Source organism: Argentina anserina, chromosome 6 (assembly GCF_933775445.1).
Source record: "Argentina anserina chromosome 6, drPotAnse1.1, whole genome shotgun sequence".
Taxonomy (NCBI): Eukaryota; Viridiplantae; Streptophyta; class Magnoliopsida; order Rosales; family Rosaceae; genus Argentina; species Argentina anserina.
In genome coordinates, this window is record NC_065877.1 from 13891785 (window position 1) to 14035963 (window position 144179).

Consider the following 144179-nt stretch of genomic DNA (forward strand, 5'->3'; position numbering starts at 1 on the left):
CTGTGTTGTTTCCATGAAATGTTCATTCACTTTCTGATCGAGTCTTAATCGTTGCTACAAAACAGAGCACAGGCATGTTGGATCAACAAATTTCAATTTACTCAGTAGCAGGAGCCATACTATATTTACGCTGGTAATTTCTCTATCCTCATACATCATGTTTTTCTTTTTTTACCGCTTTAATTTCTAATTTTGATGGCCTTTCTTATGCTTGTATGGGCATGAAATCAGACAATCGAGAGTAGCCCGTGTGGGGAAAATAGTGAAGGTGAAGCTGTAAATCTATCACAGTTGGTAAGTATTCAAAACTGAGGACTCATACTTGTATCATTCACTTTCAGTTCAACTTGCAAACTATCTTTCTGTTATATGTGCAGAACCTCATTGATCTCGCTGGTTCGGAGAGCTCGAAAGCAGAAACCACTGGTGTCAGACGAAAAGAAGGATCCTACATTAATAAGAGTCTGCTAACTCTAGGAACTGTGAGGCACCGAGTGTTGTTTTGAGTCAATAAGTTCAAAACTGTGTTAGACTGTCCTTGTGCAAGATGTACTAACTCTGGAACATTAATTTCTGTCATGCAGGTTATATCAAAGTTGACGGATGGGAGGGCTGCTCATATACCATACAGGGATTCTAAACTGACGCGACTTCTTCAGTCTTCGTTAAGTGGTCATGGGCGTGTCTCTGTATGGTTCTTCCTATCTATATAGAATCTCCATGTCATTTATTATTATCTCAAGTTTTATATAAGTTGCAAAGAACCCTCATGTTACTTGCAAAGAAAGTTTTGTATTAGTTGATTAATTTATATTTATTGTCCTCAATTACAGCTCATCTGCACTGTTACTCCTTCATCAAGCAGTTCAGAAGAGACACATAATACATTGAAGTTTGCGCACCGGGCTAAGCATATTGAAATTCAAGCAGCACAAAATAAGGTATGTTGAACTGGTGATTAATATTTTTGCCGTTGTCAGAAGTTTCTTATCTGACATAATATTATTGAACCTGCAGATTATTGATGAGAAGTCACTTATCAAGAAATATCAAAATGAGATTCGTAATCTAAAGGAAGAGTTAGAACAGTTGAAGAAGGGTATTGTTACAGTTCCTCAACTAAAAGATGCTAGCGAAAATGATATTCTGCTATTAAAACAAAAGGTGCATTTCAATTCCTCTACTGGGTTGATTTCGGGTTATTGACTGCCACAATTCTGATGTTCTGCTCCTACAGCTCAAAATGCTAAATCATCAGTACACATCAAAATGGTTTTGAGTTTACTTAATTTCCATGTTGGGTCCATTGTAGATGAATTTTAAGCTAGAATGAAACATCTGTAGATATCAAAACTCCCAAGTTTCCGCGCAATTGATGCTGAATTCGGTTTAGTAAAAGCTATTGTATTCACCAACCGTGTTGGAAAGGTTTGTAATCCACACAGAAAACTAGAGTAATGCTACTCTTATCAATAAAAGTTCTTCTACGCCAAGAGTTTTGATACTTGGCCATGTTGACATCCATTTCAACTGTTAGATTTTAACTTTTAATGACAACAAACGGTCATTATATTACCAACACATCAGAGTACTGATATTTGAGCATGTAAGAAGATCAACCCTATCTATCAAATGTGGTTAGACTCTTTTGAAGTTCACCCAATTAATGTTGTTAGTTTCCCACATTGTTGAGTCTATTGTAAATGTCTCTTGAAGCCTACCTTTATGAAGGGAGTGATTCTTCCGGCATATTTCTAAAATGCAACTGTATCTGCATCATATCTATGCAGAATTATTTCTAGTTAAGCTGTTTAATTCATGCATGGTATATTTCTAAAATGTCAATGTTGTGTGACATGAACCATATTTTGCTGTGATGTAATGTGTAAAGTTAGAAGATGGCAAATCCAAATTGCAATCAAGATTGGAACAAGAGGAAGAAGCGAAAGCTGCTTTGTTAGGAAGAATTCAAAGGTTGACAAAGTTGATTTTGGTCTCTACAAAAGCGACACAGCCATCAAGGTTTCCTCAGCGATCTAGTCTTAGAAGAAGACATTCCTTTGGGGAAGAAGAGGTTGGACTGTATTCCGTCAAGACTTCTGTCTGCTGATGACTACATAGTTGCTTTCATTTTTTCCTTTTCTGTTGTCTTTTTAGGACTTTAAATTATTCCCTCTGCTTGTTTATATTATTATTCTAATTGTGTCAGCTTGCATATCTACCATACAAAAGGCGGGACTTGATTTTAGAGGATGAAAACATTGACTTGTTTGTTCGTCCTCTTGTGGGGAATACTGAAATTACTGATGATACGCTGAAGGACGAGAAGAAAACTCGGAAGCATGGACTGTTAAACTGGTTAAAGCTACGGGTATGTCACATATGGTTGCAAGAAGTTTGTGTTCCTATCTTGAGGTTGATTATTAGAACAACAAACATGGAATTCTTGTGTCAACAATTATATTCAGTGTGACGTGAATCTTGTCTAATCTGCATTCTTTGTCCACATGAGAATATATGGTAACTGAGGAAGCATAAAGTTGTAGTACTGTGAATTATGAAATTATTGTATAACAAGGAATTTGGTATCTGGGTTTCCAGTACTTTCTTAACCTTCTGCCTGATGCATGAAGTAGTTTCTGTAGAGATTATACTAAGGCCATGTTGAGGTCGACAGCCATAGATAATCACTGCATCAGACTTTTCATTTTTATATTCTCTATACACTTATATTGTGTTTTTCATTTTCCGATCAGAAACGTGATAGTGGTGGTGGGACATTGACAAGCACTAGTGATAAATCCAGTGGAATGAAATCTACTAGTACACCATCAACACCTCAGGCAGAAAACAGTAATTTTCATGCAGAATCGAGACTTTCCCATTCTCTACTTACTGACAGCTCTCCGTCTGCTGATCTTTTGACTGATGCTATTGACAATAGAGAGGTACTTCAGGAGAAATTTCAGGGACAAGAGACACCTACGGTATGTCATTCCTTTTCCTGAAGTGATACTGTAATATAAAATTTATATTTTGTTTGACAAAATTATATTTTGTTTGACAAAATTATATTTTGTTATGCCTGATCATTCATATGGAATGTGCATAAGAGGAATATTTGATACTGGAGTTGCCCCATATGTTTGGTAGGGTGGATGCTTCTGCCAAACTGGTAGTATACTTCCTGCTTTAGAATAAAATTTAGGAACTCTTGGCAGTCAACTAACTCTCTCCTTGACATTCTCATTCCATGGGCAGGTGAAAGAGGACAATAATCTTGATATAGTTAGAGTTCAGGAGAGTGAAAATTAAAGCCACATGGAAACTAGAGATGTTAGTTGATTGGCAAATAATGAAGGCAAAATTGCCAAAATACCCTAAACTTAGCTGAAATTGTAAATTTACACACTATACTTGCAATTGTGTCAATATACCTCCTAAACTTGGTAAAAAATTAAAAATTGCCGATTTGCATCCCCTCATGTTTCCATCCAATTTTGCAACACATGCCATGCCCATGAGGGATAATGCTATCATTTTATGTTTTAAAAAAAATTCTTTAAAAGGAGGATTATTTTTTTAATCATATTCTATTTACATCTTTTTTTTTATATTCAACCATACTTTGAATTATATATTCTACATAACCACCCATTTCAAATATCGTGTGTTGTGTATATAATTATATATGTACACATTTATTTTTAATTTTTATGTTATTATATCTTTATCTATATTTTTCTAATATCTTGTAACATGTCATGTCACGTAAATTAATAAATATATAAATTAATAACATGTTTCGAAAAATAAAAACCTAGTCTTCCTCTTAAGTAATTTTATTAATTTATTTCATTATTAAAAATGAATAAATATATAATGACAAGACTACCCCTCACATTGCATGGCATGTGACTTAAATTGGATGGAAAACATTAAATTTAACAGAGGGAGTGCAAATCGGCAATTTTAACCAAGTTAACGACTCAATTGCAAGTTTGGGGTGCAAATTGATATTTTTGCCAATAATGAAAAAGAGTTTTGTAATGTAGAGTGTGTGTGTTCTCAAGTTGTGTTGCCATGTAAAATTGCTAGGACTGTAGAACATAAATAAATATTGAGAATACGAGGTGATTTCTCAGCATAATGTGCTTGGCAATTCATAGTATTACATCCCAAAGGATTTCGTTTTCTGCAAGTATCAAATTTCCTTCCAGTAAAATTTGATGTTCAAAGTACACATAGATATCTTATGTAAAGTCCCAATTAAATATCGATATTTCAAGTATGTTTATTTTCTGTTTCTTAATTATATCAGCAGACAAGCATAAAATCAATTGATCAGATTGATCTATTAAGAGAGCAGCAAAAAGTCTTGTCTGGAGAGGTAGCACTGCATTCAAGAGCACTGAAGCGTTTGTCTGAGGAGGCATTAAGAAACCCACAGGACACATTGAATGTAATTGTCTTACTTCCTTACGATCTGGCTCTGTAAATATTTGTTAATATTCATTTGATCCCCGAAAAATGTTGCTGATTTCATGGTTCTGTAATAAAGATGGAGATGCAAAACTTAAAAGATGAAATCAAGGCGAAAAATGAACAAATAGCTCTGCTGGAAAAGAAAATGGCCGATTTGTTGATTGTTTCACCCACCAAATTGGATCAAATGGAAATATCCCAAGTAAGTGTTGATTTCCTTATCATGCATTTTATACTGCTATTCCAAGAAATAAACTTCGGTGTTGGAGTACAACCAAACTTTTTGTGGTTCACAGTCCTGCTCTTACTGAGGAGTGTTCTGTTTTCATTTAATTCAACTTAATGTGTGGTTTATATCTGCAGTCTATTGCTGAAGTGGTAGCGCAATTGAATGAGAAGTCATTCGAGCTTGAGGTGATAAATACTTACATTTTGGTCTAAATGAACTAAAATAAATTGCATAATTGTAGTTTCTTAGATCATAGGCTAAGTAGAAAATCACTTTCGTATTTTGGTAGGATAACAAACCATGTTCAAAATTTGGTTTTTATTGAAATAATGATGGACCGAATGGATATAAATAGTCAATGATCGTCCGACCTATGTTGATTTTGATTGTATGAAGTATGATTATTATTGTTGTTACATTTTTTTTTCCTTTTTCTAAAATTTATCCAATTGCCCTGAGGAATCGTGTCATTTGATCCTATGCTTTTTCTAAAATTTATCCAATTGCCCTGAGGAATCGTGTCATTTGATCCTATGGCACATCTGGAGGATCCATTGATAACTGGTCTTTGGCTCACTTTCAATATCTCTGGTTGTGTTACTTTCAGTTTCCAATTTACATGGTTTTGGAATATCATTAATTGCAATTAAAAAAAATTCAAAGAAATGCAAAAGTTAAAGGAAGTCTTGTTTACTCCTATAGTTTCAATGTTGAATGTTGTATCATTATTTTCATTCCAGGTTAAAGCTGCTGATAATCGTATTATTCAAGAGCAGCTAGAACAAAAGGTACATGAACTAAAGTTTTTCTTATAATTTCATATTGAAAGGAGACTTCACAGTTTAGGGCGACATATGACTTTATGTTCGAAATCAGATCCAGGAATGCAAAGAATTGCAGGAAGCAGTTGCCTCCATGAAGCAGCATCTCTCTGAGGCAATGGAATTTAGAAATTCGGGTCCGATAATTGGTTCACAATCTGACTCAAGAAGCTTGCATGAGGAAGAGAATGGAGTGTTGAATCACACAAATGAAGTTTTCCTTACAGATAAACAGGTTTTTCTCCTCTTGTGGTGTCTGACTGAACAAACGTTTCCCAACATAATGTGTGTGTGCGTGTGTTGATACATGCACAATCTACTTTCAAATATGTCAAGTCTTAATTACATACTGACCTATTCTTTCCCTTTAAATAGGCGTTTGAGATTGAAGAATTGAAGCATAAGGTGGCCGAAATGACGGAGTCAAAAGAACAGCTAGAACTTCGGAACCAGAAACTGGTGGAGGAAAGTTCATATGCCAAAGGTTTAGCCTCAGCTGCTGCTGTTGAGCTCAAGGCATTATCTGAGGAAGTAGCCAAACTTATGAACCATAACGAGAGACTAGCTGCTGAGCTGGCGGCATCTAAGAATTCACCCACCCAGCGTCGAAGTGGTAGCACACTTCGGAATGGTCGTAGAGAGAGTCACATCAAGCAGAATGACCACAGTGGGGCTATCTCAGACATGAAGAGAGAACTAGCCATAAGTAAGGAAAGAGAGCTTTCCTATGAGGCTGCTCTTACGGAGAAGGATAGAGCAGAGGCTGAGCTTCAAACAAGGGTTGAGGAATCCAAGCAAAGAGAAACATACTTGGAAAACGAACTAGCTAACATGTGGGTTCTTGTGGCAAAATTGAAAAAATCTCATGGAGCTGAAACTGATTCTTCTGATTCAACAAGAGAGACTAGACTAACTGATGGCTTGGGGGGATGGTAGTAGGGGTTCAACAAGAATAAACCTTGAAGATTGGTTTGTGAGAGAGGTGTAAAGATGTGTGTTGTCTTGCGAGGGTTCTGTGTATAATACAAAATTAGGCTCTTCTCCTTTCGTTCTCTGGAACGGTTTTCTTGTTTGTTTATAATCAAGTAGGATTTTTTTTTCTTTCTCAGTGCTGATTCAAATGTGTTGTCCTAATCTGGTTTCCAGGTTTAGTTTCGCATGTGTTGCCATTTACAATGCAGCCTAGGGAGGACTCAGAGTTATCAGACCTAAATTGTAATCTGGCCCCAAGCATTGTTACACTAGATTTGATGCAAATTGAAGGCCTAAGGTCATCGTGGTAGTCTAGTCTAAAGCATTGTGCTACACCAGATTGACCAGAATATAAGACAATTGAAGGTTTGAAGCTATATATCATTGATAGAGAATTAGAGATGGGATATAAAACCAAAATTATAAAATTTTAGAAACCTGAATTGGTAATGAAGAATTTCCAGTGCCGGGATCCAAACCTAAATAGTAATGAAGATTTTGAAAGCATTCTGCTGCGTACCGACAATTAGACATTGTAATGACTAACGAGGGTGAGGTTATTTCCTGCTTTTATATAACGGATCATTGTAATGAGGGTACTACCCTAGCTGGGCCTATTTATGATGTCTGGCTAGGAAATTAACAGGCAGGTGTGTCACGGCATCCGGTGGAGAGCGTAAGTTGTATTTATACGATCAGGTTCAGTTTCTCATAGTAAATGTGTTTCAGGGTGTAACCTTGAAAACAAAATTGTACAGGCTAGTGGGCGGGCTCAAAGTGGACAATATCCTCAGCTATGTGGATTGTTAAGTTACACTATCACTTGTTCTCATTTGTCCTTTCTGATTGAAACATCAACATGATCTGATTTATAACTTTTCAGTTAGACTGAGTGAATATTGAACATAGTCATTTTGATTTGAATCCAAGAAAAAGAAAGAAAGAAAAAATCATAAATATCATGCTCGAATTAGAACCTAGATTGTTATCTTATCAAAAACAATGTGCCACAACAAATCAGGAATTGAAGGTCTATCTTAGAATGTTATATATAAGGACAACAAACTAGAAAATTAAGGGAAGGACAAAAAATCATATGTCCTTATTTCCCTATCCCCTTATTAAAATTCGACAAGTGGCAGCCTACTCAGCTTAACAGTCTCTACCCATAGAATTTAACTATACTTAACCATAAAGTATATTCGGTGCACAACGTACATCTTCACATGAACTAATTTAGAGAATCATATACATGCATAACCCGATGGGCCATGGATATAAATTATTCTGGATAACTAAAGTTGCTTCAAGTATCTTACACGCTAGGACCGGTCTTGAAACTTAAGAGGCTTGAGGCGAGAATTTAAAATTGTGGCCTAATATGAAAAGACAACTATTGATAGTACTGAGCTTAAATTCTTAATTTTTTTTTACATTTTTACTGTCTGCTTAAATTGATTAAGGGATCAAAATCAAACGAATCTCATATAATAATAAAAGGAATAAAACATGTGTTTAATGCAAAGAAGAAAAAAAACAAGTAAAAGAAAACCACAATAAAACACACTGGGTCTCGATCCAAGGGAGATACTATATGCTCAATCTAATTGGAAAAATTATTCATAAAGTATTATATTATTATTTTTTCTGATGCTATGAGTATGACCCGCTTGTTGTCTTGTGTCCCTCGGAGGTGGTTTCGGTCTAGTCCCTTATTCCTTGCGTACGGTTTCATTTTTATCAATGAATGAATTTTTCGCTAAGGGTAATGAGTCAGTCTTTTCGTCACTTACCTAAAAAAAAGTACAACTAGGGACAATAACGCAAAAATTTAAATGTTGTTATAGGAGAATCATCTCATATACATACTTGGTGTATCTTGTCCTAATTAGTATAGTCTACCTAGTTAAGGAATGTTATCTTATCCCTGATTCATCATGATCTTTGATGTAATGCCTATATATAAAGCTCTATCTCTATCAATAAAATTACAGTTATTCTCTCGAATTCATTCTACTGTTTCACAATTTGTGCCTTACAAATCTTATATGACTTGTCTCATTGGGATTGATCAATTGATCCAAGGGCGTGGTATAGTGCAATTTTTGCTCCTTAATGGTACTCCCATAACAATCAAAGATGCACTTTATGCACCAGAGGGGAACCAAACCTTGCTAAGTTTTAAGGATATTCGTGCCAACGATTATCACATGAACACCAAAGTTGTTAATGGAAAAGAGTATCTCTGTGTTACTTCTTGTTATGGACGTCATCGTCATACCCGAGAGATGTTTGAGCGTGTTAGTAGTGGGTTGTACTTTACCACACTACATCCAATTGAATCCAATGCAGTTAGCAAGTCTTTATGTGATTCTGACACTTAGAAGCTATGACATAATCGTCTAGATCATCTTGAACGTGATATGATGATTCGTATATTAAAAACTCAACACGGTCATCCATATTTCAAAACCAACAAGCATGTGGGAACCCCACACGCTGTGAATGATGCTAGTATGACAGTGGTACCTATGTCCGGCCATGGCTCGGCCTCTTGGCCTGCCAAGGCTTTCCCACGGTCCTCTAAGGCTGTGATGGAGCCCAAGGAGTTATGCGATGCCTTTTCTGCGATCTCTAATGCCCATAAATCATTTTGTAAAGCTTGTGCATTTGCAAAGATGCAGGCAAAACTTTCCTTTACAGTTGATAATACACAGAACATTCTATTCTTATAAAGGATCTAAAGTAATATATGTGGACCAATACATCCAGAAGGTGGACCATTTAGATACTTTATGGTTATGGTAGATGCATCGACATGCTGGTAACATGTCGATCTATTGTCCACACGCAATGCTACATTTCCGAAGCTTCTTGCTCAAGTAACTAAACTCAGGGCTCACCACCCTGACCATCCGATTAAGTCTATTAGACTGGATAATGCAGGAGAATTCACTTCGAAGACATTTGATGATTATTGCATGTTAATCGGGATTGATGTTGAACATCATGTACCTCACGTTCATTTTTAGAATGGATTGGCAGAAGCAACAATTAAGCGGTTAAATCTTATAGCTCGGGCTTTAGTTATGCATTGTAACTTGTCCAAAACTGCTTGGGGATATGCAATCTTGCATGCAGTTGTATTTATTCATTTCAGACCCACCGCCAAACAACTTGTTAGTGCGTACTAGTTGGTAACTGGATATGAGCATGACATTTCATATTTATGCACGTTTGTTTGCGCGGTTTATGTGCATATTACAAAAGTGACGAGATCGAGTATACCTGCCGCAAACTGTCTTGCGAGGTTAGAAGTCCCGAACTTCGGGCAAGATGCCGCCATACCAGGGCAAGGCTTGGCCGAGCCTACCCTAGGTGGAGGCACAACGACGGTCTCGGCTCCTCCCAATAAGAGGGGGAGGCCGAAAGGTTCTACTGACTTACAGCCAAGAAAAAGAGCTAAAGTCAAGGCAGAAACGGATCCACTCATCATAGACTCAGACAACCCGAGCTTCGAGATTATCTGATTATAACTATGTCCATGAATCAATATTAGACTCATTGTTGATATCAGAGAACAAAAGAAATCTCATTGAGCGAGTTAAATGCTCTAGAAGTCATGTATAAGAATTCCATGTGGATAGATGATGTGTTTACTTATTTTTTCGCTCGGGAAATCATCGACGACGACGACATGAAACCGCACTCGGTTGAAAAATGTCAACGAAGAGCAGATTGATCGAAATGGAAGGAATCAATCCAGACGGAACTAGACTCTCTGAATAAAAGGCAAGCTTTCGGTCCGGTCGTTGAAGTACCGTCGAATGTTAAGCTTGTTGGACATAAATGGGTCTTTGTTCGCAAGCTGAATGAGAAAGGCAAAGTCCTTTGGTATAAAGTGTGACTTGTTGCTCAAGGATTCTCTCAGCATCCTGGTGTTAACTATGAGGAGATGTATTCTCCGGTTATGGATATCATTATCTTTCGATATCTGATAAGTCTAGTGGTATCTGAAAAACTAGACATGCAGTTGTTAGATGTGGTGACCGTGCATATTTATGGGGATCTAGATACAGAAATATACATGAAGGTTCTTGATGGACTTCATGTACCCAAGTCAAGTAAGCCACGCAATGCCTATGCCATTAGGTTACAATGCTTACTTTATGGACTTAAAAAATCCGGTAGAATGTGGTATACACGTTTGAGCGAATACTTGATTGGGAAGGGATACAAGAACGATGAATTGTTCCCTTGCGTGTTTATCAAACACAATAGTTCTGGTTTTGCTATAGTAGTTGTCTATGTTGATGATATGAACATAATTTGATCTCTTAATAAGATTGGTGAGACGATAAGCTACTTGAAAGCAGAATTTGAGATGAAAGACATGAGAAAGACTCGGTTTTACTTAGGTTTGGAAATTGAGCATAGAGTTGGTGAAATCCTTGTACACCAGTCTGCATACGTCCAAAAGATACTCAGGCGATTCTGTATGGTCAAAGTTATGCACCCTTCCAGAACTCCCATGGTTGTAAGAAGTCTGAATACCAAGAAAGATCCATTCCGTCCGAAAGATGACGATGAAGAGATACTTGGTCATGAATATCCATATTTGAATGCTATAGGAGCTTTGCTTTATCTAGCTCAATGTACTTGTCCAGACATTGCATTCTCAGTGAACTTGTTGGCAAGGTTTAGTTATGCACCAACTATGCGGCATTGGACCGGTATCAAGAACATCTTTAGGTACTTTAAAGGTTCCATTTATATGAGGTTGTATTATAAGTATTCCGACAAGAAAGTGCTATTTCAGAAAGTATTGATGGTGAAGATCGACACAACATCGCCGCCATGCTCTCTCGGAAAGATGGACACTGCCTTGCCGCCGCCGCCGTAGCAGCTGTCGGTGCTGGTCTCAGGATTTGAATGGCAATTCCTCCTTTCCTACAACGTCTAGTGATGAGTTGGTAGGATTCGCTAATGCTGGATACATTTCGGATCCACACAAAGAACGTTCCCAAACTGGTTATGTTTTTGCCATGGGAAAAACAGCGATTTCTTGGAGATCAACCAAGCAAACCCTTGTTGCTACTTCCTCGAATCATTCTGAGATTATAGCATTGCAAGAAGCAGTTAAAGAGTGTATTTGGCTTCGAGCAATCATTACTCATATTTGAGAGGCTAGTGGATTAAGTTCTACTATAGTTGAACCTACATGTCCTTACAAAGATAATGCTACTTGCATTGAGCAGATGAAGTTAGGTTATATTAAGGGTGATAACACAAAGCATATTTCGCCAAAGTTCTTTTATAATCAGCAACAACAAGAGATGTTGAATATCCAAGTTAATCAGATTCGTTCTGAGGATAATATGGCAGAATTGTTCACTAAGTCTCTTCCAAAATCAACATTTGTGAAGCATGTGAGACGCATTGGCTTGCATCGTCTATCAGAGCTCCAAAGATTGAGTTAAAGATCAGAGAGAGTGGTTTTGTAGACATCAGGGGGAGTCTACATCACATGCATTGTTCATTTGTAGTTAGTGCGTTGTGCTCTTTTTCTCCTTCGACCAAAGCTTTTAATTTTACCTAAGAGGTTTTTGTTTTACTTGGTAAGGTTTTTACTGAGGCAACAATATTGCACTATGTCACATTAAGATCGTGATACAAGGGGGAGTGTTATAGGAGAATCATATCATATACATACTTGGTGTATCTTGTCCTAAACTCCTAATTAGTATAGCCTAGCTAGTTAAGGAATGTTATCTTATTCCTGATTCATCTGAATCTTTATGTAATACATATATATAAGGCTCAATGTCTATCAATAAAAGTACAGTTAATTTCTCCAATTCATTCTACTGATTCAAATTTCTTTTAATAAGATGACATATTAGCTATTTTAAAGATATGTATATCCGTAAATTAGAAACCCATTAGTGTATTTATGTGATTTTTTTAAGCAAAGTGATCAGAAACTCATTTTAACTATTTTTTATGCAATTTGATATCGATTACAAAGTTAATTGAGACAAGATAAATGAGGTACTTGTTGGTCGTTTATATAGCAATTAGAAGATAGCTAAATACAATAAATTAAACTCTGTAAGTGTACACATCCAAACATAATATAGCGAATAAGCAGGGGTTGAATCCACAGAGACTTTGTATCAATTTTGTATTACCCCTCGTTTAATAGACACATTAGGATTAACTACTCGACATTTGTCGAATAACGTAGTTTAATACGTTAATATTAAACTGCACGTCGTCATGAGCATTTCCGAAGTTTTATTTTGTTTTTCTGACTTTTACAAATTATTTCTTGTGTTTTAAAATGCTTTTACTAAAGTTTTTTTATGCGACTTAACTTCGGTCATCAAATTAACATTGTCGAAGATTTACCATTGGATTAATTTCCTTCCCCTATTTTGGGCTAATTGTTCTAGACTTTAGAAACCTTTTTCCTTTCTTTTTTTTCAGCTCAAGACCTGAGCCCAAATCCTTGGCCCAATTCATTTTCATTTTAATTATGCCAACTCCTCTCTCTCCCTCATTAGCTCGGCAACACATCATAGCTTTCTCCCTCTCTCTGCGTCTCCCACTGAAACCGACACCAACCACTTCTTCTTCTACAAAACGCCACCGTCTGGGAAGAAATCCCACATGCATCACCACCATTAAACTCACCTATTTCTTCTCTATAAAACCATATCAACAAAACATAAGCTTGTTCTCGATTTCTCCAAATCGGAGAAGGAAACAAACCACCAATATCCATTGATTCAGGCGATTCCTTCAACTCCGGTGAATTCCTAATTCTTATATGGATAACTCCAGTTCCATATCTTAATACCCAGTTCAATTATTTGTTCAATTTCTTAAATTGAAGCCTAAATCTCCTTCTCTCTCTTTTATGATCCTCATCATCACCAACACTGTCGTCCCCCTCCTTGTCATCAACGACGTTGTCGGACCTCCGACGAGTCTCTTCAGACTTCATGTGGTAAGCCCAGTTCTCTTCTTTCAATTTTAATTTGATTCTCTTTCCAATTCCATTGAATTAAGCTCGAGTCCAACTCTCTTCTTTTGTTGCATTTGTCGAGTCCTGCCATAATTTTCACCTTTCCGGTGATTTCCTCTACTTCCAGACGACAAGAATGACTCTTTATGTGAGTTGTGGAAAATTAGGGCAGCAGTAGCAACTTGGAATTGGAGCTGAGAAAAGAAGTTTCTTCTTTTCTGCGTTTTGGAAACACAGACGTAGAAATTGATCTTTTCCTCTATGTTTGTTTTTCAATACATTTTGAGTTGTTGGTGATACAGTATTGGATATGACTTCGGATCCGCGGAGGCCCGCAAGTCCGATGGGCTTTTATCCGGTCCAGTCTGCGAGAAAACTCGCTTCTGTGGGTAGAGAGCCAAGCTTAGTTTAGAGGTGTGAAATCCGACCCGGCTCGCCAAAAGCCCGCAAGGCCTGGCCCGTACAAGACTGTCAAAATGCCTATTTTTTTTGTTGACCGTAGGTAAGGACGGTCAAACTATGTCTGAAACGGACGAAATTTTTATGGAATCCCTAAATATATATACCGATCACATCTGCTGGTGTCAATTGACCGTATTTAGAACCGGATTTGTCGATCGCCGAAGTGTCCACTAATGTATCATAACCTTTATACTAAGTTTAAAATAAAACTATCGCATTATGGAGTGACTATATGAAGAAAACTTCTTGGGATTAATCGACACAAGCTGATGTGATCGATACTCATATTATGACCCTATAAAAATTTCATCCAATTCGAACCTCATTTAATCGTCAGAATTTCCGGTAAATCGAAAACACCACTAATATATCTTAAGGGAGGACCTATTACAAAAATGCGAACGCCGAAAGCCATTTGAATATATGAAATCACATAATTTTTATTATATATTGTGCGCGGTCGCACTGAGGAAACCCATTTGGCAAACGTCCGATCAATGGGGTTTCAATATGTCAAAACACATCTTTTTTAGTTGACCGTATGTACGAACGGTCAAACCAAGTCTAAAAAAGACAAAATTGTTATGGGGTCTCTAAATATATATATCGATTACATCTGCTGGTGTCGATCGATCATATTTCGAACTGGAGTTGTTGATTACATAAGTGTCCACTAATATATCATAACCTTTATATTAGGTTTAGAATAAAACTATCGCATTATGAAGCGACTATATGAAGAAAAGTTCTCGAGATCAATCGACACTAGCCGATGTGATCGGTATATATATTTAGTAACCATTTTAAAATTTCATCCAATTCGGACCTCGTTTGACAGTCAGAATTTCTATTAACCAAAAACATCATTAATATGTCATAAGGGAAGACCTATTACCGAGATGCGAACACCGAAAGCCGTTTGCATATCTAAAATCACCTAATTTTTGTCACCAATCGTGCGCAGTCGCACCGAAGAAAGTCATTTGGAAAGTCCCGGTCAATGGGGATTTTAATATGTTAAAATGCTTTTTTTTTAAACCGTAGGTAAGGATGGTCCAACCATGTCTAAAACGGATGAAATTTTTACAAGTCCCTAAATATATATACCGATCACATCTGTTAGTGTCGATCGAGCATATTTTGAATTGGAGTTGTCGATTGCCGAAGTGTCCACTAATGTATCATAACCATTATATTAGGTTTATAATAAAACCATCGCATTATGAAGAGACTATATGAATGAAACTTCTCGGAATCGATCTACATCATCCGATGTGATCAGTATAAATATTTAGTGACCATTTTAAAATTTCATCTAATTCGGACCTCGTTTGACTGTCGGAATTTTCCGGTAAACCAAAAACACCACTAATATGCCATAAGGGAGGACCCATTACCAAGATGCGACTGTCGAAAGATGTTTGCATATTTGAGATCACCTAATTTTTGTTACCAATCATCCTTGGTCGCAACGAGGAAGCTCATTTGGCAAATCCTCGGTCAATGATGTTTTATTATGTCAAAACGTCTCTTTTTTTGTTTACCGTAGGTACGGACGGTCAAACCATGTTAAAAACGGACGAAATTTTTACAGGATCCCTAAATATATATATCAATCACATCTATCGGTGTCGATTGACAATATTTCAAAACTAAAATTTATTTGTGACTTTTTTTTTAGAATGTTTTCTAATAATTATTTTATTGTTCCAAACCCTTCAATAAAAGTATTATGTTTTTTTATCTGATACAAGCCCGCAAGGCCCGGCGCGGTCCGTTTTAGGTGGGCGGACTTGGATCTTCATATTTGTGAAAAAATACCTGGCCCGTTACTTATATTTAAATGTACTAAGGCCCGGACTCGACCCGTTGACGAGCCCTAGTATTGGATTTGTTTGTCGATTTGGAGTTAATCGGAGATGATTTTGCTACCGAAATTGTGGTCGGAGTGATAAGGTGAAAAATTGAGTTTTTACTATTTTTAAGTTATCTTTTTACCATTTTACTATTATGTGAAATAACATTTATGCCTCTGGCAGAAATGTTATTGTTTCACTGTTAATGTTTAATGTTTTACTAAATGGCTTTTATGATTTTATATTTTAACTAAAGGTAACTTAGTGAAAATGATTTTAATGGTTTTACTTTTACCTTAGGGTACTTTAGTAAAACATAAATTTAATTTGGCGATGTATACTAATTGATAGTTTCGATTTCCGAATCGGTCCGAAAGTGAGAACTTTTTTAACTTAGAAATGTGTCGGTAATTAAATTGATCGTTGATTTGGTCATAAGTATCTTTATCAACCTTAAGGGACGCTTAGTATCATTCGACGACTAAAGTTAGACCGTTTTCGGGTTATCCGAGAGTTAATCGATAAAAGGTCAAATAAGGTCAATACAGTCAACTCCTGGTCAAACTAGGAAAGACTTTCCTGCTCAAACTAGAAAAGGTGATTGAGTCAACTATTTATGACATTTGGACTTCAAATTAACTCTTCTGAATTGCATGGATTCAGAAAAGAAGCTACAAGAGTTGTTTGATACTTGAGCAGTAACAAGATTGGAGTGGGATCATATGTTATGGACTTGGGTATTTATGCACGTCATTTCAGGTAGGGGAGCTAACTCTCTTATGTGTATTTGGCCAATTATAATTTCATAGTCTAGTTCTCAGTTGAATGATTTATGATGCATTAAATGTTATGAAAACTCGAGACTAGGCACGCTTTCGAGATATGGTAAGTAGTGAATCCTCGCGTGTGTTGACTTAAGAGTGACGAGACCCTAGTATTCTAGGTAATCCTACGGTGTCGATGATCGTGAACCTCTGGAGGGGTAATGTTCTATTTATTTTGGATCCATTCTTTTCTATACTATTGAGGGCATTCCATTTAAATGGACATGCTCGCTACTCTGTTATTATAACATACGTGTAGTTGGCCTCGACTATTTAGTCGTTAGAATCGGTTGAGCATTGCTTGTAGTTGAATTTGCCGTACTCTACCTTTGGTGCGCTGAAAATGTTTTAGCATGATGTGTTTATTAAATCTGCATTGTTTTAGAAAATATTTTAACGGCCAAATAACTTACCCTCAACGTTTTCTAGAACTTAATTTCTATCCTTACCTGTTTTGATTTTTCAAACTCATGGGTGGGCTGGCCCTTACTGGGCAAGCGAGGACGACGCTCACCCCTATTATAATGTCTTTGTAGGTCGTTCTGTTATTCGGAGCTAGGAGTCTTCCCTTAGAGAACCATCATATTTATTTATGCCTTTAGTTGTTTTTCTTTAATAGGTATCATTATTTGAAGTTCCGAGGTTGTTTGTAAATCATTTGTCACCATTTGTTTCATTTCTATTTGGGTTGTTGTATTTGTTTAAATATGGGCCGGTGATGTCTTCTCCATCCTTCCGCCTCTTTATTTGTAACATTTGTAACTTTTTTCTATTCGAGGAAATATTTTAAGTTATTGTTTCATTTGTAGAAGCTATAGACTTTTCAACAAAATTTGTTCAAGTTTCCTTGTTATTAGTGAGTGTACAAAACGAACTTTCTTCGTTTTATTTCGCTTGTTACTCTCTTTTAACTCAAAAATATTGCTTGCATTCCTTTATGGGATTTGACAAATTTTGTGCTAATCAATTTTAATAACCAACCATCTGACTAACTTGACGCACTCACACACACAATATGGAGGTTTTGGTTTGACTTCTTTCAAATTAAAAACAGAAAAAGAAATTAAAGCAAACAGAAGCAATAGATAAACAAATTCAATTGTGAGTTAACTAGCTAGGACTTTTCTCCACCACTAAACTTGCCCTCACTCACAATAAGAATGAAAATTAGAATATATATCTTTGTAATGAAAACATTCACAACCAAGTCATGGCATCTAATTATAGTTGTTTTATTCTCTTACTTCATACATTCTATGTGTGGCATCTACAACAAAATTTATATCTTCAAATGTAACTTATTATGGCATCTACTAAAGCTAGCAAATGAAAACTCATTAAGTCTAAAAGAATCTAAATGTCACAAGAACTCCAATACATGGTATCTATAATTACAATTCAAGAATTGATTTTCCAATAAATTCTACAAACAATCCAAATGCTGCGAATAGAGCAAATAACATGGATACTTAGTTATATTTTCAGCATATTAATCTAATTTAAGCTTCTAAGATGCGTCCATACTTAGAAACATAAAGGAGATTACAATTTAATCCAGATAAATCAAATCACCAATCATATATAAAATTGAAATTCATCTCAATTATGAATTGAAAACATATCTGAGGCTTCAAATAAAGCCCTAACTATAAAAGAGTTTAGTTACCCATGACTAAAGAGAATTCAGATTCATGAATCAAAAGTGAAGAAATTGAAAGATGAACAGAACATTAGAACCCTGAATCCTTGAAGTCTTCCTTTTTCTACCTGTCGATTTTTCCATTCATTCCCTTCTTGCCTCCAAAGATCTAATTTTATAGGAGAAGTGATGAACACATAAAGTAAAGAAATGAAGTAATTGCAATTGAACTTCTACCCATTCATTCACCATGGAAGCTTTAGTTTTCCTCTTCGATTCCGTCGGTTTCAGTTTCTTGTAACTCTTGTTTTCAACTCTTCATCAATTGCTGAGTTGGAAACCCACCCAATTGCCCCACTCTCTATAACTGATCAAAACTTTAAGTGAAATATTGATTATTGTGACTGTTTTTGAGAAGAGAATAAAGAAAGCCAATGATGTGGTTCATGGTGTATAGTTTCAGAGGAGCTGAGGAGCCAACGAAACAAAACTTTTTATTTTCTCTCTTTTTTTCTACAGAATAATTACTAATGAGTTGGATGCACCACTTGGACCTTAAAGTCAAAATTAATAACCCAACTCCAACTTCAATCAGCCTATTATATTATTCAATTTTGTAATTCTTCTGGCAGCTAACCTCCCAGTGATTAAAATCCTATAGCTTCTTCTACGAAACTGCAAATTGCGAACTGTAAAATGCTCCAGAAAACTATCATCCGTATCTTTCAAATGATATAAAGCTCATTTTCTGATTCCATCTTGAATGCTCCCAGTAATTCGGCAAAGTTGACTGTTTAGAATGGGCAAATTCTCAAAATGCTTTATTTTTGCTCAATTTCACTTTATGACTACATAAACACTAAATACCATAAAAAACACAATAAAAGGCTTAAGAACATGCACAAGTCTAAGAATTAGAGTATTTTAATGTGTCAAATAATGAACACATCAGTACTCCTTCTATTGCATGTCTAATTAATTTTGATTTCCATACACAATATAATTTTAACAATTTCAACTGCTGCACTCATTCTAAACTACTTTAACTTTAAACTAACCTTTTACCCCATGCATTAGCACGGCTAATCTTTCCACTCCTCATTAATATTGGGATGAAAACTGATTATCATCATGTTCCTTATTTTTCTCAACTACAATCCCATATATTTCTCTTTTTATTTTAATTTTGTGTTTTTTTTACCATAGTACCCTTCCAACATATTTGTTTATGGACTTATTTATTTATAGCAAATAAGTTTTGGAATTTTGAAAGATTAGTGAAGCTGTTAACACCAAATGAGGGCCTTCAGTTATTAACTTTAAATATACTAAGAATGTCATGACAAACCCTAAGGAGTTCCAACATCATTTAACTCAAGTTATCCTTTGTGGTTTCATCCTTTATGTAAATTGGCTTACTAACCATTAAATTTCTACCAAACTTGTAGTATTATTGTTGTTTGACAACTATGTAGCCTATTTTATGAGAGATTTGTGAAAAACATGTTGAGAAAGATAAGTCGTTATGATTCATTGAACCCACTTGGAGGAGTTATTAGATGTGCATATAACACGATTAACCATGTATGAAATTCATCTATTACCAAGGTAAACATATGATAACTATTTACCCTTAAATCCTCCATTTTACACCACTACGATTTTCGATACTTTGACTTATGTATAACATTCATAGGATCTAGATGATTTGCAATATATTATGCATTAATGAATTTTCACACCTCATATATTGTGGATATGTTTAATAATAGAAAATGGTCAAACTATTAAGCAATGTCCCTACTACTTTCAATGCAATCTAACTGGGATTGAAATTGATGAATGTCAAATTGAACATGTGTGCTAGTATAGGCAAGTCCTAACTTCACCAATAAACAAAATCTTCTCAACTGTTGTATGTTAAAGTGAAAAATAAAGATTAGACTAGACGATTAAACTTATATAGTCAGGTCCTAACTTCAACAAGATTAGTTATTGTGTGTTGGATTAAATCACCTCATATATTCAACAACTCAATTCGACTATATACAATTATTTACATAGAAATCAGAAGAACATGAAGCTAATTGAACGTGGACTGTGATTTGAGACCAATTCTTAATTGACTTAAGTAATATATAATTCTAAGAAAATCTTATAAAAAGCATAAGTTTAAAGATTATGAACTTCTATATCATTTTGCTACTAAATTATTCTTGAACTTTATATAACATTTCATTTTGATTTTACTATGTTGTATCATATTCGATTCTTATACAATTACGATTGTTATTGATATTGCACTATCATGATTTTTTTAGCCTCATTCATTTATATTATTATCATTAAGAAATATTGTACAACTGAGGGACCTGAACCTGGCTTAGGACTATAATTACACATATTTTCAAAGAGAACATTATGAATAAATACAGGAGTCCCCCTAGACTGAGACCTATATCATAATCTCTACTAACAAAATGAACTAAATTATCAGAAACACTATCATGGTTTTTATTGTGAATTATAAATTTGTGGTTAAAATAAGTAAAAGATATGCTACAACCTCGAAAATCTCAGGATAGGTCTTGATAAAATTCGTAACTAAGAGTTTATTTCGGTGGATAAAACAAACATCATCTAGAGCTACAATATAGCACGTTGAATATGTGTCTCCAAATAGGTAAAACCAGTTCAAGCGATTGAGAATGTTGCTTTCTTGGTTAAGTTTCATCAATATAGCCAAAATTTTGACACCCTTGGCATGCTAACAATATGTTCTTCAAAATTACCACAAATAGTGGCATAACCCAGCTCTGAAAGTGTGATATAATGAAGTATAATGCAAATTACTGTTGCAGGTAGGCCATTGGATTGGAGATTGGAGGGTCGGTGGGGTGGGGTGTGGGTCTTCTCACTTCTCAGTTGTAGTTTGTCACTGATGAAAATGTGAATCCTAGTGAATCTAAGCAAGAATTTATTTTATATACTCATTTTAGCTAACATGTTGATAATATTAAATTTAGAATGTCTAATAGAGTTCAGTAGAATTAGAAACTATATTATGTTTTTTACAAACCATGTGGATTATAAAAGCCTCGTATAGTATTTGCAATTTCTCTTCTTATTTATTTTGGCACCGGACGTTATCAAATTGGGTACTATCAGGTTGGATCAATTCAACAATTAAATAGTTGGTGTTCTCCTTTCAAAGCCTACCTCGAATAAAATAATTGAATTTGTCGGTCAACTGAAATGCGTATTATCCATATAAGGGGTGTTTCAATTGAGAGGTTCAGTTGACCTTCTATTTATTTATATTAGTTAATTAGCCAAACCAAGTCATTATTGTAGCATAAAAACCTAGAAAATGTTCTCTCTGCTCCCTGAGAGAAAAACCCTAAGGCTGCCTTCGTCCTTCCATGACGGTCGCAAATCTGCAAATCTTCTGGCTTCTAGCACAGAAAATGTCCAATGATGCATAGTCTCTTTCTTTTCTGGTGTATGGCTTCATATGGATCCATCTACAGGGAGAATGGGTCGGGTTGATCATGGAGAACCACCTCTATTCTACTTGGCTTCCATCTGGAATAGAAGAGATCTTTTGACAATTGTCGAAGGGACTGAGATTGATGGTTGGAGCGTCGATGGCTTTAGAGTCGGTGATCTCGATGGAATCTGGGGTATATGAATCCGATTTAGGTCGGGTTCTTAGATCTAAGATGATGTTGTGGTCGAGGGCTGGATTGACAGTGGTGAGGAAGGTGGTTCAACTTGGTGAAGTTGGTGCTCGTCCCATGGCGCGATGCATCAAGATCTTATCGTCGGAGCAAATAGCTTTATCAGGGGTTCTAACTCGGATATGGCTCCGATTATGGAGTTTGGTGTGGGTTTGGGACCTGGGCGGATTTTGGGTTTGGGTCTAGGATCCGGGTGGCTTTTGGGCTTAGGACCAAAAATAATTCTTTTGCTTGAACTTAGGCCAAATGTGGTGGTTCTGGCCACTATTTTGGTTGGGTTATTAGTTGACGGACCCATAGCTATGGTATATGCTCGAAAAGGATCATATGTCAATATGGCCATGTTTTGCATCACCCTTGGTCGACTTCGATTATATAGGTGGAATAGTGCTCTCAATTCTATGTTCAACTGACTTGTGTTTGTTTGTGCGTAGGATCCACATGAGTAGTCATACCACCAAGTCACTGACTACTCATTTCACTATTCGGTTGCAATCCGTAGTGTACACCCAGGTCGACGCTTGGGTGTAACAACAATTGCAAAATTTATTTTTCTTTGCCTAGCAAATGTAGTTTTTATATTTTCATTTTTATGTTTACTTTTTTGTTGATGCATTTTTGCATCGTTTATATGTAATTTTATTTTTAATAAATTATTGTCGTTTCTATTAAAAAAAGTTGTTATTGTAGCATACCTCAAACACAAGTATTATTGATTTTCCAATGGATTTACATCTTTCAATAATGAAATTATTTTATCAAACACGAGGTTCGGGAACGATTCCTAGGTTGCTTCGTCGGTGGCAGAACTTTCAATTCCAATTGGCACTCAAGGGTGGGCCTGCGTTGGTGGGGGCTCAATTGGGGTTTGGGCTTCGCACTTAAGGCCCAACCACTTTTGGGCTTGAGTTGGGTTCTCGTTCAATTGTGCATTAGATGCCCAGGTTCTTGGTTCTTGTTCTGGTCAGGACGATTGCTAATGTCCCAAAGGAATTTCAACACCCTTGGTCACTCTCATTTCTCTCGGGTTGCATCTCGTTATCCTTTCACATCTTATAGAGCATACACTGGTTATGGTTACAGTTACGGTTCTGGTTAGGTTTCTTTTCACAAAACTTATATTTCTTTGACTTATGCAGTATAGAGATGTCGTGCAACATCAAGTCCTCTGGTTGCTATCAATTTCAGACATTCATGTATGTCGTGTTATTATTTATTGTTTTTACAAATGCACTTGCGCATTTTGTTATACTTTAGTTTCTTTCAATTCGATGTTGCTGCATCGCTTCATGTATTTTATATTTTAGTTTAATATATTTATCGTCCTTCTTTGGAAAAAATAATGCAATTTTGTTTTGATGTGGTTTGTACAATTGTTAATCCATTTCTTTTTCTTTCTTCTTCTCCTTCATCTCTCTTTCTATATCAGATCCTTTTGTGCGCTTGTTGTCCTGGTATCGAATAGTAAATCTTTCGCGCATGTAAGCATACTCACAGAGTTATCATGATCTTTTAACACACCTCCTCAATCTCTGTGTGGGATAAAACAATGAGATTGAAACAATGTTGCTTAAACAAAGGACTATGCAGACCCTTAGTAAAAGTATTAGTTGTCTAACTCTCAGTGCATGTGAGCTTACTGCGATAGCTAGTCTTGTTTCTAAACTCTTTCACGCACAAAATAAAAGTCATTATCCAAGTGTTTAATTCTATAGTGAAAACTGGATTAGAACAAAGAGTTAGAGAAGAGTGATTATCACACTTGAGTAATGGGTGGAGTAGGAATCTCTTCAAATCGATAACACAATATATATCTCATCCATAAACAGTAGATGAGCTACTACTTCCTATCATGTTTCCTTTCATGATTCTCATTGACAATTTGGTAGAATTGTGGATACTTATAATAGATAGTAAAATATCACACTATTAAAAATATTAAAATAAAAGATGGTATAGACGGGTGTGTCCATACGGATATGGTAACAAAGTATTTTCCATTGATTAACAAAATTTTTTAAATGCACATGTCATACCAGTATGAATATAAGTATTTTTTCTTACTATTATATCTTTCTCTTTGATCTCGTAATTTTAGTTGAATTATTTGCGCTGTATTAATTTACTAATTTTATTTCTGCACAGAAGACTGCCTAACTATTGATTAACGGGGACGATACAATAGTAGCAGTATCACATTTTTTTAACTCAAACTTGATCGATACTTCTAACCCAAGAAGAGATTGTAATAAGTAAAAAGGAAAAAGCAAGTGACAACTGGCAAGTCTTATTTATCGACAAATGATGCAGATCCCAAATCAGCTTGGGACTTGTCACAACCCTAGTTTGAGCTCCAGATCTACATTCTGGGGAGCACTCATCACATCCTCTCCTTTTCTCTTATAACAAGGTCTCTTGGGAACAATCGACTCGGACACTGTTCTTTCTGAATCCAAGTTTGCAGCTTTATTTCCTTCTATTTGGTTTGCCCTCCATTCTTCATAAAATACTCTTGGTTTACCCTCTTCTGGCTTCTCTCGCTCTGTCGTCCTTCTAAGGCGGACTACCTGATTAACCTCATCAGATTCAACCAATGAGGGATCAGCAACCAACTGTTGCGGGCTCCTAAGGGAGCCCATCGCTTCAGCTATTCTTCTCATGACCCCTCTATGAACACCGCGATGGGCATTCTGGTGTCCTCCAAGAGCCTGACCGTTGCGGAACGTTTTCTCGCAATGGCGGCACTTGTACACCTCTCCAGGGCTTGAGGTCGCCATGCTGTTGTTTGAATTCGCTTTGGTGCTTGTTGCCATGGTAACTATGATTCCATAATTTCGATGGAAACAAGGGAAATGATTTCAGAAAAAGAGAGAAAATGAGCTTGCTAGGGTTTGATGAAAACAAGGGCAAGCAGCTGCAATCAATGGAGAAGACAGAAAATGATGAACAACAGACAGAATTTAGATTTGGGTTCTGAGCGCGCACACTTAAAAGAAGACGAGTTGTTTCATTTCGTAACTTTGCATTCAATTGATGAAACATTAATGTGAGCAGATTCTCTAAGCGAAAGAGGACAGATATTCTCAGCTCACTTCTCACCAACTTTTTCTTTCTTCAAAAAGGGCCATGCATGCCAGTAAGAAGACGGACTTGCAATTGATTCTCGATCGGCCAAAGCAATTTGAAAGAAACTGAGGTTGAGAAAAGCAACGAAGCAAGCTACGTAGGAACGAACAAATAATGAAGCACTCTAAAGAACGTTGAAGACGGCCATTAGGTTGCCATAGAGTTCCCAAGTGGTTTTGCATGCAAATGACACTTTCGCTGCATGCACGAGTAATTTGCTGCTTGAATAACTCAGCTACCCATGGTTAATTTTGTAACTGAGTCTGGTTTTGGTATCATGGAATTGGTTTGAGCTGGATATATGGGAGCTACCTTCTATGTGTCAACTTGGCTTGGTAAAGCTAGCTAATTGTGCTTTTTCTACTGTAAACTAAATGTGAATAAGCAGTAGAAAATTAAGAGTTAGCTAGTTACTTGCGAAGTACACATGAATACATATGATCTTCCAATAAATTATATTAACACATAAGATCTGTTGCACCCTTCTAGCTTTGTTAAAAGTGGCACCTTTTTTGCTTCTAATTAAAAAAATGCCAAACATCAAGGAAAAGATGAAACCTAGCAAAGTTCTGCTAGGGTTAGGGGGTGGCGGCCAATGGTGGCCTAACCACTTTGGTAAATTCTCTTGCTCTTATCAGGGAAATCAGAGGATCCCTCTCAGTGGATCAGCATCGATATTTGCTGGTGGTATCAGCGATGGGTTGGGGAAACTTCTTTCTCGATTCTGCTGAGGACAAGACTGGTTGTTGGGAAGCCAACGGAGCAGGACGTGGCAGCGATGCTCTGGGCGGTGGAGGTGTTGAAGACCTGGACCATTATGGGTCGATAGTGGTCTGTTGTAGGGTGGTAGGAGGAGTCCCTGATGAAAGTGAAGGCTCAAGTCGGGTGTCGTCTGGCTTGGAGAACCTGGATCCAGGTCGGCATCGAACTTGCACTGTTAGAGGAGATCGGTAGTTAGCTTGGCCTCTAGTTAGACGGTGGATTCCTGATTTCAAGATCTTAGCTGCTACTTCGACGCTGTCCGGTTGGCACTCAAAAGTGGGCCTATGTTGGTGGGGGCTCAGTTGGGATTTGAGCTTTGCTCTTAAGGCCCAACCACTGTTGGGCTCGAATTCGGGACCCGGGAGGGTGGTCAACACTGAGTTGGGTTCTTGTTCAATTGTGGATTAGAGGACCAAGTTATTGGTTCTTGGTTCTTGTTCTTGAGAGGACGATTGCTAACGTCGTGAGGGGATTTCAACACCCCTTGGTCGCCTTCGTTTTCTCTGGTCACATCTCGTTATCCTTTCACATCTATAGAGTATCCTAGTTACGGTTACGAATCTGGTTACGGTTTTATTTTTCCAAAATTTACATTGCTTTGACTTATTGTAGTGATGCCGTGCGACATCAAGTCCTCTGGTTACTGTCAATTTTCAGACATTTATCAACGTCTTGTTATCATTTATTGTTTTTGTAAATGCAGTTGCGCATTTTGTTATAATGTTGCTCTATCGCTCCATGTACTGTCAATTTTAGTTTAATATATTTTATCGTCATTTCAAAAAAAAAATTTAAAACTTATTTTAATTGAAAATGAGATAAGAAGGTCAAAAGGAGGAAGTAAACAAAAGAGTTAATAGTGGTTACAACTTACAAGTATGTTACTTGTTAATATCTACTTTTCTTGTAGTTGGGAATCCCAAATTATGAAGGATAGATAGAGCAATATAATGCAAAATCAAAGAATTTGGGGTTTTGTATACGAAATTAAACTAAATAACAGAAAACCCCATCATCCTCAGTTCCTCACGCATGTAACTGCACTACGTATACTGTAGTATTGTTCCTAGCTTGAGTGATTGATTCATAGTACGGGATGTAAACGGTTCTAAAACTGGAAAAAACATCTGGAACCGTAAACCGAACCGGATTATTTAAACGGTTCGGTTCTTATGTTTTTCAGAGGAGAATCGTTAGGAACCGAACTAAATGGTCCGTAACGGTTCTAGTTTTAAAACGGTTCCGGTTCCAAAACAGTTCATTTGGTTGCAAACGGTTCCTGCAAAACATGTAGCTGAAACTCTGTATAAACAATTAAACATCAATACTTCTTGATGATATTGGCAATATGCAATTGTGGAAGACCTGTAACAAAGTAAATAAACTAATAGTGCTATTGTCTATAGTAATATGCTTGATGATTACTATAGAACGAGAATCTGAAAACAAATGAGAATGCAGACACGTGTACAAATAAAAAATGTAATTTTTTGATAATCAAGCGTGGAATTATAATTTTTGTGAACTCCTCCGATTCTATCTCCGTGTGTAACTTGGCTCACACTTGATCTTTGAGAATTTGAGTTTGGATTTGGATTTGATGAATAAATAGTGATTTGATTGCTCAATGATTCATCGTGAACTTGAATTTGGATTTGGATTTGATGAAGAGCGATGGATTTAGTAGCTTGATGATTCTTCGTGGATTTGGAGACTTCAGGATTTCTCGAGAGTGATCTTGCTCTCTCTTGTGTTGGAGTCGAAATATGAGTCATTCTCTTGAGCTCTAATACCTCTTCTCTTGCTCAAGTGATTTTTTTTTTCTAAAATTCCACATTCTTTTCATGTTGGAAGGGGTATTTATAGTGTCAATGCTTCTATTTTATAGAATATTTTAATGACACTAAAATAATAATATTTCTTTTATTGTATAATTAAATCAATATGTATTTTCTGATTAATTTTAAAATGAGTTATTTTCATAATTAAATTAAGCAGAAAATAATTGATTTATTTATAACTATTAAAGAATTTATTAATGTAATCAAATGTCTGATTACCATTTTGAATCCTCAATGACATTCAATTTCCGATTTAAGTCGGAATCACGTACCTTCAATTACGATCATCAATTTATGTGCTGACACGTATGCAATTTTTTCAGGTTCTTAGTCGATTTAATCATTTAATGAAGATGATTTACTTCATTAAATTTCATGTGTCTACAAATGCCTCCACTTCAAGTCGTGTTGCAGACATGTCGTCGTCACGTGCCGAAAGCCCAGCTTGAAGTATGCACTTTAATTTGGAGAATTTGTGGAGCTAGCTTCCGAGGCTCCGCAAATTTTGTAGTAATCTTTCCCTATGACTTCCAAGATTTAGTTCGACACGAAGGGAAATTATTGATCATGGGATTGCAAACAGCGTTAGAAATTGAAATCCAAAGTATCAGAATATATGGAGATTCGAAATTAGTGATTGATCAACTGCTCACTAATTACGAGGTCAAGAAAGAAGCTTTGGTACCTTATTTCCAACTCGTCACACAACTCTTGAAGGGCTTTGATAATGTTACACTCATACATCCCAATTTGCCAAATGTGGGTTGTGACAACAAAGCCTTCACTCCAGTGTGCTAATTCTCATGTAGTGTCAGTTTACACCATTGATGTTGAAGATTGGAGGCATCATTTTATCGACTATCTTGAGCACAACAAGCTTCCCGAAGATTTGAAGCAAAGATGAAGTATCAAGCGGCAGGCACCACACTTCCTCTACTACAAAAAAACTTTATATCGGAGGGCATTTGATGGATTACCCCTTCAATGCTTGGGAAAAGATGAAGCGGTCAAAGCCATGGAAGAGGTTCATTCTAGAGTGTGTGGAGCACATCAGTCAGGACCGAAATTAAATTTCCAAGTAAGACGACTAGGGTAGTATTAGCCCACCATGGTCAAGGATTGTATGGAGTATGCACAGAAATATCAAGCTTGTCAGTTTCATGCCAACTTCATTCATCAGCCACCTAAGCCGTTACATTCGACAATTGCTTCGCACCCATCACTCCGAAATCATCAGCTGGTCATATGTATATTCTAGCAGCCACAGATTCCTTCACAAAGTGGTCAGAGGCGATACCGCTCGAAGAAATAAAGAAAGAAAATGTTGTGGATTTCATCACGGGAAGCATTATACAACTCTATAGTATACCACGGTGCATCACCACAGACAACGCCAAGTATTTCTCGAATACCGCAAAAAAAAATTCAGCAAGAAATTCCACTTCAAGCTTCACTTCTATTCGATGTACAACGCTCAGGCAAATGGTTTGGCAGAAGCATTCAATAAAACGCTTTGTAACATTATAAAGAAAATTGTCAGCAAGAAGCAAATGGATTGACATGAGAAATTGGGCGAAACTCTCTGGGCTTATAGAAGGACCTATCGGACAACGACAAATGCCACACTTATTCTCTCGTCTATGGTGTCGAAGTTGTGTTACCATTAGAGAAAAAAATTCCGTCATTGAGAATAGCTTTGCAAGGTCTCACAAATGAGGAAAATGTCAAATTGCGCCTTCAAGAGTTAGAAGCTTTAGACAAGAAGAGGCTTGATGCACAACAACACCTGGAATGCTACAAGCTCGGGCGTGTGACGTCTTTATCAAAGGTATTCGACCACAGTCATTTCAAGTTGATGATTTAGTTCTTGCTGTTCGAAGCCCCATCATTATGACGCACAAGACTGTCCCCAAATTCAAGTCACAGTGTAATAGTCCTTACGTCGTCAGAGAAGTATACACCAATGGAGTTTACAAGATTGTGGCGGAAAACGTCAAAGCGTGCTCCATGCCTGCATGAGCTTAAACTGAACAAGACACCCAAAAAAAAGAACAACAACAAAGAAACCTTAAACTACGTGATGACTTGATTTTTTCTTTAGAATGATACGTAGGCAATTTGAGAATAACAATCTTAAATTCACTCACATCAAAATAAAAAAAATTAAGGGCTTGTTCGTCAAATGATAAAGCAAATTCTTATTTCACTGATAGTAAGTTGAATTTCAAAATCAACTTATTACAAGATGACTGAAAAAAAAAACTGTTAATCATTCAAGTCACATCCAGGTCAAAACTGGCTCGCAACTTCATTGCATCTTCAATCTCTGTTGCAGTAAGTTCTGGAATCTCTCGGATTTGATACTTTTTCTGTTCTAGATAAACAAGTCTTGCATCATGAACAAAAAGATCTGCATCTAATGTTGATCAAAAGTATTTTGTCGAATTTATTGGGCTGTCGTGATTTTAGACTCTGTCGCTACCAATTTTTGGGCACTTGTGCCCATGACGCATTTGTGAGTGCTTGCAAGTCTTGCCGAGTCATATAAGGAAGCGTTTAATTTGTTTTTTATTATTGATGGGTCGACTTCATATTTGCTAAGTTCATTTGTCAACATATCAAGCTCATTCTTCCCAGCAATTTCATCTTCAGAGAATATGTCGCTATCAAGCCTTCTATCTTTGCACAAACTTCCGCAGTTGCTCGCATACGGATATCGCGGAGCCATTGACTTATATCAAATATCTCAAGAAATATTGTTCTTTTTGAAGGTTTTGTACTTCCTGTCACCATGGACACCTGCATATATGAGGGTGAAAAATAAGCATAAATTATTGAAGAAATACGGGAAAATAATATATAAATATCTTCACCCTCCTTTTGACGTACCTTTTGTTCTGGGAGTGTTAGTTGCGTACTCCTCAAAAGGAAATTGAACGCTGTCACCTGAGCAGACTTCATCGAAATAATCGATATCTTCAAGCTGAGAGAAACAAAATTGGACCAGATTGACAATAAATGAACTGTTGGATATGATACATTCAACATAACAAAATGGGACATGTACAAAAGCCAAATAAATACAAAGCCTAAAATTGACATTTAGGATTGTAGTAAATAGAGTCAAGACAAGCATCATCCCTCTTTTAACGTTTGAAGTGCACGTCATTATGGGTACTACTGCTTCCACTATGCCTTCTGGATGTAGCAACATTCTCCTTCGACTTGGAGCGAAAATCTGATGAATCTCTGATTCTTTCCAAAATTAGAGGAGGTGGATCTTGATAGTTATCAACATGGAGTAAAGCTTAGGCGGAAACCAAAATTTGAAGAGGAGTTGTCGTACTCCTTTAGCTTTTCGAGGCTCTTATTGTGGCTTCACAATGGTTATCTTCAACACATGGTGATGAACCACCATTGGATGTAGTCATGAGTAACCATAAACTTCATGATGTCGCTTTTCATAGGCAGGATTGTCTCATCCTTTGTGCCAAGCTTCGTCAAACTACCCAAAACAAGTATATCCGAGCAAAAGTTACGGGTCGACAATCTCTTTGGGAACCTCCGGTAACACCATTAACATATCCGAATTGTCGGCTGAATCGTTAAGGGCTATAGGGTTCGACTACTCGCCAACTATCTTGCCGTAAGGACACAAATCCGGAGCGAAGACTAATGAGATAGGCAAAATCCGAAGGAGGGGCTCCGTTGGTGTCAACGATCAGTTTGCGCACACTTGGAACTTTGGCAAATCGTTCCATCTACACATCATCACAAGCTATAAACAAGGCACAGACCTGCCTATCCTCGAAATATTTTGCCGAAATATGAACCATCTAGGGCTTGAAGCTTTTTGGATGTTGAGAGAATAAATAAGTGCCGAAATACTCGCCCAACCACCCATCCAAGTAATTAAAAGGAAGCGCAGTTGGACAGCTTCATGTATCATTAGAGACAGATAAGACATTTTAAAACCTTGATATATATTCGCCAATACGGGAACCGCCAGACAGTAGTTTTAACCTCGGGACAATCTGTGAGCGATCTTAAAAACTCCCGAACGAATAAAACCTGCATCATTCTTCGGGAATACGAATAAACAAAGTTAACACGCATAAAAGGCAGAGGTAAACAGATTTCATGCTTGCTTCTTATACACCTAGATCCTCGAATGGTGAAAGGTCCCTCTTGGTTCGTGTATTCTTGGTGGGAGGTCTCTTGTATCTCATCTGGTCTTTATACCAATATCGTATCCATGTAGTCATGTTTACGTTGCTACACTCTCTTGCACAATCTATGGTAAGGAAGAAACAAATAACGACAGTTTTTTATGAGTTCTGCAAAGAGTAAAAAAGACTCATAAAAAACTGTCGTTATTTGTTTCTTGCTTACCATAGATTGTGCAAGAGAAAGCGTAGCAACGTGAAGATAACTACATGGATACGGTATTAGAATAAAGGTCAGATGAGATACAAGAGACCTCCCACTAAGAGTACACGAAACAAGAGGGACGTGCACACTTGTACTCACAATCCATCTGGCGCCATTCCGGGTATTCGCCAACGAACTCCGGAAGACCTTTCACCATTCGAGGATCTAGGCGTAGAAGAAACAAGCATGGAATCTGTTGACCTCTCTGCCTTTTATGCGTGTTAGCTTTGTTTATTCGTATTCCCGAAGAATGATGCAGTTTTTATTCGTCCGGGAGTTTTTAAGATCGCTCACAGAATGTCCCGAGGTTAAAACTACTGTCTGGCGGTTCCCGTATTGGCCAATATATATCAAGGTTTTAAAATGTCTTATCTGTCTCTAATGATACATGAAGCTGTCCAACTGCGCTACCTTTTAATTACTTGTATGGTGGTTGGGCGAGTATTTCGGCACTTATTTATTCTCTCAACATCGAAAAAGCTTTAAGACCTAGATGGTTCATATTTCGAGAAATTTTCGGCAAAATATTTCGATGATAGGCATGTCCGTGCTTTGTTTATTGCTTGTGATGATGTGTAGATGGAACGATTTGTCAAAGTTCCAAGTGTGCGCAAATTGATCGTTGACACCAACGGAGCCCCTCCGGATTTTGCCTATCTCATTAGTCTTCGCTCCGGATTTGTGTCCTTACGGCAAGATAGTTGGCGAGTAGTCGAACCCTATAGCCCTTAACAATTCAGCCGACAATTCGGATATGTTAATGGTGTTACCGGAGGTTCCCAAGGAGATCGTCGACCCGTAACTTTTGCTCGAACATACTTGTTTTGGGATAGTTTGAAGCTTGACAAAAAGAGTGAGGCAATCCTACCTATGAAAAACGACATCACGAAGTTTATGGTTATTCAGGACTATGAAGAAGCCTATGAAGATAACCATTGTGAATTTGCCACAACAAGAGCCTACAAAAGCTAAAGGAGACAACCGTGCGACAACTACTTTGCAAATTTTAGTTTCCGCCGAAATTTTGCCCCCAGTTGATAACTCCACCTCCTCCAGTTTTGGAAGGAATCGGTGATTCATTAAATTTTCGCCCCAAGTTGAAGGAGAAGGTTGCTACATCCAGAAGGCGTAACAGAAGAAGCAGTAGTACCCATAGTGATGTGCACTTCAAACGTCAAAAGAGGGATGTGCTGATCTTGGCTCTATTTACTACAATCTGAATGTCAATTTCAATCTTGATGGCAATTTTCTTGGGGATGTTCCTGGTCCTTTAAAACTCGTGCCCGCACACGTTGAGGTATTCACCTAAATTTTTTTTGTTTTTTTATTTATTTATTTTGCTTTTGTACTTGTCCCATTTTGTTATGTTGAATGTATCATATCCAACAATTACAACCATTCAATCAACATTCAAGGTTTCTTCATAAAGTACTGAACTTAGTCTCAGTGAGTAAACTAAGGAGACTCATCAAAATAATAGCTCCTCTCTGATCCAGACAAAATACCTGCGAATTACAATCAAGTAAAGCAATCTCAAAACACAATTCAACCTTTAGCAGTTAAGCAAAAGTCCATATAATGCCAACAAATGTTGTTGAAAACTAAAGCAAATGCAAAAGTCCATATAATGCCAGCGGATGTCCTAATAGTTACTAAATATGATTTTCTCTAGAAAATTATGAGATTGCATTATTCGCCAGCAAATAAAGTTCTTCCTCAGATAAGTTCTGTAACAGATATTGATAACAGATTAATTGACAGTTAGCATTATGAGGAAGAGAATTTCAGACCCATGTTTCATACTTTCATATAAAGGAAATCTGAAAAACAAAATATATATATATTACTCACAAGAGTCATCAACAATAGTAAAAATGATGTTGAGACAGATATACAGATGTCGTATCTATCTAAATCTGTTCCATTAGAAAATAGAAACTGACTGACCAAACCTGAAATGTTTGTCAAAATTAGATTTTTGCCTATAAGCTGCTTACATAATACATCTTTTTTCTTCCTATCCTAGCATCACCCAAACGCAATGCCTCAAGCCCATGTTTCATACTTTCATATAAAGGAAATCTGAAAAACAAAATATATATATATTACTCACAAGAGTCATCAACAATATTAAAAATGATGTTGAGACAGATATACAGATGTCGTATCTATCTAAATCTGTTCCATTAGAAAATAGAAACTGACTGACCAAACCTAAAATGTTTGTCAAAATTAGATTTTTGCCTATAAGCTGCTTACATAATACATCTTTTTTCTTCCTATCCTAGCATCACCCAAACGCAATGCCTCAAGCCTATAATTACTAACAATTGCATAACAATACCAGAATAGCTCATCACAATTACTGCTGTCTCTCAGCTTGGTGGCTCTCATAGTCAGTATAACTCATCCATCACTATATGTATATGTTATTTATATGATTATATGTATGTGTCTTTTTTTTCCCGTCAACTAAGGTCACACATTACATGATTTGGCAGAGGCAACTCCAAAGTCGATAATGCAAATAATGGATGTTCAGGGACTAACGCCTTTCCACGTGAAGAGCCACCTCCAGGTCTGTTACTAAGTTATTACAAAGAGAAATATAATCTCACTGTCCTAAGTGTTATATGTGTAAATATATTGCAGAAGTACAGACTTGGAAAGTATGGAATGAAGGAGTGGAGAGAGGGGTCTAGTTCCAAAACAGGTATGATCTTAATGAAGAACTGAACGATGACTTGCATATGGGCCGTAGAATTATACAGGTTGAGCTAACTTGTGAGCAAAGTTTCATGTTTGAGCTAACCCTTCTTTGTTTTTAATGCTTTGTAATGAAAGAGAACACGGTTTCAGAGGTCTTGAAAGGGCAAGACAGTGGTTCTAGTAATCTTATTAACTCCTTGAGCTTGCTGCGACCCCTTGAGAGTGAAAATGCTCAATTGCCCCTTAGTTAATTTGATCTCTAAAATGTTTTTATTCTCATCTTCATAACAATCAAACACTCCGAACCGATCATGCATGTTTTACCCAAAAGCAGACAGCCGTCACTTGCCCACTTTCCCAAAGCTCAACCACTCCCAAACCATAATTAAAGATTGAAATTTACAGAGCAAAAACAGAGTTGGCACTTGGCAGTGCTTAACTAACACTCAACATATCAGAAACCATTGATTTCCCAATCAAAATTCACGCAAAAGCTCTTTAAAAAGAAAATCAAATAATTTCAGGGCAGTATTAGTTTCAAGACTCAGCTTTTTAACCATATTAAATTTGATAATCAGATTAGCAATCAAACCAAACCAAATCAAAACTCCATAAGTAGTTTTAACTAACCGGGTGCGTACTGAGATGTGACTCAGCTGAGAGACGGATTGGGATTGCGGTGCGTACTGGGCGGAGCCGGTAGTGGTCGGAAACTCGGAATCGGACGCGGAGACGATGGTGAGAGATGGAGGCGGTCGGAGGTGGAAGAGAGGCTGAGAGGGAGAGCTGGAGGAGAGGGAGGGGAGGCGGCGGAGGGCTGAAAGACTCGTGCAGTCGGCAGAGGGCCGGAGGTGGAAGAGTTTGGGTTCGGCCGCAAGGGTTGGGTTGGATTTACAGTTTTGCTGCTTGCACTTTGCGAGTTTGCGAGAGGCCGAGAGAAATCGCTAGGGTTCATTTACTTATCTATGTGAAGTAATCTAATCTAACGGTCAGTATTCAACTATACATTACATTTAATATCAAACGGTTCCTATGTATTTTCTTAGAACTGAACCGAATTGTATATAAAAAGCTTCAATTCTACTAGATAGTTTCATCTTTTTATGTAGGAACCGAACTGAACCGCTCTTAAATGGTTCGGTTCCAACGTTTCTATCAGTAAACAAGACGAATTAACAGTCCTAATTCATAGCGAAAGAGTCACGCATCCATATTTGTTAAAGATAAAAATTCACTAACGTTCCCTAAACTTTTATGACATGGTCAGTTTGATTTATGACCTTTAAAATTGATCAAAATGATCCCTCAACTCCTGTTTTGCTATCAACTAGATCCATCAAACCAAATGTCATCACTGTTTCGTTAATGTCATGACATGGATTATGCGTGGGTCCCTATAAAATGGGTAAATAACATTTGTAACCCCCAGTCTCGATCGAAATCAACTTCCTGCAAAATTTAGAGTTGATAAAACGAGTTTATGATTGAGAAAATGAGGACCCGATTAGGAGAGATATTAAGTAGAACAATTTTAAGCGTTCATTTTCAATAATATGTCTCATTTTCCCTTTTTGTATGGACCCACGTATGATCTACATCATGAAATTAACAAAACAGTGACAAAATTTAATTGGTTGGATCTAGTTGATAGCAAAACAGGAGTTGAGAGATCATTTTGATCAATTTTAAACAGAGATCAAACTGATCATGTCATAAGAGTTCATGAATCGTTGATGATTTTTTCTCTTTGTTAAAATTTCTAGTTTGTTAAATATGATTTACAATGTACGAAAGATAACTACGATGAATAAGATGGAATTTCTTTTCTTATTTGGTCAATTAGCTGGACTGGAGTGCTATATATATCAAAACCATTTCAGCCTTGTAGAAAAACTACTACGAGTACGTGTATTTGGGGAGTGAATTAGACGCTCCAATATGCAGATCACTCCCTGCACAATTCATTTTTCCATTAGTGTTTTATATATAGTTCATGACATCACAAACACGTACATAAAAAAGGTTCCGGTATAGCTGGCGGGCTGTGCTTTACAAAACATGACATATATCAAGCCATCAAGGGGTGTGCCAGTTTCTCCCTTTCGATTTTAAACAAACTAGATCTACTTTAATCTATTCCATGATGAAGGCATTAAGTACAATTGAAAATTAGACATATATATGATCCAAAGAGACACTGATCATGAATCATATATTAGTAAGAAATATTATAGATTCTGCCAGTTGAACGAAACTGCTATATAATTAATCAGGAAATCAAACCATATTGTCACATATAGTACCGCTGTTATTGATTCGTCATGCAACTATATATATATATATATGTATATATATATATGTTTCAGGATGAAATAATTGTGTATTATTGAATGATATTGGGGCCTATATATAGACATTACAAAACCACAATCCCGTAGGATTCGGAGTCCTAATCTACAGGAAACCTATTAGGCTAAGACACACACAAGGGTAGAATAGTAATTTTCCCGGAACACTCCCCCTTGTGTCGCATGCCTAGGTTGCATGGTGCACACATTGTTGCCTCGGTAAAAACCTTGTCAAGCAAAATAAAAACCTCTTGGGTAAAAACAAAAGCTTGATCTAAGGGAAAAAGAGCACAACGCACCATCTACATTTGATAGCATCATGTGAGCTAGACTCCCCTGAAGTCTACGAAACAACTCACCCTGATTAGTGCCATAATCATGGAGTACAAAGAACAACGTATACAACGTTCATTACATGCTTCTCAAACGTAGTCTTGTGCCAATGATTAATCATTAATCTAGCCACACATCCTTAGATCATACATGTTATACTTAGCCAAACTTAGATCTTAGGAAACAAGATTGCATAACAACTCAAAACAAGAGTTTGCAATGAAAATCAGATTCTCGGATAGAATGACCTTCACTCACTTAAACGGCCATAACTTCTTCGTCAAAATAGGTATCAGCGAACCGTAAAATGTTCTGAAAAGTAGACACCCATGGCTTTCCAGTGACATAAGGTTCACAACCTAATCCGATCGGAGAAGTTCATAATGCTCTGTCGAAGTTGACTGACTTGTAAATTTCCGGACAGGACTGTCCTACTTTGCTAAAACGGCCATAACTCACTCAATATGATAGCTATGAATGAAAGGTTGGTGTTCCTGGAAAGTAGACACACAGACCGTTCCAACGGTACCAATTGCACCATATTTCATCGAGCGAGCTGTCTTGTAGGTCTCGTTGAAGTTGACATACGAAACTGGACAGATTCTGATTTGTCACATTTAATGTGTCTTTCGTGAAAAGAATGGGGGAATGGACCAATGAAGGACTGATTTTGGTCCAAGACGGAACCGTACGCATCCTCTACGCTACCAGTGTCGACTACTACACCGAGGCGTACGTTGATGTTGCTGGAGCTGCTGGCGGCGTTGGTGTGGATATGATTTATGTTGGTTCACTAAGTGTAGAACTAAACTCATGTCAAAGAAGCAATGCAAGTCCAATGACGATGCATAGACGCATAGTTAGTCACGTCATAATGAAGGCAATAGTGTCCCAAGAACACTAGCATGTATGAATGTATAGCTCATTGAATCTCTTCATCATCTATACTTAGACGGAATAGAGAATCAAGAATTAGCTTCATATGAACACATATAGGTATGAGTTCTTGCAACCGATTGTACTACGATCTCTCGAACGTCGCAATCTGATTACATAAGCTCTCCGTGGTCTGGGGCATTTAAAGTCCCATTGGGCACTCTCATATATGCGTCAAGATCCCTTTACAGATATTCTATGACCACTATCATATGCTGCAAATCAGTTTTCATGGACACTACTACTGATCAAGTAGCGGAAAGCAATTATGTCTATAACGAGAGAATATAACTCATCGTACTCAATACTAGGATAATGAGACAATCTTTGCGCCATAAGTCCTGCATATATCGCATGACTTCATCTTTCTCATTACACTTACGAACAACGACCAACATAACAAGTCTAGTTCAGCCTGTATTGATTCTTTCCACTTCGGTCAAGTTGCTCATCGTTGATGCTTTACAACGGAATAAGAGCATAAGTGAATACATCATCAATCATGGGAGATCAATCCATTAAACACACACGTGCGCTGTATATGATCAATTTGTGAGATTTCTATTCTTCTCTAAGATCAACAAAAGGAGTCTGTAGCGTCCCATAGAAACTTAGTTGATACACATGTTTAGAGAATATCTCTTGATGATGGGCGAAATACTTGTGCCTACGCATCTCGCTTCTTTCTGGTTTTGATTTCAGAGAATAATGGTCTCCCCCTCATCTAGACAGGAGCCAAGACCGAAGCTATGACCCTTACTAGTCCATCTTTGCGTTTGCCGCCCTTGTTTTGTGATGCAATACCACGGGCGCCGACAACACCACTGCGTACGATGGTGCCATCGACGGCTTCCTTCCCACTGTCAGGGATGGTGCCAACGGTGCTAGGACCAGGTCATATGAAATTTTCTCATATTCTGAGAGTTCCAACCTTACCGGCACATGACATCATTTATGTGCGATCTCATCACTTTCGCAATATCTGTAAAGTCATTGAGCATCGAATCTTTGACTTTTTGGAGGTCGATAATGCGTTGCACATTTACTCACTTTGAGTAGTACGGGATCTTAATGAGACATAGTGCCACACCACGTCAATTCTTGGCGTTAAAACCAGAATGAGAGCATTCCATATCTCCCCCTAACGAAGGGAAATATGTCTCATCAAAGTGACCGTCTGCTAATATCGCAGGATAGAGATCAACGGTTGTAGATCGGAAATAGCGGACAAGTGTTGGTGATTCATAAATCATAACCAACCAGAATACTTAATCGTTTAAAGTAGACCCATTGAGATAACTACAATAGAGGCACATAAACAACTTTAACCAAATAGGCGTTTAATGAAAAAAACGTTGGGATCGTATCCAGTGACCATCTGGTACGCACTAAACGCTTGGCAAGTTGTGGGTCTGAAACGAATAAGTGTCGCTGCATGCAACATCATTACATATCTCCATGCAAAAATCGGCAGGTTAGTACCCATAACCAAGTCCGAGCTCTGCTAGATCGTACAGTGAATGAACATGAGGAATAATATATTCAACGACGATCCCAGTAGATATGCAAAACGAAATCATCAAATTCGTGGAGGTGAACTCTCCAACGATATCCAATCAAATAGATTTGAGAGGATGTGAAGGGTGGTGAGCCCTTAGTATGATGATCATAGCTAAAAACTTTATCGAATGCAGCGTTTCTTGTGGAAAGCAAAGCGACGTGTGACCAACGCGTCGATGCTCTTAACCTATACCATAAAAATACCGAAAAATGTCCGTATTCGGTTGGATATGGTCCACTAATGTCACCTTCAATACTTTGTAAGAATGAAATGTTCTCGGTTGGAGCCTTAGCAAATAAGGACTTCCTTGAAATCTAGCAAAAGAACAAGCTTTGAAAAATCAGCGATGGGCATCAGTGATTGCCATGGAGGCATTAGAAAACACGGGAGGCATCACAAGCTCCTGTGAAGGATGGGATGCTGCCACCGATGGCCTAAATGCCATGGAGCCGCCGAAGCTTGAAAAAGCTATTGTCAATGAAATGTGACAGATTTATTCCTCTCCATTCTTATCACAAATATCAAGATGAAAATCCATCATTGGCATGTATGGCCTTTAAAACTTAGAAAGTCACGAAGATATAGAACACAATCTCCGCACGAGATCCGTAAAACAACTACCTGCGCCGTTGGACAGTGTGGGTGGTTACGCAATTAGCAAGACACTCGATTTCACGGCGGGACATTCTCAAAATGAAGATTAAGAGAGTCAACAACGCGGTGAACTTCTCTACACAATACGCCATAGGATATTGTAAGAGAGGGGATTGAAACAAATGGCAATCCCATCGAATGTATCACATGGCAATAGAACTACATTCTTCAACTCAAGAGTTGGAAAAACATGGTATTGTAGCAGTTGAATACCAAACAATTTGAGTGGTAAAAACCATCCAATTGGTGCGGGTGGTCACCAATAATAATAAAATCATTTGAGCTATGAAACGACTTGGAGAAAACTGGAAAATTAACCGGAAAACCATGTCAAATTAACTCAAAACCGGGTGAAATTGAACTGGGAAAACGTGGCAGTAAAAACTGCTGAAATATGCCGGAAAAATGACGAGAAACGACGAAAATAAAACGTCGGAAAAACTCGCCGGAAGCCGGCGGCACCGCCGGCCAGAGCTGGCCGGTATGGAGGCCGTAACTTCAGGTTCGACAGGGAATGCCGTCCGGAACCAGATGGCAGTGCCGGAAACGTCGGAATATGGCCGGACGGCGGCGAATACGCCGGTAAAACGCCGGAAAACGTTCCGGAAACTGCGGAACAGTAACCGGTAAAAACGACGTCAATTTTGACGTTTCGAGGTCCGATTTCCAAATTTGAAGGTCCAAAATCATAATGTAGTGCTATTGGGGTCCCATGTAACCCAAAAACGGCCAATTTAAAAACCACGTGAGTTGCAAACGTTGACCATGCATGTTAAGCCAAGGCAAATAAAATTCTCACGAGTCCATCTTGTAAACAAGAAATACGAAAAATTTTATTGAATATGCCAATATTTAATACAACACAAACAAACTTCCAATTGCAATAGACGACTTAAGCTAAAGTCGAGCAATAATCATGGCAGTGCCAACGTCATACTTGAAAAATAGTAAGCAGAAGACATAGTCAAAATAGATTGACTAATCAAAAATCTGTAGCAACAAAATCTTGCATATCGGATCGAGCAGATCCTTAGCCTGAGGCTCAAAAATGTTTGCTTACTTGAGAATGGAAGAATGTTACTTTTCCATCTCCAAAATTCCCTCAAGAAATAGATACAGGTGCCAAAAATGGCATGCATTTCTTGGATGTGGAGTATGCATCAAGGTCAACTCTGATAATACAACGTCATAGACGTTCATTAAATCACTTGGAGTGTTTCCCATAGAATTCGTTATTTTTGGGATTTTTTGTCAGCAAATAGTGCTGCATCAGAGTAATGAATCAACTCAAATAATGAGTATGTAGACCTTGGGATTATCATTTATAGACATGAGTTTAAGAAAACTCAAATATTCAAATAACAGTCGCGATGGCGACGCATCCATAAGAAACGAGGGTTGTATAGGTTTTGAATAATCCAAATATTCAAGTATGTAACCGGAATTAGAGGGGTTGTGATGTATATGGTCACAAAATAATCGATGCATATCGGCGATTCTCATGATCGCACCCAAAACAGCGGTGCACTCAGGCGACCACACGAAATCGATATCTTCTTTTTTAAATAATAACGTGACTCCACTAGGACCGTCACACGAAAAACGTCGACCAAGAGGGGAATCATATCCCTCTTTGGTCTCATCGGCGTTATAAGAAAGGCCGGAAAAGAAGACATGAAAAAGGCTAATAGCGCCCGATAATTTATATATATATGTTCAAAAGCAGCAACTTTAAGAAAAACATACTTGTTGGTCTGCCAAATAGACCACATATAAGTAAATTGCTCTGCAAATCGATCGTCATGCATGAAGTTGCTTGTTGAATTCCTTTTTCGATCTTCGTCCGATGACATAAAAATCTTGGGAGGATACGATCAAAATCATATGTAGATGACAAAAGTATCGTCCATCTCGGCATGAATGTCTTCATCATAGTACGACGAGTGATCACTTTTCCTATGCAAGCACGTGAAACATAGTTAGAAAACGAAAACGTGCAAATAAACGATTTAATAAGCAATAGGAAAAGAAAAAGGAAAAAAGAGAAATAGTTTAAAGGCCCAAAAGGGTAGAGAAGACGGGAGTAGCTTCTCTTGTGCAGTTCGTGTTCCTTGCGTATATATGCGGGATGAGCAATTTTAAATCCTCTGATACGGGGTCTTGCGGGGCAAAAAGATATTTTTGCGGAACAAATGCGGAAGAGACCCTGCGGGGCTGCAGGGGCAGCAGGGGTCGCGAGCGGGGCTGCAGGGGTCGCGATCGGGGCTTATGGTGTCGCGAGCGGGGCTACAGGGGTCACGATCGGAGCTTAAGGTGTCGCAAGCGGGGCTGCAGGGGTCGCGAGCGAGGTTGCAGGGGTCGCGAGCGGGGCTGCAGGTGTCGCGAGCGTGCGTGCAGGGGCTGCGATGCGGGGGCTGCAGGGGTGCATGCGGCTGCGATGCGGGGGCTGCAGGGGCAGCGTGCATGGGCAGCAAGGCAGAAGTTGCAGTGGTAGCAAGGCTGGCTGGGTCAGGGATGCGGGGCTGCGGGGGTAGCAGCGGGGGGGGGGGGGCTGCAACAACGGCGAGCAGGGGCTGCGCCGACGAGGAGATGTCGGAGGCCGGAGACGACGACGGCCGGCGGTGGAGAAGAGAAAAAATTTCTAGGGCTCTAAAAGTTCAGGGTTTTAGGGCAACGTGCTGATAACGTGTTTCAGGATGAAATAATTGTGTATTATTGAATGATATGGGGGCCTATATATAGGCATTACAAAACTACAATCCCATAGGATTCGGAGTCCTAATCTATTACGGAGATGCTAATCTATCTCCTAACATGAAATCTATTAGGCTAAGACACACACAAGGGTAGAATAGTAATTCTCCCGGAACAATATATATATTTTAAGGGAATTATTGGATTTTTATAAAAATGAAATCAATGCTAGAATAACCATTACATACCCCTCCGCTATCATTTACAAATAGACAAGAAGTTATGAGAGACACTCATGACGGTACATAACATATGTATACTCATTAAACATGCAGCTCAACTTATTCAAGCATGTCTATTCTACACTAACATAGCATAGAGATAAGCATGCAAATAAAACCTAAAAGGACGGAATGAGCCTGAAACTGAGCTTAGACCCAAGCCCAAAGGCCTAGTCCAAACCCACCCAAAAGCCCAAATCTGACTAATAATGAAACCAAAAAGCCCAAATCTAACTAATAAGGACACCCAAAAGATTGGACACTCAGCTGTCAAGACCACCACCGTTGCCGCCATATCCGGAGGCCGGCCTCTCCACCTCACTAGCACCATCTCACAATTCAATCTCAACGAACCTTTGATCGTGAAACCCAATTAAATCAGATTCCCTAGATCCAAACAATGAATATTTGATCCTACTTTAGTCTCTGACTCTCTGGTGTGAACAAGGCAACGAGACAGAAAGTATCCAGTTAAGTCTGGATTTACTCTTTCTCGTTCCCTCGCTACTGCTTCAATGACTATTTGACCATCTTCTTCTCATTCCATTTCTCTCAAAGTGTGAAAATGGATTTGAGCTGTGTCTACATTGCCAAAGATTAAAATGTTTCTTTGGAAAGCAGTTCCTAATTTTCTTCCCGCCAAAGAAAGATTGTTTTATCGTCACCTTTCATCTCATTCAGTTTGTCCTCTATTCTCGGATTTTCCTGAAACGGTGGAACATATGTTTTTTTTTTTGTGAGTGGACTCGTGGCTTGGTTTGCTTATCATTTTAACTATAACATCTCTCCAGCTCGGTTTACTACCTTACACAGGTAGATAGAGTTGCTTATTTCTTCTCCAGTGTGTGATCATAAAGATTTTGGGTTTTTCTCAACTCATATTTCTTTCATGTTATGACATATTTGGAAGCAAAGGTGTTCTGCGGTTTATTCTCATGCTCAAGTTAATCCAGTGTCTGTTGTCATGAGAGCCTTTTCTGCTGCCAATGAATTTTTATCATATGTGGATAGGCTTCAAGTCTCTTCTTCTTCTTACTGTTCTTCTTCACTGATTATTTGGTTTTGGGCTCCACCTTCTTCTCCAAACTTAAATATCAACATTGATGCTACTTGGTCTTCATCCTCTCTGTGGAGCAGTCAGGCATCCATTGCTCGGGATTCTTTTGGTCATTTACAAGGTGGTTTAATTGGTTCCAGACTTGCTTCCTCTGTTGAAGGTGCGGAGGCTCAAGCTATCATTCTTGGCCTACAACTTGCTAAGAATCTACAAGTTTCTTTTCCTTTGATTGAGGCTGATTGTCTTTCTTTGATTTCAACCTTGCAATCCCCAAAGATTTTATGTGCTTGGTCTGTTCATCCTTGGATTGTTCAGATTGAAAGTATGTTAAAGTCTTTTTTTCTATCAACTGGTCTTGGATCAGTAGGGAAGCTAATCAAGCAACAGATCATGTTGCTTTTCTAGTTCTAAGTCGGAGTGTCCGTTAGATTGGTTACAAAATCCTCTGACTTCTCTTCTTCATATCCTAGCTTCTGATGTTGTAGGTGCTCCTCCATGAGAGCTTGTTTCATGGTTGCAGTTTGTGTAGTGTTTTAATATAATGTTTGTTTGCCAAAAAAGAAGAAGAAGTAACATACGAGCATAGTGACAGATCCACCATCAATTCACTATACCATTCTTTGCGTACCATAACCCTCAATTTTAAGTCACTTCAACGTACATAACTTAACCTTTACACGTGAGGGTGGCCATCTGGTTATCAATATATGATGACTCCAAAGTTCTAATTTAGCGGTCGTGCTAGTATATGGTGACAAAAGGTAGAGACTAGAGGATGCGAAATGTTAGTATTTCTCCCTTGTGCGCGTCTACTTTTAATTGGAACAGCCAGGGCTGCTTGGACTGGTTTTTTGTGCGGAAAATAAGCAGAACAAATTAATCTTTATAAGTCCTATTATTCCTATACGATAACAATTGAAATAATAGATATGAAGTTTAAATTTAAGTAAAAAGAAAGATAGAAGTTCAATTGATTCGCTATCATTCAAAATGACAAGATTTGTCCATTCAAGCTAGCTTTAACCTTCACTGCATACTACCTTCAGATTAATCATGTTCTTAGGCACACGTTCATCGTTTGTTTTCCAACAATCCAACATCATTTAAGTAAATAAGCGGAAAAAAAACCATACAACTTCAATCTTGCCACAAACAAATAAAAGTTTTCAGTAATTAACTATGGGCCTATGGCAACATAACCCTTAAGTCTGTAATAACCCATCGCTCGATCCACCGGCTGGCCTGACGTGAAAATTGGCCGGACCCAGATCCTATAGTAGGAGATATGGAGCGGGAGCTGGATAGACATCAGCCCTTGCATAGTGCTCTTTGAAAGACCGAATAATATGTGGTTCATCGTCGGCTAGCCGATAATTAAGAGGGCTTGGCGACAAGGGCCGTTGGTTGTCGTCAGGTCAGTAAAAGCAGGATTAACATTTCTGGCATCATTAGGCTTTTGAACGTGACGCTTACGAGAATTCCGGGGCCGGTGAAGGTTAGAATGACCGGCCAAGGATTGCGAGCTTGGGAAGGTCCTCGAACAAATTGTGCAGATGTATTGGCGTCCTTCATCACGCCTGTTGCTGCTTAAACTTTCTACATAACCCGAATTTGATTTGCTGAACATTTTTGGCGATTGATTAGAAGATAGATAATTGAAAGCAAGGAGAGATTTAGTGAAAGATAGGAATGAATCGACGAATCAACTTCGAGCAAACAAAGGGGACTAGAAAAGGGGTATGTAAAGGAAGTTGGTAGGTGAACTCGATCGGAGGTTTTAAAAAGGGTAAATTCCTCCTATGGTACCTGATGTTTGGCTACTTGGACAATTTAGTATCTGATGTATGAAAACGGACAATTTGGTACCTAAAGTTCTCAAATTTAGGCCATTTTGGTACTTATGTCAATTTTGACCACATTTTCAGAGTTATTTCCGTCATCTTATCTATACTTTACTTCATTTTTTCATAATACCTCCAAATTGCCTCTAAATTATTACTAAAAATTTGATAACTCATCCACTTAGTATCTGTGATGATTTACGTATATAAGCTTTCATAATGTAGTTATCAATCTAAATTAATTTTAATTATAAGTAATTTAAAATATATATTTTAATAAAAAATTATAATTGCATAAAGGCAATTTATTTCTTTTGCAGAAAATAATTAAAATACAATAAATATATTAAGAAAAAAAAATTATTCTCGATATATGCGAAGTAGATGCTAAGTGGAGTAAATAAATCAATTTAATTATCTCCAAAGAGAGACAATTATAGGAATAAATGAAGAAAAATGTGAATTTAATGAGTTTAGGGCTAGAAATGACGAAAATAACCTTAAAAATATGATCAAAATTGATAGAGGTACTAAAATGGCTTACAAATGAGAACTTCATGTACTAAATTGTCCAAGTAGCCATATTTTAGGTACTATAGAAGAACTAACCCTTTTAAAAAACTGATGTCAATTCAATTTTGAAGAGAGAGGTACGGTAGATCTTTAGATAGAAAATAATCTCCTGGTGTAAGAATGAGGATGAGGGTGAGGGTGAGGACTGAGGAGAGTACTAAGTGAGTTAAAGAGATTTAGGGTTAGGGTTTGAAGCAATGTGAGGAGAAATGGACTGGTTCTGTGACTTAAAGGTGCTTTGTCTGGTAGGAACTGTGCATACTGCTTAGTTAGCTATCTACGTGTACTGTGTAGCAATTATTCTATTGACAAAATCTATGAAACAAAATGGTACGTTAAATTGGTGTTTTCAGCTTTGTCCAAAAAAAACTTTCTTCTTCTTCTGTCGAAAAATTTTGAAAAAAAAGTAAACTATTCTTCATCTTACTATTAGTTAGAAGAAAGCTTTTTTCACCTTTGATAATCTAAAACTTTTAATTAATTGAAGAGGTTATATATCATGCAGTAAATTGTTAAATATTTCTCAAAATCATGTATTATGAAATAATGCTAGTTTAGTTATTCGAATTCTTATCTCTCGATCATGCTTGCACATCTAGTCTAAAGTCAAACGAGCAATTACATTTAAAAGATATATATGCGTTTCAGTAATCAACTTTTTAATTAGAATTTTACGTACGTAAGGTACACATTTTCGGTCAGAATACACTGATTTGAAACCACCTAATATATTTTGTGACACTGCCATGTCGTATAGCAGTCGAAAGAGCCAAATCAATCATTGTAAAAAATTATTATATGTACCGGGTACATAATTTACGTAGTGTATCTATTTAATGTTATTGATTTATTTTTTACTGTGTTTATTTCTGATTAGTTACTCATATTTAAATAATATTTTTTTTATACTGCGTGCATATTTATTACACCATGAAGTAATATAATTAACTAAGTACACCACATATTAGTGTCACGTGGTGTTCCAGGTACACAAAATAATTACTCTAATCATTGAAATGATCCCATGTTTCTACACGAGATATACGCACAACAAAAATCTTAGATTATCCAATCAGAAGATCCAGTTGTATAATGTCGGTGGAATTAAATTTACATTAGCACTAGTACGTGCATTGTAATGCTACGTACGTACTTTATTAAATGTGTGAGTACCACAAAATAAATGCTCCGTACACTCTTTTCTTCGTTAAATTTTGTAGAATGAGACAAAATATAGTATTTGTTACCAAAGATAAATTAAATAAATTACCAAAAAAGGATGGAGGAGTGTGGTTAACGAGGGCAGATTTCAGTTCTCAATAAAATTGGCAGGGTGCAAATCACTAGCTAGCTCATGAATGCTGATGGAGGGCAAAAGAAATCTCTATATGACAGTGCATATGTATTCTTGTAATAAAGTGATAACATACAAGAAATATGATTTAATTACAATAATGTATACTATACAATTTTACAGCTTTCCTATTAAAACCTAAATCCTAGCAGCTAGGAACTTGTTACATGGTCCAATTTCATTCCATAATTATTTTTTCAAAAAATTCCCATTTATTAAGTGTACTTACGACTAATTTATCGATATGAATAATGCAATTTAAGTGTGGAGACTAATTCATAATTTGTAGATATGCATCAATAATCTTTAATGAATATGGTGGTGCTATTAACACACCCCCTTTTACTATTAACACACAATTTCTCACATGATTTAAAAAAAATGATGTCATGCACTACCATTTCATTTGGAAGGGGTGTGTTAATAACATAAAAATGTGTATAATGAATATATTTGTTCCATCATATTATTCAACAAGTTTATATGATGATTTCAGTAAAAAGTTAGAAGATCGATAAAAATTATCTTATTCTTTTTTTAGGCAAAACATACCAATGTTGGTGCGAAACTTGCTATTACTGAAAATAAATTCCCTTAAAAGGAGCGTAATCGACATCGACAACGATCCGAAACATATGACCCAAAAGATCAGCTATCATATTCATATTTCTAAAAATTTAATTGAAAGAAAAAATTGTGGGAAATTTATACACGTCATAATATATGAAATCAAGAAGCCTAGACGACCAAGCAGGTGTCACCTGCCATCTCAAAACCACATTCCAAACCTTTAAGACGAGAAAAAACTCACGTACGGCGAAGTTGTGTATAAACAACCTGCTGAACCTGAAAGACCTCTGAATTTAAGTTCTGAAGCACACCTATCCTCACGAATCTTTTTCTTACATCAAATAACATTAAAATTATTGGTTAGTTACCATTGGGGTGCATATATGTTACTGAAGCGATCTACCCCATTAACCAGCCGGAGGTATTCAAGTACGAAGAGCAGAAGAATATCCATTATCTGATCCCCTTGCCGTGGTTAATAGCACAACTATCCGGTGAAAATGCGCTCATAAAATATCGTTTCAGTTATTTTAGCATCACTAATCTCGCCATTTTTCAGATTGCAGCTACACATTTTTATCATTTTTCTAAGAATCATTACCAAAGTTTACCAGTCGGATCATGTGGTCTTCTAGTTGTATACGAATTGATCCCATACTTACCTGGCAAAATATGGTAAGTTTCCGTTGGTTGGTAGCAATACTTTACCAAAGTTTACAAGTGCAATTACGCAGACAGGCAGGGAAATGGTAGCAATACTGAAGCCAACAGGTAGGAGCATCTGTATGATTATGAATTGGCATTCCAATCCAGCATGTGACTAGAATCGAAGGAGTAAATTCCTTTATCAGCTTTTAGCATCTACCACATATGAGAAGGGGCCTTCATACAGGAATCATCCCACACAAACGCAGTAAAATCCGAATTCTAACAAGTGCCTTGAAGCGCTCGCGTGTGTGATTAATGACATAGCACCAGAACAAGACATCTTGCTTATGCTATCATCATTAGCAATGACCGAAACCAGACACTACTGAAACAATCGAAGGAAACAAAAACTCTACAGACCATCAACCTTGTAAGCTTTGAAGTATTGATAAACCACCTGGTCGATCATCTGATACTCATAACACTGAATAATACATTTCGATGCGAGTATATAACAAAATAATAATACACAACATGCTAATAGACTCAAACAACAACAATACCAACATTCATATACAGCTAACCAGCATAAGGAACTAAAGGTCCAGAATAGAAAGAGCTCAGACAAGTCCATAGAAGGAAACTTAGTAAAATAATTTGATCCTTCGTAATAATCTGATCCAAGAACCATTTTCTTAAAATGAGATTTCAGAAGCCAACCGACCATGCTCCGCTATCCGAACACACAAAAACTTCTTCACGAAAAATTTGATTTCACCAACACATTTAACAAAGTAAGGTAACCAATCATATCTTTAGTCTAGCAAAAGCATTACCACATCAACAAAGTCCCAATCACTGTAGCAGGCAGCACATTATGCATCTTTAAATAATGTTCACATCTTAACTAAACTTGCAAAATTCAGCAAACTGAACTTCTCACATATAGCAGGCTATTGACTAACAAAGTCCCATATCGAAAATCGTCGCTTGAAAATCAAAACAACAAAGCTAAAAAGTCAGAGCAAACCAGCTTCCCATTGGATCCATCATCAATTGGTCTTCGGGTCGGGCATGGGGAACAACCCGGCACTGGCGCCTCGGGGCGGCGAGAAGCCCAAGAACTTCTGCAAATTGGTCCGAATACTAATCGAGCACAGAAAGTACAAAAACGCCATCGAACAATCCGTCGCGTCGTCCCCCTGCAGGCCTCTGTGGCTCATCTTCATCACCAGCCCGAAGGGCTTAAAGGGTAATTTCGCCACGGCCTTCCCTTCAAACAGCGAGTTGAGAAGGCCGAAGACGACGAAGAGAACGAGGGCTACGACGGCGCCGGACTTGAACTTGAAGAGGGAGAGGTCGCGGCTGGACTCCTTGAGGCTGGTCTCGACGCGATCGATCTTCTTGGTTTTGGACTTTTTGGTGATTTTGGCGGTGGATTCGGTCTTCATGGTCTCGAGCTTCTTGGCGGCTTTGTCGATGGATGAGCGGAGGGACTTGTAGGAGTTGGTGCGGTAGATGAGGACCCATGAGATGGCCTCGCAGATTACGGCGGTGCAGATTGAGATTCCGACGACTGTGAGACTGTCCGAGTATTTGAAGCTGGAGAGGAAAGAGGGGGTCGCCATTGAACTTGATCTGATTTGTTGCTGCCAGATTCGTTATTTCCTTTGGTTTTTGTCTGTGTGATGTGCTTTTTTAGTACGGGCCTTGATATATATATATATATATATATATATATATGGATTTTATAAGGGTATAAGTGAAATTTTGTTCATAATCAATAAGAGATACTAGTTTAGAAAATTTCATAATTATAATTTAGAGTTCTGGGGGAATGAGATCACGAGGGGCTCAGTGGTATTCTCACCACTCGCTAAATTATAAAGGGAATTAGCGATTGAAGTTTCTATTAAAATTGAGGAACCAAGAGTGACTAGAATCTTTTGTTTGGTAGAGGAGGATTTTGAACCATACATCCATATATTCATGATAGGTGAATGCAAAAATTTTATGAGGGGTAAAAGGGGTTTCTCCCCAGAGATAATGGAATAATACGAATAATATAGAGGGAATGATATAATATTTTGTTCGAATCATTTAGATCATAAATTGGCTTAATAGAGATTGACTGAGAACTGTATAGAATTTTTTTATAAAATGTTAAGGGTTTACCAAAAGGATAATGAGTATTTGGGCCAAAAAAGGCTTTTGCTAAGGATGCAGGTGATTTTAGATGACTCAAAGACGATTCAAGAAAAAAGTAGAAATCAACTGCCCTTTGTTGATAAGGAGATGACTTCTTATTGTTGACAAATACTGGGGGCTTAATGGAGGAATCAGTCTTGAAAAGAGTCATATGAACTCACTAGTGCTGACTGGTAATTTGATTTGGTAGGACTGAGGGCAGTACCCAATGGACTGTATTTGTTGTTAATTGGTAGGAGGGAATGACCTGCATGAGGGACTAGACTGCAGGATGATTCAGGGGCTTCTGTTTTGGTCGGGGAAGGTGTTTCAAGGTTGACTATTTCTTTCCTGGTATTTCTTCGGGAGTTGGACGGGTTGGACCACATGATGGAGAACCCTGTAAAAATTCTCTAGTTAAAAATCTGGGATGTGATTGGCACTGCCTTTGATGAATGCAATTTTAAAATACAATGTTTTGGACATCTTTTTGCAAAACATTTTTTGCGCTTTTGCAATCAATTATGACTAAAAAAAATTTGATTTAGTAAATCAACTTGAAATTTACTAATACATAAAACAATAGACAAAAATTCTTTCTTGATGGTGTTGTAATTTGACTGGGCTGGATTCCAAACTCCAGAATTGAAACGAACAATTTGTTCAGGATGACTGGGAGAAATATGTTGTTTTAAAATACCTCCATATCCTACTTCTGAAGCATATGTTTCAACTATTTTAAAAGCATTAGGGAGTGGGATTCCAAGACATGGTAATGTTTTTATGTGAGTCTTGATTTCTTTAACAAAAAAGAGGTGTGGGCAGTAGTCCAAGGAGGATATATTCTTTTGTAACCTATCAAATAAAGGTTTACATTTCTTTCTCAAGTTTTGATAAAAAATTTGCTACATAATTTAATGATCCTAGAAATCTTTGTAATTGATTTTTGTCCAATATTTCATCTGGGAATTTATCTACTAATTGAATAACTCTGCTTATGGGATTAATTTGGAGATGATGGATATTGAAGCCTAACAATCTTATATTTGTTGGAATAATTTGATTTTTGAAGCAGAAACAATTAGGCCATTGTTTTTATAATGGTAAAGAACTGGTGTAGGTGTTTCCAATGTTGATCAATTGTTTGGGAGAAAATGAGAACATCATCAATATAAACAATGAAAAATGACTATAAGGATTAAATATATCATTAATTATGTTTTGGAATTCACTTGGAGTGTTTTTAAGACTAAATGACATTACATTCCATTCATAATGACTGAACGGAGGTATCTAAAGAGGTAATGAAACATTTGTCGGGATTTTCGAACTTTTCGTAATGCTGGTTTTGTTGGTTATTGTTGTCACATTGGTGATAATGTTGTGTTGTTTTTTGGACAAGCTCATACGCCGTATGAGCGTCCAACACTGACTAAAGGCTATTTATTCCCATTGGATAAGAAGTCGGCTCGCTTGCTGGTAAGTTTTCATGTGATGAGACTTGTTTAGCTGAAATCGAACTTGAATGTGTGAGTTCTATAGTATATGTGAGTAGGAAATGATGAAGTACATTGTTGTAGGATCCACGTTGATATGGAACAAGAAGTTTTCTGACCACAACCCTTCCTTGAATGCAGCCAAGGCGAGTGTTTTGTTCAGGTTTCCGCATTTGGATGCTATTGTCTACCATCGCATGTCAAAGGCGCCCAACTTTTCCCTACTTTCTTGCTTTACTTGGAATAGACCGTCAGTTGTGTGTCTGGCCCCGACCATGAGGATGAACCGATTGAGGAATGTCGTTGTCAACTGCGCGAAAGAATCCATGGAGTTCGTCGGCTGTTTGAAGAACTAGTTCATAGCATCCCCGTCTAGTGTCTCGTTAAACAGGTGGCAGAGTGTGGCGTCGTCGAATTCTCTGCTGGCAGTAACTTTTTTGAAGTTATCTATGTGCCGGAATAGGTCGCCTTCGCCTGTGTATGGTGTAATTTTCGGACTTTTGGATTGCGAATGGCATACGGTATTCATTATTTGCGTGGTGAAGAGGCCTGGCCTGGCGGCGAACGATGGTTGGTACCGTGGGTTAGCGTCCCACTGCTTTATTGCGTTTCGCCGCTGCAATATCAGAGCTAGTGTGGGATCCGTGCTATGGTCAGTTGTATGGGGTCTAGAGCGGGAGGTGACGCTCGTGCTTCCCTCTTCACGGTTGTGAATACACCGTGGTGATGGTGGCCGCTTCTTGGCGAGTTCGGAAGGAGTCAAGCTGATGCTCAAGTTAACTTGTTCCCATCCTTTCGTTTGCGCACTGCCTTCGCATTGCGATTTGCCCGCTCAAGCTGCGCTCGCATCCTGTCCAACTCGGCTTGCAAAGTCGTGGCCTTCTCGTGTTCAAGTGCCAATCGGCTAGGTCTTTGGCCATGTTTTCCATTCTTGCGGCAATCGCCGGATCAGTTGCGCTAGTACTTGAGACCGTTCCTGGTGTAGGGGTGAGGATGATAGGGTCATTGGCGAAAGGTAGGGGATGGTTGAGGCTGAGGTCTGTTACGTCTTCTACATGACCGTCTACCGGAATGGGGGGGGGGAAAGGATTGAGAGTGCTCATGTCGAAGTGTAGTTGCTTCGCTAAGTGTTGCATGTGCTTTTACGGAAACGTTTTGTCGCGTTTCCCACAGACGGCGCCAATTTAACGTAGTAAATTATATTGATGTGATACGCTGTATTCCTTGATGATGTAGTACGCCGTGCTCCTTGTTTGTTTCCTGTCACAAGTAGCACGAGCTGTCAAAGTAAAGACCACGGTGGCGTGGCCTTCAACTCTCCGACGCTCAAGTTAGGCTGATGGTAATTTATGCAGAGTAACAGTGAAGGGTGTAATGTACTTCCCTTATGAGGTCAGGGATTTGACCTTTTATTGTTGAGTCGAGGTAGATCATTTACTCCTTTTCCGGTGTGGGACAAGGTCCAATTAAGGTGTTTTTTTGTCTTCTTTGGGATGCGCGTGACAGCGCGTCCATAGTTGATTTGGGCCGCGGGGCGACCCAATGTACAGCCAGTGCGACTGGCTCTCCGCTGGTATTGCGAGGCTGGGCTATATGTTAGCCTTAGCGCGCTGATAGTTATGCTGATTATGGCAGACATAAGCCTATGCCAACAAGACCCCCCAAGTTCCCAGTTCAGGGAGGCAATTTTTTGACTGGGGAGTTAATAATTAAGCATTTCACCATAATCAGCGGTGGGTCTTACGGACTCCCCCGAAGTCCCCCAATCCCTGGTTAAGGAATGTTGAGTTGTTGATGATGTAATGGACTGTGTCGAGCCTCTTTGGGTGTTGGTTGGTTTTGCAGCGTAGTAAACCTTTATGCGCAGGACGTCTTTGGTCGTTATCTTTGAGCGTAATGCGTCCGTCATAGCATAGTAAATCTTTTATGCATTGGATGCCTTTGATCGCAATCTTTGAGTGTAGTGTGTCCGTCATAGCGTAGTGAATCTTTACGCGTAGGACGTCTGATCGCTATCTTTGAGCGTAATGCGTCCGTCATAGCGTAGTAAATCTTTACGCGTAGGACGTCTTTGATCGCTATCTTTGGCGTTGTATCGTGGGCTGAGAGCAGCGCGATTTGCGCTGTGGTCAGAATGTGTCGTGCATGCATTGGGCGGACGTGCCGTGGACGGTTCAATTTCGTGGGAGGTGACGTTATCCGAGGAGGCAGTTATTGCATGCAGTTAATGCGTGTGTGATCGAAGTGTTGTCTCGGTAACTCATGCCACGTGCTGGGATCTGGGGCGATGTCTTTTGGGTCGACGGCTAAGATGTGAGTAACGGTTTTCTGTATCCGACGATTAAGGAGCGTTTTTGAGAAATCAACGGGCGAGATGTGGTATGATTTTACTATAAAAGGGTGAAAGGGATAGGAGGGCTGTCATTATCGACAGTTCCAAACTTTTGAATTCTGAAAACTCTCTCGTTCCCTCCTTTGCTCTCTCTCCTATTCTTCAAGCTCGGACGAAAGCTTACCAGGATCTTTGTGCGAATTGGCTTTTGAGGTATGTTTTGATCGGAATCTCCTATATGCGTTTTGTGCTTTTGGTTGTTTGCTGGTGACTTTGTGGTTATAGGGTAAGGCATTGGTTTTGGGTTTGGGTTATTTCCATCGAATTTGGTAGGTTTTGGGTCTGTTATATCTTTGGATGAGTGTTTTCCGGCTAGGTGGGGTATTTGTGAGGGCAGTTATTGATGAGTTTTGGCCGGTAGTTGGGTTTTATGTTCTTCGTGTTCTTCACGTTCTTCATGCTCTTTCTTGCGAGGTTCGTAGGCTAGATCCAATTAACTTTCTGACTTCTAGTTTTAGGTTGTTCGTCTTTGACTTCGGTGTTGCTTGCTGCGGCGTAATGCCTAGGATAAATATACTAAACGATAGCGATTCCGTGCCTGCAGAGGGAAGTTGGTTCGCGTCGTCATCCTCTGAGTCATGGACGAGTGAATTGGAGGCCAACTATTTGAACTTGGTGCGATGAATCGGTGGTAACGACTCGCGTTGTGAAGATCGCGCCTCTGTCTTTGCGAGGGTGCTAGCGAATTCGGAGACTAGTGAATCGTTAGGCACCATGGAGTCAAGACATGAGGAGGTTGGAGAAAGTGAAATGAGTCCCGCTCCAAGCTAAGACCAAGGCGTACGTGAGCGTATTGCGAGCGCTTCGGGGACTAGTACATCGGGCCCGACACTGAGTCCCGCACCTGTGAGGCGCTGGTTAGACGACGGAGTGCAAAAGTTGGAGGTTGAGGAACCGCAGGGAGCTGACTCCGTCGCAGTGCTTGCTTACGTGGAAAAGTTCAAGCTACCTGCTACGAACGTTGCCCGGTCAATTGAGCTGGATGAGTATGGTTCGATATTACCTGATGGTTATGCGTTGGTCAGTCCCTCTGTATTGCAGCTCGGGGTGGAATTGCCATTGGATCCGCGTCTGCAGTGTTTGGTGGCCGAGTTCGGCTTGGCTTTTGGTCAAGTCAGCTACGACATGTGGCGAGTTATTCTTGGTCTCTGCTCGCTTTGTCACCTGTCAGGATGTCAGTTTCCCACTGCGGCAGAGGTACTTCACTTCTTCAAGGTAGATAATAACCAATTAAATGGTAACGGAGGGACTGCGCGGTTCGTTAGGCGAGACGAGCGTAGTAAGTTCCAAGTATTGGAGAATTGGCCCTCCTCAGAGGCTAATTGGAGGAAAAATAGCTTCATCGTAGAGAGGGGGTGGGAATACGGGCGTATTAACGGGGTAGAGTATCTCTCGGAAAAGGGTATTCCCTGGCGATTTCAAGCCATTAACTGTAGGTCTTAATGTCTTACTAAATTTTTGCTACGGAATAATTGCTTGCTGACTGTTTTTTTTTGTTGCGCAGCGGGAATGAGGTTGGTACTGTCGGAGCGGGAGGTCGATCGCGTCAAATGTGTGACGTATTTTTGGAGGTGTCAAGGTGAGGATTTAGTCCACGATTTGAAGGTGTTGACGAACCCGTACCTTTTATTCGAGCAAGGACTACTCCGCCGCCCTCGTGAGTAAAAGCACTACGCTCTCAGTTTCCGTCTATTTTTTGTTTTATAGCGTACTAATCTGTTATTGCGTGTACAGCTACGACGAGAAGTCGGAGCGTATCTGCTACGCGAGATTCCTACAGCAAGAAGACCCCGACGTAACTCCCAACACCGATGGGCTAGTTGTAACCATGCTGAAACGCGTAATAGCAAAGAAGGTGGCGGTGTCCACTGAGACGGTGAATGCGACCACGAGGCGGGTTGAGGATTCGGCGCAGGTCGTAGATTTGCCCGTACCCTCCCACACGAGCTTACCGAATGAGCAGGGTTTTCCTCATTGGAGTGACACGGAAGGTGTAGGCCGTATCGATGCTGATCCGCTGTTGGCTACTCCAAAGGATTCCCAAGAGGTCGGGAAGAGGAAGAAGGTGCAGAAGACGGGCGCCTCCTCGCGGAAAGCAAAGTCCGCTGCCGCTCTTGAGGACGTGGAGGACATTATGGTCGAAGCTCCGCCACCCAAAAGGAAAAAGGCTACGCAGAAAAGGCCCATCACATTCACGGCCTGAGGGGTCGGGGGACTGCGACGGCCTGAGTGGTCCGGCCTTGAATTACATAGCCCGCTTGATCTGACAGCGACAAGAGCAGTGAAGATGGTTTTCAACCTGCTCAACGCGGAACGGGATGCCCTTGAAGCGCAGCGTCTTCTCGCCGAAGTGACTGAGCGGGATGGCAACCACGCCACAAGTGTCTGGGCCAACACCAATGCCAAGTTAGAGAACGTGGCGAACCTGCAGGAAGATCTTCGACAGGAATTTGCCCATCGGGAGGTGGCTGAGTCGCTGGCGAAGTAGATGGCCATGGAGAGGGATGCGGCGCAGTCAGCCCTTGTTGAGGCCGAGGAGCTTGCGAGACAGGCGAGAGAGGAAGCAGAGGTTGAGAAGGCATGCGTGGCGGAGGAGGCTTCGGCTAGCACAGTGGCTGCCTTTAAAGCATCCAGTGATATGACTGAGTACCTGGAAGGGTACTACGTCACAGCCGTGGGTGATATGATCGTGCAGTTCCAGGAGCTGGAAATGCTAGATCATGCGGACTACGAAGTTCGGTTAAGGGAGAAAGGCTTAGAAGCGTCGATGATGCCGCATGAAATGGTCTCGCCTTTCTCGCAGCATTCTTCTACTACGGAGGCTGAAGTGCAAGGAGAAGATGGTAAGAAAACTTCTGACTCTTCTTCTTCTGGTTTATCTTGTGATAATGACATGTCTAATTCTAATCTGGAGATTCCTTCTCCTACTCCTCTTTCGCAGAGCGTTAGAGTGCACAACCGCCGCAAGGCGAACCGGGGCAAGCGGCGGAATTAGATGCTGCGCGAACCAGTGATGCGGTATGAGCGACGCTAGCATAGTAAGCTGCGAGGGAGGAGTAGGATGGGGGTTATAAAGATATGGCGTAATGGAAGAGCATCCCTCATCCCTGTAGTGCTTTATCATCTGCTTTTCATTTCATTGTATTTTTCCAATTTCCCCTTTTTTGTAATGGGCGTTGTGCCGTACTGGTTATCTTTAATGAATAGAAGTCATTTTGGGTCCTTCAAGTGATTTCTTCTATGTTATTGCCGTAGCAATGTTATGTGATTGTTGTTTTATACTTTTATCTACATGCTTAATACTATCTTTGTTGTGCGCACAATGAAATAGTCTGTCGAAGGAATTTAATTGCCATGGTACGCTAGCCTACTAGCGTAGTAAGGATTAATGGTTTGAAAAATTCCTCATTTCATTGATTTCTTGGCCGTAGCCATTTTGTACAAAGATTTCTTTGGCAGTGTGCCGTAAGTACTTAAAACAGTCCAAGTCCATGTGTTGCGCTACGCACGGACCTTTACTTGTAGTATTACTTAAGCTGTTCCATGTTCCAAAGGTGGGCTACGCGCAGACCTTTACTTGTAGTAGTACTTGTTCTCTAGACAGTACGTGTTTGGTGCCACGATTTCGACGACTTTGTATGGTCCATCCCATCGCGGGCGTAACCCGGTGACCTTTGTTTGGACCTTCTTTAAGACCCAGTTGCCGAGTTGAAGTGTCATGCTCTTTACTCTGGAGTTATAGAAGTGTGCCACGCGCTGTTTGTTTAGAATGTTGTAATGGTGCCCTACGATGCGTTTCTCTTCCAAGAGATCTTTATCAAGCTGCATATTTTCCGAGTTGGTCTTGGGATCAAACAGCGAAACCCGTTGTGTTGGCTGGATTACTTCGATGGGAATTACTGCTTCCGTTCCATACATTAGGCAGAAAGGGGTCACGCCCGTGGCTTCTGTTGGTGTGGTACGGATTGCCCATAGTACCTCGTCGAGCTTCTCGGGCCAAAGTCCTTTGACTTCATCCAGTTTTTTCCTAAGGAGGCCCTTGATCAACTTGTTGGCGGCTTCCACTTGCCCGTTAGTTTTGGGGTGCACAACGGATGCGAATTTGAGCGTAGTCCCTCTTGCTCTACACCATGTGATGAGGTGATCGTTATTGAATTGTGTGTCGTTATCTGTGATGATAGACTCCGGCGTACCGTGGTGGTAGAAGATGTTGCGTTGCAGAAAGTTTTGGACCTTCTCGGTTGTTATGGCGGTTAGGGGCACAACCTCGATCCATTTGGAGTGATAATCGATGCACATAATGACCTACTTAAATTGGCATTTCCCGACGGGAAGCGGGCCTATCAGATCCATTCCCCAGAGGCAGTTGATCCACTGGCTGATTATGTATGATAGTGGTTCTGAGGGTTGGTGTGGTATGGGCCCGTGAATTTGACATTTATGACAAGATCTGGCTAGCTCTTGTGCATCAGCGGCTATTGTGGGCCAATAATATCCCGATCGCAGTGTTTTACCAGCTAGCGCCGGCTGCCGTAGTGGTTACCGCAGTCTCCGCTTTGAATTTCGTGTAAGATCTGCTTGCCTTCTTCGCTTGTAGCGCATCTTAAACTGGCGTTCAGCAGGACTTGCCGATAGAGTGTGCCGTTTCGCAAGTGGTATCTCACCGCACGCCTCTTTAGCTGCCTCGCGGCATCCTTGTCTTCGGGTAGCTTGCCATCGCGCTTAAGTGCTATGATCTCATCCATCCATGAGACTTGGTGTCGCTCTATCTGGCATATCTGCTGTAAAGTCTGGGAGATGGAGGGATGGTGGAGAATTTTCAACCCTGGTATCCTTATGGCATTGATGTGGTTGCGCCGTGGCGAGTCTTGCTAAGGAGTCCGCCCTTGCGTTACTGGCCCTCGGGATTTGAGTGATGTGGTAGAATTCGAATAGTTTCAACAGCGTCGTGGCGTAAGCCAGACATGCTGCTAATTTCTCATCTTTGGCAGTGAAAGATCCGGTAACTTGATTAACTACGAGTTGAGAGTCGCTGAATACGTTGATACTAGTTGCACCAGTGCTGAGGACCAACTGTAGTCCTGCAATCAATGCTTCGTACTCCGCCATATTCTTGGAGGCAGCAAAGTTGAATTTGAGGGCGTACTCTAGCTCGAGTCCCCCCAGTCCGCTCAAGATGATTCCCGCTCCGCTGGATTTGGCGCAGCTGGAACCGTTTACGTGCAAGTTCCATGGCGAAATTGTGGTGGAGTTTATGACATCGTCTGGTGCAATTTCCGCCATATCTCGGGGTATCATTTCTGTAATAAAATCAGCTACGGCTTGTCCCTTTATGGCGGGTCGTGGTTTGTATTCGATGTCGAATTCTGTCAGTTCGATAGCCCACTTACTCAGTTGCCCGGAGTGTTCTGGATTCTGTAATACTTATTTGAGAGGCTAATTTGTAAGTACGTGGATACTGTGAGCTTGGAAGTAGTGGCGCAGTCGTCTGGCTGCTATGATAAGTGCAAGGGCTAACTGTTCCAATGTTGGGTATCTTGTCTCTGGACCGTTCATGGCTCTGCCTGCGTAGAAGACTTGCAACTCTTTAGTTCCATTGCGGCGAACTTAGGCGCTACTGACCGCGGTTATAGATACTGCGAGGTAAAGGTACAAAGGTTCTCCTGGCTGCAGGGTTGACAATAATGGTACGGCGGCAAGGTAGTCTTTTAACCCTTAAAAGGCTTCTTGGCAGTCAGGTGTCCATTCGATCAGCTTGCTCTTGGAGAATGGTTCACATTTGTCGGTCAGTCTAGAGATGAATCGAGATAACGCCACGAGTCTGCCTTGAAGGGCTTCCACATCCTTCTTAAGTACCGGCTGCGCCATATCTAGAATGGCTTGTATCTTTTCCGGGTTTTCCTCTATGCCACATTGACTGGCGATGTAGCCCAGGAACTTACTTGTGGTCACGCCGAAAAAACATTTTTCCGGGTTCAACCGCATCTTATATTTTTTGAGCACATTGAAGATGGTTCGGAGATTGGCTACGTGGTCTTCGGCCTTGATACTCTTGGCCAACATGTCATCTACGTAAACCTCAATTTCTCGACCGATGTGTTTGTCAAACATTTGTGTGACGCAGCGCACGTATGTAGCCCCTGCATTCTTTAACCTGAAGGGCATGACGTTATAACAGTAAAGGCCTCTGTCAATAACAAAGGTTATAGCTTCCTGATCCGTTGGGTTCATGAGTATTTGATTGTACCCGGAGTAGGCATCCATCATGCTTAGTAACTCATGACCGGCTGTTGAATCGATTAATTGGTCGATTCGAGGTAGAGGGAAACTATCTTTAGGGTATGCCTTATTTACATTCTTGTAATCCACACACATTCGCCATTTCCCATTGGCTTTACGGACCATGACACAATTTGAAATCCACTCAGGGTACTGGACTTCCCTAACGACTTCATGCCTTTCAATTTGTCGACCTCTTGACGTATTGCCATGCTTTTCTCATCATCGAAGCCCCGACGCTTTTGTTTAACTGTGTATGCGGAAGGTTTGATATGCAGCTCGTGCGTGATGATGTCAGGTGAAATATCGGGCATATCTTCGTAGGACCATGCGAAGACTTCCATGTTGTCTCCTAAGAAGCTTGTTAACTCCTTCTCAACTGTGGGACTAAGAGTTGCGCCAACCTTGATCTTTCGCTCTGTGTGCTGCGGGAACGGTGTGATGCTTTTCAAGGAAGATTCGGGATTCACTGGAGTTTTGGCTTCGTAAGGTGTAGTCTTTTGCTTCTTCTTACTTTTTGGTACTTCGCCGTCTCGCGCGTCGACAACCTTGTCGGTCAAGTTTGTTGCAGCATGTACCGCTAAGATTTCGTGACGGTTGCGCGTGCACCTAATCGCGCGTGTTTGGCTGCGGATAAGTCGTTGACTGCGGATCCTGTGTCGATCATCATCTTCTCTACATCCCTTGAATAAGTCGTTGACTGCGGATCCTGTGTCGATCATCATCTTCTCTACATCCCATTGTCCACCCAAGACTGCGTCAATGAGGAAGGCATCGTCATTGGGTAAGGAAATGTCAATTTCCTCCTCCTCAGTGAAGGTGATATGCTTCCATTCTTCCTTCTGTCTCTTGGTGTTTCCCCCTGTCATAGCGTACACTTGCCTTGGATGGTTACTGCGGCTGAAGCGCTTTTTTGTCGGGTTGGACATGTTTGCCCGGTTGGACATGACAGGTTTTCTACAACGGCAACGACGTTCTACTGTACCCTTGGCTACGCTGCTCGGACCCCTGTGTCGCCGTTGGTTCTTAATGTGCGGAGGGTTTGGCAATCATTCATGTTGTGGCTTCCATTTTCATAAAACCTGTATCACTTAGCAGTCTCCACTTCGGTTTGAGGGCGTTGTGGCCTTGCAGGCTTCCTCAACGTCCCTTGATATTTGTGAAAAAAGTCTTCCAGGGTTTCTTCCCTCGGTGGTGTATGGCCACTGCGACGACGCATCGCGTTAACTTGGCGAGGATCTCTGTTGTCGCGGCGCTCGCCGCCGAGTCTCTTGCTCTTATCCCAGCCTCTGTGCCGATCGTGGTTGCGTGTGTCATGGTGGTTTGACTGATGCCACTCTCTTTTCCTTCCTTTGCTGTGGTCTTCCATGCCGAGAAAGAGCTCACGCTGTATGGGGATGGTGTTTGTGTGTATGGGGGTCTGCGGCGCAGTGCTTTTGTCTGATGGTACCGGGGTTCACTTTTCCCCGTATGTGACGTATTCTGCCTGAGCGTACCGCACTGCCTGAGTCATGATGTCATGGTATGTGGCGTCACGCTCTCGAAGATCTACGTTGATATGGAACAAGAAGTTTTCTGACCACAACCCTTCCTTGAATGGAGCAAAAGTGAGTGTTTTGTTCAGGTTTCCGCATTTGGATGCTGCTGTCTGCCATCGCATGACAAAGGCGCCTAACGTTTCCCTGTTTTCCTGCTTTACTTGGAATATACCGTCAGTTTTGTGTGCGGCCCCGGCCATGAGGATGAACCGATTGAGGAATGCCGTTGTCAACTGCGCGAAAGAATCCATGGAGTTCGCCGGCTGTTCGAAGAACTAATTCATACCATCCCCGTCTAGTGTCTCGCTAAACAGGTGGCAGAGTGTGGCGTCACCAAATTCTCTGCTAGCAGTAACTTTTTTGAAGTTATCTATGTGCCGGAATGGGTCGCCTTCGCCTGTGTATGGTGTAATTTTCTGACTTTTGGATTGCAAAGGGCGTACGGTATTCATTATTTGCGTGGTGAAGGGGCATGGCCTGGCCGGGAACACTGGTCGGTACCGCGGGTTAGCGTCCCGCTGCTTTATTGTGTTTCGCCGCTGCAATATCAGAGCTAGTGTGGGATCCGTGCTGTGGTCAGTTGTCTGGGGTCTAGAGCGGGAGGTGACGCTCGTGCTTCCCTCTTCACGGTTGGGAATACGCCGTGGTGATGGTGGCCGCTTCTGGGCGAGTTCGGAATGAGTCAAGCTGATGCTGAAGTTAACTTGTTCCCGTCCTTTCGTTTGCGCACTGTCTTCGCATTGCGATTCGTCGTGTTGATGACTGCGTTCAGCCCGCTCAAGCTGCGCTCGCATCCTGTCCCTCTCGGCTTGCAAAGCCACAGCCTTCTCGCATTCAAGTGCTTCGTGCTGCTGGCACTCGGCTAGGTCTTTGGCCATGTTTTCCATTCTTGCGGAAATCTCCGGATCAGGAGTTGCGCTAGTACTTGCGACCGTTCCGGGTGTAGGGGTGAGGATGATAGGGTCATTGGCGGAAGGTAGGGGATGGTTGAGGCTGAGGTCTGTTACGTCTTCTACATGACCGTCTGCCGGAGTGGGGGGGGGGAAGGATTGAGAGTGCTCATGTCGAAATGTAGTTGCTTCGCTAAGTGTTGCATGTGTTTTTACGGAAACGATTTGTCGCGTTTCCCACAGACGGCGCCAATGTTAACGTAGTGAATTATATTGATGTGTTACGAAGTATTCCTTGTTATGTATTATGCCGTGCTCCTTGTTCGTTTCTTGTCACAAGTAGCACGAGCTGTCAAAGTAAAGACCACGGTGGCGTGGCCTTTAACTCTCTGACGCTCAAATTAGGCTGATGGTAATTTATGCAGAGTAACAGTAGAGGGTGTAGTGTACTTCCCTTATGAGGTCAGAGATTTGACCTTTTATTGTTGAGTCGAGGTAGATCATTTACTCATTTTCGAGTGTGGGACAAGGTCCAATTAAGGTGGTATTTTTGTCTTCTTTGAGATACGCGTGAGGGCGCGTCCGTAGTTGATTTGGGCCGCGGGGCGGCCCAATGCACAGCCAGTGCGACTGGCTCTCTGCTGGTATTGCAAGGTTGGGCTATTTGTTAGCCTTAGCGCGCTGATAGTTATGTTGATTATGGCAGGCATAAGCCTATGCCAACATCACTTCTCCTTTGCATTCAAGAGCCAAAACTCTACCAAAATACTACCTCAAACATCCTTCACCAAAACAGCAAGTCATTCTTCCCCATATACAAATTCCATCTCCACCAAAATCACCATTGAAGACATACCTCCAAGGTTCCTATAACGTGTGATTCTCGTAACTCATCTCCACGGGTTTGTTCGTTTTTGATTTTTTACAATACTTTATCTATGAAGATTGTAGTATGATGTTTGTGTGGGATTATTGTTATGTATTAAGAATCGAAATTTTCAGATTGTTTTATTGGATTTTTGGATCTTTGCCGAATTGATGGGTTCCTATAATTAATGAGTTTGTATTTCTATTGTTGTGTTCTAATCATCTTTCTCATACTTTTAGATAATTTTCAGATATGTGCATATGAATTTAGTGCCTAGATGCAGTCCCTAGATTGTGTTTGAGTGCTAGATTCATCAACCATATTGACACAAATCGAATCATGCCCTAAGTAGGTTCGGTTTGTGTTGATTAAAAGTGGTAAAAATTCTGGAAATTTGCATGTGAAACCATGGTGGGTGACGTCATACATGAAGCATGTCTCCAACAAAGATTTGGTGTTTAAATGTAATCTTGTTTGATTTCTACTCTAAGTGTTATTGAATTCGATTGTATGCAAATTTAGATTAGGCCCTAAGTCAATCTAAATGTTAATTGAAATCATGAGCGTTTATTTTTGCCCAAATTTCCTCACCAGACAGAGTAGAGGGTCTTGGCCTAAATTCACTGAACCCATTAAATGCGTGGCCAACAGATCGCCAATGGTGGTCTTGGGGTAGCCATCTGCGGTGACCCTCATATACCATCCTCCCACATATGTGTTCTGAGCAAACATCATCCAAACAAATAGGACACGCCTTATACCCATGGGTACATGAGCCTGCCAACATTCCTAAACCTGGAAAGTCACTGATTGTCCACAAAACTGCTGCTTTCATCATAAAAGTGGATCCGTCATACCGATCAAAAGTATGGACTCCATGCGTGAATAATGTTATGAGCTCGTCGATCAATGACTCCATAAACACACTAAGACATTTTCCTGGAGACTTAGGACCTGGAATCAACAAAGCCAGCATATTAAATTCCTTCTTCATACACATTGATGGAGGCAAATTATACGGTATCACAACAACAGGCCACGTGCTATGCAAGGTTCCCATTGTTCCAAAAGGATTGAAACCGTCTGTTGCAAGTCCAAGACGCACATTTCGAGTGTCGTGGGCAAAACCAGGAAATGATCTATCAAAATGTTGCCATGCCTCTCCATCTGCCGGGTGTTTGAGAGAGTCATCATCATCTACACGCCTCTCTCCATGCCACCTCATTGCCTTTGCAGTGTGCGGCGACATGTACAAACGCTTCAACCTTTTGGTCAGAGGGAAGTAACGGATCACTTTCCGGGCAATTTTAGTGTTCTTCCTACCTTCTTCATGTGGCATCCATCTTGGAGTTAGGCATTTAGGACAATAATGAAGACTTTTGTTATCTTTGTAAAACAACACACAATTATACTCACATGCATCAATTGTTTCATAACCCAAACCGATATCTTTCAAGATCTTTTTAATCCTTTGCATATTAAGGGGAAAAATGTGTCCAGGAGGAAGCAAGTCTTTGATATAAGTACATATGTCGTTAATACTTTTGTCAGACAATCCATTATCTACTTTCAATTGCATTGCTTTTAAGACGGCACTCAAAACTGTCTCAGTGCTACCATCATACAATGGGGTCTGGGCTTCCTGTAAAAGCCTATCATACTTTTCATAATCATCATCTACAACATCACTAAACGTAGGCTCACCATCAGTAGTCGGGTCATCTACTGCATGAGGATCATATCCAGGGTAATACGGGAAAGAATCATGAATAAGCTCTGTGATTGGGTTCATGGAAGGACCGACATCACCACTAGAAGATGCCCTTTGCTGAATGTATCGCCTTCGAAGCTCACTCATGTTTGCTTCATTTGAAACTTCACCGTGATGGTCCCATACTGTATAAGTGCTCATTATACCCCTACAAGACAAGTGTGCATACAAGTTGTGTTCTGTCACCGTTTTGTGGTTACAACAATCTACGCACGGGCAACGGTAGTAGACATTCCCATTATTGTTCTTACGAGCCCAGTTCACAAAAAGATATATCCCATCAAGGTATCTGTTATCACTTCTATGGTATTGCATCCAACTCTTGTCTGGAATATCTGTCATAACTGAAATAGTAAATATGCATTAAGTTAGTAAAAATATACAATACATGCATGTAATATACTTATTCTTATTGCTCTTCTTCGCCTTATGCCTTCGGTTAGGGTCCTATCCCATTTAGGAGAACACTTCCTTTGTTAAGCTTCTTGTTTTCATGAGTTTCAATTTTGGTTTTGGAAAAATTTCGGCAGCATCTCCATACAGTTCCCCAAGTGCACAAATATCTAAACCTAGTTTGCACTTGAGGAACAATATAGGGAGATCCTGTTGAAATCAATATCCAAAACTAAAAATGAAATCACATGAAGTGCAAGGTCGCTCAACAAAGTCATGTTCTCCCAAACTGTCCAAAAATGGGACAATTCAAGAATCAAATGCCGTACAAGTGATTCTCGAACGGGAATTCTAAGTTAAAAGCAACCGGTGAATTATTGCAAGAGTTCACTCTTACACACATTCAACCGGATAATAAACACATACTTAGTAAATAAATTAAAATAAAAAAATTCATGAATAAAGCATATATTTGATTTTCACATTCACTAAGTCTATATGCAAAAACTATTCTGCACTAAATTAATCTATACATATAACTTGGACAAAACCAAAATCAACACTACATACATATATTAAGTGATGAATAAAGTACTGATTTTATCATAAATTGAGTAAATTAATACTAAACTCTTAAACACTAAATTGAAGCTCTAAAATGAACCAAATTCAAGCTCTAAAACACCAAATTCAAGGTCTAAAATTGGGTAATATCCTAACACTAAACTCTACAATAAACCTCCAATTGCATGAGTACATTAAAACTAAACTATAAAACACTAAATTCATGCTCAAATAAACACAAAATATGGTAAAAAAAGATGAAGAAATGATATAGAGTTCATGCTAACCTCACAAATCAATGAGAAGAGAGCTAGAAGAAGGTTTACACCACTTACTTCAAATTTTCTCCCAAATCTCTTCAAAATCGCAGCTGCAGCATCATTTTTCAATTTCAGATCCAGTTTCTGTTTGTCTTTAAGGCCAACTGCCTAAATAGATTTAAAAACGTTAAAGCGACGGAATAAATCAATGTTCGTCTCTATAGAGTTTAAGCGACGGCAGTGTTCACTGTCCGTCGTTCCAGATCTTCCTTAAGTGACGAACTCAGTTATCTGTCGCTTAAAGTGTTTTGGGCGACGGACGTTGTCCAATGTCGTCAGATGTCGTCGCTCAAGAGTGAATCTGGCGTAGTGCATAGATGTATACATGATTGAGAAGAAAGCGATCCTTGTATGTTGTCAATTAATCGCGCGCCACAAGTGCAATGCATGCATTCATGGGCTTCTTACAGGCAGCAGCTAATGAGCACATGCATACATGACAAACGATCCCTCGGGCTATGGGAAAACTTAATTAGCAACTGTCCTTTTCTCTTCATATCTATCCAGACACTACAGTGACCAACTTGTTCTTTGTAGCTTGCATATAAATTCTATTATCATGTAAGTGTAGGAAGATCTATATATCTTCCTGAACTAGCTAAATGGCCAATAAAAGTGGAAGCATCCAAGAGGTGATCGATAGCATACATAGATTAGGTCTAAGGAACTATCATCTACTTGGGAATTAGCTGATCTTCAATGACAGTAGCTACATACTGTGTATCTCGTCTTCTTTCTGCATGAGAGAAAGTGTCTCCGAAATTGTCCAACGTACCAGCGGATCGGTTGGTTTACTTATCATCGCAAGCTGCTTATGATCAATTTTAAGGTGGTTACTTTGCTACTTTGCTGCACTTTTTTATTTGCTACACTGTTAAAGCTTCTTCAATTCTGTGGCAAAGTGCTACAGTTTTTGGTGCAAATATTTCTTTTGGCTAGGCTTTTCATCTATACTCAGCTAGTGCTTCTTATCATAGAAAGTCACATATCATGTGCTGCTATATACGTATATCACTTTCCTGCATGTCTGAGTTCTCTAAAATGACAACTATATATCTTTCCTTTCTTTTTTGTTGAAAATCAACTATATATCTTTAACACCTGCGAACGGCAGCTGTTGTTTGGGCTCAAAATCTTCTTGAATCTCTATTAATGCGTTTCTTGTGGTTCTGGACGTGTAGGATCAAACGCCAGTTGATCTTGAAATTTGAGTATATGGAAGGAGGTTTGAAAACAAAACTGTTGTCAAGTGAAGGTGAAAAAAATGAGTTACTACTGCAAGACCGGAACTCAGTTACTGCTCTAAGATTTGATTTCCTGTCTAAATTACCTGACAAAGTTCGGTCTGGTTTCGATCCTGAGGCCCCTTTTCATCTAAACCTCAGTAAAACTACTGGCTTGATAGAAGGTAACAAATTTAACTAATGCAATTATCAATGAATTTATTCACTCATATATATGTATATATATATATATATATAGATAACTCTTGGTTCCTTTTTTTTTGTATCAGGGGAGAGAGAATACTATGAGAAACAGTTTGCCACCTTAAGGTCTTTTGAGGAAGTTGACTCTCTAGAATCACCGGATGCGATTGATGAAGAGAAAGATAGAAAAGAACAAGCTCAGCATGAGAGAGCAATGAAAATATCTAATTGGGCAAATACCCTTCTGCTTGCTTTAAAGGTTACATTAACGAGCAAGAATCTGAAGCTTACTTCTTCTCATATTATACGTACATATCTGCTTATAGGAACTGTTAAGCCAAAAAAAGTCCATGATAATCAAATTCTACCAAAATAATCGACTGGTCACTGTAAAGTGTAAACCATTCTTTCCTGTGTTTGAATGCACTTGTAATTGTTTGTACTGCAATAAATGCAGATATATGCTACACTGAAGAGTGGATCCTTAGCTATTGCAGCTTCAACTCTGGATTCTTTGTTAGACCTTATGGCTGGTGGTATACTTTGGTTCACACACTTGTCTATGAAAAACATAAACATCTACAAGTATCCTATTGGGAAGTTGAGAGTGCAACCGGTAGGCATTGTCATATTCGCAGCTGTCATGGCCACTCTAGGTATATAATTGTGTGCTCAGTCCTTGTTTGATATTAGTTCAGGCAGTAGATAGACCGATTATGTAGCGGATTTGGATAATGTAAATGTTTCATGGGAATCATGCCATTGCAGGCTTTCAAGTTCTTGTCCAAGCCATAAAACAACTTATCGAAGACACACCTTCCGAAAAGATGACTTCAGAAAAGTTGATCTGGTTGTATACAATCATGCTGACAGCTACTGCCGTCAAACTTGTTCTTTGGTGGTACTGTAGAAGCTCAGGAAACACAATTGTCCGCGCCTATGCAAAGGTTTATCATTGCTACATGAATTTTATACACTTTGCTAACTCCACATGCCATCTCTCCTGTTCTTAATTGTTTTTCCTCAATGCTTTGATATATCAACTCATTACTCTTTCTCATATTGATTTCCAGGATCACTATTTTGATGTGGTCACCAATGTGGTTGGCTTGGTTGCTGCTGTTCTTGGAGATGAATTCTATTGGTGGATAGATCCAGTTGGGGCTATCATCCTCGCACTTTATACAATTTCTAATTGGTCTGGGACTGTCCTAGAAAATGCAGGTCTCTATCTCGCTCTTATCACACACACACACACGGCTCTATTTTGCAGGAACTTAGCGTCGCAACTACTGTGCAGTTGGGAACACTAATGTGACAGTACTTTTGATTGTTTTCCTACATGTAGTCTCTTTGATTGGACAATCAGCTCCTCCTGAAGTGTTGCAGAAACTCACATATCTGATCATAAGGTACCACAATTTAATCAGACGTGTCGATACAGTCAGAGCCTACACCTTCGGGGTCCTCTATTTCGTTGAGGTAGAATGCTCAAGTTTTTAGTTTACACTCCACCGTTCTAATTCAATATCAGATAGTCCTTCTCTTTTCATTTGAACTCGGTGTTTCAGAAGAACTAGATTTTAGTGTTTTACAAGTTCGGTTTGTGTTGGGGTTGCCTATTTTATAGTTACAAGATAACAAGATAGCTAGAAATAAACAATCATGTCTGGAGCATGCATAACTACTAACAGAACTATTTATACAAAAGCAGGTTGACATTGAACTGCCCGAAGATTTGCCACTGAAAGAAGCACATGCAATTGGAGAATCATTGCAAATAAAGATCGAAGAGCTCCCTGAAGTCGAGCGGGCATTCGTTCATCTTGATTATGAATGTGATCACAAGCCAGAGCACTCTGTTCTAAGTAGGCTTCCCAAAAGCCATCCTTGATAGTTGATTCAGAGTTTGCAATGAAATAATACTACTCTTTTTTCTGTGAACTTGATTTGAGCAATGCTGAAGTCTTAATGATTGAGATTTGAGAGCCTTAAGGATTGTAATTTGTGAGAATCATATGAATTAGTTTTCAGTAATCTAATAGTGGACGGGTCAAGTGTGTATATTTCAGGAGGGTTTTTTGGTTGCATTCATGTGTCTACTTCAGGAGGGACTTCTGGTTGCGTTGCCTTATTGGTTTGTATTCAAATTCCCTGAAGGCGTGCTTGAAATTTGAAAGTATAACATCTTTCCACATCTTCAAGGGAGAGTAGTATGTCAAGGAAAAAGAATATATAACCACTTCATTGTAAAAATCATGGCAAATACAAGAGTATGAACCGTGCAAGCATCTTCAGAACAAAATTTATTCAATTTCAGAAGAAAAAAAAAAGACAAAAACATTTTTCAATTACAAGATAGATGAAAGTTTATGCTTGGATTGTTTAAACGTTTAAACAAAACATTCACTATAATCTCCATAAAAAAAATATAAAAAAGCTTTCACTATAATCGTATGAACTTAGTGAAAATGACACTAAACAAGTATCTTCGATTGCTTTAGACAAGCGAATGGATGCAAATGTTTTGTGGCCTTTTTACGAAGTAAGCGAAAAGATAGTGAAGATGTCACATTTCAATAGGTAAACATGATAGAGTAAATCTTCTCTAAGGTGTACGTAAAACTCAACATAGGGAGTGAATTTCACACCATTTTACACTACATACTCATGTTCTATTTTTAAATATTGCCACTCCAGAAATGAGTGGGGTCGTGGGGTCACTCTAATTTTAATTATTAAATTACATTTATTCATCTTACATAATTACCATAAAGGAAAAAAAAATTCATTACTGTTTAAGGAATGACACTAAAAGGTTGTCCTCAAAATTATATTAGTCATTCTACCCTCTAAAAAAAAATCATGTTTATTTAGGCTTTTGATTATTAAGGGCATTTAAAGATCCAAAATATTAATTAGGGTCTCTAGTTTGAGATTTTGATAAATAAGAGTCAGTGTAAAAACCTCTACCATTTAAAATTTAAATTATTACAAACGTGTCAGTGGTTATCACAATACTAACCGTAATAGTAACAATTCTACTATATATATATATTCTATTTATCCTACCTGACCTCTATTCTCTCTCTCTCTCTCTCTCTCTCTCTCTCTCTAATCTGCCACATCTCTGTCATCACCTACAAATATCTTGACAACATAGTGGAGGAGTTTGACCACACCTTGATGACATCGCCGTTAGAGTCGTCGTCAAGGCTTCGTCAATTCCTCTTCTTCAGCAAACCATCCCAAAGACAGTGATGTCTACAAGGTTGAGTCGTAATTCGTCGATGTGCTCAACCGATCGGGTCTCCAAGCTAATCTCCTTCATATCTGATCACCTTTATAAGATATTCTAACCTTTCTCTCTCCCTCGCTCTCATTGCTTAATTAAACTTATAGTCATCTTTGTTTTAGGTCTGGTTTTACAAGAAACGAAGCTCCTGGGTCGATGCATAGTTTCTTTACCTTAAATCTGATTGTCTAGTTATGAATTTGATAGATATGATGTTATGATTGTTGCAATTCAACCATAACTCATTTGCTACTGGCCTTATTCAATTGTTATTGCTCAATTTTAATGTAAAGAAGTAATGCATATAAGATGTTTGATAAAAGTACTCAATGAGGTTGTGGCTATATAATACCTCTATTGTTTTGGTATGTTATTAGTGTCAGTGGTGTTGTAATATGACCATAAGAGGTTATTCTCTTATCACCTAGTTGATCATAATATTTACCTAGTTAGTTAACCTTTGTATTTTTATGAGCTTGGTTTGTATTTTGTTTATGTGACTGGGCATGTAATTGTCTACATCTGGTTAAGTAACTATACATGTAACTAGTCATGCAATCAAGTAATTGTTTATCTAACTAGTCGTGCAGTCTATAACAACTGTGTAACTATGGAGGTAACTGGTCAAGTAACTGACTATTTGTAGTTGTATTAATAACTTTGTTGGTATTGAATATTTGTCTTAATAACTGTATTGGTAACTATGTATATAACTATATTAGTCACTGTGTTTTTATTAAATAATTGTTAGGTAACTGTATAGATATTGCTTTTGTGTAGGTGTGATATTGGGAGATACAACAGACTGGAGAAAATGTCTACCCTATGCCCAGGGCAATCATTTCGTGGTGATGTCTTTGAAGAAAACTCTACTCTAAGTACAATGAATTTTAACAATTATCACCAGTTACATGTATATGTTATTAGGTTCTCGATTGATCAATAATTAATCATTTAACTGACATTGTAACTATCCAACTGGTCAAGTAACTACTAATGTAACTGGACTACTCCAGCAAGTAACTTCTCATGTAACTACTTAAGTCATTGGGCACTACGCACGTACTTAGCTGGTCTTGTAAATGTATTGACATTGAATAACTATCTTCATAATTGTGTTGGCAACTTTGTTTTTTTACTGTTTGGTAAGTGTGTGAATAATTTTGTTGATGTGCAGTAAATGACTTAGTAACTGTACTTATATTAAATAACCATCACATAAAGTGGACAACAAACGCAGCACGATGTTGTACCGCACCACGACAACGAAACATGAAGAATAAGTAACTACTAATGTAACATTCAAAGTATTTTTTGATGAAACTGCCTCATTAATTGTATTGACATAATTAGATTGTTGATGTAGCTATCTCGGTAACTATATTGGCATTGAGTAATTGTCTTGGTAACTGTTTATGTGACAATATTGTGTTAGTAACCTTGATACTAGGTAACTTTCTCAATAACTTTATTACATTGGGTAACTCTTTTAGTAAATGTATGTATAACTATCAGGTAAATGTGTTGGTATTAAGTAACTATCTCGATAACTAACAGTTCTCACACGTCTCCAGTACATTCGGAACATAAACAGATCCAACTACAGTCTATCCCTCTCACATCATCAGTTTATCAGGAAAAGTTCCACCACTTTCTCTCACCTCTGGTCTCTCATATACACACATATCATGATCCACTAAGTAACTACATATTTAACTAAATTACTCAAGTAACTTCTCATGTTACTTCTCAAGTTTCTATATATGCACTATTGATGTAATTCATTTTGTAACTACACATTTATTGTTCATGTAACTGATTTTTTGCATGGTATAACCAGTCTTTTGATTACTCAAGCATTGTAACAATCGTATGTCTTAACCATGTCACGAGGCCATGAGCAAGTAACTAGTTTATAACATACCATGTAACTACTTAAATACTAGCTATGTAACTACCAAACTATCTAGTAAAGTAACTACTCACGTAATTGAACTATGTGCTTAAGTAACTGGTCATGTAACTACTCAATTATTTGGTTACTACTTGTGTAATTCCTTGCGTAACTAATCAAGTAACTTGACTAGTTCATTAACTAATCATGTAACTATTCAGGTAACATGACAAGTAACTACCGAAGTAACTAGTCATTGGTCATGTTACATATTATTTGCAGTGTGTCGTTGTACGACAACGTTACATGTCTAATCATGTTACTAGCTCATGTAATTGGTCTTGTAAATGATATTGTAATTAGTCATGTAACTACTCAAGTAACTGATCATATAGCTAACCATATATATAACTAGACATGTAACTATATTGGTAACTGGAGCAGTAACTACCAAGCTACTGGCCATGTTGGTTATGGAAATACAACTAGAGCAGTAATTGCCATGTTGTTGTCTAAGCTATTAGGTAACTACAATGATAACTGTAGCAGCATGGTACTAAACCCATGTTGCTACAATTATCATTATAAATACTGAAATTGACCAAAATACCTTGATATGAAATGAAACAAGCCACAATATTAAATTGAAGAATGGAGTTACCGAAATTGTGAACAACTATGTAAGACAAAATAGGTTTGTGTCTCTAATTTGAACTTTAGTAAAAGAATCCAAACTAACCATATAACTAGTTAATTACTAGCTAGGTAACCACCCAAATATGTGGTCAAGTGACTACTCATGTAACTGATAATTTGTAGTGTGTCACTCAATACCAATATTTGTTTTACCATGTCACTAGCACATGTAACCTTCATGTAACTATCGTTGTTTGATTGTCTATTCACTACGATAATACCAGTCGTTGATTTGGAGACAAGAGAAGTTAGAGTTATAATCTCGAATCGAAGCCTTTTTGGTAGTTTAATTAGTTACATGATTAGTTACTTAAATAGTTACATGAGCAAATACTGATAATATTGAGTAACTATATTGATATTGTGTAACTGTCTAGGCAATTATATTGGTAACTGTCTTTGGTAAATATATTAGTAACTATATTGAAATTGAGTAACTCTGTTGGAATTGAATAACCGTTTTGGTAACTATATTAGTAACTCTATTGGAATTGCGTAACTCTCTTGGTAACTTATTAGTAACTTTGTTGGAATTGAGTAACCGTCTTGATAACTATGGTGGTAACTATTTTGGTAACTATATTAGTAACTATATCATGAAATTGAGTAATTATTAGTAACTCTATTGGAATTGAGTAACTGTCTTGGTAACTATATTAGTAAGTCTATTGGAATTGTGTCTCTGTCTTGTAACTATATTAGTAACTTTGTTAGAATTGAGTAATTGTCTTAGTAACTATAATGGTAACTACCATATAACTGTGTTAGTAACTATCAAATATATATGTTGCTATTAATAACTGTGTCGATGACTAATAGTTATCATAATTTGTGGCACCATTTGGAACAAATTTAATTAAGCAACACTTCATCCCTCACATCATCAACTCATCAAGAAAAGTTTCACCACCTCCCCTCAAATCTGGTCTTTCAAATGTGCCTCAATCATGGTCGAGCACATTTATAAATTCCTTCTCGCGCATTTCATCGAACACCTTCCGTGCATCTTCTATAAATCCCTATTTTGTATATATGCTGACCAACTTGACATCCACGAAGGGATTTCCTTCAATTCATTAATCATGTTAATACTTCAATGGAGCATTGAGCCTATTCACATCCTTATGGACGATTAATCTTCTGACTTGACTCAGAAGTCCTTGACAAACATGAACCCAGTTTGGTTCTCCTCCTCTACCGCAACGTCGATGTCGTTTTAATACAAGAGGATGGCAATGTTGTTCTTCTTCTTCTTGGCTTCAGATTTTCAAGGGTTTGTCCCCCTGTATCTCACTTTTGTTCGTTGCTCGGACAATGAGAATTGGAAGAGGGAGAAAATCAGAAACAAAAGGATTGGTTTGAGAGAGAGAGAGAGAGAGAGAGAGAGAGAGAGAGAGAGAGAAAGAGAGAGGGAGAGAGAAAGAGAGAGAGGGAGTGTGTGTGTGTGTGTAGTTTAACAAGCGGGGGTATAAAAGTCATGGAAAAAAAACAACCCCATTTTATCATTCATTCAAAACCAATAGACTATTTTTTATCAAGTGCACTATGGTATAAAGACACATTTATTTTTTTTTATTTCCAATTCCAAGACATTTCTTATGTGGGGCTCGAAGGCAAACCCAGCAGAGGAAAACCTCCCCAATGCTCCATGGTGGTACACCATTGCATACCGAAGCGGATGGGCCAGTCTAGAAACCCGGCACCAGGGTGTCCTCACGACCGAACGTAATTCCTCAGGCATGAGACTAATTGTAACGACCCTAAAATTTCGAGCTTAAAAACTCAAAATTCTAAAGTAGTTAAACACAAAATAATCTCAATAAAATCGAAATCATTAAAGTGTCACAGCGGATCAATTCCGAGTTCTCAAAACAACTCAGACAAACCAATTATTACAACCCAAATTTATAATCCATACATAAAATGGAAATGTAATAATCCTCACAAATCACTCACAAGTCTCACAAATAAAATCACACCAACTCTCACACACAAATCCACGCTAGAACCTCACCACAAGTAGGATACGAACGACTTCGAGCCTCCGTAGTCGTCGCTCAACCTCCACTAATCAGCACCTGCGAAATTATCCCCTACACCATCGAATTGGTGCACCGGGATTGTAACACAAACCCGGTAAGCTTATAGCTCGTATGAGTAAAATCAAAATATAATTCGCATATCAAAATATATGAAAAATCACAAATCAACAAATATAAATGCCCTCATGAGTCAATGGACAGCCCATCTGGTTGTCCCAAGAGAATATGAAATGAAACGCTCATGAGAAAATTTAAGTAACCATTCTGGTTACCCAAATGCATTTATACTACGGGTACCAAGAACGCTGGTACACATCTGTTACCCCTCTCGTAATACACCGCTGATATTGGATAGCCACCCGCTACCCAACATCCAAAATAAACTGAGTACTCATGAGCAGATAACCACCCGTTACCTCACATGCAGTACTAAGGCAGACATACTAGAGCTCTAACTGTATCGTAACTTTCGCCCGGCCAAAGGCTAGGTTCCGACTTGCCAAACACGTACAATAATCTCACATCATATTGTACCAAATCACGTCCGAAGACAAATCAACATTTTAACAATCTCAATGTTAAAATCACGTACAATAATCTCACATCATATTGTACCAAAAATCATGTCCGAAGACAAATCAACATTTTAACAATCTCAATGTTAAAATCACGTACAATAATCTCACATCATATTGTACAAATCAAAATCACATGCTCGATATTTAAATCTCGTCATCGAAATGACATAAATCACGATAAAATCATAACAGTATATTATATAGCAAACTATATATATATATGTACATATTTACCATTTATACAATATATATATAATCCATTATATCATATACATGTCATATTTCATAAACACGTCCGAAGACAAAAACTCGTCCGAAGACAAAACATTTTAACAAACTCATGTTAAAATCACGTACAATAATCACACCTCATATTGTACAAAAATCAAATCACATGCTCAATATTTAATTCTCGTCATTCGAAATGACCAATTCCAATGAATTCATAACAGTATATAATATAGCAAACTATATATATATGTACTTATTACCATTTATACGATATATATGTAATCCACTATATTGTATACGTGTCGTAATTCAATCTTAAAAACTCTTGCAAAATCTTGAATCACCGCAAGGGTAGATTCGTAAATAAGTGAGATTTTTACTCACCTTATTGACTTGAGCGTAATTCCACAATTTCCGAAGATAATTCTTTTCCTCGATTTAACGATCACCTTGAAAAGATAAGAAAAAAATTTAGATTCGTTTCGTAAACCTTTAAATGCCGAAACAGTAATAATCGGATACTGATCAGCAATTTTCGGTTTTACGAAGTTACTGTTCACTGTTACTATTCACGGTTACTGTACAAATATACCATTAATACGTATTTCTGTACGTATAAATATTATATACATATTCTGTACGTATAAATATTATATACGTATTTTTGTACGTATACATACTGTTTAAATGTAAATACAATCTCAGTAAATAAAATTTACTAAGTTACCATTTACAATTTACCTTTTTACAATTACTGAAAGTAAATTATATTTACATTCACCGTAGGTAAAATTTAATTACATTTACCGTATGTAAATAAAATTTACATTTACATTTAAGTAAATTACCAAAATACCCTTCTCGGAATCACTGTTCACGCGCCGCCACCCGTGGCGGCGCGTGGAATACACGCGCCGAGGCTAACCACGGCGCGTATCACGCCACCGCCGCCTCCAAACTTCTTATCTCTTCCTCCTCTACCTCCCCACGGCATCTCGCCGTGCTTAGCCCCCCTCAAGCCTCCACACGCGCCGCCTAAGGCAGCGGTATCCCCAAAACTCCTCCGATTCTCACTCCATAATCATTCTAAACTATCCCAAATTCAACATCAAACACTCACAACCAATAAACACATCCATTAATACCTTGATCGAAGCTAGAACCTCCGATTTGGTCTCGGAAAGGCTTGGATCGTTGATGGTCTCCAAGTTGAAGGCAGAGAGTACCAAGGCGAGGATCGGCGTAGAGAAGCCCTCCTCCGTGCTCGTGCTTCGTCGGAGATGCGCCTAGGATGGGGACGTTCTTTCTGCCGAATCCAAGGGTAGCTGGTGGAGCTCCGGCGCGGTGTGGAACGGCGTGTCGAGCTCGGGGTCGGTAGTGGAGGGTCGCGTGATGCTTCCTAGGCAGGCGGTGGGCGACACGGTCGGCTGACGGAGGAGATCGCCGATGCAAGCTTTTTCGGAGGGGGAGAGGTCGAGCTCGGGGAGAGAGAAGGAGAAGGGAGGCGGGTCGAAAGGAGAGAGGGAGGGTTTCTGATTATGGAAACCCTAATCCCATAAATATCTATTTATACTAGTTTCCAAATCGGAAACTAACTTCCGACGTTAATAACTTTTACGTACGTCGTCCGATTAGAACGCGTCACATATCCACGAACTCGTATCGACGAGCTCTACAACTTTTGTGAAGGAAGTTTTCGAAACCGATCGACGGAATAAAAGTCGATATAATCGTTCGGTAACGTAACGTTTTCTTATTAAACGTTCTCGGAACGTTTCCATTTCCGTTTCGTAAAGTTTGCAAACAAACAATTTCATTTTAATTGAATTTCATAACTTATAGAATTCAATTCAATTCAAATGTGGTTCTAAAAATCTAGGGTTATTACACTAATCCCTGACGAGGCCCATGTGAAATGGTTCCAACCCGGTAATCCAGAAACTGGATGCCCTAATTTCTTCTTTTTATTTTTTGTAGAATTAGGATTCCTTATAATTACCTTAAAAATACATTGTAATCCTCTATATATAAAAAAAAAGAGGTTTTTCTCAATGAACTGACTTAACCTTTAAACGTAGTTCCGAAATCTCATATGCATCTTCACTAAGGTGCTTATAAATTTATGGAATAAGAATATAAAAGTATGAGAAATAGAATCATAAACTTGTTGGTAAGTAAAAGATGTAGCTCCATTCTTAAATTCTTTTAGAATTTCAGGTCTCCATGTTTTAAACTTATTGGCTATGCTTGAGATTCTTCTCATAGTTAGAAATTAGTGTGGGATAAGTTTGAAACAAGGAGGCCGGAATTTTAAATAAATTCAAGAAAGAGATTAAAGCTCTCAATTACAAACAAGTTTAAGATTTTGATTCCAATACTTATAAACCGTTATCTCACATGATTTTCGATGATGTACGCCATTGGAATTATTTACTGTGGAAAAATGTCCGAAGAAATTGTGATTTTTTTTTGGTACAGGAAGAAAGTGTGATTTTTCTTATGCCTTGGTTGCTCTTACCAAATAAAGAAGTCGAAATATAAATATCATATCTTTAATAAAAAAAATTATATATATAAATATCATTTTATATAACGATTATCTCAAATCCAATTAACTTGCCAAGTTGACAGTAGCAAGTTCTGGAAGTCAAGTAGAGAAGAGCCCAGGTTTTAGACTTCTGGAATTACAGCGACGGGCGGCTGGAATTAGGGCTTTACGGTGATACCCTTTCTTCGCCGTCGAGCTTAGAAGTAAGTTTCTTGGGTTTCTACTCCCTTGTTCTCTTTACATATTTTGAAATTCTGGTTCTTGCTCATTCATTGTTTGTATAATGAAATATGAAAATGGAGAGAAAAAGTTGGTGCAAGATGTTGGCTTTGAGTGCAATGTTCTCTGTTTTACTTGAATTCTGAAACCTAGTAATTGCTGCAATAGAATTCCATTTCTTTGAGATAAATATTTAGCACATTTGGGACTGTTTGATAGTTTACAGAGGAATAGTTCTAATGTTGGATGATGGGTTTAGATTTACTGCTTGAAACTAAGTTGATGGTAGCTGTGTACTTGAATAATTGAATCTTTGGCTATCACTTGAAGTATTGAATATGCGGTGTTTCCTTGCATACAGGGACTTTAATATGAAGGATTTGTTGAGTAGGTCGTGCTAATAAGTTGAGTGAAAATCCTCTATCTCTATCGGTGATTAAGCTGCTGAACTTGCTCCATTTCATACCAAAAACATCCTAAAAAGTAGTTTAAGTAGTTGTCTGCAATGAATTTGCTCTTCTCATCCCAGTTTCTTCTCTTTCAATTGCCCAGTTGCCAGTTTCTGTTACCTTGTCCTAAAAAGCAACCCCAGTGCATTTTAACCAACCGTGTCTGTCATCGAAACACCTACATCTCTCCTCTTTCTCCATCATTTCCGGTTCTTTCACATCATTCTTTGCGCGCTCGCTTAGCACCTGTTGGTGCGACAGTTCCAACAAATGAAGGAGTAGTTTCTGAAGGGGTAGTGTCTGTAATCAACTTTGAAGATGTTGCTGAGAAAGATTGGTCATTTCTTGATTCAGATGATTTCAGTTCTGAACAAGATAAATTAAAGGTTGAACGCATTATATCTGCAGGAGAGATTAAAGAAACTTCTAGGGTTATGGTATCAGTTGGTTCTGAAGCGTTTGTGGATCAATTGGTTGAATCATCACCATGCAGTATGCTGGCTGTTATTCATGATTCACTTTTTGTGTTGGCCGGCATTAAAGAAAAATATGACAAGGTTAAGTGTTGGCAAGGAGAGTTGATATATGCACCTGATATGTGGGCTCCTTTAGATGTTATCTTTCTCTATTTCCTTCCGGCAGTTCCCTTTAACCTCACACAGGTGTTTGGAGCAGTTGCAAAATGTTTTTCTCCAGGTGATTTTCATAATTTGATCAATATTTCTTTGCGTTGATATCATGTTCTATGTAATGATTGTTAATCAGGTGTGCCATTAATTACCATCTTTTGTTCGATGAGTTAATTAAGTAGTGCCTTTTGATTTTTTTATCAAGTGTTCATTCCTTGACAACCCTTAGTTCTGAGTTTTTTCTGCTTCTGGTTTAGGTGCAAAACTTGTTATCAGCCATCCCCAAGGAAGAGAAGTTTTGGAGAAACAACGGCAACAATATCCAGATGTTATAACTTCTGACTTGCCTGAGAAGAGTACTTTAGAGGAAGTTGCAGCAGAACATTTCTTCAAATTAACCGACTATTTGGATGAGCAGGGCCTTTATCTCGCTGTATTGAAGTTTGTAGGGGCAAATTGATGGGGTTATGTTTACATCACAATTTCATGTGCTAGAAACAGTGGATTCAACTCAAAAACTGGACTCAACTATATTTCGGGCCAGTTTGCCCTGAGGTGATTGGAAAAATCTGTGTTTGCAAATTTAATCAACAGCAGCTTCTAAAAGCTTCATTATGTAGCTTTCATAATTTGCCTAAAGTTGCATCGGAGTTCGTGAACTTAGAAAATAAGCTGATTCACCAAACACCTTAGTCAGATTATTTGAGAATTTAAGCCCATAATCTGGGCCAAACACAGTCGAAGTTTCAACCGGCTTTAGTCTGTCTGTGCATGTTTTGATGATTTAATTTTTTCAGCACCACTGCATCCAAATTTCTGGTTCTAGAATAAGTTGCCATCTTGTTATTTTGCCATATTTTGGTTTTGACATCGCCCGAGATTTGGCTGAAGTGAGTTAGGAAGGGGATCCTGACTAGGTTCTGGAGGTTTAAAAGGATTTATGATCAACTAGGGTGGAAGTTCACTGGCTGCCAAGGGTGAAGACGTGAAGTAGATTTCATGTCACTCCTGGTCTGGAGGACTGGATGAAATATAAGAGCACCTACTATTTTGCAGGCAATCCCAACTATAACATGAAACATTTTGCTCCTCTTTTGCACACGACTGTTGAGCATGTTAAGACTTAAGAACATTGGCCGAGGACAAAAAGACAGACAACTTCATAGTTGAGAAGACAGAATGGAAAGTGCAACAATGTACTATTACAACAGTTTATACTGCACAAATTAGCAGATGGAGTTGCCTACCAAAACTTAATTTTTAGATTTATTAGTAAACACAATGGTTTGCTAAAAATCTAGTTCGTCAACATAATAAAATGATATAACATTGTAACAAAAAAAATGATATAACATTTCACGTGGAGACATTCCCCAAAAGATAATTGAAATCTTGGGATCCTCGAAGATACATGTGTACCGGATGCACATAAATAACAAATTAACTTCAAGGTACAGTAATCGATTAAATTAAATTATATAGAATGCTCCTAGGCAGAAACTCATCTCAACTTGATTATAAGCTGTGCTGGGTGTTGATGAAATGTAAAACAGAATACCAGATTGGCCAGGACCCTTGGGGGAAGTGACTCCTACTGTAAGCTAGTTAGAAGAATTTAATCAATTTATCAGGAGAAAGAATTACACTGAGCATGAGAATAACGATTGCAGATATGAAAATTAAATTATACTCAAAAGACTTTGCACCATGGAAAATAATAAACTTCCTCATCATAAATCCAGTAACTGAATCAGCCAACAGAATTCCACTATTTAACTGATAATGTTTTTAGGAGGCACAAAATCTCAAAACAGAATACAATTGCTGTGATTGTATGCAAATTATCAAGTAATTTTCATACCAATAAATTCATCTTCATTAATAAAAATAAAAAAACCTGACCTCTACAGAACCCTCAAACATTGTAACACTCTCCCAACCTTTTGCTCTCTACTATAGGAAAAAACAAATGGGACAAATTGAATAACTATAAGGTAACTATAAGCTAAAAATGGAATTTTTCAGAGGAAGATTATTGTGTATCAAAAACCAAGCACCTCAAACCTTCATTACCAGATAAGAAGATGGGGACTGAGTTCCTGAACAGCCACCTCACACCTTCTCAGTACTACATTAGAAGAATGTAAACCTCATGCCATTGCTTGCTGCAAACAGGTTGTATTCTTCCATAGTAGCCTCCTTATTGCACGCACGATCATTCTCAATACGATCTGCATGTTTAATAGATAAATCCCCGACAATCTCTTCTTGCGAAGGCACAGGATTTGAATTACCTCCACTTGAAAGAGCAACAGGACCACCAAAATGGAATAAGGAAAAGCCCCCGTTGTTCATATGTAATTTGCCAGATTTATCATCGTGCGCCCCTTTTCCCGTTGATACTGTCTGCATGGAAAAATGTCCAGTTGCATCCGAATTTGCTGTATTAACTTCATTAGGCAATTCTTGCACACCTGCTGTGGAAATTTGGGCCTGATCCACCGTATTGATGACTGGCTGATACACTGGAACCGGGGCTGCCGAAAACAAGGGAGTAGGTAGCTGCTGCATAGGACTATACTGCATGCAGAAACCTGAGCTCCCATTAATACCATAGCCAAGAGGGCTAGTATATAAATAGTGGTTTGGATGAGTAAATGGTAATAATCCATTCGTTGGCGCAGGTGGCCATGAAACTGGACTTTGGTGATAGTAACCCATTGTTGAGGGAGCTTGAAACACAGAAAAATGTACATTTTGGTTTTGCATTGGCTGAAGCATGTTTTGCTGCTGGGAACACATGCTCGCAGCAGATAATCCATTATCAGAACTCTGGAGAACTTTCGTCAATGGGTTAGTTGCCCCATTCGGTTGAAGACCTGTCAATGCCCTGCTTTCTGCAAACTCCACTCTCTTCAAATTGACATTATTCTCAATACCAACTTCATTGCATTCTGTAAAACCATTTGAAATGCAAACAGAAGTTTCTTTTCCGCCAGATTGCTGGCTCGCATCTTCTGAATCAGAGGTAGATGAAGATTCTTGATTTCCATGATTAGATGAGGTAGTATTGCTGTCCCCTTCACTTAGACATGATGAGCAATTATCAGAATTAGAAGTGCTGTTCACAATGGGATCAGATATTCCATTCTCATAGGAACCTTGCATCGAGTTGCAAGAATCCGGTGCGCTTGTAGGAAGTCCATTCTGGCAACTAACATCCATTTCTATGCTGCACATGCTAGATTCCTTTGAATTATTATCCTCACTAATTTCACCTGCAACTGCATCAATTTCACCCCTACACAAGTCAGCAGATGACTTGATGATTTTACTTGTAGATTTGTCGGACTTGAACGCAGATGAACTTAAGGTAACATCAGAGTCTGAGTTACTCCTAGGATACTTTTTCTGTGCCCCCATGGGCTCCCAAATTTTCTTGGGATTGTCCCCAGAATTGACTTCGATTTTGGGCCTTGCAGAACTTTCACGCACGTCTTGGTTATACCTATTACCACGATAAAATTGCTTGGATATATCTATTGCCGATTCCGACTTGCTTGCAATTTTGGTCTCCCAGCACACTCTGGTGGCAGAAACATGTGGGTCAACCTTTGCTCTATATTCGGTGTTCTTGTTGCAGCTGCAAGAATTGCAGTCATATCTGTCGTTCAGCCTGTTGCCAGATGAAGGAAACTTCTCCGTGAATTTAGGACCACAGTGTCGACCATTCAACTTTGGGACATTTACTCTTAATTGCTTGTTTGAACCATTGATGCCCCTTGCAGGAGTCTCAAAATTATCACCACTACATCTTGACTCTGATCTATAAACCACAGGAGCAGCATCAGAAACAGCAGCATACCGGCGTCTGTCAGACCATTTCAATGATGTATCCTGTTGAACTTCTCTCTGAAATTTTAATCTCCTTCGAGAAAACTTTGATTGCTCAACTGTAAAAGAACCTGTACCACCTTTCTCACTTGTTATTTCCCCATCAGGACTTTCAAAACAGGGATCGTCGAATTTTGAAATAATGAAACCGTTTTGGAATTGTACATCTGGAATTTCAGGAGATCCAGGCCTAGATAGAACACAATCACCAGCTTCACTAACTGAGTCCATGCAGCTAATAGAATTATTGGGCTCCTCATCAACAATCAGCGATGATTCTTCCTTTGGGGAAACAGAATGAGCAGGCATTTCATTTTCTTCAGAACCTTTCGAATCCTTGTCTTTTTCTTTCCCTTTCATTCTCTCCTTTCTTCGCAGTTTTTTCTCTCTTTCTTTCATCCTTCTCCTTTCCTTGCGTTCTTCATCTTCACGCTTTTCTTTTTCTTCTTCTTCTAAGAGTTTCATCTGTAGGGAAAATTCAGGTGTCAGAATCTCTCCTGAAAATGGATTCCCTAGTTTTCCTTCCTACTTTCTGCAAAAATAACAAAATTCAAGACCTGCTTTTCTAGAGTGATTATATCTTTGCAAGCAACATGAACTTGTTCTTCCAGCAGCTTTAGTGCAAGACAAACAAATATGCTATGTGCATTTTGGCGTGCTGTTCCTTCTCTAAATGCTTTTTCTACCTGAAAAAACAGCATTGAAAATAAAAATTAACCTTATTTTATCAATAACATACAGTATACATGCTGATTAATATGCCGGGATCATACAAGCAAATAATGAATAGTTTTACGATGTGGCACAACATATCATTTTTCTTACTTTTTAGATATGTAATAGAATGATGCAAAGACATCTACATTGATACCCAGAAGTCAAACATCACAAACTCTGGTACAAGGACAGATTAGATACATTCCTGTAACCATTCAACTTTCATATTTCCTTCTTTATTTCTTTGTTCTTGTAAGATTGAAACCTGGCTCCTCCCAGGAAACACAATTTAAAAAACCACTAATAGAAACGAAATGTCAACGTGTGATCACCAAAAAATTTAACAGTTTATGGAAAGAACAAGATCAGCAAATTGAACGTGCCTGTTCCTTGAAAATAACAGTCGCAGCATCTAGAAGAAATTCTCGAGCAAGTTCAGGACTCTTCGCATGTTTTTGTGGACGGGAGCATTCTCCATCCAAATCATTTCCATCCTTGTCTATGGAATCATCATCCTGAAAGAATCCATCAGATAATATGATCGTCAGTTTAATCCTCACTGGACAGTCTGGTTTGCTGGAGAAAAGTTAGATAGTAAGCTTTGGGATCTGAACTACCTCTTCTTCCTCTGCTTCTTCAGCATGCTCAAAAAACCTTCTGATACTTTCTCCTCTTGTGATTGTTACATATCCATCCCCAACTATAAGCCTGCAGTGAACACATTGTTGACCCTTCAAAGCATGGGCTTTCACAGATAGCTCGGTGCAACGACCATCTAGTTTCCAAGCTCTAAGGGTGATAAAGCAGGCACTTAAACCACCAAGATCAAGGCCATTGACCTTAACACTCCCATTCATGCCAACATTTTCAAATTCCAAAATGTCTGATTTCCCCTCTCCTGTTCCAACTGCCCACTCAAAGTGATGATATGTCCCAACAGTGTCGGCAAAAGTATGGCGCCAATCAGCTAGCACCGTGCAATCAGATACCTGCAATAGATATACATGAGACCAGTCACATAATCTATCTATTTTTTCCAAGAAAAAGAATGATCACATTAAGTATATTTCTTATGAAGTATTACACTAATACTTAAACAAAGGCTACAGAAATATATGGTCCATCGATCAAGATTGGTTATCTCATCAAGTTTCTTTTGGATGACCCAACACACAACAAAAAATCAGAGAAAATTAGAAATTATCATTACATATGATGTCACACCTCATATTGGAAGGCTGTATCAGCAACACAAAACCAATTGGTGCAGCGAGGTTCCTTCCGCAAGCGCTTCAGCTCCTTTAGCTCCTTGAACTCACGGATAACATTCCTTCTGCAATCTCTACAAAATCTCTTGCTATCAAACCTGTAACAAAATTTTTATTAATAAACAAATTTGAACAATCTCAAATCACATCCAATCAGAACAACATGAATTAAGAGGAGTTGATGGACTTTAGAGATATCACAAGATAAGAAACCAACTGATCTACAATATAAATTCCTGTTTAACAGTACTATTTGTGACCAAAATACCTGCAACTTAAGGCAATACACAAAAAAAGTGAACATTAGTGTTGCGAAAACACTGGTTGATTAATTTTTTTTTTTTGCACTGTAAATCCACGATACTTGATGGCCTAGAATTATTGAACCGGATTCCCTATTACAAGGACTGTATCACCATGTTGTTTTGTTTTTACAACTCTGCTCTCGTTGATTTTTCCTGGATTTATTTCATTAATTAAAAACATGTGAATACAAATTGTTTATTTCAATTAGATAAGAGAGCATCCACAAGACTGGAGGTTCACATACATAGAGAAGCAACCAACCAAACCAAGTAAAACGAGCCAGCAGCAGAACGCAGCTCAGGTGCATAACCCCAAATAAAATCCAACTCTTTTTTTCCAGCCTTCTGTGGCTTTCTCTCTAGACAACCTAACTAGAGGCCTGCACATCCAAAGCATCCCAAAAATATCTCTTTCTTTCGTGGAAAGGCAAACTCCACAATAAGGACAATAAGGACAGTTTATGCAATGGTCACCAATGAGGACAGAGTAAAGCAGATGGATGCTCTTTCTACGGATATCACAAGCACAAATTATACAGAAAAACACCAAAGATAAAAACATTAAAATTTAGTAGGTTTCCAGTCTTCCCAGCTATGTTATTGCGACCATAAATCAGGTTTCTAATATCACTAGAAAGAAGGGCTAATTATTAATGAACCTTTCTCTCCTCATTACACCCTCATTCATTTTTCAATCATCCTTCCATGACTAGAAAATCCTACTTTTCAGAAGGCAATCCATGTTTCTTGTTCTTCACACACCACATACCACACAACCATTTACCAAACAACAGTTGCTTTCTTTTTAGCAGTTGCCATTAGCCAAACCTTCCATCATCTTTTCTCTTTCAGTTCTCAATTCTCTTAGCTGCTTATTTGGTAATTTTATAAAAGAAACGAGTTATGTTGGGAGGCTACACAGAAGTCCTACACACCTCCTTCCGCGTATATAACCAAAGTTGTGGTCAGAGAATCATTGAATACTACAGATGCTATACAGGCTCCACCAGCTGGTCCACTATCCAAAGATAGTATCTCAATCCCTTAGTCCAGAAACTGTGATCATGGATACAAATATAGCCAGAAGGTAACCTATATCTATAAGAATTGATGCCCCTAAGAAAGATCACCTTTTTTTCGCTCAACTGCCTTATATCTGCTGAGGAATTTGAAACCCCTAGGATGAACATAATAGGAGATAGAACTCAAGGACATAGTAATCTAAGAAACGAGTTTGTGGCAGCCCCATATCTTTCTAAAATGGCCAGAAACCCTTCGGAACTGCTCTGCTGACCAAATTCAAGATTGCTGCCCTCTACATAGCCATACAATCTTTAGGAACAGATACTCTGGCTGGTACATAGTTCCTTGAATGGGAAAGCAAATAGCTGTCCGGGCCATTTAAAGAAACCTCCAGCAGTCCAGTTGCTAATATTGGACATAAGTTATGCGCAGTTAAACATCAATCATCTTCCCAATCTTTTCCAAAAGTCTGATCGTAATAAATAGCAGTCAATAGTCGACACTAGTTATGCAGTTCCAATAACAGTTTGCTCGAATACCTTTTTTTAATATATAACAGTCACACTGTTTTATTATATTGAACTTTCATGCAGAAGGGATAAAGGATAGTAGCCAAACACCTGAACATAAGCCTCTCGATAAAATCCTCTTCCTTCATCCTGAGAAGAGACTGCCGAGTTTCTTCTCCAAGTGCGGACCAGAAATCCACCAGTGTATCACAAGAAAGCCTGGCAGTGTGCAAGGCACATGTTTCCCGTGTTCCATGTCCTCTGCCATAACTCACCATTCCTTGGCTTATCCAACCTCGACCTCCCCCACCACATGCATCAGGATAAAGTAATTCACGTTCTCGCTCCCTTGCACGTGCACTGTCAAACACCTGATTCAAGCAGCACATCAGCTACTTGAATAAAAAAGGATACTACTTTGATATCATGAATATTATAATTAACATAACTTACATTCTGAAGCCCCTTGAGAGACTTACAACACAAGTAGCAATCCATGAGTGTTAAAGACCCCTCACGTGTAATGGTTAGACCACCCCAAGGATGGACAGATGGGTCTGGAATTTCTTCACGGCACCCATTAGCAATGCTTGTACCCACCTTATGATTTTTGGAGACTCTTGATCTGTTGCAGGAGAGTTGCCCGCCGGCTCCTTCCTGCTTCAAATACATGACAATCTGCAAAAAACCTTCAAGCAGTAACCCATTGCATCTAGAGCAGTACATGTTCTTACGAGCTTGTTCAAAAAGTGTTTGCTTGTCAATCCTCAGAAGCTTCTGTCGGGCTTGTGGTGACAGCTCACTCCAAAACTAAGTCCAAAAAAAAAATCATTTTGTCAGGGAATAGTGCCATCATTCAATGATATCCACAATAACACATATCACAAACTTTTATCTCAGATTACTACAAGGGATTTTCTTCTTCTAGCCAATCTAACGAACCCGAGTTCGCATCAGTAAGCCGGAATATAATATAAACACTTGAAAGCTACTGAAGTTTTTAGCATGCGTGTAAGCAATACACTAAACGTGCATTACACTTGGTACAACCCTATGGGAGTAAACAAGAGTGCCACCATTTCTTTCATTTCTTTTATGTAATCATACATCTTTACCCCTCGTAATTCAGGCACAAAATCCTGATCACAAACTGTACAAATACACTTAACATTACTCAAGAACCACTCAAACCCACACACACACACGCCCGGCCGATCCACAATCAATCAAAACACTGATATTCCAATCCAAAGTAACCCAGCCAATGAACAACCACACATCAACAACCCCTCCAATTAAAATCACACGATCCAATTCAAACACTAATCACCCACAGAACTCATCAAACACAACACAAAACTGATCCACACCAATCTCAAACCTCATTGGCCAATGATATATCCAATAAAAACCACAATCAATTCGGAGAGTTACCATCTGGAGCTGATTGTAGCTAACGTAATCGCGATGCTTGGACCAAAACCCATTGGGCGAAGAGGAGAGAGTGTAAATGGGCGACGACCCATCACTGAATTGGTCGTCGTCGTCCCTCTGAGCTAACCCTGGCATTTTTGGTTCAAGCTCTCCTACAATTATCAGTCCCCATCCTCCCCAGACAGACACACCGCCGCCGCTCTGAGTCGGATCGAATCCGATCAAAAACCACGCATTCGATCGAAACAGAACCAAATTGAATCAATGGAGAATCGAAAATCGGGAGAGATAGATCGAGGACGGATGGGATTGAATCTGATTGGAATGGAGGGTGGGATTGGATTGAGTGAGATCGAGATAGAGGAGGGGGTTTTGGTATGAGGAGGAGGAGGATGATGAGATTTGGTGCTGCTTTAGGCTTTGTATATATTTGTATAGAGAGACTTTTTTGTGTTTTTAGAATAAATTGAATCTGTGTGACTACTGTTATTACCGTGTTACGTTGCAGTTTTACATGGATGAAACCCATGTTTTACCTATAGAAAGTTATGTTTTTTTAGTGTTTTTTTACACACTCCACTAACTTCTTAATACACTCCATTAACTTTAATTTTATATAGGGAAATTCAAATACGGGAGTGTATTAAGAGGTTGATTGAGTGTTTATAAAATTTCTCTTTGTTGTCCGAAACATAAAATTGTTACAAAGTTTTCTTCAGATGATGAATAATGAATTCAAGATTTTATCATAATGATGTCATTAGTTGTCATTTTGTGAATGTCTGACTTAGAGATGGGATACACCTTGAGAGTGTATTTGTCTATTTTATGGAAAAGGACAAACGCTTATTAAAAAGAGAAGACTATTTATCAATTATATATATATATATATATATATATATCAGTAACAAATGTTGGAGGTACGTAACCGAAACGACATTATGAGATTAACACGAGAATATTAGCTAAATGATGAGTCACTAAATTGGTTTGACGATAGGTATGGAAATAAGAATTTTTGAACTTGGAGAAATCAGATGAATGTCATCATACACACGACCCACAAGGGAAGTATAGCCGTATCGGGAATGATGCCATGTTTGGTAGCTTGAACTAAAAGCAGAAAATTTCTATTAAGAATACACTGAGACAAGCCTATACGTAAGAGCATGACAGACAGTAGCTCTTTCCGCCAGTCCTTCAATATGTTCAGCTGAACACCCACGTGCAATGAACTCATGGATACCTCCCGGACAATACCCCCTAGAGTCACATAACTCAAACCTAGTACCTCTGCGTCTAGTATCCTTGGGAAAAAGACCGAAAATTCTTGCATTCACCCTGTGAACATTCACATGCTATTAAAACTGATGATGTGGCATAATATGAGCCACAATTTGAGTTAAATATAAAAATATTAATTGACTCTGTTGTGCAAGTGTGTAACACTCGCTGTTAGCACTGGGTGGATGGAAGAACCTCCGGAAAAAGACCTATAAATATTGATCTTTACCACACTTCAGTTGTAGGGACCAAACTTTTTATGTGGAATTCCGATGGAGAGCCTTATCAGTTTATTATGAAAACAGAATTCCATCAATCCAACATTTGTCACACAAAAAAAAAACACATCCACATAACTTTTCTCCTTCCCATCTCAGAAATGCTAAACAAAAAGAGATCTTAAAACGTTGAGGATCAAAGACCAAGACAAGCAATTAAAGTGCCAATCAACTAAAGGGAATCACATATTAGTAGAATCCAGAACGCTAGCCAAACTTGGTTGTGTACCGAGCATTAACTAACTCCTCTTACACATATGCTCCACCCCCGCTACTTCACTCGTACACAAACACAAGAAAATACTTTTAATTCGACATGTTTATCAAGAAGTCTAATATTAACTAATAAGATATTATGGAATACTTTCCAAAAACAAACCTTGGCAGAGCTGAAAATATTCACCGCCCAAAGACAAAAGTTGTGCTAGAACAATTTCGTAGAGTCGTTAATGGTCATCCACCCATGAAACCAACATCCTATAAGCACTTTTCACATATTATAGACCTTTGGAGTCATAAAACCAAGTTGGTATGAATAACTGCTCAACGAAATACTAAAAATGAGATCTACATCGTCGGGTAAAAAGTCCATGTCAATGATCTTTGAGTCTCACTGTCGATCAGTCATAAGATAACTCATAAAATTCACCAAGAAAACCCATCGAACTGCCGAAGGACCAAAAAAGAAACATCTAGGAATCCACTTATCCCACCACACCCGCATGGAAGCATCATCCCTAATCTACCAACAAACCCCTTGTTGAAGAACACTCATGGCCTCAAAAATACTCCTCTAAGAAAATGAAGGGACAAGATGAAAGCACGTATCCCAAAGAGAAGTTGTAGGAAAGTACTTAACTTTATTTTTTAAAAAAAATTTCAAAAAGAGTTTTGGCATATAGGAGTCATACCTCTTTACAAGTCACCTCTTCTGAATGTTTGATAACATCCATAGAGGAATTGACTCTCCCAGCGCATGGTGGTGCATCCACAAAGTTTCAAACTCGAGACATTATTTAAGCCACAGAAGCTCGTTTCTACTACTGCATGCATCAGCTGGTAAAGTACTTATCTTTATAAATACGAGAAATCATTATTGAAGGCTCTTAATTATAATTCGCCAACCCTACTTTGTCGATATAGCCATATTAAAAAAAAACATGAAGAGCCATGAATTTTATACCATCCTCCTCTTTAAACTTACTAAGAACTGACCTATGGATAGTACTCATAGTAGTGCTTTCAAACTCCAAGTTTGAATTGTCAACACTTCACAACATCATTTATGATTTAAGGTGCATTAGCTTTTGTTCAACTAAATTCATATCTTAGTGTGTACCTTGTCTTGCCAATACACGTAGGAGAGCCTAAGACTTTCGTGCAACTAAAGGAGATGCTTACTATCAAACTTGTCAATTCGGTGCTCAAACTAAAACTTTGGAGGTAAAGTGTTAAGTGTTGTTGCACCATGAATTTCGACTAAACAAAACTCAAATTAGAGTTCAAAATACTTGAATATTAGCATATAAATAAGGGCAAATTAGAAAATAGTATCATCTCCCATAAAATGATTAAAAAAAAGTCACAATTTATTTCTTAATTATAAAAAAGTCATCCAATTTTTACTAAAATTATAAAATAGTCAACAAGATTTAAACAAAATTAGAAAACAATCATTTCTTTAATATTTTCCAGACTGTTTTGCCATTTCTTACACCATTTTTCTTCTTCGTTTTCATTCTTCTTCTAATTTCTGTCATAGTATTGCCGCCTGATGATGAATTTGAGTTTGGTTAGTACCATTAGAAAAATCTATCTCCCTCTTTTATTTGATATCATACCTACTCTGAACCGATCACCATGGTGGCGCTCCCTAATTTTAATTATTCTCTCATTCTGAGCATACTCATACCCATATCCTTTAAATTTAACATAATTTCGCTTATTTAGAAATTTCTCTCGGCATGTCACACTACCTATCATACTAACTGGCACACTTCCAACTACAACTAACTATCACATTACATATCACACTACCAACTACAACTGTTGTCACACTAATGACACTACCTATCACATTCTTGGGTATGCGCAAAACAATGTTTAGCGTTTAGCGTCACACTCATTGTCACACTGCTTTCTATGACAAGAAGAAGAAGAATGATTAGAAATAACGAATATTTGTCAACTGTTATGTCATCTTGAACTTCTCAAATCAACTCATACGATCCAAATATCGACATTAATGTTGTCTTACAGAACACCATCAGTCATACTACCAGTCATACCACCAGTCACACTACCATTCACACAAAATATTAGTCAGGCACATTATCAGTCACACTACCAGTCACACAAACATTGTTATGTGACATGCAAAGTTCGAAAAAGTGTTAGGTGGTATGTAGGCAGACAACTACCTCCTAGCGCCTAGACGGCTAGGCAGTGCTTAGGCAGATTCGAATTAATAAATATTTATTTATTTTTATACATGTATTCAAACTATTTATATTAAAAAATATAATAATGCTCAATATTAATTTTCAAAATAGTATAAACTAAAAATTACTTAAGCTCAAAGTTCATACAAAAATATTAAAACAAAAGGTAAATTCTAAAACAAATGCAAGACTCAATCTTAAGTTCTTCTTCTCCAAATCATTCACTAACTTCTTTAGTATCGAACTCAAATTCAATATCCATTTTCTTCCTCATCTTCTATGTCATCATCCGAAATAAAATCTTCATTATAAATTTTTTTTACTTCCATTGCGTTTTATTTTTTTATTTCTAAAAATCCATTGATTTTGACCACCGATGAATGATTGTTGGTTGCATCACTTAAGTATGATTATGTGTATTTGTATGTGAAGCTACCTACTTCCAAGTATAGGAGGTCAAGTTTTAGTAAGGAAAAGTGTAGAGTATCGTACTCAAGGGATTGAGAGAAACTCAACTCTAACTAGATTTCCGCAAGAAAAACTAGAAAAACATGTATTCTAACTTTTTACAAGTTCACAACTTTAGCCTTTTGGAAGCTAAGAGTCATGGGGATGGTATTAACAAGTTATAGTGAATCGGCTTGGTTGATTTTAGAATTAAGCTAAGCAAACTAATTCTTGCACAAAAACAACAAAGAAATATAAATGTAGAGATAAAATCAAAAGAGGAGTAGAGACTTAGGCATTGCACCTAGCCTTACTCATGCACAAATGTAACTCAAGATTAATGCATAAACATGTTTGACAAACTTCCCCCTAGTGCTTTGGTGAAGCTACCAAGAAACCAACTAATCATGTAATTTAACAAAGTCTTTTTGAGCCAAATTAAATCACACAACCTTAGTCCCAATTATATTACCTTATAATAAAGTGGGCTATGTATGACAAGCATAACACCCCCTTAGAGTAATTACACTCATGGCACAAGCATTAAGTTCAAGGTAAGAAATTCAAGCAACTTAATATTTCCCGTAAAAAACACTAAGTCACCACCTAAAGGCTACATATGCTCACAAATTCAAGAAGTTATCAAGTTAAAGTTCTAATTAATTAATTACCTAAACATGTTTCTAGGTGACAAAACTAGCAACACATTTAGTAAGCATTTTAAGTGTAGAAGCCCATAGATTCAACGTGCATCAACATCAATTAAGAGTAGAATGAATTCATTAGCACATGAGTTTGGCTAGGGCTAGCCTAGCCTCAAATCCAACTACTCACAACCCATTAAATACAACAAACCCTTGAAAATGAAATACATCAAAAGAGAAGTAGAGTAAAAAAGAGAAGAGGTTACCAAGGGTTTGGTACAAATGAAACCAAACTGTATCTCTAAAGGTTCACTACCCACAAAGATGTAATAAGAAAAAAAAAAGTGCTTCTAAGTATGGTATTAATGAGTTCTAACAAATGAAGAACTCCATGAACACCATATTTATCCATACAATCTAGAAACAAAGAGCAAGGGTTGAGGATGATTATGAGTAGAGGATGAAGAGAGTGAAGTGAGTATGGCTTTGGTAAAACCCCTACACTATCACAACTCTTTACTCCAACCCAAATCTATGAAACAAGTTTGTGATTGATCAAAGGTGTAAAGGATCTTTGGTTTTTGGTCAAAACCTAAGACACTTTACACTTCTCTCTACACAACTTGATATCTATGACTTATGCCTAAGAAAACTATGAAAAAGATGAAGTTTTGATGGAGTTTTAGTGTGGTAAAGGAGGTTGCACGAATTTGGGAAGAAGGAGAGTATTTAAATTCCTTATGGTCACAAATGAATGGTGGAGATGTAAGGAGATGAATGACTAGATAACAAATGTGGAAGAACAAATTGTGGATCTTATTCTTGAAATTGTCCCCTTTATTTGTCTTCCTCTATTTTGAATTTGAATTTAAATTTAAATCCTCAATTCATTGAGCACAAATTGTGGATCTTGTTCTTGAAATAGTCTCATTCATTTCTCTTCTTCTATTTTGAATTTGAATTGTAAATTAAAATCCACAATTCATGATTCACCAATGCTCAATTGACTTATTGACTTCAACCACCACCATTTTCGGCAACCACATTCTCATCGCCGGAGTTTAACCAACATTTTCCGGCGTTGACTTTTGTTTTCTTGTGAAATCTCCACATTTGCTCTTTTTGACTTGAAACTTTTACCCGAATCCAGAATGTGCACTAAATCCACTCCTTTTGACGTGTTTCCGATCATTTACACATTTTCCTAACATTTGTAGGAAACGTAATAAGAAATAGATAAATATATAAAAAGATAAAGCAAAAGAATAAGAATAATGCAAACATTATTATGTTAATATTAACCTAACAACGCCGTGGACCGCCATGGACCGCTGAGGAACACCGTTGACCGCCTAGGTGGGCGTCAAATCCCTCGAACACTACGGATGACCGAATAGGCAAAAAATGTGGCAGTGATCCGCCTCCTTACGCTTAGGCGGTCTAGGCGGTCTACATGTAATGTGACAAGTAGTGTAATGGGTAAATTGATAGTCACACTACCAACCACACTATCTTTCACATTAACTTTATTCTGTGATAGGTTCGTAAAGTGACAAGTAGTGTGATGAGTATTGTGATAGATAATGTGATGAATAGATATTGCGATGGCACCCCAAATCCCATGCCGATCTCCTAACGCCGATGACACCCCAAAACCTGTCAGGGTACCTGTTACAACCAAGGACTAAAATATAGGCGAGAATGAAAATATCGAGGGTCCAAAAAATGAAAATTTCGACGAAAGATTCGGGAAAATATCGATTTGAAAATTAATTGAGAAATTTGATGGAAATTTAAATAAAACCATGGAAATTTTGAATGAAATTTTGAGAGATGTTTCTTTGATCAATTATCTACTATATTTTATAATAATTTTATTTTATATAACTATTAGTCTATAATGAGTTGTAGTACTTTGAGGTGAAACAATCGTCGATAATTCTTAAAAAATGACTTTAAAATTTTTCATCTAATTGACTTGAAAAGGAATATAGTAGATAATATATTGCTAAATCTCCCCCATAAGTTCATCATTAATCTATATGATAGTAGGTAAGTGGTAAAAAAGAATTCAAGAAGAACAAAGGAAAAAAGTAGTGGTGCAACAATCTTGTACTTATTTATAGTGTAGCAAAGTTAAGGAAAACAATTTAAAATTAGCTAAAAATTGACTTGTATTGAATAATTAAACTATTAAAGGAAGGGAAAAAAAGTAGTATAATTAGTTGGGATTAGTAAATCATTTTTATAAACTAAGACTAGTAATTAAGGAAAATACATATATTATAACAATGCATAATATAACAATAAATGGGCTTGGTTGAGATGGCCAAGGCACTGCATGTGTAAGGGGCTGATCAGAGGTTCAAATCCCCTCTTTAGCGAGTTTAAATTTAAGGTGGTGGTGGCGACACGTGGCGATGTGAGGCATTGCTCATGCAAGATATCGCAATATATCGGGAAATTTCAAAAATATCGACGAAAGTGAGTTGGTATGTGAAAAAAATATCCTCATGTGAGAAAAATAAAAATATCGCCGAAATTTCGACGATATTTTCGATTTTTTAATCCTTGGTTACAACCTTAGTGCCTGATAGGCTGAGGCCACTGGGCATGCCATGAGCCTTAGGCCATGCCTCGGCCAGACACACGCATGTAAAGAAAATGCATGCAAGAAGCAAGGCAGATCCATAGCGGAGGTATTAGCCTCGCTAGACGGTGGTTGGCTGAATATTAGCCTCACTAGCAGGAGCCTCACAAGCACGAAGTCAGGTGCCAAGCAATGCAATGGAATGCAGAGTTATTAGCCTCAACAGATGCATGCATATTAGCCTCGTTAGCATGCAAGGTAGATACATAGACAAGTGCAAAGGCAGGGCTAGAGATTAGCCTCGCTAGCAGATGCAGGCATATTAGTCTCGCTAGCAGACATGTAGCCTGGATATTAGCTTCGCTAGCAGATCCAGGCATATTTGCCTCGTTAGCAGACCCGTAGGCTGGATATTAGCCTCGCCAGCAAGGAAGTGGGCATATCTGACACGACATGGAGATTAGCCTCGCCAGTAGAGCTCAGAAAGCACTGGGCAGGCAATTGATTGGATATTAGCCTCGCTAGCATGGAATAGGGAGACCTGTAGTCTAGAGATTAGCCTCACTAGCACTGGTCATGGGCATGCAACAGATAAGCATAGGTAGCAAGTAGGCATGCCCGTGCGCAGCGTGCATGGGTGTCGATAGGAGGCGACACATGACGTCCGAAAGATGCATGACACATGCACGATAATTACTAAGCAGTTCAAAAGTAGTGGGCGGTTACCAAGCAAGTAGTGGGTGGTTATCAAGCATGCAAGGAAGTTACCAAGGAGTGGGAAGTTATCCGAGGTAGTTACCAAGTAGTGGGTGGTTACTCATGCAAGGTAGTTACTAATGCTTGAAGATAGGATCACCGGTTACTTGAGCAAGGTAGTGAGATTAGTGGGTTGTGTCATGGAAGTTACTTGATTGCTTGGCAAGCATGCATGCTACCACATCACCTTAGGGCGGTTGGGGGTGTCAACCGCCATGCACAATGGTAGTGCAACATAACCTAGGCCAATGGGGTTGTCATTGTGAAAAGAAATGTGATCACAACCGAGAGTGTGAGAACACAAGCAAGGAGAGAAAAATAGTAATGGTGAGGGAAAAATAATTGAGAGCTAGGCAGATAGGGCATGTTAGAATTGCGAAGGCAGTATGCCTCATTGTACCCTTAGATTGAGTGATTAGTGTAGGTGCACTAAGTGAGTGGCTATGCAGATTGAGTTTAGGTAGACTAAGGTTGTAAGCACTCTTTGTACTCGTTGTAATCTTCTTGATCCTTTAATAGAGTTAGAGGTTGGGAAGGGTCCCCGTAAACACTTGTTTTGTGTGTGTGCGCGTAGTTTGTATACTCATTGTTGCTTATTTGATAGTTTCCGTTGTGCAATAGACAATTGAGTGAGAGAGGGTAGGCTTAGGGGTGGCACTTAAGACCGAAAAACCGAAAACCGAACCCAAAAAATCGGACCGAAACCGAAAAAACCGAACCAAACACAAACCGAACTAAACACAAGAAAAACTGAACCGAACCGAATTAATCGGTTTGGTTTTCAGTTTGGACACATAAGAAACCGAACCGAACCGAAAAATTGAACTATTCATAAAATAATGTCGTTTTACGTTTATCTTACAGAATATTTGATTTGATTAATGTGATTTTAGGTTTATATTATATATAATTATATGTTTCTCTTTTGTAGTGTTATATATGTATATATAATCATCTATGTTTATATGTATGCCCATATATGTATGTTTCAAATAAGTTTGCTAAAACAAATATATATATATATATATATACATACAAGCGGATGTGTAATTACTAAATCCGCCTCAATATGAAGCAACTATATGAAGGAAACTTCTCGAGATCGATCGACACCGGTCGATATGATTGATATATATATATATATATATATATATATATATATAGTGACCTTGTAAAAATTTCATCAAATTCGGACCTCGTTTAACCGTCGGAATTTCCGGTAAACCGAAAACAATACTAATATGTCATAAGGGAAGACACATTACCAAAATACGAACACCAAAAGTCATTTGCATATCTGAAATCACCTAATTTTTGTCACCAATTGTGTGAGGTCGCACAAAAAAAAACCATTTGGCAAAGCCCCGGTAAATGAGGATTTTAATATGTCAAAACGCCACTTTTTTAGTTGACCGTTGGTACGAACGGTCAAATCATGCCCAAAACGGACGAAATTTTTACGGGGTCCCTAAATATATATAAATATCACATCTACTGGTGTCGAACGACCATATTTCAAACTGGAGTTATCGATCGCCGAAGTGTCTACTAATGTATCATAACCTTTATATTAGGGTTATAATAAAACTATCACATTATGAAGCGACTGTATGAAGGAAACTTCTCGGAATTGATCGACACCATCCGATGTGATCAGTATATATATTTAGTGATCATTTTAAAATTTCATCAAATTCGGACCTCGTTTAACCGTCGGAATTTCCGGTAAACCGAAAACAATACTAATATGTCATAAAGGAAGACACATTACCAAAATACGAACACCAAAATTCGTTTACATGTCTGAAATCACCTAATTTTTGTCACCAATTGTGTGCGGTCGCACCAAAAAAACCCATTTGACAAAGCCCCGGTCAATGAGGATTTTAATATGTCAAAACGCCTCTTTTTTAGTTGACCGTTGGTACGAACGGTCAAATCATGTCCAAAATGGATGAAATTTTTACGGGGTCCCTAAATATATATAAATATCACATCTACTAGTGTCGATCGACCATATTTCAAACTGGAGTTGTCGATCGCAGAAGTGTCTACTAATGTATCATAACCTTTATATTAGGGTTATAATAAAACTATCACATTATGAAGCGACTATATGAAGGAAACTTCTCAGAATTGATCGACACCCTCCGATGTGATCAGTATATATATTTAGTGATCATTTTAAAATTTCATCCAATTCAGATCTCGTTTGACCGTCGGAATTTCCGGTAAACCAAAAACAACACTAATATACTCTAAGGGAGGACCCATTACCAAGATGCGAATGAGAAGTGTTGTTTACATATTTGAAATCACATAATTTTTGTCATCGATCGTGCATGGTCGAAACAAGGAAACTCATTTGACAAAGCTCCGGTTAATGAGGTTTTATTATGTGAAAATGCCTTTTTTTTGGTTAATTGTTGGTACGGACGGTCAGACTATGTTAAAAATGGATGAAATTTTTACATGGTCCCTAAATATATATGTCGATCACATCTATTGGTGTCGATAGACAATATTTTGAAACTAGAATTTTTTAAAAATTAAAAAAAATTAAAAAAAAAAACGAACCGAACTGTTCGGTTTTAAGTTTGACCTATTGGAGAACCGTGAACCGAAGTTCAATTTCAGTTTGGTTTCCGGTTTGAGCCCAAAACCGAACCGTTTAAACCGAATGCCACCCCTAGGTAGGCTGACTAGGTAGTGTAGGCTGCTTAGCACCATCACATAGAGAAAAAGTTTTTGTATCGACTGGACTCGTGTGACAACACTCATATCATCAACATCATAATCTCTCGCTGACTAAAATAGCTGCAAATCCATCTACCCAAAATCTGAACGCAATGTTCTCCGTCCAGACTTTCAGATCTCAAGACCACCTCACCGGCTTCCCCACCTCTACCTCCAACCCTCGACATCCATGTTTCTGTCTCCCACAACAACCCCCCCCCCATTGGTGCACTCACTGGAATTCTATAACAAAAATTCCACAATGTACTCATAGATCGATGAAGCTTTTGGATGACCTCGCCCTATGATCTGGATCGTTGATGCTTTTGAAGGTTCCTCGATATCCGCCTAACTTCACAGACGTAATCCTTGCCTCTGCCCAACGCCGCCAATGTTTGATCTTTCAACGATGACCCACCGACGTTGTTCCCAACCTTGGGCAGCGCCTTGTTGCTGCTCAGCTTCGCCGAGAATTCTTTATTTGCTCAAAATCCAGATGCGTAAAATCGGATTGGGAACGAAGGTGAGTGAGTGGCATTTTTCGTAATATTTACGGAAAACAGAGGTAACGCTTTAAGAATTTTGATTGAAAGACTTTTGTTTTTATAATTTCAAAATCTTAATTATCTAGTTTCTAATTTAGTTAGTGGAAAGTGATTTTTTTATGAGAAACCCTATTAGTAATAAAAAAGGAGTATTAAAAAACTGAGTTCAAAAGTGTGACTCTCTTTTGATAAAAAGATAGTACACCTTAGCTGAATATTACATCACTAAATGCTTACAAAATATATAAGTAATATAAATTTTCAGAATGGGACAAATAAAATTAGTTCGTTTGGAAGTGGAGGTGGTGTTGACATATTCCCTCCTTGTTTGGTTGGTAGAATGGGACATAGTGTGGTCATCCTCTTAAAACTCGGAGGGGTGGAGTTGTAGATTTTAGGGAAAATAAGCTGGCATGTTCTACGTACACCCACGAGTCTACGACTATTATTTAAGTTTGGGGCATGTCCTAATTACTATTGGAACTTGGAAGTAACCAAGACCATATTAACTGTATACTTAAAATCATCGAACATTTTCAACTGTTAATGTATAGCAGTAATGGAAAAAATAAATGATCTTACAAATCATGTCTTCGGATTCAAGAAAAAGATGGATAGCGCTAAGCTAGAGGTGGTAAACAGGTTAGGCCGAGCCAGCCCGATCTATTTTAAGCGGACCCAAACCGTGCACGTACCATGTTCGGACCGGCTCATTTATTTATCGTGCCGGACTTGGGCCGACACATTTGCTTAAATATTAAACTCGGTCTGGCCCACAACTCAAGCCCATGTTGGGCAAAGAAGTGGGCCGACCCGGCCCATTAGTATTGTATGACACAATTAAAATAAAAAATATTATGTACTTAGAATATTTATTTTATATAACTATTTAGAATAGTAAATGTCACAATCCCGAAATTTCGAGTGATAAAACTCGAAATCGAAGCCATGAAAAACTCTAAAATATATTGAAATCATCTTATAGTCACAGTGTATCGAAACTGAGTTCAAAGTACGACTCAATCGATTTGATTATTACAAAACTATTTTATAATTCAAGTATTATAACAAATGGGAATGTAAAATCCTCTCAATACTCACCACAAATAGAATAAATAAACTTCGATAATCTTCAGAGAAAACCCGCCGATTCTGCTAATCCACACTTGCAGAACCATCCCATACACCATCGAATAGGTGCACCGGGATTGTAAATACAAACCCGACAAGCTTTACAGCTCGTATGAGTAAACCAATAATATAACACACATCGCATACTAAAGAAAATACCAATGACATTTAAAAATAAATGTACTCGTAAAAACATTGGACGGCCCATCTGGTTATCCAATATCATCTGAAAATATAAGTACTCATGACACATTGGGCAACCCATCTGTTTACACAACTACATTTAAAATAATGGTACTCATGAGACCCAGGTACTCATATGTTACCCCTCATGCAGTACGCCGACAGATAATGGGCAACCCATTTGTTACGCAATATCACACAAAAATATGAGTACTCATGACACTCATGCAACCCATCTGTCACCCCTCATGCAGTACACCGGCAGACAAACTAGAGCTCTAACTGAATCGTAACTGACACCCGGCCAAAGTTTGGTTCTGATTACTGCCAACAACATCCGAATACCAGAAAACGTTTTAACAAGACTAAATGTTAAAATCACGTACAATAACAATCTACACATGTTATTGTACTACAACCAAGCGACTCTTGCACAACAATATGAATATAGTCACAACATTATAATCTCACATTTGAAATAAAACTGAAACATTATATAATATAACAACTTATATATATGTATCGTATTTACCATTTTCATACACATACATAACCCACTATATTATATAAATGTCACAATTCACTATTTTTTAATAATTCAAACATATAAGTCACCGCTAAGGGTAGACTTGTCATAGTGAGATTTATTCACATTCATCATAGTCCATAATCACTATTTAGATCAAGCTTTTGTTTACCCAAGAGGTTTTTGTTTTGCTTGACAAACTTTTTACCGAGGCAACGTTGTGCGCCATGCAACCTAGGCATGCAACACAAGGGAGAGTGTTCCGGGAGAATTACTATTCTACCCTTATGTGTGTCTTAGCCTAATAGGTTTCCTATTAGGAGATAGATTAACATCTCTGTAATAGATTAAGACTCCGAATCTTACCGAATTGTGGTTTTGTAATGCCTATATATAGGCCCTCATATCATTTAATGATACACGATTATTTCATCGTGCATCAGAGATTTTAATTTAAAAAGTATAATATTCAAGTTTAATAATGATAATTATTTAAATATTTATATAAATAATATAAAATTATGTGTTTAATGGGCCGGCCCATTAATTTATTGTGCCCGAGTAAAAACGGACTCGAGTCGGGCCCATGGGCCAAAATATCTTAGCCTGGCCCGATCTATTACAATATTGAGCTCGAACCATGCGGGGCGGGGCCGGGCTTTTGTCTCTAAACCTTAGACCATGCTAGCGGCTAAGCGTTCCATAATAGTCTCTACTGATTTCTTATTCGCAGTACTTCTTGTTACTCTCAGTTTCTGTTTCTATTTCTCTCAAGAGCATAACATATTCAAGTTATAATATGAGATGAGATACTTGTACTGTGTACTTTTTTTTTTGGCTTTTGAAGTTTGAGCTTATTTTGGTTGATGATAATTTTTCAGTGGAGGCTAAGACATATGCATATTCAGATTATGGGAAAACCTTGCACTCAGGGCAATACATGCATGTAATCCCTAGATATATAATTGTAAGGCTATATAATCGTAAGGTCTGAGATAATTAACTATATACATCCCTCAAATTCCTCCAAAAATTTGAGATATTGCTCTTAATTTGAGTGTGGCTCTGCATAAATCCATTACCAGAACACTTTAAATATCTATCTGTTTAAATAGCTTCTACATCTTTACAGATGCCATAAAGTAGCAAGAACAAATACATAGTGTGGTAGACTAGAGAGTAACTATGTTGCTTGGTTCCATAAGAGTTTCAAAAGTTTTCACATTTCCCATCTTACAAATGTTACTATCTGAAACAGGATACTGAATCAGAAAATTAACAGTCTTGTGACCGTGCCTTGATTCAGTATAGCATTGGGGGAATGAGATTACAAAGAAGAAAGATACGTTGAAGCACACAGGACAAGTTGCTGCAGATTCTGTGGTACAAGCTCATCATCTTAACATCTAAGCATTTGTGTCTGGTCCAGCAGGTTTTGATGAATTGAGTAATGGCTGTAGAGCCTTCACAACAATTGTCATGTTTGGCCGGAAGTCAGCTTCATACTGCACACAAAGTGCTGCCACTGCTGCCAACTGAGAGATAATGTATGAAAATATAATGTCTTAGAATTAATGTTTTTCAAACATAAAACAAAGGAATATATGAAATAACTTTGGCTGAAATAACTTGAGATTTGTTCTTCCTTCCTAATTTCCTATGCTGTTCATCACAGTACATCTATTGACATGATCTAGAGGTAGGATGTGCCAAAACAAACCTTAGCAATCGCCTTTGGTGGGTAGTCGTTGTTTAGTTTGGGATCAACACACTGCTTCACTTTGTCCTCGCTCAATCTTGGAGTTGCCTGCAATGTTTTAATGTACTTAAATTAGAATTTTTTGACTAAGTTCTGCTAAAATGAATGATTGTCTCAATCCAAAGTAGTGAGGTATGTATGTAAGAACGTACCCAGGTAACAAGACTCTGTTGTCCTTTTGGCATTGTATGGTCTACAGGTTTTCTTCCGGTCAAGAGCTCTAATAGAACAACCCCAAAACTGTAAACATCACTCTTCTGTGTTATCTGCCCCGTCATAGCATACCTGGTCAAAAGCAAAGATTTTATAAATGAAAAAATAAGGTAAATAAAAGACATGATGGAGATGGCAGAAACCAAGGCTCCTATTAGTGCTTACATAAAAGTATTCCCACATCTTACTAAGAAAACATTCAAATGAAAGAGTATTGTATGCTAGAAGTTATAATTTGACTCTTGCAACATTTTCTCTAACCATTAGATGGGGTAGAACGTTTCAAATTAAAGCTAATGTAGAACCTTTAAACTACTAATGTGAAGTGGTTGTAGGAGATCAGGTGGTAGGTTTATATTCAACATTGAAGGAACAAGAATTGAAGCTTACTCAGGAGCATGATAGCCAAAGGTTCCCAAAACTCTAGTCGAATGAAGTCGTGCAGCTGTGTCTGATGACTGATTGGTCAAGTTGAAGTCTGCAATTTTCGCAACATGATCATCGAAGAGTAGCACATTGCTGGATCTGACATCCCGATGAACTATGGAAGGTTGAACCTTTTCATGCAGATACTCGAGGCCTTTGGCTGCACCATAGGCAATTTTAATTCTTTGATTCCAACTTAGAGCTGGACCAGGTTCAGCTCCTTGTACTCCTTTCCTTCCTGCATGGATTGATTATCACAACTAGTATAGGTATTAATTTCTAAAACACATCAGCTACAATTGCAACAACAAAAGGCAAAACAAAATTCATATGAGCATACCATGCAATATGTCATGTAAAGACCCCATCTGTGCAAACTCGAAAACCAAAATTCGATTATTTCCGTCTAAGCAATACCCCATCAACTCCACAAAATGGTCATGCTTAAGTCTTGATACTGTTGATAACTGCACAAGATTGACATAAAAATCACTGTAAATAAACTCAATCACCATTGTACATGCCGAACAAAATCTAATGCCTTGAAATCTTACTTGATATTGACCAAAAACAAAATCTTACTTGAGATCCAAAATCTGAGTCTGGCTCTCCTGAACCTGCATCCAACTTCTTAATTGCAACAGGCTTACCACTACTTAGTTTCGCATAGAAAACCCGACCATAAGAACCTTCCCCTATCAAAGCCTTTTGACCAAAGTTACCCGTTAGCCTATTTAACTCATCCAAAGGCATAGCCGGAATTTCAATAGGCAAGGCCTTTGCCGGAGCCCCACTTTTAACCGGATTGGAACTCCTTGGCTCTCCTCTGTCATTGCCTGTACAACATACGATGCTAAGGTTTATAGTGCTGGACAAAGTGCACAGTGAAACAATTGTTCATCAAGGTTGAGAAAATGTCGAGCATATCACTAAATAATTTTCATTTCGTTAGTATTCTAGCTTGATATGTATTAATTTTTGACACAATAACCTACACTAATATGTTTATGTTAACAGTGTGCTCCTAAAGCTTAGTTTTTTTAACGTGATTGCTTGATGAAATGTCTCGCCATTTGGAAATGTTATAACGACAAATTCCGATTCGGCCACTGTAACATATACATCAAATTAAATCAAAGAAAAGAAACAAATCGATAAAATGATACCTCCGCCTCCATATGCACCTCCACCGCCACCTCGGGGTGGAGCAGTTGTATATTGGTTAGGAGGGGGGCCGTAGTTTTCTTCCTCCGCACCGCCGCAGCACGACATATTTCAAACAATTTGTCTAGGCACAGCAATCTAGAAACCCATGCATGTACCCCAACAAATTATTATTCCTCCTCTTTAATCGCTATTTGCCACAAATCTGCATCACAGAATTCCCATATACTGTATATATGTTATAAAGATCTACACGAGAAGACCTAATGCCAGAAACCATGGATTTCACACAATGATAGAACAAATCTGATGATCATGATGATGAACAAGGAAAAGAGAATGAGACCTGGAAAGAGAAACAATGGTGCGGAGAAGAAACAGAGGAATCAGAGAAGGCCAGGGAAGAAATGGTGGATAAAATGGTGAGGATCGATATGAGCTAGCTCTCTCTTTCTTTAGCGGGAAAGTCGGCCATTGGGGGAATTTAACCGCTAAAACGAACCATCCCTACGTGGCCTCACGTTTGCACGTCTTCCCCCTTCTATTATTTGCCTCTGCTCACTTTGATACCCATTACCAAATCTTTTCTACCTCAATCATTAGCCGCCCGAATAAACTCATTTAATAATGTTCTTGACCGAAAATTGAAACAAAAATTGTTAGCTTCTCAAAAGAATAAATATTGCCCTCAGTTTCTTTTTCTTTGTTTTTTTTTTTTTGGATTAAATTGCCCTCAGTCTCTATAGGAGAAGAAAGTAATGCAAAACCATACCCTTAAACACTAATCCCAGAAAAGTTTAAATCTCCCCAAAACCTCGAACCCTGTACATCTTCAGAGGACAATGGTCAAATTTGAGTGATGAATATCCATGTAATTGAATAGAGACATGAAGAAATGATCGAATAAGTGGCACCGACCTATTCTCTATCAAGCCTGACCCAACTTTCTGAGGTAATTTGGATTTTGGACAAGAAATTAGATCTTGGAGCGGTAACTGAGTTCTGATCCGGTCTTGCAATTATGCAGTAGAAAGGAAAAAAAAACTAAAAAGATTAAAGACCATATTTTAATCATTCAAATCATATTGCACAACCTGCCTCGATCACATTCTTGTTCTTGAAAAGAAAAGAAAAGCGACTGACATTCAAGAACAAATTCTAGTGTAAGCATAAAAGATCGAAAGATACATATTCAGTGAAGAATAAAGTTTCTACAATTCGACTGATCTTTCTTTACAGAATCATATGGCGAAACAAAAAATATGTTGAATCTAATTACTGTTGGGCGGAGAGATTCCATATTTTTGAAAATGACAAATAAAATAAAGCTTATAAGTGGGTGAATAATACTCAATTGTACTCAGGTATTTTGTAATTAAAACCCAACACCTGTGAGGTGACTAAATTGGAACAATATCGGTACAGTTAGTCCACATGTCATGCTTGTCGTTATTTAACATAATATCAAAGCGGGTCACTCTCCAGTCGCGCCTCCAATCTATCATGGGCCCAAGTTGAGTGTCACTTTATCATGAGTCTGAGATGGATTTCATTATCATGTCATCAGAGGGTTTCTAATTGCATTGTCACCAAGTGGCGTTGATTACTTAACCTTAGTTTATTTCATCTCAGTGTGTGGGATGTTAATCTGTCACGTGCGGTGTGAGTCTCGAGAATTTTACCGTACTAACTTTAGAGGTTACAACAAAGTTAGTAATTGTTGGTAAAGTTCTAAAGTAACACGTCATTTCTTCTTACAACCATTTCTTAACTTGCTCAACTTTTCAATTTCAACCTACGAAAATTAAGTTCATGTCGTTACGAGTTCACCGGTACTTTCGGAATATTTTTCTGAGCTTCGAACTATTTATTTTGATTTTTCAAAGTTTGGTAATCTTGGAAAATCATTTCCTTTTATTCAGAAAATTGGTGAAGAGATCTTAGTCATTTGCCTCATCCACTTTTTCTCAAATTTGATCCTAGCCCCCCATTCTAATTACTTTTCCTTTCATTTAAAATTCTGACCAAGGCTTTTAATTCTAGCCTTTGGATCAAGACCTCACCTTTTAATCTCCACCATCCATTACCTTATTTAAAAGGAGAGAAAGTCAGCATTTTGGTCAAAAGACCAAAGCCACACCGAAATAGCTTCTTCCCTCCTTTGCGTTTTCTCTCTTTCAGACCCGACAACCCGCCAAGGAGGAGACAGGTTGACCTGGATTTTCCGGCCAACTCCGACTACCGCACGACACCAGCAACTCTAGATCGGCCTACCTCGACGGCGCTATCCTCCCTATGCCGACATGCAGATGATTGGAGCAGAGACCAAAGAGTTGGAAAGTCGAGTTCTCCGCCTCCATTGTTCATCATCTTCCAATTCGATGGGATTATGATTCTCTACGGTTTCTAGGTAAGAAATAACTTACCTATTGTCAAAATCTATACTTCCTTGTAATTTAGATTCTCCTCTGATTCTCTAGCTCTCACTTTGATTTATTTGAACCCATTTTGAATTCACTCTTTTTCTGCATGTTCTTACCAGCAACGTCTTCATTGAAATCCTCCCTTTTAGCTCTTTAAATCGATCAAGGACTTAAAATCTCCTTTTGGAACCAAACAAGATTTGAGCCACAGAGGTAAGCTTCACTGTTTCAAAATTCGAGAAGTTTACGTTTATGGGTTTAGGACCTTGCGTTGATCATTCACGTCTTGATTTAAGAGTTAAAAAGGTAGCAGCAGGTCATTCGATCTCATAATCGAATACAAGAAGTTGGAATTTGGTGATTACACAGTATGGGTGTCCTGAGCAGCACCTGAGTTCATATAAGAGCCAAATTCGGTGAGCTTCTTGGTCCTCTACTCCTTTCTCTGCGTATTTGTATCCAAATTCTAACCTACTGCATCGATTCCAGATTAGGAAAGAACTGAAAGAGAGCAGCAGAGCATCATTGGGCAGTGAGATTAAAGCATAGAGGGGTTGGAAGCTAACAACGTCGACTCATATTTTCTAGAAATTATAGAGGTAAATTCCATAATTCTTTGGGAATTTACCTCATTTGATTTTAAGTTGGAATTGAAGATATGAATCAAATAGCCAAGTTGTTATCTGTTATGACCCGAATTGTTTTGCCTTTTTTCCATGTTGAGAATCGTACTAAGTGTCGCGATTCTAAAAGTTGACTCTTCGACGCATAAGTTTTTCAGGAAAACTTCATTCACGAAAGTTGTAGGGCTCATCAATATACGATTTCGTAAACACGCTGCAGGCCCAAATCAGAGTTCGTATGAGGAAGTTACGAATAAAAAAAGTGGGTGAATTTTAGAAAATAGTATAAATAGGGGGTAAAATCAGAAAAAAGGAGGGGAGGAAAAATAGAAACCGTCAGGCTACTATTCACCTGAGGTGAACCCCGATTCACCACCGTCGGTCCTCCCTCCTCTGGTCACCACTCTGGCCGCCACTGGTCGCGTCTTGGAGCTTGGATTGTCGCCTTTCGTTTGGGATAGGTTTCACAGTTCCTAGCTCCGCAGAAAGGGAGAATTGCGGCGAGAAGCTCCACTGGCGTCGTATGCACCTTTGATCGGAACTCTCTCCTCCAGCCGCCATAGCTCGAGTTTCTTGAGGGTTTTGAAGGTATCATCTCCAGCAACAAATCCTCCAAAGGAATTGAACCAACTCGCTTTCAGGTAAGAGAATCAATGATTTGAAATTTTTCATGAATTTGGGTTTTTCTAGTTGTATTCGATTGAGGTGTTAGACTCAGATTTCGCCTTAGTTGTGAACTAGAAAGTTGTTAGAAATATTTCTTAGATTGTGGTGATGAAATTTGGTAACCATTGGTGGTCACCAGAACAGTGGCAGCGTCGCCACTGCCGGTGGCGCGTGGCGCCGGAATCTAGCCAAGTTTTGGGGTTTATAATAACCCTCTCGGTGTATGGAATTCACGAATAGATTCCAAAATATGGATTGTCGGATTGTTAATTGTGAAATTCAACCCGTTGGATTGTTTTTGTTTTCGTCCTAGAGAGCGAAGATTAATTAATCGGATTTACCAGATGTGTTGGTTATTTAATTACTCGAGAATGAAATTTTTGACTTATTTTTTCGATCATATTTGTGCTATACCTTAGTTAATTGAACTACGAATGGCTTGATCCATTTTAAAGGGTATGTAGGCAGCCCAACCAAGGTTTGGGTGTAGCCACAAATATTCTAGATTAGAATATGAGTTATTATTAATTTAAATCAGATTTTTATTGCGTAAATATGTTAGTTTTGGGTCGGGTTGTTTCATTATCTTATAAGTTTGTACGACTATTTCGGGTTTTGGATGCTTGGTAACGGCTTAAGCTGAGCGAAGGCAGGATCATGGATTGAGCATGGTTGTGCATCATTTCCAAGTAGGGTGAGCTAACCCCCTTTGTGTATTTCGTGCCCAATAAAAATTCATTGTCTATGACTCGGTGATGTTTATTGTTGGAAATGCATATATGATTTTAGAAATGCTAAAACTCGAGAATAGGCAGATAGATTGTGAGTGAATATACTGAGAGTGTATGAGGCCATGTAATCTGGTAACCCCTCGGTGTCGAAAACTGTAAACCTCCGGAGGGGCAATGCCCTGTTTATTATTAGATCCATACCTTACAATATTATTGAGGGCATTTCATTAAATGAATACTCTCACTCCTTTGTTGTTTCAACAAAGGCAGTCGGCCTCGACTTAAAAGGTGACTCATTCGTCTCTTAATCGTTAGGATCGGTCATCACTGACTTGATATTATTGATGGTCATCATGCATGTTTTGCATTGTTTTCTTAGTGATTATTAAACTTAGCATGTTTCATATTAATGATTTTAAAGAGCATGCTCATATCTAAATGTTTTAAGTTTTCATAAAACTTAGCAAACCTTACTTTTAAACCACATTGGTGGGGTAGCCCCTATTGGGTGAGTGAGGACGAAGCTCACCCCTACTTTAGATTCCTTGTATCTAGATTTATTTTCGGGGCTTAGGATACATGAAGTTGGGAGTACATCTCATTTGAATCTAAGATGTTTAGACTAGTCCTTTGTCTATTATTTGTTATTGATGTTTGTATATTGAACCTCTTATTGCGAGGCTGTGATTTCATTTCTGTCACTATTCTTTTTTATTTTGGGTTGCATGTATTACTTTTAGTTATGGGCTAATGACACCCACTTCTACTTCTGTTTGAAACAGTGTTGTACAACTTGCGTATATCTTAATAAATGTTCTTTTGTGTTATAAATGTAAAGGTTTCTTTCATTGTAAACTTATCAGCTTGTTTCCTTTCGCGAAAACTTTAAACACCTTTTTAGTCATCGAGTTTTCAAGTCGAACTACGTTCGTTTGTTCACTTGTTAACTTTCTATTTTACCATTCCAATACGGCCATTTTTTCTTCTGGGATGTGACATGCAAACTTAAAAATTAGGTTGCATGTGAGGGGACGTGTTGGAGATGAGAGATTCCACATTTGTAAGGTGACAAATAAAATAAAACTCATAAGTGGTTGGATAATACATAATTGTACCGAGATATTTTGTAATTAAAACCAAACACATGTGAGCTGACTAAATTGAGACAGTATCGATATAGTTAATCCACGAGTCACGCTTGTCGCTGTTTAACAAGACGTGTTGAACACAACAGAAAATTTAAATTCTAATGGTTAATTCTCAATTTTCAATTCTTGACGATCTGATGAAGTACCGTCTCAAAGGTCTCCGTAGAGCATGATTCATGAAGCGCAATCGGCTCACCATATCTTCGATCGACCACAAACAATTCATGTTTCTTGATGAGTTCTTGGAGCCTTGGGTGATTGAAGTATGGTGCTTGAGGGGAACCCAGTATTTGTTCTCCTGATCCTGTTTGCCCACCCATACACTTATGCAACCTTCCGGAGTTGAACCCCAGTACCTTTTCTCGAATAATCTCTCGTCCTGGTCATCGTCATGCACCAACAACTTTTCGCGATCATATGACTTCTTGGAGTGGCTTCCTCGTATCTTGTTGATAAGAGCTTCAGGAATCACGAACCTCATCTTGGAGTATGGTAGAGTGGTAGTCGTAGGCTTGGAAAGATTAGAGATGGAAGTTTGTATGAAATAACTGGTGATCTAATTAGGGTAAAATTGGAAAACTGTATGACCCAAGGAAAACTGGATCACCTGTTCTTGGATCAAACACAAGTTTTTGGTGTTTCTTGCAGAGTTCTCCAAGCTTTCAGTTTAGGTAGTACTTGAAGGGAACCCAGTATTTCTTCTCTTCTTTGACCACCACGAATTCAATACAACCTTCTGTAGTTGAACCACACCCCTTCTCGAATATACAAAAATTAATTTAACTCATCATTGATTTTTGACAATTTGATGAAGTAACTGCTCAAAGGTCTTCGTAGAGCATGATTCATGAAGCACAATCGGCTCACCAGTTCTTCGATCAACATATCTTTCATGCGTCTTGATGAGTTCTTGGAGCTCTGACACCCGGAAGCACTTGCTGGGAACCAAGTATTCCTTCTCCTCTTGGCCCACAACAAACTCCCAACAATTTTCTAGAGTTGAACCCCGCTTCTTCTTCCAGTACTTCTTGTCAAATATACTCTCGACCTGGTCAGGATCATGCACCAACAGCTTTTCGCGATCGCATGACTTCTTGGAGTGGCTTCTTCGTATCTTGTCGATCAGAGATGAAGAAATCACGAACCTCATCCTGGTGTCAGTTAAAATTAAAATGCTATATTGATTGTTTGATATTGATTGATTATCTTGATACAAGTCTAGCTATTTATAGGAAATGAATTAGACAATGACATTGCTGTTAGCACTATCTCTAATGATGAATCTAGTTGTTCTACCACCATGTTTGTTGCTTTACACAGCTCACTCATGCTAACACTCCCCCTCAAGTTGGCGCATACACATCAACCATGCCCAACTTGCAAAATGAGTCATAAAAAACCTTCTTAGACACTCCTTTGGTGAGTATATCCGCAAGTTGCTCTTCTGTAGGAACAAACGGAAAGCAAATGATCTTAGCGTCTAACTTCTCTTTCATAAAGTGACGATCAACCTCTACATGTTTTTTACGATCATGCTGCACAGGATTCTGTGAAATATCAATAGCTGCCTTGTTGTCACAGTACAGCTGTATAGCACACTTAAGTTTAACACCCAAATCGTGTAGTAAATTCCTAAGCCATAACAACTTGCACACTCCCTGAGACATACCTCTGTATTCTGCTTCAGCACTAGATCGAGCTACCACATTTTGTTTCTTACTCCTCCACGTAACAAGATTACCTCCAACAAAGGTAAAATACCCTGATGTGGACCTCCAATCTGTAATATTTCTAGCCCAGTCTGCATCTGTGAAACCACAGACCTCAAGGATATTGTTGTGATTAGAAAACATTACTCCTCTCCCCGGGGCTGACTTCAAGTACCTCAAGATCCTTACAACAGCATCCATGTGGTCCTCACTGGGATTATGCATGAACTGACTTACTACACTTACTGCATACACAACATCTGGTCTGGTATGTGATAGATAAATCAGGCGTCCAACTAGCCTCTGATAACGAGGTTTGTCAGTAGGGATTTGATCTAGATACTCTGCTAACCGATGGTTCTGCTCAATAGGAGTATCAATGGGAGTGCAGTCCAACATACCTATCTCCGTTAGTAGATCAAGGATGTACTTTCTCTGACACAGATAGATACCATTACTTCCCCGGGCTACCTTAATGCCCAAGAAGTACTTGAGTGTACCTAGGTCTTTCATCTCAAACTCTGTGGCTAGCTGCTTTTGTAATCTGTCCACCTCAATAGTATCATTACCAGTAACTATCATATCGTCAACATATATGATTAGGGATGTTACCTTCCCTTGTTGGTGTTTGAGAAATAATGTGTGGTCTGAATTACTCTGCATGTAGCCAATTTTTCTTATGAATTGTGAAAATCTTCCAAACCAAGCACGAGGAGACTGTTTAAGACCATACAATGACTTTCTCAACCTGCATACAAAGTTATCTGGAGAAGCTGCCACATATCCAGGAGGAAAATCCATATACACTTCCTCTGTAAGTTCTCCATGAATGAATGCATTTTTAACCTCATACTGTCTAAGTGGCCAGTTTAAGGTAGCAGCAAAGGAGAGCAATACCCGAATAGTATTCATTTTTGCAACTAGTGCAAATGTCTCATCATAGTCTATGCCATATGTTTGGGTGAACCCTTTTGCTACTAGGCGTGCTTTATATCGGCTTACTGATCCATCTGGATTATGCTTCACTGTAAACACCCAACGACATCCCACTGTCTTCTTGCCATGTGGTGGAGAGACAAGCTCCCAAGTGTTGTTCTTCTGTAATGCTTCCATCTCTTCCTCCATCGCTTTCAGCCATTTTGTATCTCCCAATGCATTATGCACTTTGTTAGGTATTGATATAGTAGAAATTTGATTCACAAATGATTCATATGACTTAGACAATCTTTTGGTAGACATAAAATTTGCCATAGGATACTTAGCTTTAGCCTGAAGGGTAGGTTCATATTTTTTTTTTGGCTGACCTCGAGTAGACCTATTTGGCAAGACATATTGTCTATTATTAGCTTCCCTAGTATTAGCCCTAATAGAATGACTAACCTCAGGTGAGTGATCTTCTATACCAGGGGAACATTGGTCAGGGGTATAAACAACAGTATGGGAGGCATGAGGGGCAGTTATGCTGTCAGCTTTCAGTTCCTGAATCTCTGGAGTGACTTCACTACCAGAATCATCTGATGGTGCATGTGTGGCTGACACATTGGTATATCTACTGGCTTACTTGTCTCCCCCTCTCCATGATACAGCGCTTCAAAATATGAATTCTCCCCCTGAAGAGCTGTATTGGAAGAGGCAAAATAGCTCATGTCCTCAAAGAAAGTAACATCCATAGTGACATAGTACTTCCTGGTAGGTGGATGATAGCAGCGGTACCCTTTCTGATGTCCTCCATACCCAACAAACACACATTTAACTGCCCGGACATCTAATTTAGACCGTTGATGTTTTGGAAGATGGACAAAAGCAACACAACCGAAAACACGGGCAGGAAGATTATGAAAAGAGTGTAATGAGACATGAGATCCAATCACCTCATATGAAACTTTTCCCTGAAGGACACGAGAGGGAAGACGATTAATGAGATGGGCGGAAGTGAGGACAGCATCATCCCAAAGGTACTTAGGCATATGGGCACTAAAAAGAATACACCGAGCCATATCAAGTAAATGCCGATTTTTCCTTTCAGAAACTCCATTCTGCTCAGGTGTGTAAGAACACGTGGTTTGATGAACAATTCCATGTGTGTTAAAGAACTCCTGAAAGACATGATTCACATATTCCCCCCCATTGTCAGAACGAAGAACTCTAATTGTGGCATTATACTATGTTTGAACAGTGGTATAGAAGGCTTGAAAAGCCGGAAAAACTTCATCTTTAGTTTTGAGGAGAACAATCCACGAAAGACGGGTGCAATCATCAATAAAGGACACATAATATCGCATCCCTGACACAGTAGACTCTTTGGAGGGCCCCCAAACATCAGAATGAATTAATTCAAAAGGAAGAATACATTTATTAGAATTACTAAGGGAATAAGTAGAACAATGACTCTTACCCAAAACACATGTCTCACAACGTAAAGAAGACACATCGACACTAATAAACAAAGTAGGCATGGATTGTTTCATAACACTAAAAGATGGATACCCTAAGCGACGATGCCATAACCAAACTTCACTTAACTTGTCAGAAGTGGAGATTAAAGCAGTTCGAGACTGTGCCCCTGGTCTTTCCCCCGCATATGTCTGATCCAGATGAAACAACCTGCCCCTCAGATACCCCTGACTAATTAACTCCCCGGTGAGAAGATCCTGAAAGATCGCATACATAGGAAAAAATGTCACAGAACACTTAGCGTCAGTGTTCAATTGAGGAACATATATCAAATGATGAGATAAAGTAGGGACATATAACACATTATGAAGCTCTATTGTGGGAGTAAGACGAACTGATCCTTTCCCGATGACGGGAAAGGCTTCACCATTAGCATTAGTAACATATGGTACTGGTGGAGGAGATAATATGGAAAAATAAGATTTGTCATAAGTCATATGATCAGGCGCACCAGAATCAATAATCCATGTATCAAAACCAACAAAATTAGAAATATTTAAAGCCATACCAATTTTGCCATGACCAGCGATGGATGCGGTAGGCACTACTCCTCATGTTGTATGATGATCATGTCCAACCACACCATAGATGTCTGGTTCTTGGATGAATTGAATAGCTGCTTTCGCCTTGGGACGAAGGTGTGGATACAGCTTCCAACAGATCGCACGAGCATGATTAGTATCATGACAATAAGAGTAAGGAGGGCGAGGCTGATTCCCGAAGCCGGGTGGTGGTCATTGCCGATGAAGTGGAGCTGAAGTTGCCGGCTGAAGGGGTGGTGCTGGAGATCTAGCACGAACAATAAGGCTAGAAACTTCAAGTTGTGTTTGATGAAGACTTTCCTGTTGAGACTCATCCTTTCGGATATATGTGAAAGCTGCAAGCATGCTAGGGGGTTCGGTCTTTCTGAGTAATTCCCCTTTCGCAGTGTTATGTTTTGCATCAAGACCTTTCAGGAAATGATGAACGCGCTCAAGCTCCTTTTCTTGTTGGTACCAGATAATATCCTCTGGATTCTTGATCATGCAAGGACGTTTCACATCAATCACAGCCCAAATATTTTTTAGTTTGGTGAAATATTGCGCCACCGGTTGCCCATCCTGTTGCATCGCCAAAGCTGTGCACATTAACTCATGAACCTGTATAAAATCAGAGTCATTAGTTTATAAGCCTTCTAGTGTCCTCCATATCGCTTGCGCAGTGTCACATGACTCCACCAGATCAACTATTTCTTCATTCATAGATTTCCACAAGACAGACATGACAAGACCATCATCGTCGTCCCACTTAGTGTAGGCAACAATATCATCTGCACTAGGAGCTTTAGTTACTCCGGTTACATGCCCCATCTTGTGCATTCCTCGAAGATGAGCTGTCATAATTCTCTTCCATTTACGGAAATTGGTCTCATTGAGTTTAATTCCTCCAAATGAACCACTGTTAGAACTCTTAACAAATATTTCAAAGTTCGAAACATCATTGTTCCGAAAACTCTCAACGCCGTCTCCGAAAACCATTTGAAAAAGCAAATCAAAGGTCAGAGATTATATAGCGGAAACACCAAAAAAAGATATGAACCTATCAAAGTTGGGCCGGGTCGGATCGTTTCCGAATCGGGTCAGATCTGGTTTGGGTCGAATCTGTCGGGTCGAATTGATTTTGGACCGGGTATTTAGGGCGGAAAAAACCTTCGCCTACCCACCCACACACGCCGTCCGCTGCCTCTCCTTCTCCCAAAAACTTCCTCCGATGGAAAAACGAAAAAGAAAAGGAAGTGGAGCCGGACCTCGGTGGAGAGCTCGGGCGACACGGTGGAACCTCGGTGTGTGGAGCTCCTTGGTGTGGTGGTGCGGTGCGGAGGCGGTGGAGAGCTTCGGGCGAGGAGACCGTCGGATGAAGGCGCCGAGCTACTGCCGGCTGGTTTATAGCTCAGTGCGGTGGAGCTCCTTGGTGGGATGCGAGGAAAGCGCCGAGCCAGGAAAGCGCTGAGCCACTACCGGCTGTTTTATGGGAGGTACGAATCCAAACCCAGAAAAACAGAAAAAAAAAATTGGCTTTGATGCCAAGTTAAAATTAAAATGCTATATTGATTGATTATCTTGATACAAGTCTAGCTATTTATAGGAAATGAATTAGACAATGACATTGCTGTTAGCACTATCTCTAATGATGAATCTAGTTGTTCTACCACCATGTTTGTTGCTTTACACAGCTCACACAGCTCACTCATGCTAACAGTGTCTGGTAGAGTGGTAGTCGTAGGCTTGGAAGATTTAGAGATGGAAGTTTGTAAGGGAAGTAACTAGTGATGGAGGAGTTAGGGTTTCTAAAAAATAACATGGAAGTCGATCGTACGAGTGAGAGATATGAGCATAACAACGTACTTTATATATATATACTTGAGTCGATTCCGAATCCATGTTGGATTTGATTAAATTGAGTGTCGACCAAGTTTCTATTTTTTGTCATGTTAAATCTCTATTCTGATTTCGATTAGTGCCCTTCATTCCTGCTTTATTGGCTAATTTTCCTTTTGTGGGTCTGATCATTCTGATATCATGGATTTGTGGGAAAATGGTTTAAATGGAGAATGGAGACGCAGGTTGTCAGGTCTCTCAACCGCCGGCGGCATCGACTATGGCAGTTGCCTCGCCACAGGAAGTGAGAGTAGTGGCACCCGCCACTCCTTCAGTATCAGCCAGGCTGCCAGGTATTGTTTTATACCTTATTGTAGACTTAGGCTATTGCTGAACCGGATTAGTTTTCAGTGTAAAATTACTCCACTCCCTTGCGCATAATTGAGCTGTAAATGAAGTTGTAATAGCCTATTTCCAAGCCCCATTACCCACGAGGCCACGAGTTTGGCAAAAGCCAATTTAATAATTCTTGTATATACATGGCCGTGTACTGAACGCTACCAGGAAAGCCAACCAGTCTCCCCATACTTGAACGGGACAGTGTCACCATTGCGCCGGAAGCAAACTCAAAGAACCAATAGAGGTGGTAGAACAACTCGGAGCTCTTATATTTAGGTTATCAGATTAGACCATGGTTCCCAAAGGTTTGTGATCAACTTTCATTTTCATTTATACACACACATTAGGAAAACAACCCAAGAGTTTCTCTTTCTAAGCATATAGTCGTCACACTAGAAGGGAAAATAAGTCTTATCAGTTTGACAACAGAAAGCAGTGTGGCATAAATTTCATTCTGACCGAGCCAAGTTAAACAAGATGATGTCTCGAATGTATTAATCAATCCAGGCCATATGGTATCGATGGCCTTTACCACACCATATCAGCAACACATTTGATACAACTAATAAATGGCAATATGTGCACTTAAATACACGAGGCAAAGGAGTTCGTGGTCGTCGTTGAAGGTAAAGCATAAGACCATATAACCAAATGAACTAATGGATTTGAAAAACATGGCCATTCTGCTAAACTTCCACCAACCCCATCGAATGATTCAATGGATCCAACCATGGCAGCAGTCAGGCAAATATATCAGTTTGATGTGTTGCCTTCGAAATCAGTCCATAAACTCCCACTTTAAACAGAAAATTGGATTAAATACTTCAATGCTTCCACGTAGAGCTACCCAAACCAGACTCAGAACTTTAACTGTACACCTAAACATTGATATCCTGATCTCATTCTTCTTTCCATATCCGGCCAGTAATCCTCAACTTCAGTTCTTGCCTATCCCCACCAGAAAAGTAGAGAGCCATATTTCTCTGAATTATGAGTCCGTCCTGGCTGTCACGAACTTTTCTATGACTGTCACGGATACTCCTGGGAATTCCTTGCCATATTAACTTACGACCATTTCCACCAACCTCCAAACTATAGCTGAACTTCTTAGCCTCAGTATCATCACCCATGAATCGTAAAAAAGCCATGTAGACTGGAGCCATTCCTATCTGGAAAGCCTCAAAATGTAAACAAAATTGTTTCCCAAAACAATTGAACACCTGGATATAAAATATAAATACCGAAGGTAGGTCAGACTCTTATGTACATTGAAAATGAATATGCATTGGGAAGACAATTATAAGACTAAACTGAACATTTTCAGTCACCAAAGAAGAAATACAATACTTACAGTTAGCATCCAAGTCGCATTCTCAACTTCGTGTGGGTTTGATTTAACATATCTGTGGTTAAAGGTAGACCCATCATGCATGTCAACCTTGTGATCATCTTTAAGATGATTAACTAGAGTTGGGATATCTCCTGTAACAGAGCACTCAGATCCAGCATAAGGGCAATTGTATAAGCGAAATCGACAATGTTGCTCATGCTTCAGCTTGCTATAGTATGGGAAAATATCATGACAACCTAAACTCTGGTATATGCAAGGGAGTTCCAATGATTCCGCAACCTTCTCCAAAGCCAGACACCTGATATTCCCGAGCTCATAGCGGCAAGTTGGGCAACAATTCTGCACCCTTAACTTGCAGTCCGAACATAATGTGTGGCCATTAGGACACTTCACAGTAAGATTTCAGAGACAGAGAATTTTAGAATGAAAGAACAGTATCCTCACTGTGACATGAGAAGAGGCTAAAAAAGACAATAAAAGGTGAGACATAATTTTAATTGCTTCATTACAGACCCACACTAACAATTAAATTTTAATTAAACTCATTGCTTCAGAATAATATGAAAAACAACGAGTAATAGCCAAAATAACAGATGTGAGAGAAAACGAAAAATGACAGGGTCATAATATCTACAAATGGAAGAGAAAATTGTCGCTGTTGGCACTGATAAGTGAATATGAAGTGAAAAAATGATAGCTTTGCACAATTCTTGACAGATTGGATGTTTTAGACTTGAGATCAGATGAAACTACAGCAAAGGACATTAATAATGTTTCATAACATACTAAGTGAAAATGATAAAGGTCATTAGTGGACTGTGTGACCTACATCTAAATACATAAACGATTTCCTACTTAAGACATCCAGTCTAAAGCTGTAAAACTACATATAAATGCTCATTTCACAGCTGATTGAATCATGTTGACTGTAATACCCAACACTATTCTACTAAAGGTCTACAGCGCACAGCATCACCCTCAAAACCTAATGAGAATCACTTTATGTTAAAGGAACCAACAACATAAACACTCCCCTCCTTCAACCATCCACTCCACCACGTGCAATCTCATTAAAGGCTACTTTCCAATGACCTGATTCAACCCTTAAACCTAATAACCCTAAAAAAGTTATACCCTAGAAGTATGTTAAAGGCTACTTTCCATTAAACCTAATAACCCTAAAAAAGTATACCCTAAAAGTATGTTAAATGCTACTTTCCAATAAACATAAAGAGCTGATTCAACCATCCAAACTAACAGTATTTATTTACAACAAGTTTTTAATCAGTGTCACATAAGTACCATAGCTTTTTTTTCATTCCCATCAATCCTTGTCTAGTCTATTTCTGCTTCTATATGTAAAAAGAATAAGCAATACATCTAGCCTCCATGAGAGAGTATTAACCAAAGAAGTTCCAATTCCCAAGAAGCTAAAACTTGTGATTTCCAATGTATTACTGAATGTCTGCTACTATGATAAACATAATAGCCAGCAAGGTTTAATGATGATGGTATGATCTCAAATAGCCAGTTAGTAAATCCAGGTGAAACACAGAATGTACCTGATGAATAGGAGGGTACATCAAACTTGTGCAGACAGGGCACTCAAGTAACTCATGCACACCATTGGTTGAATAAAGATTATGTTTTCCACCCAGAGCAGGGGTAGGCTTATTGAGTGCATCAACTGTCTCTGACTTTGCCGTTGCCATCTCATAATCTGAAACCACTTGGCGAGGCTCAAGAACTCCCTTGCTCTTGACCTTAGGAGCCACGGATGATTCAAATTTAACAAAGCTGTGGCTCCGAAGATCCAAAACTGCAGTCCACTTTGCTCTCTATTCCAGTATCAATTCTCCAAGGACTTGTTATTCCTATTAAAGAATAAAAATATTTCTTTTTTTAGCACCATTACATGCTATTATTGCTTGCTACAGAATCTGCAATTGAACTTGAGCCCAAACTCCAGGAAAAAAAAACAAGGCAAGAGTTATGAAATGAATACAGGATGGCACTGATTGTTCATCTCAATGTGCTGGTGAAAACATTATGAAGTATGGGCAAGTCAGGAAGGTGATGCAACTTATTGTTGTTTTCTGACATCTAAAAAAATTGGAATATAGTCTTGCTTGCAGGAAGGGGATTCCTACTCATCTATGACTTGACCCTACACATACAGACATCTACACTACTTACATTAGCCTTTTGTGGCCTAATAATTGAAATCTTAGAAAGTGCTTTTTGGGCTGTTATAAGCTCATCATACCAAGACAGCTACGGAATTCATTTTTACTAGCAAGTATTCCTAGAGAATTGATGAAACCAAGGCATAGCTAAGACCACATTAATCTTCACAGAATAGCACCAGATTTTCTCCCCAACGTTGAACACAATTCAAATTGTTTATATTGAATCATTACCATAGCAACAAGACGGTCAACAGAACAAAAGTGAAATCCAGTTTAATGCACCGAACCCAGAAGTGAAATCTAGCTCTACAAGTTCGCCATCATCACATGGCTCACCACAATCTCAGAATTATAAAGATATCAGCAAGCCGAGGACAAACCCAGATCAATTCAGAGATTGGGTTTGACAAAACCCTCAGATCCCTTGCACCATCACGAAAATTATACAACTTACACTTACCAACAGAAAAGAAAGAACAATAATCTCAAATTCACATTAAAGAAAAAAACATTGCAAAAGAAAACATAATTCCTCCTCTTTAGCAATCAAACTAATCATTTATCTTAACAATTAAACAAAAACAATATAGAAGAAACATAAGAAACAAAAAAGGAGGGACACCAAGCATACCCCAAATTCAAAACCCACAACACTCGTGAGATAAAATCTCAAACAGAAATCAAACACAATCTTAAACGAAAAGCTCAAACTGTCTTTTGCCAAAAGCTAACTCCGTCTTATATAACAATCAAATGGACCCAAAAACCATAAGTACTCAGAAGAAAAAACAAAACCACAACACGTAGAGAACAAGGAACAAACCAAAACACAGATACCCAGCTGAGATTTCAAACCCAAAACTGCCTCCACACCACATTAAAAAAACCGAACTAAACAGACCGTCTCTCTCTCTCTCTCTCTCTCTCTGCAAAACTATCAAAAGGGGCGAACGACAACCCAGATTGCGGAAACACAAACAAGAAGAAAAACAAAAGCAGACACGAAATCGAAGAAAGAGCCCGGAAAACAAAAACAAACAATAGTACGAGGCGTATTACCCGGAGACGGAAAGAGAAGAGAGTGCGGAGGTGGTGGTGGTGGTGGTGCTTGCCATCGAAAATGCTTGAAATGCGTTTCTGGTTTTGATTGAGAGGGGCTTTTTGTTTTTTCTGTTGTTGTTTCAAAATTCAATATATATTTCCTTTTGTTGTCGGCTTTCTTAATTGGATTCTCCTTATTTCTTTTTTTTATTCGACGATTTAAACTTCTTCTTCTTTTACTGGAGCGTGGACCGATGCTCTTTAGTTTCTCTCTTTTTCTCGACGCGCACGCGACGTTTGAATAATATTATTGGGTTCTCATTTTTCTCCTGTATGTTTTTCAAACGCGGTGTAGGGGTTAGAAATATGAAATTTCCAAATCGCTCCGACCCTCCGCTCCAACGTTGAAGGGAGGGAAGAATGCTCCCATGTTTCCTCAACTACTCAATTCTTTTATGATGATATTTTCTTGTAATAATAGATACGATGATTTTCGATTATGATTTCGAGGAAAAGAATACAATGATGTTAATTAAGTTTATATTGAAAAAAAAATATAAATATGTATATTCGTCAGAAATATCTGAAACTTAATGTTAAACTATAAGAGTAAATTATAGTCTTTACTTACATTAAAGCTTCCTAAAATAAAACTCACTTACAACTAACTTGTGTTCTTATCCATTTTTGTAGTTGAGAACTTAAGATCAATCGTTATTAAATTTGAAGCACAAGAGTGTCTAAGGTACTAGCTCTCTATGTAAGATTTGTGTCAAGATGCATTAATTCGTCATGATCCCTTATGGGACACATATATTTATCATTGTCATTACTATCTTGTCACTCCTATTGACAATTGCACTCGGTCATGAGCAATGTACGTTTCTTCAATTTTGAATGCCTACACAGCTACATTTAGCTACTTATTCCTCAAACGTTTACCCTTTTTAGCTTTGGCTAGGAAATGAGACAACAAAAACAACAAAAACAAGTACGAAAATAGGAGCTGGGTTTCTTGTGATGCCCAAAAACTGTTGTACACAACAGTGTTAAGACCTCAGACATATTGAAGGGTACGTGTGAAACTGTCCAAGATTGTACAGACCTAGCTAGCTACCGACCCATACTTGCATAAGTTTAACCAGACAGGGACTAATCCTTGATAATAATTCGTTCAGCCTTTTCCAGAAACAAGGACCACTGTTGATTCATTTGTTATATTTAGGACCATCCAAATCATATGTATGCTTGAGTAGAACACAAGTATTCAAAATCATTTGGGGTGGTGAGTTCGAAAAGTGATTATTGTATATGGGCATATCCCTTGGTCTTGCTCTAGTATCTTCATTGTCTATACTGTCAGCATTTTAAAAAACTCTACGTATGAATATAAGTAGGTGATGGACCTCCAACATAAGAACAAAGAGAATAAGTAGGTAAGCATGGCTATGTTTCAAACTACGTGACTGCGACTAGTTCAATCTATCTGGTAGCATGTGGTTATCAAGAGACGTATTTGAGTCCTGCTTAGCTTGCTATATAGAATAAAAATCTAAAGAAGAGAGGTGCTCGTATTGGGGGGTGAATAGGCTAGAGATGCTTACCATACGTCAAACCTTAAAGCTTTTAGTCGTAGCATGCAACTGTGCGAATAGTTGTTTGATCTAATTATTCAACGAGTATATAGTAACGATGTATGTCACTAGGAACAAAACCCTACTCGTATGCTACCTCTAACTGTTGTGGAGTACCCTGGCACGAAGCTTTGATTATTTCACGTCGCCGGCGTGCCTCGTGCTTCCACAACCAAGCGGCAACGAGATGGCAGCGCCATGGTCTCAGAGAAGTGGCTTCTCATGCGACAGTACGTGGTGTGAGTAGCCCCAAAGGCAGAGTCAGTAAATTTAAGAGCGTAAGATTGGAAGAAAATTGTTAGAAGAGGGCAAATGTGAGATTGCAATAAGTAATAGAGTTTTACAATTGCCCCACGTCCTAATTTTTCGCGCTCCACATCTCCGGTCTTTGAACATAATTGAGTGAGTCTTTACCCGTCGTTCTGCGAATAAATTCAAGCACACGCTAATGGGAACCAAGGGATTGCTTTAATGCATCACCCTTAACAGCAATTTGAACTAAGAAAGATGAGGATTGGATTTTTGACTAATGAGTTTCATTGTTAGGCATGAAATTGGAATTGTTAGTTTGTTACTAATCTCGACATAAACTAAAGCAAGTTGCATATTGTGATAATAGAGACACAAAAATTAGTAGTTATATACACTAATGTTTTTTTTTTTTGCATGTACTCATCCGTGAAAACTGCTAGCTATAAAAAAAATACATTGGACTATACACTAATGAGTTGCGTATATGTTTCACTTATATGACAAATAACAAAAAAAATTCTTGATTGAAAAATTATAATCATATTGGTTGGAATCCCGCAGCAAGTGCGGGTATTATAGCTAGTAATGTATAAAAGACCTTACGAATAATATTTGGCCTCCAAGTAATATTTTAGATTCTACTTCTCACAATGAAACTAAGAAAGATGAGGGTTATATTTTTAACTAAAGAGCTTCTTATACCACTCTTTACACATTTACAGTGCACACCTCTACCTTTTTATGAGGGCAAACAAAACCAACTTCATCATCAACCCGTCCGGTTAGCATTATCTTAATTGCGTTAACATCAAACTCCTCAAGGGAATGTTCAATTTGAGAAATGCTTCATCACCTATTTTCATCAATAACCTCTAACATAGATTGCCCATAGATTGATTGTCATAGAATGCGTAAATCTATTTGAGTGATTGTATGGGCTTAATGTTGGAGACTTGGAGAATGTGGGGTAAAAATCAGATGAAATGTTTTAGTTTTTACTTTACATTTCTTACCATCTATTTTAACTTGGAGAAAACTGCTTTATCATTCTTACTAATAAGTATTATTACTATTATGATAATGTTCTATCTATTGATAGAAGTTGAGATCAAACAAAGCAAAGAACATGTCTTATGGGAACATAATAACACAACTTCTGGGTTTTCAACTAACGCGACCAAAGCTTTGTTGTTGTTGGTCAACCCACTCAATCGTCGTCAATCCTCTATATAAGGACGACAAGCCCAAGCAGATGTATTATGATATTACTCCTCTCTCTTCTCCCTTTAATATTTATGAGAAACACAAAGTAGAATTTGTCAGGGATTCAGTCGTAGTGCATCGATTGTATTTGTTAGTTGTATCCTATAAAACAGACGTCCAAGATCTACGTGCACAAGTGTAAAGGCGAATTTATGTTTTAAGAGATTGCTGCAAGCAAGTCTCTATCAAAATCAACAAGTTAGTTTCTTTGCTTTGAGTCATTTGTTATTAGTTTGATTGAAATTGAGCTGTGTTCATAGAATTAGAATCGTTTGTTCTTCAAATTCATTTTGTTGTTGTAATAGAAGTATAAATAAAAGGCTATTTTATAAATCATCTGGTGTTGATTGAGTTGATTCCATTACCTACTAAGCCTATATATTAACAATCTAAAACAGAAATTTTTGTTTATTGAAATGGATCAACCTACTGTTGTTGGTGTTAAGAACCACATTGAGAAGTCTTTTGTGTTCAAAGGAGTGGACTTCCAAAGATGGCAGCAAAAGATGTTGTTTTATCTAAAAACATTGAACTTAACACAAGTAATTACATCTGAGGCTCGTAATTTGCCAACAGAGGGTGATATCCCAAATGTAACTATTAAGGTTGTCGAAGCTTGGGAACACAACAAATTTATGTGTAAGAATTATATTTTGAATGCCTTAGATTATTCTTTGTATGATGGTTATTCTACATTCAAAACTGCAAAAGAGCTGTGGGATTCTTTGGATAAGAAAACAAGTCTAAGGTTGCAAGTGCCAAGAAATTTGTTGTTGGAAAATTTCTGAACTTTAAGATGAGTGATGCCAATTCTGTGGTGAAGCAAGTGGAGGAACTCCAAATTACTGCTCATGAATTGGTTGATGAAGGTATGGGACTAAATGAGACTTTTCTTATTGCTTCCATTATTGAAAAGTTGCCTCCCACTTGGAAGAATTTCAAAATATATCTCAAGCACCTATCTGAAGAGATGAACCTTGAGCAACTCATTCTCAAGCTTCGTGTGGAAGAAGAGAACCGAAAAAAAAAATCTGATTGGTCCTCAATGGAAGCAAAAGCCAATGTGATTGAAGGCAGTACCTCTAAGCCTAAATTTTCTCACAATCATAAGGGAAAAGCTGATGCCAAGAGAGCACCTATTGCCCCAAAAGCTGTTATGTTCAAAAAGAAAATTCAAGGTGCATGCTGGGTGTGTGAGCAGCCTGGTCATAAAGCTATGGATTGTCGCCACAAAAAGGATAAATTTGCTAGAGATAAAAATCAAGCAAACATGGCAGAAAATCAATTTGTTGTTGTTGTATCTTAGGTAAATCTGATGACCAATACCAATGATTAGTGGGTTGACATAGGTGCATCAAGGCATGTGCGTGCTGAAAGGAGCATGTTTGCAACATATGAGCAAGGATCTGGTGGAGAAAATCTTCACATGAGAAATTCTAACACTGCTGCAGTTGAAGGAAAAGGAAAAGTGATACTGAAACTCACTTTTGGAAAAGAACTTGCACTCACCAATGTGTTCCATGTTCCTGAGATTAAAAAGAATATGATTTTTGGTTCTCTTCTTATCAACACAAACTTTAAGTTAGTGTTGAATCTGATAAGTTTGTACTCAACAAGAGTGAGATGTATGTAGGAAAAGGCTACCTATCTGAGGGGTTGTTTAAACTCAATGTAATTCCTACTAGTGATATTAATAATAATAATAATAATACATGCAATAGTGGCTTCTATCTACTTCCTTGATTCAGTTAATTTATGGCCTACTAGATTAAGTCATGTGAATTATCGTTCTCTAAATAGGATGATAAACTTAGGATTGTTACCAAAATGCAGTCCTAAGTTAGAATGCATATTAAAATACATAAATAATGCTGATAAACATAAATGTGAAGTATGTGTGAAATCAAAGTATGTAAGACACTCTTACAAAACTGTTGAAAAATCCAACGAAGTGCTTGGACTGATTCATAGTGATGTTTGTGACTTCCAATCAACTCCAAGTAGATCTGGAAAGAATTATTATATTACTTTCATCGATGACTGCAGCATATTTTGCTATGTCTATTTGATAACCAGTAAAGATGAAGCTTTAAGTATGTTTAAGATATATAAAGTTGAAGTTGAAAATCAATTAGACAAGAAGATAAAAAAAACTAAGATCAGATCGTGGTGGAGAATACACATCAAATGAATTCTCTGAATTTTGTTCTACACATGGAATTGTTCATCAAACAACAGCACCCTACACTCCAATGCAAAATGGAGTTGCTGAGCGTAAGAACAAAATTCTCAAAGAAATGATGAATTCCATGTTGAACAGTTCAGGTGCTCCACAAAGTTTATGGGGTGAATCTCTTTTATATGCCAACTCAACATTGAATAAAATTCCTCTTAAAAAGAATGATTAGACTCCATATGAAATCTGGAAATGAAGGCTACCCATATAAAACCATGAAAGTGTGGGGTTGTCTTGCAAAAGCGAGAATTCCTCATCCAAAATGGCAAACACTTGGACCAAAAACAGTAGATTGTGTATATATTGGACCTGCAATTAATAGTGCAACATATAAATTTTTGGTTCACAAATCTGGAAATGAAGAAATGCATGTGAACACTATTCTTGAGTCCAATGAAGCTGAATTCTTTGAGGATATATTTCCATACAAAGATAGATCAAGTACTACAAAGAAAAGAGTACATGAAGACTCAAGAACACAGAAAAATAATAACAATGCTTCTACTTCAAAGGTTCAAGAACAAGAATTAGAACAAAGAAGAAGTAAAAAAACAAGGGTTGCAAAAGACTTTGGTTCAGATTTTATGACTTTTCTTACTGAACAAGAACCTCAAACATGTAAGGCTGCAATGACATCTGCAGAAGCACCTTATTGCAAGGAAGCAATCCAAAATGAAGTGGAATCCATTATGAATAATCATACATGGGAGTTGGTTGATTTACCACCTGAAAACAAACCAATTGGTTATAAATGGATATTCAAAGCAAAATTAAAACCAGATGGTTCCAGAGACAAATACAAAGCAAGACTAGTAGCAAAAAGGTATCGACAAAAAGAAGGTCTTGATTTCTTTGACACTTACTCTCGTGTCACTCGAATTACTTCCATTTGTATGTTAATAGCAATTGTTGTACTCCATTCGTTTTGCATCAGTTAATTGTACAAGCCCACGCGCAACTGTTTCTCTTCTCTCTCCTCTCTCCTCTGTCTATGTGTGTTCGTCACCCCCTCTCCTATGTTCTTCTCATCTTCATTTTATTTTCCAGATTAATCACAATGAAGAAATTAAAGTACGAATCAAAACCATATAACTATATTGATTGATGAAACCCACAATTGAACAAATATGATTACATGGAATTGAATTGTTTTCGGGTTTGCATATTGGGTTTTGGATTAGTCTCATCAAATCAATTTCAATAAATTCAATTTTTTTTTCAGATTTGTGGTTCATCAGTGGTTTGTAAACTTGGTTTTCATTTTTTGGAATTAGATTCATCAATTTGATGCACCGAAATCTAGATTGGAACCCCAAGATCAAAAATCACAAAGTTGCTGAGCAATAAACCATTTGCCGGAAAAAAGAAAGAAGAGAAGAATCAAGAGGTGAAAACCTCAAACCCTCATTCATCTTTTAATTTGCTTCAATTCAACGAAAACACCCCAAAAGCATAACCAAAGTTGTCGGGTAATGGAATTCAAGTCCAAGATCTGAGTTAACCAACCACCTCTATGCCTTCTCTTTCTTAGTTTTTTTTAAAGATAATCCTTACTTGCCTAACTAACAAATCTCGAACGAATAACTAATACCAATTCAAAAAGTTGATCCACATGTATTGATGAACGGTCTAAATTTACTGGTGTGCGTACTCAACGGTGCATTGAATCCGTTTCCAACACACACGAAACACCATTAACCTTTCAACTTGCATCCCAGACTCTAATCCGATCCACCACTGCCAGCCAAACACGAAATGACCACCGATTGATCACCCACAACTCACGTGCATTTTTTATATTAATTTTCCGATCAAAAATAAATTTCTATCGAAACACAACGAAGCTCTCTCTCTCTCTCTCATTTCCGCGCCTTCAGAAAAAAATCAAAAACCCTCGCTGTTGTGTGTGACACACTGCCTCACTCTTCCTTCTTCTTCTCCCCCTTTTCAAAACCCTAAAAAATGGAAGACGAAGACCAGCAGAAAGTCGCAGATCTGGTCAAGGAGCTCGTCATCCGCCTCGTTGCCCAAAACCCCACCTCCCCTCATCTCCAAACCTCCGTCCGCTACGCGATTCGCATACTCTCCAGCCGTCTCACCCCCTCCGTCGCCCCCGACGCCGCCGCCATCGCCGAGTCCACCAAGCGCCGCCTCGCCACCCAAGGTAAGTCCTCCCTCGCCCTCACCTTCGCCGACCTCTATACCAAATTCGCATCCAAAACCGTCCCCGGAAGCGTCAATAACAAGTGGGCTGTGCTTTATGTGCTTAAGATTATATCAGAGGATCGCAAGAATGTTAACTCACAGCTCGATTCGTCGATTTTGCTGCCCAATTTGGGTTTAAACGACTCCGAATCGGGCGAAGACTCGAGGGTTTTGGGGGTTAGAGGGAAGGGCTGGGGCAATGGGGTTTTGTTGGTTTCTAAGGACCCGGAGAATCTTAGGGACATTGCTTTTCGAGAGTTTGCGAATTTGGTTAGGGAGGAAAATGAGGTTTCGGAGGAGGTTTTGGTGAGAGATGTGTTGTATGCTTGTCAGGGGATTGATGGCAAGTATGTCAAGTTTGATGGTAATGCAGATGGTTATCTTTTGTCCGATTTGGTTAAGGTTCCGAGAGGGACTAGGATTATGGTTCGGAAGCTTTGTGAGCTGGGCTGGCTGTTTAGGAAGGTTAAGGGGTTCATTTCGGAGAGTATGGATGGGTTTCCGAGTGAAGATGTTGGGACCATTGGGCAGGCGTTTTGTGCTGCATTGCAGGATGAGCTGTCGGATTATTACAAGTTGTTGGCAGTGCTTGAAGCGCAGGCAATGAATCCGATTCCTTTGGTTTCGGAGACGGTGAGCTCGGGTAATTATCTTTCGTTGAGGAGGCTGTCTGTTTGGTTTGCGGAGCCGATGGTGAAGATGAGGCTGATGGCTGTTTTGGTTGATAAATGTAGGATTTTGAGGGGTGGGGCAATGGCTGGGGCTATTCATATGCATGCTCAGCATGGTGACCCACTAGTGCATGAGTTCATGGGGCGGTTACTCCGTCGGGTGTGTTCACCGCTTTTTGAGATGGTCAGGAGTTGGGTTTTGGAAGGGGAGTTGGAAGACGTTTTTGCTGAGTTCTTTATCGTGGGTCAGCCGGTGAAAGCTGAATCTCTTTGGAGGGAAGGTTATATGCTCCATGCTGGGATGCTTCCTTCTTTTATCTCACAGTCTCTTGCTCAACGCATTCTGAGGACTGGAAAGTCAATAAATTTCCTTCGGGTCTGCTGTGAGGATCTTGGTTGGGCTGATGCTGCAACTGAAGCTGCAGCTGCTGCTGGCACTACGACAAGAAGATGGGGTCTTGGATATGGTGAAACTGATGCACTTGAGTCTTTGGTTGATGGGGCAGCGAAAAGAGTTGATAAGCATTTGTTGGATGTTATATACAACCAGTATAAGTTCAAGGAGCACTGTCTTGCAATAAAGCGTTATTTACTGCTTGGACAGGGTGATTTTGTTCAGTACCTAATGGATATTGTTGGGCCAGAGCTTTCTGAGCCTGCCAACACAATAAGCTCTTTTCAGCTAGCTGGGTTACTGGAAACTGCAATTCGATCATCGAATGCTCAATATGATGATCGTGACATATTGGATAGATTGAAGGTGAAGATGATGCCACATGAAACTGGAGATAGGGGTTGGGATGTATTCTCATTGGAATATGATGCAAGGGTTCCTTTAGATACTGTTTTTACAGAGTCAGTGATGACAAAGTATTTAAAAATATTTAATTTCTTGTGGAAGCTTCGAAGAGTAGAACATGCTCTTATTGGTGCTTGGAAGACTATGAAACCAAATTGTATCACTTCCCGTTCCTTCATGAAGCTACAGAAATCAGTTAAGCTGCCGTTGCTTTCAACTCTGAGACGATGCCAGGTTCTTTGGGATGAGATGAATCATTTTGTTTCAAACTTTCAATACTATATTATGTTTGAAGTCTTGGAGGTGTCATGGTCTAACTTTTTGAATGAAATGGAGGTGGCCAAGGACCTTGATGATCTACTTGCTGCCCATGAAAAGTATCTCCATTCGATTGTGGAAAAATCCCTCCTTGGAGAACGTTCCCAGACCCTTTACAACTCACTCTTTGCCTTGTTGGATCTTATTTTGAAATTTCGAAGCCATGCTGATAGATTGTCTGAAGGAATCAATGAGTTGCAAGCAAGGTAACATTCTTTTGTCTCATCGGTGATTTTGGGTTCAAATAAAAATCGTACCTACTTTTATTTGTGTCATCTTTTAAAGTATAAATTCATATTTGTTGGTTGGTTTACTGCAGAACCATTGAATCATCTGTACCCTCTCGAGACAAGAGTAAAACCCAGAAGCGATTAAACAATAGATCCTCAGAGCCTGGGTCCTGGATTAATGATGGCAGGAAGGCGCTCACACAACGTGCTGGTGAATTTCTTCGGAATATGGGGCGGGATCTAGATGCCGTAGCAAAAGAATATTCCTCATTGCTTGAGGATTTTATTTCCAAGTTGCCCGTGCAGCAACATGTTGATTTGAAGTTCCTCCTGTTTCGGCTTGACTTCACCGAATTTTATAGCCAGTTGCATCCTAGTACGTAGAAAGCTGTACAGGTTGAAGCAAATGTATCTGCAATTCATGGCACGATCAAACCATTTTCAGTTCATTAGGATTGCTGACTCATATGGTGAAACAATCATGCTGTAGCTGGCTGACAGGACCAACCGATTTACTTTATATTGCTTGAGTTTTAGGTAGTGCGAAAGCTTCATCTCTCATTCATATATACTGTTTATCCCATTCAACATAGTTTGCAGGACTAATGTCTTATATCTTTTTCTTGATGTTTGCAGATGGGTTTTCTTCTTTCTAATGGCCACTAGTGGAAATTTATGGTTTGACTTGAAGATTTATTTCATCAATAGATCAGGGTGTGAGATGTGATAGTACGCGTATCAGCTGATATTTTAGGGATTTTTTTGGTGAGTTCTTTCAGCTTTGTGAGCTGTCGTTCACTCATAGTTTGTATATCTGTATCATATTTCTGAATTAGATGAATGATAGTGAATGAGTGATATTGCTATTTAGTTGGTTTTTATTCTATGTTAACATTGATATTTAACTATTTGAGTCTTCAAGCATTCATCTATTGTCCAACGGTTTTGCTTTTTATTGTGATTTCACCATTTAGACTTTAGACAATATGATTAAAGAGCATATGTATAGTTACATATGCACTTTGTATTTCTTTGTTGAACCTCATGATAGCTGCATGAGTGCATATAATATTATTGTGTTGTAGCCGGGTGTTATATAGTTGATATTCATGTTTTTTTAAAGTTGATACTTGTATTACACAGATGATACAATTTGTATATGGTTGGTGTTTTATATATAGCTCATTCAAATATATTTAGAAGATTTACAGACAGTGAAGTAGTGCATCACTAAAATCTCCGGGTGTTGGTCTTAATGAGGTTAGACTCTCAAGTCTTTTATGTGGAATTCATTTCCATTTTAACCCTCTTGATTGGCTTGGTCTTCCCTTGGTGTTCTTTTTCTTCTTTTGATTATTGGGCATTATTTATGGTTGGCTAGCTACGAGCACAAGTGACTTCTTTTGGTTGTATTAATCTCAGAACTAAGAGCATTACATTTGACTTTGACTTTGATTTGTTAATGTGACATTAAAGGTAATTTGCAGTTTTAAATCTGATACAAGTACAGTTTCTTCTAACCCGAAGTAAGAGGTTGTGTAAAGAAATGAATTATGATCTTATCTCTTGCACTATGGTGGATGTCCTCTGGACAACTCATGTCCATTCCAGATGTTCTGATATTGGCAGTTCTGCTATTTGGACAATGAAAGTGCCAGAGCAGATTGAGTATATTTTTTTGTCTTCAAATTTTTATATCTATGAATTCTCTCTGTACTTGAAAATTCCCAGTCCATTATGTCTGTCCATATGTTATGGAACAGTTAACACCATTATAAATTTATTGTATTACTGAATACAGATGCTCTTACTCTTAGGCATTGCCCCAGGGTTCATGAGACCCGCATTGAGCTGTTATGGAAAGGTGGGAGCAAAATGTTATTGCTGATGTGCTGCAGTAGCGAATCTGGGTGACGTTAATTTTACCTTTTTTTTTGGGTTATCTCATTGAGGAATTGTAATGGAACACTAGATTTTCTGTAGCAATGGATGACGATAATGCTTCTCAGATCGTAACTATAGACAATGTCCTTACTCATTTTCTGGATTTGTTCCTCCCACGCTTTGTGCCTTGCCAACCTTGAGTGGCGTAGCCTTCAGCAAAATAATTTGTCCGTTGATCTTTGTAGAAGCTGTTCCGGGAGAATTACTACCATTATGTGTCTTAGCCTAATTAGGTTTCCTTATTGGAGTATATTATGCTTTAATGTAATAGATATGAATCTCTGATTTTTCAGGATACTCCTTATGTAATGTCTATATATATGCATCATTATCAATCAATAAAGAGTTATGTTATGTTCCATTACGTTATTATTATTCTCGTATTCATCATACTCGATTAGAAGCCAATTTTTTCTTTTTCATTTTTTCCCCATGTTTAGCACCTCTACTCTATTTGGAAAATAAGGGATTAAACACTACCTTTCCTGTTTCCTTTGGGAGTCTCTAGTTCACTTCAAGGTATGGATTTGCAGCGTGAAGCAATACATTCCCAATGAGATCGGCAACTGGAGTGGCATGAGATTCTTATTCCTCGAAGGCAATTAACTTGGTGGATTGATTCTGACAACAATGGGAAGACTACGGAATTTCCAAAGGTTGCATTTAGTAACAAGTTGCAAGGACAAATTCCAGATGAACTGTATGTCAACTGAACTGATTACTGAACAATCTAGCTCATTTGTCTCATGCCAAAGCAGGTATTGGTAATGCAATTAGGAGAACTTTATTTTAGACTGAGAACTTCATTATGGTTAACTCAATAGATGAGACAACTCATTTGTCCTAGCAGGAAGGTCATCGGACTGCAGCATTAAGAAGTCTGTCATTAGGTTTCAATTTGTTGAATCACGCAGTACCTTCTACCTTGTTATCATGTTCCCTCATTGGTTCTATCCCACAAGGTATTGGCAACTTGAAAGTTGCAATCGACATAGATTCTTTAATAAACATTTTCAGGGGTTTTACCAATCAGCTTGGGGGGTCTTCAATTTGTTTAGATGGAAATATTGCTATTTCACCTTTTTTTTTTGAAACGTACGAAGTTCTTAAGAAAATAAACTAGGCCAAATTGTTATTTCACTTGGAATAACTTTATGCCATTGAATTATTTTATCCAAAAATTATCCGGACGAATTGATTCCATATTCTCTTTGAATCACTCACATCTCAAGTATCTAAATTTGTCTTACAACAGGCTCGAGGAGATATTCCAGCAGGGAGACCTCTTAGAAACTTGTCTACTCGATCATATGTGTCTAGTAACAATGTCTGTGGCGCACCCGATTGCATCTTCGCATCGTGCAAAGCTAGTAGATCGGACCAGAATTATATTATAACAGTGATATTGTCAGCAATGCTCTTAGTGACCATCATCCCTATGATGATATAACGCAGAAAAAAAGAGTAATCTTCGAGCTGCATCAGAGGACTCCGCTAGCTCTTCCATTGATAAAATGGTTCATACCTCCAATTTCAAAGGCAACAAATAGTTTTGAACTTTTGATCGATAACAGCAACTTGATTGGTACTGGGAGTTTTGGTTCAGTATACAATGGAAAACTTACGGTCTATTTACAGCTAGAAGGTCTGCTTTCAAGGCTCGGGTCAATTTAATCACAGAAATCAAATGCACATGTGCTCAAAACACTTATATATAGCTATTATGAGTATTATCTATCAACGTTCTATTCAAGCAAAAGCTGTAAAAGCATATAAACGATATCCTAAAATCAATCCGAGATTTTTTTTTGCAGGGTCAATCCTCAGATTCTTATCTAATCATATACTTGATCCACCATTTGCTCCAGTACATCTGCTATCACATGTATGCAAATTAATGCCATTTTTTTTTCCAATGATAATTAGTGGTTGGTCTTTTGCCTCCTCTTTGTTTTCCAGTCTCAACTTACTATATATTCCACCCGTTTTGCAGATTCAGAACTACGACACAAACACAATGGAAAAGAGCACTTGGTTCTTCATGGTTTACTGTTGTTTTATGGCGGCTAGCTGCTTAACCATGGCAGCAGCACGAACCAACATCAGCACAGACCAAATTCTCTTCTTGCTCTCAAAGCCCATATCACCAGTGTTTGGGTCTAAAATAATATTCCGGTATTATCTAGACTACTTAGGCTTGTGGACCGGATATTTGGGGAAAGTATATCAAAAAGCAAGATTATCTGCCGTATTGGAATAGATTTAGGGGACTATCGCCGTATGAAATCTGAGTTGATTAAGGAAGGTGAATCTAAATCAACTAGGAGGTTCTGAGGACTTGATTCGCAAGAAAGAACAATTTGTGTTCTCTATATAAGGAGGGTCGAATGCGCAGAATAACACACGCAACGTCAAACAAACTATCGTGCAACCGCATAGTCAAAATCTCCCAACGGAGTGAAAGTCGGATTAGCTTCGGCAACCAAGTCTCCCATCGGAGCGGAGCTACCCAGATGCACGCCTCGCGCTGCATGTAGCAACAAGTCCGATTAATTTCGGCAATTCGAGTCAAGTCCATCGAGTCGCTAGCCTAGCTTCTAGCAAACCCAAATTCTGCACTAGTCAGCAAATTCCATTCGCGAGAGAGTCCTGCTATTAACGACACAATATAAGCTCTGCTTTTCCCCAAGCGGTCTAAAGTAAGATCGGCCATCTACTTGAGGTGGAGTGAAAGGTACCTAGCAACTCCGGTTGTGTATAGGTCATTCGAACTTCAGCGGTTTATTAGCAACTGCGGAGCAATTGTTTGAGACGAAGACAGTACGTGGAGCGCAATCATTGTCAAACAAAGCAAGAGTTGTATCTAACTCAAAGGTACTGGCACGCCGGCAACAACAGAGAACGAATGGTCGAACCGTCTAGGGTTCGACACCGGGGCCTGCTGATTGTTCTCTAAGGAGGATCCGTTTTCCCAGCTCGAACATTTGGCACGCCCAGTGGGACAGTGTCAAAGATAGCAAGCCGAAATCATTACTCGCGAGGATTTCCCTCTTGTTCGAAACCAAAGCATTCGCAGTGTATCCCTCATAACACAACGGCTTGCAGAGGTTTAACAGCGGTCGAGGCATTACTGAAGTTTGGAGTGATGGCGACACCGGAAGACATGCAACTAGCTTTTAAAGAGTTGACGACGGTAGTCAAGTCGTTGGAGGAATCCTTCGGCAATCGAATGACTGCAGTTGAAAGAACGTTGGATAATGTGTCACAACTACAGTCGGCACAGGGTCAGCGTCTGGCTGAGACCAATGACAAGATGAAGAAGTTGGTTCTGGGTGTCAATGAACACGCGAAGAATGCTTTCTTGGAGTTCACGGGGCAGGATGAGCGATTTAAGAAAATCGAAGAAGCGTTGGGAATCCAACGGACTGTCGCCGGGCTTTACGAAAGCCAGAACCATGACGAGCTTATTGCCACCAGAAAGGCTAGGTCCAACAAGAAAGATAGAGACGGTGTCAACAACGGCGCTGAAGAGGACGAGGCCAGAGGTGATGAGGCTGGCAAATTTGACACTGAGCTTCTCAGACTTACAAGGAGGAAGAAGGTAAAGGCTAAGAAAGGGAAGTTCATGCTCGGAGGTTCCAGACGGTCGAACTCGCCCGAGGTTGAAACTTTACAAAAGGCGTTGGCACTTCTCCAACCAAGCGGAAGACAAGAGCGTCAGCACCAGTCCCGTCGCGAGCAACGAGGGGAGCGTCGAGAGGAATCTAAGAAAGACTTAGAGGAAGGTCAGAGCCTTACCAAGGAGCAAGTTCAGAAGATGATCCAGGAAAGCGTGAGGACCATTCATGGCCATGCTGCCGCGAACGTATCATATACAAGTCCGTTCCCGGAATGGCTGGCAGCATGCCCTTGGCCATCAGGTTATCGACCAATCAAGTTTCAGACATTCTCAGGAGAGGGTTCTGAGAATGCAGCTGAGCATATATCGCTTTCCACAGCGATTGTGGGCCATACGCATCTGATTCAGTCTTCAAGATGAGGACTTTCGGTTCATCTCTGTCAGGGCCGGCATTGTCTTGGTTCTCCAAATTAGCGCCAAGGTCTATTTCGGATTGGTCCATGCTCGAAACGATGTTTAAAACGACTTTTGGGAGTGTTGAGCCTGAAGTGGATTTGTCATCTTTGACTTCCATGTATCAACAACCAATGGAGTCGACAGTAGAGTTCCTAAAGAGGTTCAAGGTTCAGCAAGCAAAGTGCAGAACGCCGCTCGGGGAACAGGATGCTATTCGCATCGCCATAAAGGGTTTGGAGACCCGTCAGCGGGCCAAACATCATGATGCCTACTTTTCTAGTATGGCAGACTTAATGAACAAGGTAGGTTCTTACTAAGTGTTCCTCAGGGAGATGGAGGACAGTGCCATAGTTCTGAAAGGTTCACCTGTATCTTATCACCCTGGGACGTTGAAACCACGATATGCAGTTCCATCCGGGACTAAGAGGGTTTCCACTATCTACTCGCATGTAGATCCTTTCTACACACCGTGTCCATACGAAGAGCAGTGGGTCGAGGAAGTAGATGATGAAGTATCTGCTGTAGAGATAGCTGGAAGACATGCATTGAAGTCTAAGGCTTTGAAGATGTCTAGGGATCCTGTCAAGATTTCTACAGCAGCATTCACCAAGCCCGAGTATGACTCGTACACCTACAACGCTCACAAAGCTCCAGAAATTCTGGATGAGTTGTTCGCGAGTGGAAGAGTGAAGCATGACACTGCGATGCCTATCGCAGCGCAAATCGAAGGGAAGAAGTATTGCAAGTTTCATAACTTGTTCAATCACCACACAGCTGATTGTGTTAAGCTCAAGGATCAGTTGCAGACTTGGATTAACAAAGGAATGCTTGGGGTGGACACTTAATGAGCCGCAGCTTGGGTCGATATTGATCCCTTCCCTACAGTGTCAGTGGTAGAAGTCACACCATTGACAACACCATTGAAAATCATCGCCCTTCTAGGTTTGCTGAATATACTTATGATGCGTCATTGGCTCATGAGATCTTGGACAAGCTTATTGTTGAGGGTGAAACCATTGTACCATGGACTGAATTCCCATTCATGGATGAAGTTAAAGGTAAACGGTATTGTAAGTTTCATAACATTTGGACTCATGATACTCGTATTTGCACACGGCTCAAGGACCAGGTACAGCAGTGGTTAGATGAGGGAGTGTTGTCCTTCGCTTCAGACCCTGGTCTGGGTGTGGAGGCAACATCGAAAAGAGTATCCGCGGAGCAGGAGGTTGTGATAGCCAAGCAGTCTGGCCCGGGGAAACAAAAGAGCGTTGTCCAATACAAGGAACAAAATGTCGCGAAAGCCAAAACTTATGTTCTTTGCAATCGGTGCAAGAATGAGTGTTCCATAAACTGTGATAATGCCGACAACTGCGAAGAGTCGCGAAGACACCGGAGGCCTCGTTCGCCGACAAATATTTCCGAGAGGAAAGACTCCAAGAAAGCTAGAGTTCAGATGGACACTTATGCTCAGGTGTTGAAAAGACCACATTCAGGTCTGGGCATGGTCGCGAACGTTCCTGGAAGGCAGCGAGTTGGAACAACGAGACCAGAAGCTCAGGCTTCGCGCGAGGTCCTACAACGGCCGTACATACCACCTGCGTCGAGGTCGCTAAAACCTGATGTCTGGTACGTTCAAGAGCACGGAAGAGCTAAAGAAGCTACGAAAACTCAGAAGAGGAACGTTCAGAAAAGATGGGGAAAGGCCAAGCGAATGCTAGAGGCGTATAACCGAGGGGAGCTCTCTCGCGATCAGCTAGAGCTGCCACCTTGGTTGTTGCGAGAAACAGTTGAAAAGCTTAGTTTCAAGCCATACGTGCACATTCGTCGGAATAATCACCACAGGAAGGAGCCATACCCCAGGGAAAGCGTTCATAATCGAATTGAACGGCCAGTAGAAACTGCTCCTACACGAAGAGTTTCAATCCATGATAGGTTGTCTTACGCATCTACTGACGGTAGAGCAACAAATAAACAACACATATAGGGTGTTTCTATTCGGTAGAAACAACAACGAAGTAGTGTTGTTCCACCTATGCAATCTAAATGGATACCTAAAAGGTCTGTGAGTAGGCCAGGCCATCAGGAACCAGTCCCAGAGAAGTTAAGCCACCGTTTGAATGGAAACTGAAGGTCAAAGAACCAACGCTAGTGGTTCCAATAGCGCAATAGTCAATATTGGTAGTTCCAGAAGACGACAGTGGTTATTCCTCCTAAGGCTCCTCAGGAACAATCGCTAACGGAATATCTCAGGAGTAAGTTCCCCTCGCGGACGTCAATTGGGTCCATGCCGGATGATGATATGGAAGAGCCAGGTGGTAAGGAGCACGGGTTAGAGTTTTCTGATCCAGAGGATGAGCTGGAACAAGGGTATGATGATGAGATGGTCGCTACTCCAGACTGCAACATGTTTGATCTCTCTCATGGGGATGCCTTTGAGGAGGGAACACCGAAGCTAGACAGAGTGCGTAGTTGCAACATGTTGTTCACCTTGTCGTCGAAGTATGCTCTTCCACGGCCAATGCCATCTCATCTATTCATTGGAGGTGAGACGCAGGCCCAGGAGGTGGGTACAATCGCAGAGTTGTCATCTGCCGAGGTGCCAACTGTTGAGAAGGACTCGAGAAAAGAGGGAGTTGATAAATCTCACACGATAACAGAGCTCCAAAGCTTCTTTATGATGTTCACAAAGCCTACCGCGACCATGA

General features: G+C 38.9%; 10 protein-coding genes across 20 annotated transcripts in view; 4 read left to right on the forward strand and 6 right to left on the reverse strand.

Annotated features, from left to right (window-relative positions):
* LOC126799324 (kinesin-like protein KIN-7K, chloroplastic) overlaps positions 1-6812 on the forward strand; it is a 12294-nt gene extending 5482 nt beyond the window's left edge. For 3 of the 5 annotated variants that reach the window (XM_050526503.1, XM_050526505.1, XM_050526504.1), the window contains 15 exons: positions 66-133; positions 232-294; positions 378-482; positions 585-689; positions 834-941; positions 1018-1164; positions 1892-2074; positions 2210-2371; positions 2757-2987; positions 4322-4462; positions 4562-4687; positions 4849-4899; positions 5455-5502; positions 5591-5770; positions 5911-6809. In XM_050526503.1, coding sequence (XP_050382460.1) covers positions 66-133; positions 232-294; positions 378-482; positions 585-689; positions 834-941; positions 1018-1164; positions 1892-2074; positions 2210-2371; positions 2757-2987; positions 4322-4462; positions 4562-4687; positions 4849-4899; positions 5455-5502; positions 5591-5770; positions 5911-6471 — 2279 coding nt within the window. In that variant the 3' untranslated portion in view covers positions 6472-6809. Of the gene's footprint in view, positions 1-65; positions 134-231; positions 295-377; positions 483-584; positions 690-833; positions 942-1017; positions 1165-1891; positions 2075-2209; positions 2372-2756; positions 2988-4321; positions 4463-4561; positions 4688-4848; positions 4900-5454; positions 5503-5590; positions 5771-5910 lie in introns of all 5 variants that reach the window. The other 2 variants (XM_050526508.1, XM_050526506.1) reach the window with 2 other exon arrangements.
* Positions 6813-30060: 23248 nt separating this feature from the next.
* On the reverse strand, positions 30061-46363 carry LOC126796920 (uncharacterized). The gene is made up of 5 exons (XM_050523636.1): positions 46265-46363; positions 35558-35871; positions 30677-30770; positions 30479-30586; positions 30061-30156 (listed from the first exon to the last, which is right to left on the reverse strand). Exons 1-5 carry the CDS (start codon positions 46361-46363, stop codon positions 30061-30063), a joined length of 711 nt encoding a protein of 236 aa, XP_050379593.1.
* A 4185-nt stretch (positions 46364-50548) lies between these two features.
* On the reverse strand, positions 50549-51457 carry LOC126799332 (uncharacterized). Its single transcript, XM_050526514.1, has one exon. The coding sequence runs from the start codon at positions 51403-51405 to the stop codon at positions 50830-50832; it is 576 nt and encodes a 191-aa protein (XP_050382471.1). The 5' UTR covers positions 51406-51457; the 3' UTR covers positions 50549-50829.
* Positions 51458-65974: 14517 nt separating this feature from the next.
* On the reverse strand, positions 65975-67540 carry LOC126796922 (uncharacterized). The gene has a single exon (XM_050523637.1). The coding sequence runs from the start codon at positions 67538-67540 to the stop codon at positions 65975-65977; it is 1566 nt and encodes a 521-aa protein (XP_050379594.1).
* A 2150-nt stretch (positions 67541-69690) lies between these two features.
* LOC126799326 (metal tolerance protein 4) lies at positions 69691-71796 on the forward strand. The gene is made up of 7 exons (XM_050526510.1): positions 69691-69883; positions 69989-70161; positions 70360-70558; positions 70671-70849; positions 70976-71126; positions 71251-71384; positions 71617-71796. The coding sequence occupies exons 1-7, from the start codon at positions 69691-69693 to the stop codon at positions 71794-71796; spliced, it is 1209 nt and encodes a 402-aa protein (XP_050382467.1).
* A 9461-nt stretch (positions 71797-81257) lies between these two features.
* Positions 81258-83227, forward strand: LOC126799678 (uncharacterized). Its single transcript, XM_050526921.1, has 3 exons — positions 81258-81389; positions 81767-82550; positions 82741-83227. Exons 2-3 carry the CDS (start codon positions 81911-81913, stop codon positions 82941-82943), a joined length of 843 nt encoding a protein of 280 aa, XP_050382878.1. The 5' UTR covers positions 81258-81389; positions 81767-81910; the 3' UTR covers positions 82944-83227.
* A 964-nt stretch (positions 83228-84191) lies between these two features.
* On the reverse strand, positions 84192-92041 carry LOC126798258 (uncharacterized). 2 transcript variants are annotated; one of them, XM_050525172.1, is made up of 8 exons: positions 91634-92041; positions 90653-91009; positions 90311-90570; positions 88319-88460; positions 87712-88083; positions 87478-87609; positions 86935-87063; positions 84192-86842 (listed from the first exon to the last, which is right to left on the reverse strand). In XM_050525172.1, the coding sequence occupies exons 1-8, from the start codon at positions 91766-91768 to the stop codon at positions 84617-84619; spliced, it is 3753 nt and encodes a 1250-aa protein (XP_050381129.1). In that variant the 5' UTR covers positions 91769-92041; the 3' UTR covers positions 84192-84616. The 2 variants fall into 2 exon arrangements, with proteins under 2 accessions (XP_050381129.1, XP_050381130.1); XM_050525173.1 differs by having other exon boundaries at positions 86935-87059; positions 87474-87609.
* A 14499-nt stretch (positions 92042-106540) lies between these two features.
* LOC126798240 (probable protein kinase At2g41970) lies at positions 106541-108864 on the reverse strand. Of its 5 annotated transcripts, none has more exons than XM_050525146.1 (7): positions 108777-108864; positions 108175-108428; positions 107933-108059; positions 107557-107830; positions 107106-107238; positions 106915-107001; positions 106541-106729 (listed from the first exon to the last, which is right to left on the reverse strand). In XM_050525146.1, exons 1-7 carry the CDS (start codon positions 108862-108864, stop codon positions 106601-106603), a joined length of 1092 nt encoding a protein of 363 aa, XP_050381103.1. In that variant the 3' UTR covers positions 106541-106600. The 5 variants fall into 5 exon arrangements, with proteins under 5 accessions (XP_050381103.1, XP_050381099.1, XP_050381102.1 ...); XM_050525142.1 differs by having other exon boundaries at positions 108765-108864; XM_050525145.1 differs by having other exon boundaries at positions 108175-108413; positions 108759-108864.
* Positions 108865-121649: 12785 nt separating this feature from the next.
* Positions 121650-126001, reverse strand: LOC126798874 (E3 ubiquitin-protein ligase SINAT2). Its single transcript, XM_050525951.1, has 4 exons — positions 125866-126001; positions 124180-124491; positions 122618-123004; positions 121650-122486 (listed from the first exon to the last, which is right to left on the reverse strand). Exons 2-4 carry the CDS (start codon positions 124327-124329, stop codon positions 122166-122168), a joined length of 858 nt encoding a protein of 285 aa, XP_050381908.1. The 5' UTR covers positions 124330-124491; positions 125866-126001; the 3' UTR covers positions 121650-122165.
* A 7102-nt stretch (positions 126002-133103) lies between these two features.
* LOC126797694 (gamma-tubulin complex component 3) lies at positions 133104-137704 on the forward strand. 2 transcript variants are annotated; one of them, XM_050524384.1, is made up of 4 exons: positions 133104-135431; positions 135545-135992; positions 136092-136220; positions 137273-137704. In XM_050524384.1, the coding sequence occupies exons 1-2, from the start codon at positions 133195-133197 to the stop codon at positions 135837-135839; spliced, it is 2532 nt and encodes an 843-aa protein (XP_050380341.1). In that variant the 5' UTR covers positions 133104-133194; the 3' UTR covers positions 135840-135992; positions 136092-136220; positions 137273-137704. The 2 variants fall into 2 exon arrangements, with proteins under 2 accessions (XP_050380341.1, XP_050380340.1); XM_050524383.1 differs by lacking the exon at positions 137273-137704 and having other exon boundaries at positions 136092-137193.
* Positions 137705-144179: the final 6475 nt, after the last annotated feature.

Bases quoted from the DNA above. Each gene is read 5' to 3' on its own strand.
- LOC126796920 (XM_050523636.1), bottom strand. From the start codon at position 46,363: ATGAAGGACGCCAATACATCTGCACAATTTGTTCGAGGACCTTCCCAA. The intron at 30,771-35,557 runs GTTAGTTAAAAC...TGTTTCTCTCAG, and splicing joins CACATCTCAGTACGCACCCG to CTTGAAGATATCGATTATTT. The intron at 30,587-30,676 runs GTACGTCAAAAG...TCATATATGCAG, and splicing joins TAACACTCCCAGAACAAAAG to GTGTCCATGGTGACAGGAAG.
- LOC126799332 (XM_050526514.1), bottom strand. From the start codon at position 51,405: ATGGCGACCCCCTCTTTCCTCTCCAGCTTCAAATACTCGGACAGTCTC.
- LOC126796922 (XM_050523637.1), bottom strand. From the start codon at position 67,540: ATGACAGATATTCCAGACAAGAGTTGGATGCAATACCATAGAAGTGAT.
- LOC126799326 (XM_050526510.1), top strand. From the start codon at position 69,691: ATGGAAGGAGGTTTGAAAACAAAACTGTTGTCAAGTGAAGGTGAAAAA. The intron at 69,884-69,988 runs GTAACAAATTTA...TTTTTGTATCAG, and splicing joins AACTACTGGCTTGATAGAAG to GGGAGAGAGAATACTATGAG. The intron at 71,127-71,250 runs GTCTCTATCTCG...TCCTACATGTAG, and splicing joins GACTGTCCTAGAAAATGCAG to TCTCTTTGATTGGACAATCA.
- LOC126799678 (XM_050526921.1), top strand. From the start codon at position 81,911: ATGAATTTGCTCTTCTCATCCCAGTTTCTTCTCTTTCAATTGCCCAGT. The intron at 82,551-82,740 runs GTGATTTTCATA...CTTCTGGTTTAG, and splicing joins TGCAAAATGTTTTTCTCCAG to GTGCAAAACTTGTTATCAGC.
- LOC126798258 (XM_050525172.1), bottom strand. From the start codon at position 91,768: ATGCCAGGGTTAGCTCAGAGGGACGACGACGACCAATTCAGTGATGGG. The intron at 88,461-90,310 runs GTGTTTGGCTAC...ATTTTGTTACAG, and splicing joins ATCGAGAGGCTTATGTTCAG to GTTTGATAGCAAGAGATTTT. The intron at 87,610-87,711 runs GTAGTTCAGATC...GGATTCTTTCAG, and splicing joins AAGAAGCAGAGGAAGAAGAG to GATGATGATTCCATAGACAA.
- LOC126798240 (XM_050525141.1), bottom strand. From the start codon at position 108,864: ATGTCGTGCTGCGGCGGTGCGGAGGAAGAAAACTACGGCCCCCCTCCT. The intron at 107,831-107,932 runs GTATGCTCATAT...CAATCCATGCAG, and splicing joins TTTACATGACATATTGCATG to GAAGGAAAGGAGTACAAGGA. The intron at 107,002-107,105 runs GTACGTTCTTAC...AAAACATTGCAG, and splicing joins AACAGAGTCTTGTTACCTGG to GCAACTCCAAGATTGAGCGA.
- LOC126798874 (XM_050525951.1), bottom strand. From the start codon at position 124,329: ATGGCAACGGCAAAGTCAGAGACAGTTGATGCACTCAATAAGCCTACC. The intron at 123,005-124,179 runs GTACATTCTGTG...CTTACTGTGAAG, and splicing joins TGTACCCTCCTATTCATCAG to TGTCCTAATGGCCACACATT. The intron at 122,487-122,617 runs GTAAGTATTGTA...TTTTATATCCAG, and splicing joins ATGCGACTTGGATGCTAACT to GTGTTCAATTGTTTTGGGAA.
- LOC126797694 (XM_050524384.1), top strand. From the start codon at position 133,195: ATGGAAGACGAAGACCAGCAGAAAGTCGCAGATCTGGTCAAGGAGCTC. The intron at 135,432-135,544 runs GTAACATTCTTT...GGTTTACTGCAG, and splicing joins ATCAATGAGTTGCAAGCAAG to AACCATTGAATCATCTGTAC.